The sequence below is a fragment of the Aplidium turbinatum genome, chromosome 1, assembly GCF_918807975.1.
Source record: "Aplidium turbinatum chromosome 1, kaAplTurb1.1, whole genome shotgun sequence".
NCBI lineage: Eukaryota > Metazoa > Chordata > Ascidiacea > Aplousobranchia > Polyclinidae > Aplidium > Aplidium turbinatum.
The window spans coordinates 55054885-55197402 of record NC_137472.1 but is presented as its reverse complement, the minus strand read 5'-3'; the positions used below and the strand labels follow the sequence as shown (position 1 = coordinate 55197402).

At 37.9% G+C, this 142518-nt stretch overlaps 4 protein-coding genes across 4 annotated transcripts; 1 reads left to right on the top strand and 3 right to left on the bottom strand.

Moving 5' to 3' along the window:
• Nucleotides 1-56926: 56926 nt before the first annotated feature.
• LOC145783318 (glutaredoxin-3-like) lies at nt 56927-62345 on the top strand. The gene is made up of 7 exons (XM_082595167.1): nt 56927-57060; nt 57487-57612; nt 57964-58110; nt 58548-58667; nt 59592-59757; nt 59840-59949; nt 60320-62345. The coding sequence occupies exons 1-7, from the start codon at nt 57028-57030 to the stop codon at nt 60608-60610; spliced, it is 993 nt and encodes a 330-aa protein (XP_082451293.1). The 5' UTR covers nt 56927-57027; the 3' UTR covers nt 60611-62345.
• A 15186-nt stretch (nt 62346-77531) lies between these two features.
• On the bottom strand, nt 77532-83977 carry LOC145783309 (heat shock protein HSP 90-beta-like). The gene is made up of 12 exons (XM_082595157.1): nt 83766-83977; nt 81301-81507; nt 80897-81106; nt 80394-80645; nt 80166-80303; nt 79756-79921; nt 79393-79656; nt 79083-79273; nt 78840-78992; nt 78398-78612; nt 78029-78147; nt 77532-77822 (listed from the first exon to the last, which is right to left on the bottom strand). Exons 1-12 carry the CDS (start codon nt 83904-83906, stop codon nt 77713-77715), a joined length of 2166 nt encoding a protein of 721 aa, XP_082451283.1. The 5' UTR covers nt 83907-83977; the 3' UTR covers nt 77532-77712.
• A 13187-nt stretch (nt 83978-97164) lies between these two features.
• On the bottom strand, nt 97165-114771 carry LOC145783301 (protein PALS1-like). The gene is made up of 17 exons (XM_082595144.1): nt 114705-114771; nt 114263-114378; nt 113978-114035; nt 112876-113474; nt 111013-111173; nt 110251-110372; nt 109776-109888; nt 108730-108831; nt 108096-108173; nt 107095-107271; nt 103174-103428; nt 102302-102507; nt 101494-101618; nt 100397-100558; nt 99561-99763; nt 98618-98728; nt 97165-97848 (listed from the first exon to the last, which is right to left on the bottom strand). The coding sequence occupies exons 1-17, from the start codon at nt 114769-114771 to the stop codon at nt 97657-97659; spliced, it is 2847 nt and encodes a 948-aa protein (XP_082451270.1). The 3' UTR covers nt 97165-97656.
• Nucleotides 114772-136379: 21608 nt separating this feature from the next.
• On the bottom strand, nt 136380-140606 carry LOC145767394 (uncharacterized). The gene has a single exon (XM_082579210.1). It carries the CDS (start codon nt 140604-140606, stop codon nt 136380-136382), a length of 4227 nt encoding a protein of 1408 aa, XP_082435336.1.
• Between the last annotated feature and the right edge of the window lie 1912 nt (nt 140607-142518).

Sequence of the window (142518 nt, the reverse complement as noted above, 5' to 3'; positions counted from 1 at the left end):
GACTTTGCGCATGCTTAAGTTTTTCAAGAAAAGAATATTTAGAGAAACGTTTCCTGCTGTATCACACCTTTTCCAAATGTTGTTGACCACCTCGTTCAATGCCGGCCATAGCCGTACGAGCCAGGGGGGCAGGGAGGGCAGCCGCCCCCCCTGTTGTTTTAAAACGTCGCGAATCCGGGCAAAATCTTAAAATTATTAGGGCAAAAATTGCTATATAAAAAGCTACAAAATTGCATGAATTAAGAAAAACTATAAATTAATATCTTTTACCTATCAAACTAAGTACAGCCTCTTATTTGCACAAGAAATGTGCCGCAAAATTTTCATTTGGCACACCCGTACTGATGTATTGTATTGCATGGTGATCAAACTATAGTATGAAATGCATTTAACCAACTGCATCATGCCAATTTGGGCAGCCACCAAAATATGTCTCTAATACTTTTGTGAAACTGCCCAAATCAAAACACAAAATTTGCTATATAGCTAATTTTATTAATTTTCACAAATGCATCGTGTTGATTTGGGCAGCTAAAAACATGAAATTATTTGATGAAGCTGATTAGTCTGTCTGTTTATGCAACTGCCCAAATTAGTGTGAGGCAGTTTACCCAAAATGAACAAATTCATTAATTTTTCCCATTTACATAACTGTATCGTTTAGATTAAGGCAACAAAAAATATGAAATTATCTGATCATAGTCTATTTATAAAACTGCCCAAATTGGCATGATGCAGTTGCCTCGCATCAAAATGTACAAAGTCTTTAATTTTTTTCATAATATCCATAAATGCATCATCTTGATTTGGGCAACTACAAAATATGAATTTATATAAATCTGGTGAATAGCCTACCGGTACTTTTACAAAACAATTCGGGTGAGGAGGTCACAGTACTTTTTCAACCATAAATGGACATAGCTAAGCAACACCACCACAACATTTAACAAAAACATGTTATATATACCTGTTAAAAGTACTGTAATGTTAAGGTGTTGCTTAGCTTTGTTTGGTTACTTTTATAAAAAGGTTCTGCTACTATTCGGCGAGTTCCCTATTCGGCCAGAGCCTTTTTCGGCGAGTTTCCTATTCGGCGATTTTTTGAAAATCCAACGACGCCTTCTGCAAATCCGATGATTGAATATTATTCAATATTCAGACATTGAATCAATGTAAATACGAACTGTTAGGCTAATTGGGTTCTTTGAATCCTACGTCACTGTCTGTATGCAAACTTAGAATATATTAAACTTAGTTATTTTTGTCATCAAATTACCTAGCATAACTATATTTTTAGAAGTAGTGCTGCCAGACCTTTTTATTTTTGTACTAAAATTCGTATCATCAAAACTACTTTAATTGATTGAACAAAGTTTATTTGAACAGAAGTAGTATGTCTGTGTTTTATTACATTTAATTATAATTTCTCTATTGTTATGTACTTTTTTCTGAATCCTCATGATCACCCTGAGCCGGTTTCCTGCAATGTTTATTTTTCTGAGTCTTTTATGACATCACAACTGAATATTTAAGTGGCCTTGTTTATTATTTGTGGTGTGTAAAACAATATTTGTTACTCCTACTTACCATGCTCTTCAAAGATGAATTCATTTGTTCTATCTTGAATACTTTGGTAAGAAGTTCTAGCTAGCTGGTGATCAGTGGCGTAGCCAAGGGGGGGGGGGGGGGGGGTATTGCAAAGAGCGAGTTTTGCCATTACCAAGCATTCAAATATCTCAGCCAGGAATTAGCAACAAGAAAACATAGAGAATTGTAGCTTTATTTCTGAAAAATACCGAAGAAAACATGATCTTATCCTTTTGCTATGCCACCGGACAGCATCATTTTACAGGAATATTCATAACCACATTTTTGTTGAAAATGCTCTCAGAATGCACCAAATTCAAAGTAATTTTTCAAAATTTTCTGGGGGAGGCCCCCCAGACCCTCCCACTGCTGGGTGTCGTCATAAGCGAAACACGCCCTCAACCCCCACCCTTTCAAAATTACTGGCTACGCCACTGCTGGTGATCTTGTTATGTTACTTTTTCACTGTTATCATCAGGGATAGTTATCATACACCGCATACATTATATTTGGGCAATTTCTATAAAAGCGTGCACATTTGGGCAAATTTACTTTCTGCCCCCCCAAAATGCTTTGTTCTCGTACGGCTATGATGCCGGCTTATGTTTTGGCAAACAATGCATTCCTAGCCTCCAGCCAGCAAAAGTCGCAGTCCTTGACTGTCACGACGTTTTAACATTCAAGAAACAGTGTAAAAAACTTTTGCTGGCAGGATACATCTCGAGTTACGGAAAACATCTCTGGGTTTTACCAATCTAACCAACTTGCTCACTGAGCTTTGCCGTTTTTTAAAAGTGCTAAAAGTTTGAGGCAAAACGCTGAGAACAAACAAGCACAGTCGATTAAAAATAGTCAAAAAGGAAAAAAAACTGCCGACTTTCCTAACAAATTGAAGTCTTTTTTAAACTTTCTAAAACTAGTAGAAGAAAGCGAACCGAGTAAATTGGTTTTGTATTTTTCTACAAGCGCATTTGTATCCAAAAAGTCGCATCACGTACTCTGGCTGCCTGATATATTATGAACAATATGAAATATCAAAGACAGGCAAAACACAACAATAACACAGGGTTGAGCATTACAACAGTATATTACATATTTACAAATAGTTCAACATTCAATATTAAATATGTAATATACTGTTGTAATGCTCAACCCTGTGTTATTGTTGTGTCTTGCCTGTCTTTGGTATAAAAAAGCAAACTCTCTCCCGAAACTATAATATGAAATATTTCACTGATTCAAAACGTGCTAACGAGTTTGTAAATGACAAATTTTTAGCTAAAATTTTTTGGAAAAAAGAGGTAGCCTATAATTCAATTTATTGTCAAGCCTTGAAGCCAAATGCATCCTATATCCGATTTATTGATTGATTAAAAAATAATGAAAATTAGCGAATTTAATTTTTCGCTTCTGTGCTTTCAATGAAAGTCTTTCATGCTGCAATCAGCCTAATTTTCCAGAAATTAAATAAATTTTTAGCTGTAGCTAAAACTTGAAGGTAAGTTACTGAGCCTCAGTTACTCGGAAGTGAGAAGATAAGGTTCCATTTATACTGTTCAGCCATCGGCACAACGAGAGTAGGGTGACCAGCTGCTTTCCTCTGCCTTTCCTTTAACAACTATGTCCACCCAATGTATTAAAAAGGTTAAGGTGATCCCATACTTGATTCAAGTGTTGGGTATGAGAAGATAAGATTCTCATTGTACTAAGCCTTCGGCACTAAGGAGAGTAGGGTGGCCAGTTTCTTTCTCTCGGCCTGCAGCAATTATGCCCACCTAATGTATTACAATCTGGTTAGGCGAGCAGTGTTTTTCAACAATCCGCTTTAGCAGGGAATCGAACCAGGATTGCACTATTGGAATGCCAACATCTTATCTGCTGCGATGTCTCACCGCTTTTAGGTGTAACCTTGCTCGTAATACACAATCATGTTTTACAACAGTATATTGTATTTTGTTCTTACTGTATATTCACAAGTCATGGTGATTTTATTAACTTTTATAGAGAGAGACAAATCGACATGTTATTGCATCTCTTTTTTCCCAGGACTTTTGGATATCTGATTCACCAAACCAGTGACAATTAATTAAAAGAAAAATGAACATTTCAAAAACTTGGCAATGCTAATGTTACTTCATCAGTTAAAAATAATTGCTTTAATCTAATCTAGGTCAAGGAAGTACAAACTTAATGCATGCTCATAAAACGTGTCCGTGGGTCACTAGTTTTGCCAGATTGAAGTTGTGATATCCAAAATCCCCCTTCGAGACGTGTGTGACGTTATAATAACTTGAATTCATTACAACAATAAATTGTTTTTTTAAGAAAAAGATGAGGTTGCACCTACAAACATCTTTCAGATTGAGCCATGAAACAAGAGAAGGATCCGCAAAGCATACAAACTGATTCAAATTGGTTTATCAAGTTAATTAAAACAGAGCAATCAGCAATCTATCAAGCACATGTGGCTTCACGCAAATTTAAAAGTAGATAACTTTTAATACTCTTTTTTATGATTTCAAAGAAAATGCCAATTAAGGCGTTACTAAGTACTAACTGCAAACAGAAACCAACTGTTTCGATTTTAGTGATCTCTTCAGTACGGCGAAAAAAGTTGATTTTTGATTTTGATTGTTTGAGTTTTTTTTAATTTAGAAATTCAAACACCTGCGAAATATAATTTTTTGCTAAAAGTAGGGTTGGACTTTTACAAAAATTGTGCTAAGAGATGATTTGAATATGTTGAAAATACAAAAAATGCAGAAAAGGTAAGAATTTGTTACTAGGATAGGACAATACTGTCAACCAAGATGGAACTAAGGAATCGCCGAAAACAAAACCCAGCAATCAAAACCCATTCCTTTGCTTGAATTTAACGTTTTTGGATGTTGGTGGAAAATAAAACTTAAACTGATGTTTGTCTAGAAAGTTGTCCCAAATAGCAGATAGCTCTTTTTTACATTATTCTATGCCTGTAACGTTTGCAGACGGCAAACCAACAAAAAAAGAACTGATTTGCAGGCTGGAAATGATCTTTTGTGATCTTGCATTTTTTGCCTTTATTTTTATCAAATTTTGACTTTATTTTGACCTAACGAAATTGCTTATTTGTAGAGGGCACAGTTCTTCCTTGAATTGATACCAGTTACTCAAACATAATATTATGTCGATTTCAGACCCAAACGTGATATTTTGTTGAAAAGTCAAGGTGTTTTATGGGTTATAAAAAGTGTGTCGTGTTTTTTGGCGGTAGGAAAATCTCCACAAATCTGTCTAACTTCTGCTGAAGACGATTTAGCTTGGTTAGGCATTTTAGTAGGCTATTACAGAATGTCAGTAGGCTATTCCTAATCCAATCTGTTGATCTTCGAAAAGACCACGTTTGCAACGTAGCCGGTCGTTTGGTCGACAGGACATTTGGTCGACAAGACATTTGGTTGACAGGACATTTGGGTTAGAGTTAGGTTAGGGTTAGAGCTAGAGTTAGGGTTAGGGTTAGAGTTAGGGTTAGGTTAGGTTAGGGTTAAGGTTAGTTAACTAACCCTAAAATGAATTGTTCTGTCGACCTAACGTCCTGTCGACCAAATGTCTTGTCGACTAAATGTCTGTCGACCAAACGTCCTGTCGACCAAATGACAGGGTACCGTTTGTAAAGAGGGGGTGTTATATAAAAATTATCCAAATACGTAACAATGAATAAACAATGGACAATTTGCGTTAAAAGTTACTGGTGATCCAAGTGGGCATTGTGCCATATTTCCTGCTTTTATGGATTAATATGGTTTAATTGTGTCGCAGTTCCTGATTTACAATGCTTCACGAGGATTTTGACAAAAATTACACTAAAAAAACACAAAAAGTTTGTCAAAAGCCATAATTTGACAAATTTTGACTTTATTGTCAATTTTGACTTTATTTTGACTTATAAACTTCTTAGAAACAGTCCCCTAGGTGCTGAAAACAACTTTATGCTTTGATTCGTAGATAGACGAGGTCCTTAAAAAAATTTGACTTTATTGACTTTTGCGGCCCTAGTGATCACACGTATCAAGTTGCAAAGGAATTTATTCTCACACGAGTCAGTTCAATCATAAATAGCTAAAAATCGATTTCGATCAGCTAGTAGCTAGATCATCTTCAGTTAAGCTTATTCAAATAGAAATCTATCTGAATAAGCTTAACTGAAGATGATCTAGCTACTAGTTGATCGAAATCGATTTTTAGCTATTCATGATTGAACTGACTCGTGTGAGAATAAATTCCTTTGTATCACAAGACATGTATCCGAGTCGTTCATATCAAGCATTGTTGTGGGTTTGACACCTGTCAGAGGATATTTCATTTTCTTAATCACGTATCAAGTTGCTGTCATTGCATCTTACAGACAGGTTTACAAAAGGGCAGGAGAATTGTTGGTACGTTTGGTACCGTACATTCATTGTATCAAATATATTTTAAGCAAGTGACAATTCCAGACAACAAATCAGCCACTTTTTACATTGATTCAACGTCTGCGGACTATTGGCTTGTTGTCTGGACGGGCTACACTGGTCAATAAAAAATAATGCAAAAACGACCGCTTGTAAAGAGAAATGCTACCACCAGTTATCTCACTCGTAACAATTAAGGGAATTTCGTCCATGACGAGTTGCTCAGAAAGCAATTATTGCTTGTTTGTTGTGCATGTACAATAAATAAACTGGATTACATAATTCTTCAATTGACCTCAGTTCAGATCACATAATAAAATTTAAAAAAAAAATTGAAAAACTTTTTCGATTTCATCGGTGTCTCTTTCACACAGCACTGTATTGTGCACTCTGCGCAAGATGTTTTACACGAAGGATGACTCTGCAATTGTGATGCGAAGGATGCACGACATCCGATTGTAATATCCGACATTCTGTTGCTGGTTTTAAATGTAAATTCATTGTGATTAAATCGAGGTATAGGTCTAGTAAAGGCCTGTCTGTTGGTGTGAAAAACAAAGTGAAAAAACTTGAAGTCTCATGTAAAACATGAAATGTTGATGGGGTGTTGAAACGTAAGTCCATCCAATGGCGACAGTGGAAAGCTTGATGTATTGCTTACGTCATGATTTATGAGATTTAGTTGATGGATGACCTGTCCAGTGTCCATGTATTTCTTGACTTTTGTACCACTGTATTGTTCTGTTATAAATCGAGACAGAACAGCAGGTTAAGATTTACTGTTGCAGCATTTGGTTTCAAATTTATGTTGCCAAGTAATAGCCTATAGCCTACGTAACAAATGGTATATTGTGCGTACACAGTACACACGCGTACACAACAATTTGCCATCAGAATTCGCTTCGTTTGTTTGTTTTACGTATTTTTCACTTTCTTTTTATTCTAACAACATTGTTTTCCGTTTGGCGTTTTTACATGTGCTAGCTGAAGACTATTGTGAAATCGATTCTTTGATGAATGTTGTTGAGAGATTAAATTGTTGTGCAGATGCCAGCAGTGGATGAATGCAAATTAGCAGGACTACATTATGTGAGCATTAAAAGTTTGGAATACTTTTCATTAAAGTTTTGAGCCAACATATAAATAGAATTCACATTCATGTTAAATGAATATCCCACTTTCGCAATGAATCTGTTTTGTCCGCAGTTTTTCAACTGCTTTTCAACTGCAACAATTGGGAGATGTTGCCTAAATTGCTGCCTAATAAGCAAGAAGAAGAAGAACTGCTTTCATTTTAGGGACCCAGAATCTTTCCTCGGAGGTTTTAACAAAGAAGACGCAGCACATTCTTCAGAGTTATATTGGGGTGTGGACCTCTCGTTGATACTGGGCCTCAACTATCCTCTCAACGGCCCTGCTCACATAGTTTGGTATAGGATGTTTATGTAGTTTATTTTCTCCTCTCTTATGAGGGCTTTGTGTGTTTTGAAATAAGCTCAAATGTACTGCAACGCTTACCCATACGTGTTTTATACAATTACGTATTTCGTGAAATTCCAATTAAAACAGGGATATCTATATCCCTGGCTTAACAGTATCAACATTGTGAATGCAAAACATATCACTGCCACCTTTTTTAACTAGATGTGAATACAATGGGCCACTACCTTTCACTTTCACTTAATCCTGATATAAATGATGATTGCTACAAAACAATAATTAATTAAGCGTGGGCTATCAATGATTTGTATGTTTCATCTAATTTAGCTTAGGCGCCTAATTGCACGTAATCTGATTTATAAATGACTTTTACACCATGTGAAAATTTCTTTTGTGAGATCTTCATCTATTTCATTTGCTTCCCCAGTTATTTTAGGTGTCCCTGTCAATGTGACGTCACAAACTACTTCACCTCGGCTTCATTGCGAAATGCTGTTTTGACGTCAGAGCTTAAATTAATGATCAGTATTTCATCTCAGCCAACAAAATGATCCCTTTTTACCTTGATTCAAAGTCTGTAAACGTTGTATCAATTTGAAAAGGACGATTTTTGATGGTTGCAATTTTAAATAACTGGCCTTTCATAGGACCTCTAGCTCACAGACAAGCCATAATTTACATTTCTTTTGTTTCCTATTAAGAATAAAAATACCAGCAATCAAATTGTTTTGGGCAGCATAACCTTTGGTTGCTTTATCACGTCACAATAACGTGGCGGAGACTTGATGGGAGTTGTTTATTTAGCGTTTAGCCTGTGGCCATTCACAATATAATCGAAACTTTCAAAAGCGAAAAATAACCTATCCCATGTTTTAGAGACCTATTAAAATAACTAAGCCTAAGTTAGAACACATAGAAGAATTAGTTAGAAACAAAGTTAGAGAACCAAACCAGTTAGGGGAAGACCGGGCAAAGCGGGACATCTCGATTTTTCATGTTTTGTACTCTTTGGCTCTCTCTAACTGGAAGCACTAGTTAGGCAACTATAAACTGTATTTGCTGTGGAAAAATGACGACTGGCAGAGCACAACGCGTGTCGTGACTCGTGAGGAAGCAAACTTTTACATCCACAGATCACCATCTACCGCGGTGGGTCCCTTAGGTCGTAGTGAGTCCCTCGCCTCCCTGGTAGGTATCTTCCATGTAAGTATGGTGTGCCTGCTGAGTGTTTGAGTGTGTGGACGGCTCCCGGAGCGGACGCACTAATGATGAGACAGGAAACAAATCCATTTCATATGGAAAATTGTAAACCTGCAAGATGTAGTGGTATCTATCTTGAACTCTGAGCGTTGAGCGAAAGAGAAAAAAAACGTAAAGAAGTAAAACGTGTTTTGCATGGTTTGTTATAAGATATGGAAAAGTAGCTACCACATTCATTAGCACAGTAGTTCTCAAACTGTGCGTCGCGACGCCCTGGTGCGTCGTTTCACTTTTCCAAGGGCGTCGCAGAATAGTTTCGTTTCTAGGCTGAACTCAGTTTAAGATTTATAAAAATGAGGTTAACCCTTTGATGATTGCTGGGACACATGTGTCCCATGCACTTAGCTATTACACCGCAATTAACTAAAAAATTTGCCACTGCTGATACCCTAACGCAGTATTGGATGTCTATCCTTCAAAAAAAAATGCTAACTCTGAATCATTTTTCTTCGTGTTATTTCAGTTTGAAAACAGTGAAGAGTTGAGGTTACAAGTGCGTTTTTTTTGCTTCAAATTTGCGAAGCATATTTATTACATTTGTCCAAGCTCGAGTCGAAATTTGCAAAATACTTCCCGGAAAATTTTTTAAACTACGAATGGATTCGTGATCCTTTCGTGGTAGAAAATCCGGCAAATTTTTGGATTCAATGAATGACGATTATCCAGGTTTGGTGCAAGAAAGCACTGCAAATTATTATCCCATTCGCCACGTCGTATTTATGTGAAGCAGGATTTTCTGCCTTGGCGGTGATAAAACGAAATATCGATCACGAATAAACAGTGAAAGAAAAATGCGTGTGGCAATTTCAAAAATTCTCCCTAGATTCAATGAACTTTGTGAAAACAAACAAGCCCACACGTCACATAATATAATATGCATTGTTTTTTGTTGTTGTATCAATAAACAAAACTTTAATAATAAGTTTCTTCATTTACTTTTATTTGCTGGTGCGTCGCAAGTCAAGAAAACTTTTCCAGAGGCGTCGCAACAAAAAAAAGTTTGAGAACCACTGCATTAGCATAAGCGAATTTGTTGGTAGCTTGTTTTTATCTTAGACATTGAGACAGTATTTGTTGGTAACAAAAGCAACTTTTACCTATAACTTTACAGGTTTCAGCAGAGATGTTATTTTCTAAAGGCTATACTTTGGGGCAAAGTGGGACGTTTAAAAAAAAAACTTTTTTCATTTGTACTATAACAGTGGAAAGATTCCGCTTGATCTTCCAACCAAATATGCTGACCAACTAAGGGTTTCGATTAAAAAATAAATTAACTAAATCTAATCACTGTTGCTGAAACTATGTTTTTACGAAAAGTGTCCCGCTTTGCCCCGTCTTCCCCTAATACATCCTACATTAGACCCATTTTTTATATGTAGCAGTCAAGATAAATCATTTTAAAGATTACTGTCCAGTGGCTCTTAACCTTTTGTCATGGCGGACCCTTTTTGTTGCCTTCGAAGCGGACACGGATCCCTAAAACAATTTTATCTGAAATTTTGATATATCGCGTCCCCCAATGGAATCAAATGTTTTATAAGTTTCGAAGCGACACTAAATTTGTTGAACTCACGACGCACTTATGACGATTGTTGACATTGACGAAGTTATGTTATGTGCTATATGTTGGCACACAGGATCAAAAACCAATAATCTACACGCTGACTTTTACGGACCCCCTGAAATCACTTGGCGGACCCCCGGTTGAGAAGCACTGGATTCCACTATGATTCAGCTAATCTATTATTGTTATCACCATGCCATAAATTTTAAATTCTGAAAATATGTAAAAGTACAGTACAGTTCCAGAAAATAGTCGCGCCAAATACAGAGAAATGACTATTGAAGAAATCTTGCTATGTAGTCTATGTTAAGCTAGACAACTTTACTCTGCGTAGCACATATCCTCTTGTCCATCCTTAAAAACAAAACCGGTTGAAAAACCATAACTAAATCTTTCAAAGACAACAAAACTTGTTTATTTAATCTATCCAAATAGTTTTCTTATTAGATGTTTGGAACTTTCCAAAGTAGCCTGACCAGCGTTTTTCTCTTTTCTTCACTAAGTTTAATCTACACAATCGGCTTCAAAACCACACAGTTAAAAAAGGTGTGAGTTTGTCTTTAAAAATGAAGAAAATGTAGATTGGCTATTCGAAAGAACGTATTGTTCGATAGCACATGAAACTGAAAAAAAAACTTTAAAATTGTCACAAGTTTTTGCTAAAACAAAAGAAATTGATAAGTCACAACACAAGGGCTTCATCACAATTTTGTCCAAACATGGTTTGTTGATACTTTGCAACTTACGTCAATCAGTTTCGTCATCAATCAAACGTCTGGACAATCAAGAGCGTATAAAAGAAAAAGTAATTGACAAATGCCGTTTAGTTGCACGAGCGTTAGTTGCTGATAAAGTTGGTTCATGTACTGAAATGGCAGGAACATTGAGAAAGTTGAGTCTTGCTTTGGCCATAACTAGTTCACCAAAACCATCACCAAAAAAAGGCAAAAGAAGAAAAACCTTAACCAGTTTTGAATCCGTAAACTCCTTCGACATTGGACTGCCTTCAAAAACTGAAGCAACTGCAATTTATGGCAACAATTCTTTTCATCCCAACGGAGCAACCTTACTTGAAAAAGCTTTGAGTTATCGAGAAGAAAACCCAGATTTGTGGGAGGAAAAACAGCAAGAAAGTGAAAAAAATCGAAAAGAATCGGTTGGAATTTATGACGAAGATCCATTTTTAGATTCTTACTACAAAAGGCTTGATGAGATAATTGAAGAAAGGCACAAAATAGAAGAACAAAGAAGATATGAGGTAAGTCAGATTTCCATCATGTAATAGGTCATTCTGCTTTGTTTTATTTCTTTTAAATTTGCTATTCTACAAGATACGGTCGTTTTTGTAGCATAGGTTCCTGGCATCACATAGGAGCCACACAACTAGTAAAATTCACCAGTTTAAAATACCTTAAATGTTTTTACGAGGAAATTGTGAGAACTAAGCTGCAGGTGCATAAGTTCGTGAAAGTTCCCACAGCAGTTGTGAGACGTGGTGAAGAATATGAGAAACTAAAAAAGAGAAAAAATGCTTTTGTAAAACAATAATAAGCATGTATTTTTTTTATTGGTTTTGAAATGGGGTATTACAAATCACAAAATAGATAATATTTTGTAAAAGAACTGTAGTTCAAAGTTTTTAAAATCCATTCTCATAAGAAATGCGACTTAACGTATCCAGCACTATTGGTCAATCGGAAAACTTCACTCTGCCAATCTCGGTAACCGGTCCTGCGTCAAGAGCCTCTACAGTCTACAAGTATGCGAAACTACCAGGAATAACCTATCAAGGCTTTGTCAGTCCGAGGATAAAGATTCAAAAACCAACCAAATAGATGGTAGAGTATTTTATCGTTAAAGTTACAAAACCGCCAGACCAAGGCCAAGAGTAAAACATTGAGAATAGTAAGAAAAGAATCACTATAGAAGAATATTGAATGTGAGTTTTTGCTCGAAGATTTTATCTTGATTCTTTTGCAGAATCCCAAAGTAGTTTTAAGGCTGGTCTACCACTTACCAGCGCGGAACTCGAGAAAGGAATCTTTTACCAACGTGAATTCTGCAAGGTAATATAAAGCTATTTAATTTTAATTTTAATGAAATTTAAAAATATGAATTGAGGAAAGTTTTGTGAAAACCTAAATGCCATTGCCATGTCACAGCAATAGGCATAGCCTACCGTCCTATGAATACTGCATATTGACCACATACCGCAATATATAAGTTGGGGATGGTCAAAGTAGTTCCACTGTCTCTAATAAAAGTGTATGCACTAGCCTATACCTAAAAACTGTCTTATTTTAATTAATTTTTTACCAAATTTTCTTAAAAACCTTATTCACATTATTTAATAAAACTACCATTTAACGTTTTATAGGCAGAGACTATAAAACATTCTCTGCCTATAAAACGTTAAATGGTAGTTTTATTAAATATTTCTGAAAACTTCCTTGGTTTCATAATTCATATTATCTGAATTTATTCACATTACTATACAGAACCTCGTCCATAATAAGTCCAGAAGAAACAGATTTTGACGTGCACGAAAAAGATGTTTATGGAATTGAGAAAGAAAACTTTCCCGAACTCATCATCACTGTTGTAAAAGGAAAATACCTTTTGAACAAGTTGCGTTTTGATCAAGACAAATATGACACCACAAAAGCAAAATGCAAATTTGTTGCTGGTGGTTCCATTTACAAGCAAAAGCGCAAGAGCGAAGATGTTTATGTGAATAGAAAGGGAAAATCAAGGTGATACATGACGCCTGAAACCAGATTTTTAACTTTTATTACAACGCTTATCTGAAAGTAAAATAAAACAATAAAGAGAAATAAGATTGATGGCTACAACCGAGATGCACTTCTGAGATGATTTAATTGCCCGATTTACGTGCTTTATTAGGTCAGCATTCACATTGTGCTGTTTATAATAATTTTTTATGTTAGATACAATCTTTGAAATTCTTGAAACCAATTTTGTGCACAAATTTAGAGTCAGCTTACTATAAATGTACAAAATTACTTCTATAGCTTGAACTTCATAGGTTTAGTTTTACGCTAGTAGCATTTGCAAAACTGTCATGAAAGACCGAAATCGATTCTTAATAAATTACACTAAGAGGTCAGATTGTTGTGCAAATGCCAGCATTTGATGAATGCAAAATAGCAGTACCATGTTGCTAGGCTAATTGCATTTTGTAGTACAACCAGGCCCGTAACTAGGGGGGGCGCAGGGGGGACGAAGCCCCCCCTGCAAAAATGTTGGCACCCCCTGGAAAAAATTATGATAATTTGCTCTGTTCACAGACTTTTCAGTTTTATACTCAATTTTCTTGTGTTGTTTAATTGTAAACATTGTGTGTTTAATGGTGTGGTAGAATGGTGTTGTCTCTAATTCATAGTTTGCCTAATTTTAAACGAAACTGCATTAAAAGAGCGAGTTTTGCCAATACTAAACATTCAAATATCTCAGCCAGGAATTAGCAACAAGAAAACATAGAGACTTTGTTTTTTTACCGAAAAATGCCCTAGTAAACATGATCGTATCCTTTCGCTATACCACCGGACAGCACCATGTCGCAGGAATATTTATATCCACATTTTTGTTGAAAATGCTCTCAGAATGCACCAAATTCAAAGTAATTTTTCAAAATTTTCTCGGGGAGGCCCCCCAGACCCCCCGCTGCTGGGTGGTGCCTTTGGCGAAGACGCCGTCGCCCCCCCCCCACTTTCAATTCCTGGCTACGCCACTGACTGTTTCTATGATAAACTATTCTAATGTAAACGTTGTACTAAGCCTACGATTAAAGTTCTTGTGTAAATATACCCACATTGTGTACAAACGTCGTTTTTGGTAAAATGATACGGAAGGTAAAAGTTGGGCCCCCTCTAGAATACTTTTTGCCCCCCCTGCTGCTCCAAGCTAGTTACGGGCCTGAGTACAACGTGGAGAACACGTCTTAATCTTGGCTTCCATTTTTACAGATGGAACCATAATTTTGTCTTGCAAGGATTTTCAGAAGAGCAGTTAAAAAAGTGTCATGTTGTATTAAACGTGGTCGGAAAAAACGGCGAGACGCAGGATATCATCGGGGAAACAGTGGTGGCAGGGAGTGAAGGTAAAAACATACGAAATAGAGAAACAAGTGCTATTAATTTTCAAGCTAAGTCATTTCGTCAAACTGGACATAATGCATTCAATTTTTTTATTGAATACAACAAATCACCTGTCCGGTTAGGCTATTCGAGAAACTGTATGTAAAGCTTAATTTTATACATTTCTGCAACATATAATAATAAAATTTAAAATAATAATTATAATAGTAGCCTACTGCTTTTTTATATAACCCTGTGCTGTATCCATACGTTGCTCTGGACGGTTTTGAAGGCAGAATGTTAGCGCAGTCGTAGCCTATGAATACTATTGGCCCTAAATTAATATTTTCTCAAGCTGAATGCAAATAAGGAAAGATATTGAGTGCTATTTTTGGAAGGTCTTTGGTGATATGGTATGACTCGATATGGTATCAAATTATCGTCTATCCTTAGAGGAGGGCATTCTATCAATTATACTATTATAGCTACCACTGAACTGGTACATTTGCCAAAGTTACCAAGACCTAACATGTACCCATTAGTTCTAAAAACAGTAATAGGCTACTGTAACATACAAATTTAAAGAAGGAATATTGTTTGTCATACTTAACTGCAGCAGGTTTTCATAACTGCTAAGGATTCGAATCGCTGTAGCCCACTTCGTTACTGAATGAAAACAATAGGCAATGAAATAAAAAAAAACTGTTTAGTTTTCAAAACGTTTGCTGAATATGAGTTTAGTTTCTTAATTTTCGGTTGTTTGTTATTTAATCAAATTGACCAGGCGTTCTGACCATTTTGCTCCTAAATGTGCATAATGTTACCAAATAAAAAGTTTTTTTTTAGCTACCATCGCTGTTGCTGGCTCAGAATATCTTCGCGGCCCCACAGAAGATGAAACGAACCCATGGCAGCAAGCGATTGAGAGTCCCGGGACCGTAATTGAAGTCACAAGTGATTTGTTGCAATGCAGTGAAGGTAAAGATATAAACAATTTGATTATAGCTTATAAATTATAATAAAATGGCGTCAAAATATTGTTTGTGTGTTTTACAAGCCTACACAACAACAGTAACTTTGAAACATCTCATTTCTCCATCTTAGATAAGTAATTTTGTGACACAATAAACATTCACACTGTGCTCAAAATTTTCTTGTCAAAACAAAAACAGAATGATAAGTAGGCTATTTATCCTTGAGAATGCTTAGGCGTATTGCAAGCCAAGTCATTATAGCTTGCATAAGACAATCAAGTTTGCCCCATTAACCATGAAAGTAGTAAATGTCTTCAATTGAATTCTAATTTTAAATCAAAAGCTTTCAGCCGGTACACTGTAGTCTATAGGCCATACAGCGATAAAGTTGAACAACTACCAAAAGCAGGGTTTTCGATAATTTTTAACATTTTAACCAAATTCAAGACAATTTGAAGGTAGGCCCATTATTCTATTCAAAAAGTCAAGTGTTAAATTTTCAAAGTAGGTCAAAAGATTTAAATCGACCCATGAGAGTTTATTAAAATTGATCTCTTTGCAGCACGAATCAATGGAAAAACAGTAACACCACTGCAGCGAATGGACTTACTTCTCTCGAACAGCAAGTTCAGGGGGAAAATGAGAAAAGCGATTCGGAGTAAAAGCTTTTCGACAATACGTTTCTTGAAGGTTGCACCATCTTTGTGATTTTCTGGTGCTCAAACTGTTCAATCTATTTGAGCAATTCAATGACACGTTTGAAGTTGAGTAACTTATGTAGGTTTCAATTTAAACACGGCCTTTGAAATAGGCATTTAAAAACATGATTCTATACCTTGTTCAAAAAATTCAGGATTTAATTTATTTGCTTTTGCTTAAAAAAAAAAAAGCATTAATAAGCCTGTGAGATCAAACGGCCAAATTAAAAACTGTCTCAAAACAGTTTGGCTAAAAATTATTTTATTCAGTGTTATTCTTGTTGTTGTTTAATGTGCTATTTTGTTGCGACTTTACTGCTATCTTTGAAACATTTTATGCTTGTTTTTGCACGTCTGGTAGCTCTGCAAAAAAGCAAAAAAATACAAGTCTTTTACCCTTTCCAGTGGCACGTAAAAATGTTCTTTAATTTCTAAAGTAGGCCTATTTGCTATGAGTTTAAACGGAGATAAAAATATTGTTTAAATGAACACAGACTGGAATAATAATTAAATTGCTTTTCGTTTTCACAAGCTTAACGTTTAATCTGCAGTAATTACGGAATACGCATTTATATTACAGACACTTTGCATTGCAAATGTTCTTGCATGATACATGGACTTCTAAATAGTAGCACCTGGACTGGACACGCAGTGACCAACATGAGGCCAAACAGTTGGTACAACGGTTGACCAACAGTGGGCCAACAGCCAAGTAACTAACCCTGTTGGCCCACTGTTGGCCAACTGTTGTACCAACTGTTTGGCCACATGTTGGCCACTGCGTGTCCAGTCCAGGTGCTACTATTTAGAAGTCCATGCATGATACCATAGTAGCTACTGCGAGGTGTTTCAGTGAATAATCAAGTTTAGTTCACCTTGAAGTGGTAGGCTACAGGCGAAGCACTGACGCTGCAATTTTTATTTGTATTTATGGTATTTGTGGTGCAAAAATAAAATTATTGCTTGATTTGTTGCGAATGTGAGGAAATTGGCATCATAGACAGACGCCTGAACAAAGTTAACTATTCGGCTTAGATTGTCAGGTCACAGAACGAAGTTTTTACTGAGCCATATCGAGTTGGTATTCAAACAATCAAACGACAACGCGGTTTTGAAGAGTTTTTGTCATTCTATGTATGTTTGTTCAAAAATGTCCAACAACTTAAGTAGTTGAATAGCTGAGGTCCAATACATTGTTTCTGGGAGAGCAACGCTTGTGTCCAGGTCAACATCTCGCCAGGTGAACATATTGTCAAGCTAAAATCGACAGCATTTTTCGTTCTTTGAGAGTGAAAAAACGATTGTAAGATTAAGTTAGTCTATGTCTATCTACTTTCAGATTTCAGTCTATTCCGAAAGTAAACTACATGGCTAGTCATTGAATAAAATACTTTAGTTGCAGTAAAGGTAAAGATGAATCCAATACTTGATCCAAGTGTCGGGGATGAGAAGATAAGGTTCTCATTGTACTAAGCCATCGGCACTAACAAGAGTAGAGTGGCCAGTTCCTTTCTCTCGCCGCCTTTCTTCAGCAACTACGCCCACCCAATTTATTACACTCTGAGTAGAGGTGAGCGGTGTATTTCAGCAACCAACTTGCCGGGAGTCGAACCAGGATTGCATGGTTGGAAAGCGAACGCCCTATCCCCTGAGCCATCCCACCGCTCGCTGCAGTAACGGGACCAGAAATAAAATACAATACTTATGTAAGGATATACTTTCTTAATAGAGATTGTCCTAATACTCAGTGCTAAGTGTTAAATGTAGCCTATAACTTAGTGGTTTCTAAATTTTTTGTATCAGTGACCTTTTTCAAAGCTTTAGCAAGCCTACGAAACCTTAAACTTTTAATAGTAAGATCTTGAATGAAAAAGTTTGCAAAATTACTCTTAAATACCGGTTTATGATTTGCAGCGCTTAATTTGTTGATACTAATTGCGAAAAACCAACATATTTGTAGAGTCCTTTAATAATTTTCATCTTTTCCCAAAGTATTCAAGTTTTCCAGATTGCAGTTGGTAGGCTGTTTCCGAATAATTTTTAGTCCGCTAGTTTATGGCCGACTTGATGTGTTTTACCAAGGTTTATCTCTGCAACTTACAACAATCTTCAGTCAAAAGTACCAAAAGCCCAAGTAGCTAAACTTTTTTTCCGATACAATTGCAACACCTTTGACTGCAATAACTGACGAAACCAAGTTTCAAGTTCGGGACACAGATTTCCGATCAAGAGGTACCTTATTAAGGATTAAGTCTGCGCTTCTATCACCCTTGAAAATGAATAACACCAGTGATTTGCATCTATCGCATTGGCTCTGCATTAAACCAGAGAGTGTGCAATGTGCATGTATTCATTTTGCATTTTAATAAATTACCTTTGCAACTTTCTGGAAACTTTACAAGTTTCCTTCAACTTAGGCTACTTAAATTCTTTGCAAATTCTGGATTTTTCGAAATTGAATATTGCTTAAAAATGCAGTAGGCTAGCTTAGTTTTTCTAAACAAGCTTTGGAGCAATAGACAAATAAACTTTTTAATTTTTTTAGTGTCTGAGAACATAGTCAAATGCATGAAAGATTTTTTTGTTTATTTTGATTAACGTACATAAATTGGCACTGTAAAGCAATGGTTTCCAACGCATTGTTCGCGACCCAAAATTGGTTCGCCACAAAGAGTGTTTGGGTCAGTGGCGTTGCCAAGGGGGGATTGGGGGTTACAACCCCCCCCTTTGACACGAGTGTGACGTCACGATATTGAGAATGATGCTTTCAGTCTAAAAAAAAAAATTGCCTAATTTTAAACAAAACTGCATTAAAAGAGCGAGTTTTGCCTATATCAAACATCTCAGCCAGGAATTAGCAACAAGAAAACATAGAGACTTAGCTTTATTTCAGAAAAATGCAGAAGAAAACATGATCTTATCCTTTTGCTATGCCACCGGACAGCACCATTTTACAGGAATATTCATACCCACATTTTTGTTAAAAATGCTCTGAGAATGCACCAAATTCAAAGTAATTTTTCAAAATTTCCTGGGGGAGGCCCCCAGAGCCCCGCCGCTGGGTCGTCAAAACCCCCTCCTTTCAAACTGGTTTGGGTCGCTTGTTTTTTTTTCAAACAAGAAAAATGTTTGGTAGCCTATACAACGGAGAGTATAGATTTTTGCATAATACATTGCAACAAAGCAAAATCCTGCACGTGAAGCTGCGTTTATCGATCGTTCTTGGTTTGCAAGTAGGCTACCTCCTTTCATTCTCACTTGTGGTTGTTTTTGGCCGACCTGAAGCGCTATCAACGCGTGATGTTGCCATCATATTTTTTCTGGATGCCTTCAAAATAAGATATCAGGTTATGCTTGGGTCGCAAAATTTTCTAAGCTTCATTTTTAGAAAATTTGGGTCGCTTTGAAAAAAGGTTGGGGACATGATCGCACAAATTGGTAATAACTTCGAGCTAAATGTTGACCTGGTATTGTGACGGTGTATATTGCAATTACAACATCGCCTCATTAGCGAATTTTCACAGAAAAGTATTGTTAATTAAGTATTACGAAAGTTCTCAGAAGCTCTCAGCAAAATGGTATGTGGCACAGCTTGGCAGACCGATTAGCACTATTTTAACAATACGTGAAATTGTCTGAACAAATATAGACATCTTTGAAATCATTGCTTTGACAGCAGCCTATCCTATTTTTAAAAATGACATCTGATAAAGAAACAGCAGTTGATTTTTATTTAAAACTTCATACCTATTAGCTATCTTGTTTGCAATCTGGACACATAAAAGGTCAAATTGCACTTCAAGACATTGAAAATTGAAAATTGACATTGAAAATTGACATAGAAAAGACTAAAGAAAATTGTAACCTAATAAAATGCCTTCAAAGAAACAAATTATGGGGAGGACACGATTTTCCTTAGTCACAATTTAAACTAAATTTTGTCATCAAGCTTGGCCTTTGCAGATTTTTGAATGAAAATGTTATTCTTAAAAGAGAACACGAAGTTCAAAGATAAAAATTTTATTCTCTCTTCTTCTTTGTTGGAATCTTCTTCGCTACTCCAGGGGTAGAGGAGCTTTGCCTTTTACCACCCTTGGGCAAGGCCTACGAGAGGGGGGTACCGAGGGTACGGCGTACCCTTGAGGGCCCAGGCCTGTGATTGTTGGGGGGCCCGAAATTGTGATTTTATAGTTTACGAGCAAAAATGTTTTGTTAAAACCATCTTAAACGACTAAATTCAAGCATAAAAGTTGTTATTCGTTAGTCCTTGGGGGCCCGTAATGTAGCAAAAGGGCCGGGAAAGAAATTAGGTGTCCAAATTGGTGACTTAATGCATTACATGCAAACATGTTTTGTTAAAATCACCCTAAATTAAATCATAAAAGTTTGTTATTCTCCTGTCCGGGGGGGGGGGGGGGGCATATTGTAATTCACGGGGACATCATGCGTTTTGCCCAAGACAATCGGGGCCTGGAGTGAGAGGGGGGCCGGAATGACTCTTCGTACCCCTAGTGTAAATTTCTCTCAGAGGCCCTGCCCATGGGCAGTGGCGACGACTTGGGGTAGATCAGTGGTTCCCAACCTTTTTGTTGTCACGGACCCCTTTAGACAAATTATTGATTCTGCCGACCCCTACCTAAATTTTGCCTGAAACTCAATTAACATACTATTGACTATTGTAATATTTATGCTATTCAGGGCCGGATTTAGCTGATGGGGGCCCCGGGGCACTTTTAGATCGGGGGGCCCCCGTGCAAAAAATTTTAAGGTGACCCAAAGTGCCATGCCGAAACTTTTTCAACGTAAGGAAATTTACTGAGAGGGCTGTTGTTGCCTTTCCTAAACTAAATGACTGAACTGTAGTTGAGTTTTTGGCAATGCAACACCTATGTCATCTTCAACGTCCAGGCCATTTGTAATCGACATGCGTTGTGGTAGATGTAGTTTAATGCAATGTACACACTGTAGGCAGCAGCATAGATTTATTTTAATGCATACCGTTAGGCTACAGTTTATTCTCGCGGGCTTGAGCTTGACACATTTGCATTTGAAGAGAGAAATGGAAGTAAAAAGATCACTTTTCGTTTTTTATCTAAAATTCATCAAGGTAATCACGGACCCAAGAATGCTTTCTCACGGACCCCCAAGGGGTCCGCGAACCCCAGGTTGGGAACCACTGGTCTAGATCTTCGGGCAGGTGTCGAGCAGCCACTGAATAGATTCGTCATCCAGTTTACGCAGACCACGCACATCATTTAGCAGTGGTGGAGGAACCACGTGGGCCTCGTGGGCCTGGGCCCACCTACTTTATTTTGTGGGTGGGCCCGGCCCACCCACTTTTCAAAGCCAAATATTTTTGAAAAGGTAGCGAAAGATTTGACCATGATCACCTGTCGTTTTTTGTGATATAGAGAAAGTAATTTTAGCTGCAGCAAGGGTAGAGGATGCAGCAACTTTGTCTCTAAAAGAAGGCACTTAAACCAGACTAGATGGGTATGTATAATTGTATATTGATGTTAATTCTCTCGAAAACGAACTCAAGCTGTTAAAATAGATAAAACATTTAGTCTACATAAATCTATCAAAACTGATACAGTTTTACTTGAAAATCCCTATGTTTAATGCTACTGCAAAAAGGTCGTTTTCGTGCCACAGACTGGTGAAAAATTACTTAAAAAGCAGATTAACCCAAGAGCACTTGAGCCATAGGATGAACAGTTGAACACATTCACAAAAACTTGATCGATCAGGTTGATTTCACCTCAATTTGCCAAGAGTTTATTGCTTTCAATGATCGTATTATTAACTTTTTTAGGAAAAAATTTCAAGTGTAATACAGTAGCAGTCACCTATATAGTGACAGTCGAAGGAACCTTGTTGTTTGATACCAGTTGGCCTATTATACTGTATTTGTATATTGGTGGTGCCGCTGTTGTGTATGCACATAATACTGCAGACTGTTACTCCCGGATAACTTTGCTAACTGTTAAATATGTGTATATACCAGTATCGGTACTCCTGGTATTGAAACTTTGTGGTAATTAGCTGTGCATTGTTGATGCCAGTATTATATTTGCATATTGGTGCTGCGCTGTTACATATGCGCACAGCCTACCGTATAATGCTGCAGATTATTTATCTATCGTTCAAAAAAGCAAACTCTCTACCAAAGCTTTATCACTATAAAGCAATTTAACAATTTTGTAAATGTTTTGGTCAAATTAGTCCCAAGAATGGAACTTTTCGCTTGTTTATACGAAAGGCAATGATGAAAACTCAATGTATAAATGATATAAAGTATTTGGAATGCAGCAATGCTAAGGGGGGCGAAGCCCAAATAATAAACCAAACAGCTTGGTAAACATTTTAGATAAGTGACCTACTGCCTGCCTGCATAAACGGAGTATGGTGATTTAGTGGTTGCTCCACCAGAGCCTACTGGCCGATCACCACTTAGCATGTGCACTTCTGCACAAACGCACCACACAGAGAGCTTGTTACCAATGAGATTCTCGGGTCTAAAAATCAAGACACTTTTTAAAAAAACGCACTTTATACATAGAATAAATGTCCCTAAAGTCATCTCATCCCCAGGAAAAGTACTCCCCTGTAAGCTTCCTCAGGGAAAGTACCTCCAAGTCAACTTGCCACGATGATGAACTGTTTTATTTTGGTCAACGACGCACGAGTACAAAATAATTGACACGGCGAGAAGAACACAATAAACATAGCCAGGTCAGAGACTTTAAAGAACCGGCCTGCCACGCCCCGTGGAGGCGGGGAGCGGCGTGATTATGGGGTGGCGATGCACCCGGAAGGGAAGTCCACCAGCTTAGGTCGCGGGGGCCAGGCTGGGGAGTCTAGGTACCTGTGGAAGGAAAGTGTGGATCGAGATTTTTGTGCGACTCGTCCGCAAAAGTTAGAATGGCGGAACGGGCCAGGGAGACGGGATTTGCTTTCTGCAAACGCAAAAAGGTCAGCTCACGACGGGCCGGGCGACAGAAGTTTTATAAAGCCAGGCAGCGCCCACGTCTCCATCACGTGACCGTAACACAGGTACGTTTGACTCCTATACCCGGTCTGCCCGTAGGCAGAGCGGATAAACTTTGGGGTCTCCCACGAGGAAGAGAAGCTTAGCTACAAGGACGATTTGAATACTCGTGGGAGACGAAAATTATATAAAATCTGGAGCAAAGGCTCAATTAATTGGTGTAAAAAAAAAGATGGTAAGTGGGAATATATTGTATGCTTTACCTACCGAAAAAGTGTTGACGTTGAACCAACGAGCACGGATGTGCACTGGCCAGACGTTGAGGCAGGTTCGCCCAGATGGGTCGGGGGGACTAGCGATCGAAGCGTAGATATGACTAGGCTACGTTACCAGGAAAAATATAGAATAGTGGGATGAAACTTTGGAGGTTGCATCGACTTGATCGGGAAATCATGATTATCGATGAGTTAAAAGCAACGCGAGGTTGATCCGAGCGGGAAAGAGCAGCATATCGGGAGAAGGTAGTGTGTGATAATCTAAAATATTGAAATATGAAAATACAGATCCAGTGTTGTTAATGATATTACGTCATTGATGATGATATGAGTCCATTCACGATATGCAATATATACTTAATTCATATATTGCTATTTTATTTTATTGATGATGATTGTATTCTTCATTGAGCTGCAGCATGCTGATGAAACGACAATTGTTTACAGGTAAATTGATAATGAAACAATGGATTTAACATACTATGACGTCACACAATTACTGGCGGGTTTTGAGGTTTGCTGTCTTGCGCGCTCGGATGCTTACTGCAGAGCTTCTGCTGTTGGGGAATTGAGCTTGTGATCGCTGGAATCGTCTTTTCTATGACGTAGCCCCTCCACGAGTGAGCCCGGCGTTCCAAGCTTTCCAGACACGGAGGGAACCTTCGATTGAGAGGGAGGCCACTTTTCTAGCCACCTCTGCTACCCCACGAGCAGGAACACCCAAGGCCGCCAAAGCCCGAGAGCTCAACGGAGCATAGCTCCCGAGGGAGCCTACGACGAACGGAAGTGACAGGACGTCCCTGCAAGGGCGCTTCCTGTCTTCCAATATGTTTACACATAACTCGCCGTACTTGTCGTGTTTCCTGTCGGCGGCTTTTCGAAGGGAATCCGCGCCGTAGTCGAACGGGCAAGTGACGTCACATACAACCGTGACACCGTCAGGGCGTTGCAGGACAATGTCAGGGCGCAGATCAGCACCGCCCGCTTCCACGTGTTGTGGAACCGTACTATCTATGGTAAGCAAGGGTTGCCATTCGGCAGGTACATGCTTCACGATCTCCCACAATACTGAATTGTGTCGTTCCGTGACAACAGGCATCACGGTAGGGCAGTGATTCAATATATGAGGGAGAGCCTCTTCCGCTTTCCCACACGCGCGACATATGGCAGGTTTATATGGGTGGCCATGGCTTGGTTTTGATTTCAAGGGAAGTAGGTTTAGGCGGGCTTTATAAGCAAATGCACGTTTCGCGTGATCCAGGAGCTCCGGTCGCCGAGTCCAAGAATTCGAAAATCCGGACAGACAGTGGGCACTGACCGTCTTGCCTTGGTCAGGTTTGGATTCCCACTGTCTCCTCCACCACAAGTCATTGTGTTGGTGGAGGGTCGGAACCACTTTTTTTCTTAGGGGAGGGGTGATTTTGGAGCTCCCCGCGGTCAACTCGAGACCGCCATCCGGGCGTGCGGACCAACGTACATTTAGACGACGGGACGCGGCCCCACAAGCTTTCGCCTGTTGGGCACGGTCGAGAACGGGCACCTTCAGGTGGGGGGTCCTTATTCAAGTAACTGGCTAGCTGGCACGGGGTAGGATCTGGAGTGCCGAACCTCAGACTGGCACAACGCCTAAGCTGCCCGAAAGCGATGGCAGAGACACGGTCGTCAGGAGACGTCAGCATCTTGAAGGCCTGGGCTATCGAAAGCGATAAAAAATGCACTGCTAACCAAAGAGCAGTTTCAAAGAGTCCTTTAAGTGCTTTGCTCAAACACACAACCTCCAATACTCCAAAAAAATTAATATACATTTAAATTTTTTTTATATTTGTGGTTTGAAATGAAACATCATTAAAATTTAAGCAACATATACATTTCTATTTTTCAACACAATCTTCGGGTGAAATGAAGATAATTAAGCTTATCAGTAAATATACCTCAACATAGTTTGTCTAACATGTCAAAACACGTGATAAGGGTTGCCAGACCTAAATTTCAAAAACTGAAAAAACCTGCCAAATCTTATTTTGAGAGATAATCAACATCAAAAAAACCGCCAATTAATGTTCAGGCTCATTAGTATCACACCACTAATTTACGGAACATGATTTATAATGCATTCAGAATGCTTGTCGTATCAAAGAAAAGGAAAAATTAACAACATTTTTTAGTTTGCAACAGCTAAGAGACTCATTTAGGTAGATTCTGCATTGAAAACAAACAATAGGCAAAATTTCAACGAAAATTAGTAGCTTAAGACAAATGGGCAGTGTAAATGTTTCGATCTGATCAGGGATATCTATCTCCTTGGATCTGATAAACAAAACAATGTTGTAAGAGGTCTAACTCTAAGGTAGGCTATAGTTTGCCCTCCAAAAAAAATTAACAAATTTGCCTAAGTTATGTTTTGATGGCTTTTTCTGAAGGCTATTTTTACACTCAGACGTCCGATTATGTTTTTTTTTTTATCAAAACAGGATTGCACTTTGTATTTGACGAAATTTATCTAAATTGAACTTTAATAAAAGTTTGAGTTACAATAGCCTATAGGTTTAGATTTAAACTTGAAGTTAGGTAGCCTACTTTTTATATAAGTTAGGCTAGTTTTCTTTCACAACCGCACAAGGATTTCAACAAGATATTGATTGAATGTTTGTGTAGTGTTGCAGATTGTAGGCTAGTATTTCAGTAAAATTTCCACGGTGGTCCCACTTTTTCCTTTAGGCTGATGTAGTCTAGGTCAATGATTTTCAACCGATGTTTCGAATCCCTGGAACACTAGTAGGCTATTCTGTAAATGATCGCCAGGTGTTCCGCAAGACATTTTGATTGATTAATTGACTTTTTATCCTTGGACTGGAAAAGCTTCTTGCAGAGCTTAAGCCAGGCAGTTCCACATACTTGTAGAGGCTTTGAAGCACTGACGCAGGCCCGGTCACCGAGTGACAGAGCGAAGTTTCCGATTATTGAAGTGTTGTTGCCGGGGAATTTGTTAGTGTAGCGTGTGGCCTACCTCTTGTTTCAAGGAACATCGATCCAAAATCAAACCCACAAAAGCTTTGCGTTCGTCTTTTTGTAATTCCTTCCCAAATATCAATTTTTTACTCATCCAAACAGCCTACAGGCCCATATATCGGACGGAGAAAAACTGAAAGTGAACAAATTGTTGTTGTGTGTTTATTTTATTGCACCATTATAAAGTTTTGTTTGGTGTTTCGCAAGGTGATTTAATTATTTTAATGCATAAAGTGTTCCTGGCTCAAAAAAGGTTGAAGACATTGGTTAGTCTGCGTCTGCAGTCTGCGGTCTGCGGGATTCAACGTCTGCAGACGTTGAACCATTACAATGTAAATGTAAAAAACGGGTGATTTGCTATCTGGGATTACTGTAGCCTCCTACGTACGACGTAGGCCTACGTGCATGACATTTTAGAATATATAACCAAATATCCTGCTGAAATATCAATGCATTCAGATAATTGTCATAGTTTATTGTTTGTTGTTAATTTGAAATTTTGGCTTTGGGTAAGTTTTACAAGGAGAGACAATTTGGCATTTTTAACGCCAAATAGTTGCGACTTTGTAATAATTGTCTTGCACAATAGAAAAATTAAAAAAAATATCTGGCAAACCTCTGAGCAGATTATCATTTGTCACGCCGTGTTGCCAGGTAAAAATCCCTCCAAAATTGTTTTCCCAAATAAAGGAAATTTTGGTGTTGTTAGCAACAAAAATGTGTAATTGAACACAATTTGATGATTTTTAAATAGATTACTGTAAATAGAAAGAAAAAAACTAAAATAACATTGTGATAAAAACATAGTACGTAGGCTAAATATTGATAAAATTAAAATTCATAATTTTTGCGAAGAAGGTTGTGGAAATTTATTTTGAAAGTTCAGATAATACGAAACCAAGGAAGTTTCCAAAAATATTTGATAATACTACCATTCGACGTTTCATAGGCAGTAATTTAATATAGGCAGTAAATTTAACCGTTGTTATTGCGTTCATAAACGTAGTTGCACTGATGAGAATTTAATATTCGAAAACGCGTTCTGCAACACTGTTTTTGCACTCTGCAATAGTGATGCAAACCGCGCCGTGCCGCGCCGTGCCGCCCCGTACGCGGCTGCTTTTGAATTTTTCGCAGCGTGCCGCGCCGCGCCGCGTGGAAGGTTGAAATGACAAAGCCGCGCCGCGCCGCTTGCCGCGTAAACTTTCAAGAAATTAAACTTTTGTAAGCGTATACTTTCAAGAAATTAAACTTTCGTAAACGTAAACTTTCAACTTTTCAAGAAAATCAGTTATGAAACTTCAAATTTAAATTGGAAACACGGATCAGTTTTTTTTCCTTCGGAAACCTAAGCTGAAAAGCACCACCGTCATTCTGGCAGAATAATTCTGCGCGATCCGCCTAAAAAAATAATCCGTAAAAATTTGCGCGATAAACAATGCGATGAAAGTAGCAACACTCGGAAGCTGATAAAATCACTTCTCGTTACCACATCAAAGCAAATCTTATATTTTTTCCATAGCCAAATGAACAGTGAACACAGAAATTTAAATAAAAAACTCGACTTGTCAAAGATAAAGCAACTGCAATTGCGAAAAGTTAGACAAAAAATCGTATCTATTAAGACTGCTATATGTGATATGGCAAGAAAGTAAGCATCACAAAAACGACTATAAAAATACTTTCCCGAAATACTTTTCGGAATTTTATTTTTGAATCGTGTTCAGAATTAAATTTCCTTTCCAGGGATGGCAAGCTCGTGGTGGGGCAGACAAAGGAAACGCGAGCAGAATGGTTTAAAAATGGAAGAAATGTCTTGCGTATTTAAAAACAAATAGAGATTTTAACGTTGATAAACGCCTTCAATTAGGCGTCTATAAAAATATTTTCCCGAAATATTTTTCGGAATTTTATTTTTGAATCGTGTTCAGAATTAAATTTCCTTTCCAGGGATGGCAAGCTCGTGGTGGGGCAGACGAAGGAAACGCGAGCAGAATGGTTTAAAAATGGGGGAAATGTCTTATGTATTTAAAAATAGAGATTTTAACGTTTATAGACGCCTTCAATCAAGCGCCTATAAAAATATTTTTCCGATATATTTTTCGGAATTTTATTTTTGAATCGTGTTCAGAATTAAATTTCCTTTCCAGGAGTGGCAAGCTCGTGGTGGGGCAGACGAAGGAAACGCGAGCAGAATGGTTTAAAAATGGGGTAAATGTCTTACGTATTTAAAAATAGAGATTTTAACGTTTATAGACGCCTTCAATCAAGCGCCTATAAAAATATTTTCCCGATATATTTTTCGGAATTTTATTTTTGAATCGTGTTCAGAATTAAATTTCCTTTCCAGGGGTGGCAAGCTCGTGGTGGGGCAGACGAAGGAAACGCGAGCAAAATGGTTTAAAAATGGAAGAAATGTCTTACGTATTTAAAAACAAATAGAGATTTTAACGTTTATAGACGCCTTCAATTGACCGTCTATAAAAATATTTTCCCGAAATATTTTTCGGAATTTTATTTTTGAATCGTGTTCAGAATTAAATTTTTCTTTCCAGGGATGGCAAGCTCGTGGTGGGGCAGACGAAGGAAACGCGAGCAGAATGGTTTAAAAATGGAAGAAATGTCTTACGTATTTAAAAATAAATAGAGATTTTAACGTTGATAAACGCCTTCAATTAGGCGCCTATAAAAATATTTTCCCGAAATATTTTTCGGAATTTTATTTTTGAATCGTGTTCAGAATTAAATTTCCTTTCCAGGGGTGGCAAGCTCGTGGTGGGGCAGACGAAGGAAACGCGAGCAGAATGGTTTAAAAATGGGGGAAATGTCTTATGTATTTAAAAATAGAGATTTTAACGTTTATAGACGCCTTCAATCAAGCGCCTATAAAAATATTTTCCCGATATATTTTTCGGAATTTTATTTTTGAATCGTGTTCAGAATTAAATTTCCTTTCCGGGGGTGGCAAGCTCGTGGTGGGGCAGACGAAGGAAACGCGAGCAGAATGGTTTAAAAATGGGGGAAATGTCTTACGTATTTAAAAATAGAGATTTTAACGTTTATAGACGCCTTCAATTGACCGTCTATAAAAATATTTTCCCGAAATATTTTTCGGAATTTTATTTTTGAATCGTGTTCAGAATTAAATTTACTTTCCAGGGGTGGCAAGCTCGTGGTGGGGCAGACGAAGGAAACGCGAGCAGAATGGTTTAAAAATGGGGGAAATGTCTTACGTATTTAAAAATAGAGATTTTAACGTTTATAGACGCCTTCAATCAAGCGCCTATAAAAATATTTTCCCGATATATTTTTCGGAATTTTATGTTGGGAACAAAAGGGAACAAAAGGTTTTGTCCATATAAACATTTTCGTGCTTTAGCTTTGAATTGCAATGGTTAAGGTGATACGAAAAGTTATTAGAATCTAAAAAAGCGACAAGTCGGTTATGGTAGCGTAAGTAAAATGGAGATTTCAATTCTTGTTTTTGATCCTCACGCATGCTGGTATGAAAATTGTCAGTCAGGTCGTTTACATCGGTTTCTTCAATTTCATTTGTTACTTTTGATTTAGTTTCGTAAGGTTTAACGCCTTGATGCAGTCTGTTAAAATGATAGTCCACTTGAAAAGACGTTCGTTCGCAATTGGTTACCCAAATAATGCTTTCCATTATTTCGTCCAGTTCACGCAGGGTTGTACATGCAAATAACAACGAAATCCAATGCATTGCAGTCAATCTGTGTTGTTTATGTTTGTAATGTTTTTTTGCCATAACTTTAGCTGCACGCATGGCATGACTCAAGCAATTGTGAACGAACGTTTTTTCTAAGTCGTACGTTATTGCCTCGCCTGTAACTACTCTCCAGCATCTGTTGTAATAATCTAACCTTGTCTCATTGCACATAGCACTTAATACAGCATTCCACATAGCCATGGAACCGTCAATCATCATCAATGCCGGCTTTTTTACTTTCCCGCAAATTTTTACAGTGTCCATTAAAAATTTTCCCAGAAAACTCCGTATACTCTCAGAATTATGAGTTGTTGCGATGTTTGTTGCCACCGGGAGCGCTGGACCCCCGGCGTATGGGCTTCTCACTAAAAGCGAATAAATTTGAAAGTCTTTTTCACCTTCTTGTTTTCTGACTATACTTCCAGTTGCGTCGAAATAAACTACATCAATGGGGCATAAATCCCGATAAAGTTTCACTTGTGCATTTGAATACATTATAACGCCTGGTGGATGTGTAGTTATTTGTCTTATAAAGGTTCGATTTTTCTTTTCAAACTCGTATCTCAGGCGATTGATGTTATACATCCAATTTTTTGAGTATCTATTGCAAAGCTTACCTTCACTTTTTATATTTCTCAAAACAGACGAGGCAGGAGCAAAGTTATACGCTCCGTAAAATAGTTCATCTTCAGTTAAGTCATCTACCAACTTTCGGCCAACTTCGCTAGGATGTTTACATTGTAATTGTTCCATAAGTAATTTACGTTGTTCTCCTGCGACCGGCCTTCGTTTAACGCAATGCGATTCATGGCTACGCTTCCCCTTCACACTTACGACTATTTCAACTTTATCAACGTACGAAAATATACGAATGGTCCCCTTTACTGAGCATTCACAACAACGCGAGTGCTTGCAATACATGTTAGCATGGCCATTGTAAAATTTTGTATCGCCGCTACTTAGAGATTCAACTGCTGCTGGTTCTACCAAATAATGATTTCTGAAACAAAAAACACATCTGTCATAAATTTTTCTAACTTTTTTTGCATATAATATCGCGATATAAACCAGATGAAAATCTATGCGCAGTGCGACTGGGAGTCATTTCTTTCCATTCATCTAACGTGAGGAATAACGACTTACTATCTATGTTAACCAATTCACAACGTCGTTCACGCTTTTGCGATACTGGCTCTTTAAAATCCCCTAACTCCTTCAATGTTTCATCAGAAATCCAAGGTTTCTGATTTTGGGAGTATCCAAAAATGCTACCTTCATTATCATTTACTCCGTTTGGGTCATTATTTTTGTTTTTTACATCAGTAAATATTTTTTGGCGATCAACTTTTAGGCCTACATCATCTTCAGCTTTGCCATCAGGTTTTAGATTATCTATTTCATTTAAGGTTTCATCAACTTTGACTTTTACATCAATAAATTTTTTTTTACTATTATTAACTTTTGCTTTTAGATCATCAATTTCGATTATTTTGTCAGTTTCGGTTTTTAGGTGATTAGTTTCGGTCTTTACGAAATTGTTGTCGCAGTTAGATAGAAGTAAGTTTGATCTATTATCAGACAATTGTAAATCATCAGAATTAGTTGGAGAGGCAGATTTACTAACGTTACAAAGCAAATCAGATTTCTGCTGGAAAACTGGAGGTAAGACATTTAAATGTTGAATGGGTTTGTTGCTTACACCAACAAGTTTATGACAAAACACGGAATTTGAAGAATGCAACACTATCTGTTCACCTTCGCATACAAGATGACTATTAGCACAATTCCATTGTTTTTCTGTTATAGCTAATGCCGGACTATTTGGTGAGAATATGCAGCGAGGGTGAAACCATTTCAAGCAAGTTCCGCAGCACACATATAGGGATCCGTCATTAGGCTTGTTACATATGCAGTAGAGAGGATTGTCTTCATGATTTTGTAAAGAAATGTCACTTCGATAGGCAACAGAAACAATTGTTTCGTTTTGATCTGGGTTATTCTGTTGACCAACATCGCAAAACTTTTGCGCACCTAGCGTTGAGGAGATATGTTGAGATGTCACGCCTTTCGCTATATCTTTTTGTTTAGAAGAAACATATAGTAGTTTTACCGATTCCCTAAAAGAAGAATCACGACGCCATCTAGATTTAATTGTTCTCACTTCAGAGCGAAAAAAGGAAGCAGGCCAATGATTTTCCTTTAGCATTGCTGCGACACATGAACCAGGAAGGTAGTCATCGCGAGGGAAGTCGTCCATATGCTTGCTGATGGAATTTGCTAATTCAATATCTAACTGAGAGGGCACAGTTTGTGATACCGAAGCGGAATTTGTTTTGAAATGATCTATTAAGTTTTTATTTTTTCGACAAAACGTCAACAAATATTTCTCTCGTTTAGAAGCAGCACACTTTGCACGAAAACTCGAAGACGTTAAAAACTCTACACGGTTTGATTTGTTGCTCAGGGAATGCAAATTATTTTTCGCTAAATACCTACCAATTTCATTTGCTGTTTGACTTACTAAGTCATCAGAAGCACCTCCAAAGTTCATTGTCAACACTTTGCTGTTACGTTTCGGAAAGGTGCTCTCTTGGCAAAGTTCATCAAAATGAAATAACGTTTCAAGTGGAGAAAACCGATTTTGCGAAACAAAGCTTCGAGTAGGATTACAACTGGCATCACGCGTCCCTGTAGCAGACCTCACACCAGGACCGGCACTATTCATGCTTTTAGCAGACCTCACAACAACAGGACCAGCACCACTCGTACGTGTGTCAGACTTCAAAACAGCACCAGAATAGGCACCACTCGTACCGGAAGCTGACATCACAGCACCAGGACCGACATCACTCGTCTTGGTAGCAGACCTCACACCAACAGGACCGGCACCACTCGAGCCTGTATTAGACTTCATAGCACCAGAGCAGGCACCACTCGTACCGGAAGCAGACATCACAGCACCAGAACAGGCACCACTCGACCCTGTACCAGACCTCACAACAACAGGACCGGCACTACTCGTCCTTTTAGCAGACCTCACAACAACAGGACCAGCACCACTCGTACATGTGTCAGATTTCATAGCACCAGAACAGGCACCACTCGTCCCTGTACCAGACCTCACAGCACCAGTCCTGACACTGGTCACGCGCTGACCGCAAAGTGCACTACTGACCGAGCCCCATACAAGATAAGAAAGCTTTCTTTTACCAACATGTTTGTTTCCACGTTGATGACTCTCCGCAGTGGGCACGTTGCTGACTTGTCGCGGTGGTGTAAGTACAATCGCACCTTCGGTAACCACATCTGCATACGTTCTTCCTTGTAGTGAAGGTCTCGGTGAGCCTGCATTTCGCTCGTGTTGATAAAAGATCAAATTTTTTGCTCACTTTAAATGTGGAGTGCTCTTTTCGTGGAAGAATAAAGAGATAGATAGCTCCGTGTTCTGCGACCCCAAAAACCCCTTATTCGACATAGGCCTATTATATGATCACATTACGCTAGTTTAAGGCTGTAGATTTTCATGATAGTTTTGAAGAGTCTATTCGAAATCAAACTCATTTAAGCACAGTTTTTGCGGGAAAATTCTGAAACTCTACAAAGATACTTTTTAGTAAAAGTGGAAACCCGTAATACATAACCGCACTAATTTCTAAAAACTTTTTGAAAAATGGTACACCCTAATGGATAGGCGTAGGCTTTCAATCGCAAGGTGTTACTTACGGGGATTTCCAAGAGTTGGAAATAGAGACGCTGTCAATGTTGGTCCCTCCAAGAATGTTCTCACGCCATCTTCCAAACGGCACATGTACTGCGCAAGACCAACATCCGACAAATGGATATCGTCATGCCAACAGGCATCGTCATCATCGATTTCCATTGATAGGTAATGAGAACGAGATAAATTGCGAGATACATGATCTAAGATGGAGTTGGCAATGGGAACTCGCAAAGAAGAGTCACCCCACTGCGGTAAAATGCTGCAAACTATCACCTGCAGTAACAAGTTTGGATTTAATTTGCTAAGTAATCGTTCAGTTCAGTTGTTTTTATTTCTGATCATCATATCAAAACAATACACGTCAACATAGCAAAGGTAGAGAACTGGGTAGAAGCGACAAAGCGCGAACGTTAAAACGTGCTTGTGACCAAAGTAAGTTATTGAGTAGAAAGAAATTTGGCACGGTTGAACACCTTTGATCTACACTCTAAATGTTAAAATCTCTATTTTTAAATACGTAAGACATTTCTTCCATTTTTAAACCATTCTGCTCGCGTTTCCTTCGTCTGCCCCACCACGAGCTTGCCACCCCTGGAAAGGAAATTTAATTCTGAACACGATTCAAAAATAAAATTCCGAAAAATATATCGGGAAAATATTTTTATAGGCGCTTGATTGAAGGCGTCTATAAACGTTAAAATCTCTATTTTTAAATACATAAGACATTTCCCCCATTTTTAAACCATTCTGCTCGCGTTTCCTTCGTCTGCCCCACCACGAGCTTGCCACCCCTGGAAAGGAAATTTAATTCTGAACACGATTCAAAAATAAAATTCCGAAAAATATATCGGGAAAATATTTTTATAGACGCTTAATTGAAGGCGTGCATATACGTTAAAAACTCTATTTATTTTTAAATACGTAAGACATTTCCCCCATTTTTAAACCATTCTGCTCGCGTTTCCTTCGTCTGCCCCACCACGAGCTTGCCACCCCTGGAAAGGAAATTTAATTCTGAACACGATTCAAAAATAAAATTCCGAAAAATATTTCGGGAAAATATTTTTATAGGCGCCTAATTGAAGGCGTTTATCAACGTTAAAATCTCTATTTATTTTTAAATACGTAAGACATTTCCCCCATTTTTAAACCATTCTGCTCGCGTTTCCTTCGTCTGCCCCACCACGAGCTTGCCATCCCTGGAAAGGAAATTTAATTCTGAACACGATTCAAAAATAAAATTCCGAAAAATATTTCGGGAAAATATTTTTATAGACGGTCAATTGAAGGCGTCTATAAACGTTAAAATCTCTATTTTTAAATACGTAAGACATTTCTTCCATTTTTAAACCATTCTGCTCGCGTTTCCTTCGTCTGCCCCACCACGAGCTTGCCACCCCTGGAAAGGAAATTTAATTCTGAACACGATTCAAAAATAAAATTCCGAAAAATATTTCGAGAAAATATTTTGATAGGCGCCTAATTGAAGGCGTTTATCAACGTTAAAATCTCTATTCATTTTTAAATACGTAAGACATTTCTTCCATTTTTAAACCATTCTGCTCGCGTTTCCTTCGTCTGCCCCACCACGAGCTTGCCACCCCTGGAAAGTAAATTTAATTCTGAACACGATTCAAAAATAAAATTCCGAAAAATATATCGGGAAAATATTTTTATAGACGCTTAATTGAAGGCGTGCATATACGTTAAAAACTCTATTTATTTTTAAGCACGTAAGACATTTCCCCCATTTTTAAACCATTCTGCTCGCGTTTCCTTCGTCTGCCCCACCACGAGCTTGCCACCCCTGGAAAGGAAATTTAATTCTGAACACGATTCAAAAATAAAATTCCGAAAAATATATCGGGAAAATATTTTTATAGGCGCTTGATTGAAGGCGTCTATAAACGTTAAAATCTCTATTTTTAAATACGTAAGACATTTCCCCCATTTTTAAACCATTCTGCTCGCGTTTCCTTCGTCTGCCCCACCACGAGCTTGCCACCCCTGGAAAGGAAATTTAATTCTGAACACGATTCAAAAATAAAATTCCGAAAAATATATCGGGAAAATATTTTTATAGGCGCTTGATTGAAGGCGTCTATAAACGTTAAAATCTCTATTTTTAAATACGTAAGACATTTCTTCCATTTTTAAACCATTCTGCTCGCGTTTCCTTCGTCTGCCCCACCACGAGCTTGCCACCCCTGGAAAGGAAATTTAATTCTGAACACGATTCAAAAATAAAATTCCGAAAAATATATCGGGAAAATATTTTTATAGACGCTTAATTGAAGGCGTGCATATACGTTAAAAACTCTATTTATTTTTAAATACGTAAGACATTTCCCCCATTTTTAAACCATTCTGCTCGCGTTTCCTTCGTCTGCCCCACCACGAGCTTGCCATCCCTGGAAAGGAAATTTAATTCTGAACACGATTCAAAAATAAAATTCCGAAAAATATTTCGGGAAAATATTTTTATAGACGGTCAATTGAAGGCGTCTATAAACGTTAAAATCTCTATTTGTTTTTAAATACGTAAGACATTTCTTCCATTTTTAAACCATTCTGCTCGCGTTTCCTTCGTCTGCCCCACCACGAGCTTGCCACCCCTGGAAAGGAAATTTAATTCTGAACACGATTCAAAAATAAAATTCCGAAAAATATATCGGGAAAGTATTTTTATAGACGGTCAATTGAAGGCGTCTATAAACGTTAAAATCTCTATTTGTTTTTAAATACGTAAGACATTTCTTCCATTTTTAAACCATTCTGCTCGCGTTTCCTTCGTCTGCCCCACCACGAGCTTGCCACCCCTGGAAAGGAAATTTAATTCTGAACACGATTCAAAAATAAAATTCCGAAAAATATATCGGGAAAATATTTTTATAGACGCTTAATTGAAGGCGTGCATATACGTTAAAAACTCTATTTATTTTTAAATACGTAAGACATTTCCCCCATTTTTAAACCATTCTGCTCGCGTTTCCTTCGTCTGCCCCACCACGAGCTTGCCACCCCTGGAAAGTAAATTTAATTCTGAACACGATTCAAAAATAAAATTCCGAAAAATATATCGGGAAAATATTTTTATAGGCGCTTGATTGAAGGCGTCTATAAACGTTAAAATCTCTATTTTTAAATACGTAAGACATTTCCCCCATTTTTAAACCATTCTGCTCGCGTTTCCTTCGTCTGCCCCACCACGAGCTTGCCACCCCTGGAAAGTAAATTTAATTCTGAACACGATTCAAAAATAAAATTCCGAAAAATATATCGGGAAAATATTTTTATAGGCGCTTGATTGAAGGCGTCTATAAACGTTAAAATCTCTATTTTTAAATACGTAAGACATTTCTTCCATTTTTAAACCATTCTGCTCGCGTTTCCTTCGTCTGCCCCACCACGAGCTTGCCACCCCTGGAAAGGAAATTTAATTCTGAACACGATTCAAAAATAAAATTCCGAAAAATATATCGGGAAAATATTTTTATAGACGCTTAATTGAAGGCGTGCATATACGTTAAAAACTCTATTTATTTTTAAATACGTAAGACATTTCCCCCATTTTTAAACCATTCTGCTCGCGTTTCCTTCGTCTGCCCCACCACGAGCTTGCCATCCCTGGAAAGGAAATTTAATTCTGAACACGATTCAAAAATAAAATTCCGAAAAATATATCGGGAAAGTATTTTTATAGACGGTCAATTGAAGGCGTCTATAAACGTTAAAATCTCTATTTGTTTTTAAATACGTAAGACATTTCTTCCATTTTTAAACCATTCTGCTCGCGTTTCCTTCGTCTGCCCCACCACGAGCTTGCCACCCCTGGAAAGGAAATTTAATTCTGAACACGATTCAAAAATAAAATTCCGAAAAATATATCGGGAAAATATTTTTATAGACGCTTAATTGAAGGCGTGCATATACGTTAAAAACTCTATTTATTTTTAAATACGTAAGACATTTCCCCCATTTTTAAACCATTCTGCTCGCGTTTCCTTCGTCTGCCCCACCACGAGCTTGCCACCCCTGGAAAGTAAATTTAATTCTGAACACGATTCAAAAATAAAATTCCGAAAAATATATCGGGAAAATATTTTTATAGGCGCTTGATTGAAGGCGTCTATAAACGTTAAAATCTCTATTTTTAAATACGTAAGACATTTCCCCCATTTTTAAACCATTCTGCTCGCGTTTCCTTCGTCTGCCCCACCACGAGCTTGCCACCCCTGGAAAGTAAATTTAATTCTGAACACGATTCAAAAATAAAATTCCGAAAAATATATCGGGAAAATATTTTTATAGGCGCTTGATTGAAGGCGTCTATAAACGTTAAAATCTCTATTTTTAAATACGTAAGACATTTCTTCCATTTTTAAACCATTCTGCTCGCGTTTCCTTCGTCTGCCCCACCACGAGCTTGCCACCCCTGGAAAGGAAATTTAATTCTGAACACGATTCAAAAATAAAATTCCGAAAAATATATCGGGAAAATATTTTTATAGACGCTTAATTGAAGGCGTGCATATACGTTAAAAACTCTATTTATTTTTAAATACGTAAGACATTTCCCCCATTTTTAAACCATTCTGCTCGCGTTTCCTTCGTCTGCCCCACCACGAGCTTGCCATCCCTGGAAAGGAAATTTAATTCTGAACACGATTCAAAAATAAAATTCCGAAAAATATTTCGGGAAAATATTTTTATAGACGGTCAATTGAAGGCGTCTATAAACGTTAAAATCTCTATTTGTTTTTAAATACGTAAGACATTTCTTCCATTTTTAAACCATTCTGCTCGCGTTTCCTTCGTCTGCCTCACCACGAGCTTGCCACCCCTGGAAAGGAAATTTAATTCTGAACACGATTCAAAAATAAAATTCCGAAAAATATATCGGGAAAATATTTTTATAGGCGCTTGATTGAAGGCGTCTATAAACGTTAAAATCTCTATTTTTAAATACGTAAGACATTTCTTCCATTTTTAAACCATTCTGCTCGCGTTTCCTTCGTCTGCCCCACCACGAGTTTGCCACCCCTGGAAAGGAAATTTAATTCTGAACACGATTCAAAAATAAAATTCCGAAAAATATATCGGGAAAATATTTTTATAGACGCTCAATTGAAGGCGTGCATATACGTTAAAAACTCTATTTATTTTTAAATACATAAGACATTTCCCCCATTTTTAAACCATTCTGCTCGCGTTTCCTTTGTCTGCCCCACCACGAGCTTGCCACCCCTGGAAAGGAAATTTAATTCTGAACACGATTCAAAAATAAAATTCCGAAAAATATATCGGGAAAATATTTTTATAGACGCTCAATTGAAGGCGTCTATAAACGTTAAAATCTCTATTTGTTTTTAAATACGTAAGACATTTCTTCCATTTTTAAACCATTCTGCTCGCGTTTTCTTCGTCTGCCCCACCACGAGCTTGCCACCCCTGGAAAGGAAATTTAATTCTGAACACGATTCAAAAATAAAATTCCGAAAAATATATCGGGAAAATATTTTTATAGACGCTTAATTGAAGGCGTGCATATACGTTAAAAACTCTATTTATTTTTAAGCACGTAAGACATTTCCCCCATTTTTAAACCATTCTGCTCGCGTTTTCTTCGTCTGCCCCACCACGAGCTTGCCACCCCTGGAAAGGAAATTTAATTCTGAACACGATTCAAAAATAAAATTCCGAAAAATATATCGGGAAAATATTTTTATAGGCGCTTGATTGAAGGCGTCTATAAACGTTAAAATCTCTATTTTTAAATACGTAAGACATTTCTTCCATTTTTAAACCATTCTGCTCGCGTTTCCTTCGTCTGCCCCACCACGAGCTTGCCACCCCTGGAAAGGAAATTTAATTCTGAACACGATTCAAAAATAAAATTCCGAAAAATATTTCGGGAAAATATTTTTATAGGCGCCTAATTGAAGGCGTTTATCAACGTTAAAATCTCTATTTATTTTTAAATACGTAAGACATTTCCCCCATTTTTAAACCATTCTGCTCGCGTTTCCTTCGTCTGCCCCACCACGAGCTTGCCATCCCTGGAAAGGAAATTTAATTCTGAACACGATTCAAAAATAAAATTCCGAAAAATATTTCGGGAAAATATTTTTATAGACGGTCAATTGAAGGCGTCTATAAACGTTAGAATCTCTATTTATTTTTAAATACGTAAGACATTTCTTCCATTTTTAAACCATTCTGCTCGCGTTTCCTTCGTCTGCCCCACCACGAGCTTGCCACCCCTGGAAAGGAAATTTAATTCTGAACACGATTCAAAAATAAAATTCCGAAAAATATTTCGGGAAAATATTTTTATAGACGCCTAATTGAAGGCGTTTATCAACGTTAAAATCTCTATTTATTTTTAAATACGTAAGACATTTCCCCCATTTTTAAACCATTCTGCTCGCGTTTCCTTCGTCTGCCCCACCACGAGCTTGCCATCCCTGGAAAGGAAATTTAATTCTGAACACGATTCAAAAATAAAATTCCGAAAAATATTTCGGGAAAATATTTTTATAGACGGTCAATTGAAGGCGTCTATAAACGTTAAAATCTCTATTTATTTTTAAATACGTAAGACATTTCTTCCATTTTTAAACCATTCTGCTCGCGTTTCCTTCGTCTGCCCCACCACGAGCTTGCCACCCCTGGAAAGGAAATTTAATTCTGAACACGATTCAAAAATAAAATTCCGAAAAATATTTCGGGAAAATATTTTTATAGGCGCCTAATTGAAGGCGCCTATAAACGTTAAAATCTCTATTTATTTTTAAATACGTAAGACATTTCCCCCATTTTTAAACCATTCTGCTCGCGTTTCCTTCGTCTGCCCCACCACGAGCTTGCCACCCCTGGAAAGGAAATTTAATTCTGAACACGATTCAAAAATAAAATTCCGAAAAATATATCGGGAAAATATTTTTATAGGCGCCTAATTGAAGGCGTCTATATACGTTAAAAACTCTATTTATTTTTAAATACATAAGACATTTCCCCCATTTTTAAACCATTCTGCTCGCGTTTCCTTCGTCTGCCCCACCACGAGCTTGCCATCCCTGGAAAGGAAATTTAATTCTGAACACGATTCAAAAATAAAATTCCGAAAAATATTTCGGGAAAGTATTTTTATAGGCGCCTAATTGAAGGCGTCTTTTAACGTTGAAATCTCTATTTGTTTTTAAATACGTAAGACATTTACCCCATTTTTAAACCATTCTGCTCGCGTTTCCTTCGTCTGCCCCACCACGAGCTTGCCACCCCTGGAAAGGAAATTTAATTCTGAACACGATTCAAAAATAAAATTCCGAAAAATATATCGGGAAAATATTTTTATAGACGCTCAATTGAAGGCGTCTATAAACGTTAAAATCTCTATTTGTTTTTAAATACGTAAGACATTTCTTCCATTTTTAAACCATTCTGCTCGCGTTTTCTTCGTCTGCCCCACCACGAGCTTGCCACCCCTGGAAAGGAAATTTAATTCTGAACACGATTCAAAAATAAAATTCCGAAAAATATATCGGGAAAATATTTTTATAGACGCTTAATTGAAGGCGTGCATATACGTTAAAAACTCTATTTATTTTTAAGCACGTAAGACATTTCCCCCATTTTTAAACCATTCTGCTCGCGTTTTCTTCGTCTGCCCCACCACGAGCTTGCCACCCCTGGAAAGGAAATTTAATTCTGAACACGATTCAAAAATAAAATTCCGAAAAATATATCGGGAAAATATTTTTATAGGCGCTTGATTGAAGGCGTCTATAAACGTTAAAATCTCTATTTTTAAATACGTAAGACATTTCTTCCATTTTTAAACCATTCTGCTCGCGTTTCCTTCGTCTGCCCCACCACGAGCTTGCCACCCCTGGAAAGGAAATTTAATTCTGAACACGATTCAAAAATAAAATTCCGAAAAATATTTCGGGAAAATATTTTTATAGGCGCCTAATTGAAGGCGTTTATCAACGTTAAAATCTCTATTTATTTTTAAATACGTAAGACATTTCCCCCATTTTTAAACCATTCTGCTCGCGTTTCCTTCGTCTGCCCCACCACGAGCTTGCCATCCCTGGAAAGGAAATTTAATTCTGAACACGATTCAAAAATAAAATTCCGAAAAATATTTCGGGAAAATATTTTTATAGACGGTCAATTGAAGGCGTCTATAAACGTTAGAATCTCTATTTATTTTTAAATACGTAAGACATTTCTTCCATTTTTAAACCATTCTGCTCGCGTTTCCTTCGTCTGCCCCACCACGAGCTTGCCACCCCTGGAAAGGAAATTTAATTCTGAACACGATTCAAAAATAAAATTCCGAAAAATATTTCGGGAAAATATTTTTATAGACGCCTAATTGAAGGCGTTTATCAACGTTAAAATCTCTATTTATTTTTAAATACGTAAGACATTTCCCCCATTTTTAAACCATTCTGCTCGCGTTTCCTTCGTCTGCCCCACCACGAGCTTGCCATCCCTGGAAAGGAAATTTAATTCTGAACACGATTCAAAAATAAAATTCCGAAAAATATTTCGGGAAAATATTTTTATAGACGGTCAATTGAAGGCGTCTATAAACGTTAAAATCTCTATTTATTTTTAAATACGTAAGACATTTCTTCCATTTTTAAACCATTCTGCTCGCGTTTCCTTCGTCTGCCCCACCACGAGCTTGCCACCCCTGGAAAGGAAATTTAATTCTGAACACGATTCAAAAATAAAATTCCGAAAAATATTTCGGGAAAATATTTTTATAGGCGCCTAATTGAAGGCGTCTATAAACGTTAAAATCTCTATTTATTTTTAAATACGTAAGACATTTCCCCCATTTTTAAACCATTCTGCTCGCGTTTCCTTCGTCTGCCCCACCACGAGCTTGCCACCCCTGGAAAGGAAATTTAATTCTGAACACGATTCAAAAATAAAATTCCGAAAAATATATCGGGAAAATATTTTTATAGGCGCCTAATTGAAGGCGTCTATATACGTTAAAAACTCTATTTATTTTTAAATACATAAGACATTTCCCCCATTTTTAAACCATTCTGCTCGCGTTTCCTTCGTCTGCCCCACCACGAGCTTGCCATCCCTGGAAAGGAAATTTAATTCTGAACACGATTCAAAAATAAAATTCCGAAAAATATTTCGGGAAAGTATTTTTATAGACGCCTAATTGAAGGCGTCTTTTAACGTTGAAATCTCTATTTGTTTTTAAATACGTAAGACATTTACCCCATTTTTAAACCATTCTGCTCGCGTTTCCTTCGTCTGCCCCACCACGAGCTTGCCACCCCTGGAAAGGAAATTTAATTCTGAACACGATTCAAAAATAAAATTCCGAAAAATATTTCGGGAAAATATTTTTATAGACGCCTAATTGAAGGCGTTTATCAACGTTAAAATCTCTATTTGTTTTTAAATACGCAAGACATTTCTTCCATTTTTAAACCATTCTGCTCGCGTTTCCTTCGTCTGCCCCACCACGAGCTTGCCATCCCTGGAAAGGAAATTTAATTCTGAACACGATTCAAAAATAAAATTCCGAAAAATATTTCGGGAAAATATTTTTATAGACGGTCAATTGAAGGCGTCTATAAACGTTAAAATCTCTATTTGTTTTTAAATACGTAAGACATTTCTTCCATTTTTAAACCATTCTGCTCGCGTTTCCTTCGTCTGCCTCACCACGAGCTTGCCACCCCTGGAAAGGAAATTTAATTCTGAACACGATTCAAAAATAAAATTCCGAAAAATATATCGGGAAAATATTTTTATAGGCGCTTGATTGAAGGCGTCTATAAACGTTAAAATCTCTATTTGTTTTTAAATACGTAAGACATTTCTTCCATTTTTAAACCATTCTGCTCGCGTTTCCTTCGTCTGCCCCACCACGAGCTTGCCACCCCTGGAAAGGAAATTTAATTCTGAACACGATTCAAAAATAAAATTCCGAAAAATATATCGGGAAAATATTTTTATAGACGCTCAATTGAAGGCGTGCATATACGTTAAAAACTCTATTTATTTTTAAATACATAAGACATTTCCCCCATTTTTAAACCATTCTGCTCGCGTTTCCTTTGTCTGCCCCACCACGAGCTTGCCACCCCTGGAAAGGAAATTTAATTCTGAACACGATTCAAAAATAAAATTCCGAAAAATATATCGGGAAAATATTTTTATAGACGCTCAATTGAAGGCGTCTATAAACGTTAAAATCTCTATTTGTTTTTAAATACGTAAGACATTTCTTCCATTTTTAAACCATTCTGCTCGCGTTTTCTTCGTCTGCCCCACCACGAGCTTGCCACCCCTGGAAAGGAAATTTAATTCTGAACACGATTCAAAAATAAAATTCCGAAAAATATATCGGGAAAATATTTTTATAGACGCTTAATTGAAGGCGTGCATATACGTTAAAAACTCTATTTATTTTTAAGCACGTAAGACATTTCCCCCATTTTTAAACCATTCTGCTCGCGTTTTCTTCGTCTGCCCCACCACGAGCTTGCCACCCCTGGAAAGGAAATTTAATTCTGAACACGATTCAAAAATAAAATTCCGAAAAATATATCGGGAAAATATTTTTATAGGCGCTTGATTGAAGGCGTCTATAAACGTTAAAATCTCTATTTGTTTTTAAATACGTAAGACATTTCTTCCATTTTTAAACCATTCTGCTCGCGTTTCCTTCGTCTGCCCCACCACGAGCTTGCCACCCCTGGAAAGGAAATTTAATTCTGAACACGATTCAAAAATAAAATTCCGAAAAATATATCGGAAAAATATTTTTATAGACGCTTAATTGAAGGCGTGCATATACGTTAAAAACTCTATTTATTTTTAAATACGTAAGACATTTCCCCCATTTTTAAACCATTCTGCTCGCGTTTCCTTCGTCTGCCCCACCACGAGCTTGCCACCCCTGGAAAGGAAATTTAATTCTGAACACGATTCAAAAATAAAATTCCGAAAAATATATCGGGAAAATATTTTTATAGGCGCTTGATTGAAGGCGTCTATAAACGTTAAAATCTCTATTTTTTTTTAAATACGTAAGACATTTCCCCCATTTTTAAACCATTTTGCTCGCGTTTCCTTCGTCTGCCCCACCACGAGCTTGCCACCCCTGGAAAGGAAATTTAATTCTGAACACGATTCAAAAATAAAATTCCGAAAAATATTTCGGGAAAATATTTTTATAGGCGCCTAATTGAAGGCGTTTATCAACGTTAAAATCTCTATTTATTTTTAAATACGTAAGACATTTCCCCCATTTTTAAACCATTCTGCTCGCGTTTCCTTCGTCTGCCCCACCACGAGCTTGCCATCCCTGGAAAGGAAATTTAATTCTGAACACGATTCAAAAATAAAATTCCGAAAAATATTTCGGGAAAATATTTTTATAGACGGTCAATTGAAGGCGTCTATAAACGTTAGAATCTCTATTTGTTTTTAAATACGTAAGACATTTCTTCCATTTTTAAACCATTCTGCTCGCGTTTCCTTCGTCTGCCCCACCACGAGCTTGCCACCCCTGGAAAGGAAATTTAATTCTGAACACGATTCAAAAATAAAATTCCGAAAAATATTTCGGGAAAATATTTTTATAGACGCCTAATTGAAGGCGTTTATCAACGTTAAAATCTCTATTTATTTTTAAATACGTAAGACATTTCCCCCATTTTTAAACCATTCTGCTCGCGTTTCCTTCGTCTGCCCCACCACGAGCTTGCCATCCCTGGAAAGGAAATTTAATTCTGAACACGATTCAAAAATAAAATTCCGAAAAATATTTCGGGAAAATATTTTTATAGACGGTCAATTGAAGGCGTCTATAAACGTTAAAATCTCTATTTATTTTTAAATACGTAAGACATTTCCCCCATTTTTAAACCATTCTGCTCGCGTTTCCTTCGTCTGCCCCACCACGAGCTTGCCATCCCTGGAAAGGAAATTTAATTCTGAACACGATTCAAAAATAAAATTCCGAAAAATATTTCGGGAAAATATTTTTATAGACGGTCAATTGAAGGCGTCTATAAACGTTAGAATCTCTATTTATTTTTAAATACGTAAGACATTTCTTCCATTTTTAAACCATTCTGCTCGCGTTTCCTTCGTCTGCCCCACCACGAGCTTGCCACCCCTGGAAAGGAAATTTAATTCTGAACACGATTCAAAAATAAAATTCCGAAAAATATTTCGGGAAAATATTTTTATAGACGCCTAATTGAAGGCGTTTATCAACGTTAAAATCTCTATTTATTTTTAAATACGTAAGACATTTCCCCCATTTTTAAACCATTCTGCTCGCGTTTCCTTCGTCTGCCCCACCACGAGCTTGCCATCCCTGGAAAGGAAATTTAATTCTGAACACGATTCAAAAATAAAATTCCGAAAAATATTTCGGGAAAATATTTTTATAGACGGTCAATTGAAGGCGTCTATAAACGTTAAAATCTCTATTTATTTTTAAATACGTAAGACATTTCTTCCATTTTTAAACCATTCTGCTCGCGTTTCCTTCGTCTGCCCCACCACGAGCTTGCCACCCCTGGAAAGGAAATTTAATTCTGAACACGATTCAAAAATAAAATTCCGAAAAATATTTCGGGAAAATATTTTTATAGGCGCCTAATTGAAGGCGTCTATAAACGTTAAAATCTCTATTTATTTTTAAATACGTAAGACATTTCCCCCATTTTTAAACCATTCTGCTCGCGTTTCCTTCGTCTGCCCCACCACGAGCTTGCCACCCCTGGAAAGGAAATTTAATTCTGAACACGATTCAAAAATAAAATTCCGAAAAATATATCGGGAAAATATTTTTATAGGCGCCTAATTGAAGGCGTCTATATACGTTAAAAACTCTATTTATTTTTAAATACATAAGACATTTCCCCCATTTTTAAACCATTCTGCTCGCGTTTCCTTCGTCTGCCCCACCACGAGCTTGCCATCCCTGGAAAGGAAATTTAATTCTGAACACGATTCAAAAATAAAATTCCGAAAAATATTTCGGGAAAGTATTTTTATAGACGCCTAATTGAAGGCGTCTTTTAACGTTGAAATCTCTATTTGTTTTTAAATACGTAAGACATTTACCCCATTTTTAAACCATTCTGCTCGCGTTTCCTTCGTCTGCCCCACCACGAGCTTGCCACCCCTGGAAAGGAAATTTAATTCTGAACACGATTCAAAAATAAAATTCCGAAAAATATTTCGGGAAAATATTTTTATAGACGCCTAATTGAAGGCGTTTATCAACGTTAAAATCTCTATTTGTTTTTAAATACGCAAGACATTTCTTCCATTTTTAAACCATTCTGCTCGCGTTTCCTTCGTCTGCCCCACCACGAGCTTGCCATCCCTGGAAAGGAAATTTAATTCTGAACACGATTCAAAAATAAAATTCCGAAAAATATTTCGGGAAAATATTTTTATAGACGGTCAATTGAAGGCGTCTATAAACGTTAAAATCTCTATTTGTTTTTAAATACGTAAGACATTTCTTCCATTTTTAAACCATTCTGCTCGCGTTTCCTTCGTCTGCCTCACCACGAGCTTGCCACCCCTGGAAAGGAAATTTAATTCTGAACACGATTCAAAAATAAAATTCCGAAAAATATATCGGGAAAATATTTTTATAGGCGCTTGATTGAAGGCGTCTATAAACGTTAAAATCTCTATTTGTTTTTAAATACGTAAGACATTTCTTCCATTTTTAAACCATTCTGCTCGCGTTTCCTTCGTCTGCCCCACCACGAGCTTGCCACCCCTGGAAAGGAAATTTAATTCTGAACACGATTCAAAAATAAAATTCCGAAAAATATATCGGGAAAATATTTTTATAGACGCTCAATTGAAGGCGTGCATATACGTTAAAAACTCTATTTATTTTTAAATACATAAGACATTTCCCCCATTTTTAAACCATTCTGCTCGCGTTTCCTTTGTCTGCCCCACCACGAGCTTGCCACCCCTGGAAAGGAAATTTAATTCTGAACACGATTCAAAAATAAAATTCCGAAAAATATATCGGGAAAATATTTTTATAGACGCTCAATTGAAGGCGTCTATAAACGTTAAAATCTCTATTTGTTTTTAAATACGTAAGACATTTCTTCCATTTTTAAACCATTCTGCTCGCGTTTTCTTCGTCTGCCCCACCACGAGCTTGCCACCCCTGGAAAGGAAATTTAATTCTGAACACGATTCAAAAATAAAATTCCGAAAAATATATCGGGAAAATATTTTTATAGACGCTTAATTGAAGGCGTGCATATACGTTAAAAACTCTATTTATTTTTAAGCACGTAAGACATTTCCCCCATTTTTAAACCATTCTGCTCGCGTTTTCTTCGTCTGCCCCACCACGAGCTTGCCACCCCTGGAAAGGAAATTTAATTCTGAACACGATTCAAAAATAAAATTCCGAAAAATATATCGGGAAAATATTTTTATAGGCGCTTGATTGAAGGCGTCTATAAACGTTAAAATCTCTATTTGTTTTTAAATACGTAAGACATTTCTTCCATTTTTAAACCATTCTGCTCGCGTTTCCTTCGTCTGCCCCACCACGAGCTTGCCACCCCTGGAAAGGAAATTTAATTCTGAACACGATTCAAAAATAAAATTCCGAAAAATATATCGGGAAAATATTTTTATAGACGCTTAATTGAAGGCGTGCATATACGTTAAAAACTCTATTTATTTTTAAATACGTAAGACATTTCCCCCATTTTTAAACCATTCTGCTCGCGTTTCCTTCGTCTGCCCCACCACGAGCTTGCCACCCCTGGAAAGGAAATTTAATTCTGAACACGATTCAAAAATAAAATTCCGAAAAATATATCGGGAAAATATTTTTATAGGCGCCTAATTGAAGGCGTTTATCAACGTTAAAATCTCTATTTATTTTTAAATACGTAAGACATTTCCCCCATTTTTAAACCATTCTGCTCGCGTTTCCTTCGTCTGCCCCACCACGAGCTTGCCATCCCTGGAAAGGAAATTTAATTCTGAACACGATTCAAAAATAAAATTCCGAAAAATATTTCGGGAAAATATTTTTATAGACGGTCAATTGAAGGCGTCTATAAACGTTAGAATCTCTATTTGTTTTTAAATACGTAAGACATTTCTTCCATTTTTAAACCATTCTGCTCGCGTTTCCTTCGTCTGCCCCACCACGAGCTTGCCACCCCTGGAAAGGAAATTTAATTCTGAACACGATTCAAAAATAAAATTCCGAAAAATATTTCGGGAAAATATTTTTATAGACGCCTAATTGAAGGCGTTTATCAACGTTAAAATCTCTATTTATTTTTAAATACGTAAGACATTTCCCCCATTTTTAAACCATTCTGCTCGCGTTTCCTTCGTCTGCCCCACCACGAGCTTGCCATCCCTGGAAAGGAAATTTAATTCTGAACACGATTCAAAAATAAAATTCCGAAAAATATTTCGGGAAAATATTTTTATAGACGGTCAATTGAAGGCGTCTATAAACGTTAAAATCTCTATTTATTTTTAAATACGTAAGACATTTCTTCCATTTTTAAACCATTCTGCTCGCGTTTCCTTCGTCTGCCCCACCACGAGCTTGCCACCCCTGGAAAGGAAATTTAATTCTGAACACGATTCAAAAATAAAATTCCGAAAAATATTTCGGGAAAATATTTTTATAGGCGCCTAATTGAAGGCGTCTATAAACGTTAAAATCTCTATTTATTTTTAAATACGTAAGACATTTCCCCCATTTTTAAACCATTCTGCTCGCGTTTCCTTCGTCTGCCCCACCACGAGCTTGCCACCCCTGGAAAGGAAATTTAATTCTGAACACGATTCAAAAATAAAATTCGGAAAAATATATCGGGAAAATATTTTTATAGGCGCCTAATTGAAGGCGTCTATATACGTTAAAAACTCTATTTATTTTTAAATACATAAGACATTTCCCCCATTTTTAAACCATTCTGCTCGCGTTTCCTTCGTCTGCCCCACCACGAGCTTGCCATCCCTGGAAAGGAAATTTAATTCTGAACACGATTCAAAAATAAAATTCCGAAAAATATTTCGGGAAAGTATTTTTATAGACGCCTAATTGAAGGCGTCTTTTAACGTTAAAATCTCTATTTATTTTTAAATACGTAAGACATTTCCCCCATTTTTAAACCATTCTGCTCGCGTTTCCTTCGTCTGCCCCACCACGAGCTTGCCACCCCTGGAAAGGAAATTTAATTCTGAACACGATTCAAAAATAAAATTCCGAAAAATATATCGGGAAAATATTTTTATAGACGCTTAATTGAAGGCGTGCATATACGTTAAAAACTCTATTTATTTTTAAATACGTAAGACATTTCCCCCATTTTTAAACCATTCTGCTCGCGTTTCCTTCGTCTGCCCCACCACGAGCTTGCCACCCCTGGAAAGGAAATTTAATTCTGAACACGATTCAAAAATAAAATTCCGAAAAATATATCGGGAAAATATTTTTATAGGCGCTTGATTGAAGGCGTCTATAAACGTTAAAATCTCTATTTTTTTTTAAATACGTAAGACATTTCCCCCATTTTTAAACCATTTTGCTCGCGTTTCCTTCGTCTGCCCCACCACGAGCTTGCCACCCCTGGAAAGGAAATTTAATTCTGAACACGATTCAAAAATAAAATTCCGAAAAATATTTCGGGAAAATATTTTTATAGGCGCCTAATTGAAGGCGTTTATCAACGTTAAAATCTCTATTTATTTTTAAATACGTAAGACATTTCCCCCATTTTTAAACCATTCTGCTCGCGTTTCCTTCGTCTGCCCCACCACGAGCTTGCCATCCCTGGAAAGGAAATTTAATTCTGAACACGATTCAAAAATAAAATTCCGAAAAATATTTCGGGAAAATATTTTTATAGACGGTCAATTGAAGGCGTCTATAAACGTTAGAATCTCTATTTGTTTTTAAATACGTAAGACATTTCTTCCATTTTTAAACCATTCTGCTCGCGTTTCCTTCGTCTGCCCCACCACGAGCTTGCCACCCCTGGAAAGGAAATTTAATTCTGAACACGATTCAAAAATAAAATTCCGAAAAATATTTCGGGAAAATATTTTTATAGACGCCTAATTGAAGGCGTTTATCAACGTTAAAATCTCTATTTATTTTTAAATACGTAAGACATTTCCCCCATTTTTAAACCATTCTGCTCGCGTTTCCTTCGTCTGCCCCACCACGAGCTTGCCATCCCTGGAAAGGAAATTTAATTCTGAACACGATTCAAAAATAAAATTCCGAAAAATATTTCGGGAAAATATTTTTATAGACGGTCAATTGAAGGCGTCTATAAACGTTAAAATCTCTATTTATTTTTAAATACGTAAGACATTTCCCCCATTTTTAAACCATTCTGCTCGCGTTTCCTTCGTCTGCCCCACCACGAGCTTGCCACCCCTGGAAAGGAAATTTAATTCTGAACACGATTCAAAAATAAAATTCCGAAAAATATATCGGGAAAATATTTTTATAGGCGCTTGATTGAAGGCGTCTATAAACGTTAAAATCTCTATTTGTTTTTAAATACGTAAGACATTTCTTCCATTTTTAAACCATTCTGCTCGCGTTTCCTTCGTCTGCCCCACCACGAGCTTGCCACCCCTGGAAAGGAAATTTAATTCTGAACACGATTCAAAAATAAAATTCCGAAAAATATATCGGGAAAATATTTTTATAGACGCTCAATTGAAGGCGTGCATATACGTTAAAAACTCTATTTATTTTTAAATACATAAGACATTTCCCCCATTTTTAAACCATTCTGCTCGCGTTTCCTTTGTCTGCCCCACCACGAGCTTGCCACCCCTGGAAAGGAAATTTAATTCTGAACACGATTCAAAAATAAAATTCCGAAAAATATATCGGGAAAATATTTTTATAGACGCTCAATTGAAGGCGTCTATAAACGTTAAAATCTCTATTTGTTTTTAAATACGTAAGACATTTCTTCCATTTTTAAACCATTCTGCTCGCGTTTTCTTCGTCTGCCCCACCACGAGCTTGCCACCCCTGGAAAGGAAATTTAATTCTGAACACGATTCAAAAATAAAATTCCGAAAAATATATCGGGAAAATATTTTTATAGACGCTTAATTGAAGGCGTGCATATACGTTAAAAACTCTATTTATTTTTAAGCACGTAAGACATTTCCCCCATTTTTAAACCATTCTGCTCGCGTTTTCTTCGTCTGCCCCACCACGAGCTTGCCACCCCTGGAAAGGAAATTTAATTCTGAACACGATTCAAAAATAAAATTCCGAAAAATATATCGGGAAAATATTTTTATAGGCGCTTGATTGAAGGCGTCTATAAACGTTAAAATCTCTATTTGTTTTTAAATACGTAAGACATTTCTTCCATTTTTAAACCATTCTGCTCGCGTTTCCTTCGTCTGCCCCACCACGAGCTTGCCACCCCTGGAAAGGAAATTTAATTCTGAACACGATTCAAAAATAAAATTCCGAAAAATATATCGGGAAAATATTTTTATAGACGCTTAATTGAAGGCGTGCATATACGTTAAAAACTCTATTTATTTTTAAATACGTAAGACATTTCCCCCATTTTTAAACCATTCTGCTCGCGTTTCCTTCGTCTGCCCCACCACGAGCTTGCCACCCCTGGAAAGGAAATTTAATTCTGAACACGATTCAAAAATAAAATTCCGAAAAATATATCGGGAAAATATTTTTATAGGCGCTTGATTGAAGGCGTCTATAAACGTTAAAATCTCTATTTTTTTTTAAATACGTAAGACATTTCCCCCATTTTTAAACCATTTTGCTCGCGTTTCCTTCGTCTGCCCCACCACGAGCTTGCCACCCCTGGAAAGGAAATTTAATTCTGAACACGATTCAAAAATAAAATTCCGAAAAATATATCGGGAAAATATTTTTATAGGCGCCTAATTGAAGGCGTTTATCAACGTTAAAATCTCTATTTATTTTTAAATACGTAAGACATTTCCCCCATTTTTAAACCATTCTGCTCGCGTTTCCTTCGTCTGCCCCACCACGAGCTTGCCACCCCTGGAAAGGAAATTTAATTCTGAACACGATTCAAAAATAAAATTCCGAAAAATATTTCGGGAAAATATTTTTATAGACGGTCAATTGAAGGCGTCTATAAACGTTAGAATCTCTATTTGTTTTTAAATACGTAAGACATTTCTTCCATTTTTAAACCATTCTGCTCGCGTTTCCTTCGTCTGCCCCACCACGAGCTTGCCACCCCTGGAAAGGAAATTTAATTCTGAACACGATTCAAAAATAAAATTCCGAAAAATATTTCGGGAAAATATTTTTATAGACGCCTAATTGAAGGCGTTTATCAACGTTAAAATCTCTATTTATTTTTAAATACGTAAGACATTTCCCCCATTTTTAAACCATTCTGCTCGCGTTTCCTTCGTCTGCCCCACCACGAGCTTGCCATCCCTGGAAAGGAAATTTAATTCTGAACACGATTCAAAAATAAAATTCCGAAAAATATTTCGGGAAAATATTTTTATAGACGGTCAATTGAAGGCGTCTATAAACGTTAAAATCTCTATTTATTTTTAAATACGTAAGACATTTCTTCCATTTTTAAACCATTCTGCTCGCGTTTCCTTCGTCTGCCCCACCACGAGCTTGCCACCCCTGGAAAGGAAATTTAATTCTGAACACGATTCAAAAATAAAATTCCGAAAAATATTTCGGGAAAATATTTTTATAGGCGCCTAATTGAAGGCGTCTATAAACGTTAAAATCTCTATTTATTTTTAAATACGTAAGACATTTCCCCCATTTTTAAACCATTCTGCTCGCGTTTCCTTCGTCTGCCCCACCACGAGCTTGCCACCCCTGGAAAGGAAATTTAATTCTGAACACGATTCAAAAATAAAATTCCGAAAAATATATCGGGAAAATATTTTTATAGGCGCCTAATTGAAGGCGTCTATATACGTTAAAAACTCTATTTATTTTTAAATACTTAAGACATTTCCCCCATTTTTAAACCATTCTGCTCGCGTTTCCTTCGTCTGCCCCACCACGAGCTTGCCATCCCTGGAAAGGAAATTTAATTCTGAACACGATTCAAAAATAAAATTCCGAAAAATATTTCGGGAAAGTATTTTTATAGACGCCTAATTGAAGGCGTCTTTTAACGTTGAAATCTCTATTTGTTTTTAAATACGTAAGACATTTACCCCATTTTTAAACCATTCTGCTCGCGTTTCCTTCGTCTGCCCCACCACGAGCTTGCCACCCCTGGAAAGGAAATTTAATTCTGAACACGATTCAAAAATAAAATTCCGAAAAATATTTCGGGAAAATATTTTTATAGACGCCTAATTGAAGGCGTTTATCAACGTTAAAATCTCTATTTGTTTTTAAATACGCAAGACATTTCTTCCATTTTTAAACCATTCTGCTCGCGTTTCCTTCGTCTGCCCCACCACGAGCTTGCCATCCCTGGAAAGGAAATTTAATTTTGAACACGATTCAAAAATAAAATTCCGAAAAATATTTCGGGAAAGTGTTTTTATAGTCGTTTTTGTGATGCTTACTTTTCTTGCCATATCACATATAGCAGTCTTAATAGATACGATTTTTTGTCTAACTTTTCGCAATTGCAGTTGCTTTATCTTTGACAAGTCGAGTTTTTTATTTAAATTTCTGTGTTCACTGTTCATTTGGCTATGAAAAAAATATAAGATTTGCTTTGATGTGGTAACGAGAAGTGATTTTATCAGCTTCCGAGTGTTGCTACTTTCATCGCATTGTTTATCGCGCAAATTTTTACGGATCATTTTTTTAGGCGGATCGCGCAGAATTATTCTGCCAGAATGACGGTGGTCTGAAAAGCTATGCAAATTGCAAATGGCTTGCAGTGGACAGGGTTTCGGGGCTGGCTGGCTTTTCAGGGAAGCTGTATGAATGTTTTTGGTTAATAGCCTAGCTGATAAGCTCAGTTACCAGGCTATAGGCCTAGCACAACTACCGCATTAGTTACTATAACAGTTAGCCCAGTTAGTTCAGGCTATAAGTTTTACTCTTGTGTGTGTAGTTTATATACCGGTAACCACTGACATTAAAATTGCATTATTGCTTACAAAAAGTGTTCAAAAGTCCTGATACTAGATCCAGGAACATTCTGTTTGTTTTAGTTTGTATTATATGTCTTAGAACATAGATGCATTGCTGATAAGAGAATATGATGTGGTTAGCCTAGCCAATTAGTGCACAACTGTACTGGTAGGTTACCGTACCAGTTATATGCCATGGGTGCTTTTTGCTACAATTGACTTTCTAAAAAATAGTGCATTAAAATATTTTTTAAAAATTTTGTAATTTGCGGTGTGCGGTGCGGTGCAGTGTCAAAGTTCCAGATAAATTGCGGTGTGCGGTGCGGTACGCGGTTAGATGAGTCAGTTGCGGTGCGGTGTGCGGATAAAAATTTTGGGTTCGCTGCATCTCTACTCTGCAATGCCTGATGCAAGTTTACCTGTAGATTTCCATCACGCATTGAAGTAGTGATCTGATCATGAAATTTTCAACGGTTCAGGAAAAAGTTTTCTCTGCCTATAAAACGTTAAATGGTAGTTTTATCAAATATTTTGAAAGTATCTGGCAACGCTCCTTTTCAGTCACTATCTGTTATCAAAATAAAATATGATTCATATTACGTACCGGTATGTGATACAAAGTAAAAGACCCCAGAATCACTGCAAGTAGCAGCGAAGCTAATCTACTGTTGCCCAGAACCAAACTACAATGCATGAAATTCTATATGCTTGTAAACGTGTAAAACTTTAGTTTGGTGCAATGTTCTTTAAGGTTTCATCAGAGTCAATAATTGGGTTTGCTTAATTAAGAAAGAATCGTATCATTTGAAACAGTCAATGTCTTCACTTCTACAGTAGTTCAACTAGGCAAAGGTTTGGGTTAGAAAGCAACATCAGTTGTCTCTCTTGCACCTAAGTTTTAATAAGTCTTCTGATGTTTAATTTAGAAACATCACAAATTACGCCTGGTCAAACGCACTATAGCCTACTACTGTGGCCTACAAAAATAAATGGCCTAGACACCATGCACAAGCCTTTACAGCTGACGGCTGAAGTCGATTGCAGATTAGCATGTTACTTGGGCTCTATTTATGTATAAAATGTTTTTTCAAAGGTTTTGTATTTTGTTTATCATAAGAAGCTTTAACATAAGAAAAAAATTATCAATAGTGTTAAAAAAAAAATCAGCATTTTATCAAGCAATTCTTCAGCAATACCTCTAAATACCCATTGTCAGGCATAGTCGCTTTTTTTTTAGGTATTGTCAAGCATTTTTGGGCTTTGTCAGGGTCGCCAGTTCAAATTGGACCAGTTTTGCAAATTACTGTTTGGGTTACAATTGAGGTAAAAATTGACATTATTTTCCGACCACAGAGTGTCCGACAGCCATTTAAAAAGTCTGCCAACAATACCTGGAAATGCTCAGCAATGCCTGGTAATTTTAAGGATTGCCAGGTTGTTGCTCTCCAACTAGGATAGTATGGCTTCCCAGTTGCGGGAAGTTTTTGGCGGTTGCAGGTTTTGATAGTGTTAATTTATTTATTTCCGTATTATTTTGAATATACTTCAATAGAATATGTGCTCTTTTTAGTAAAAAACATCTTGCAACACTGACAATGCCAAACACTGGGTATTTAGAGGTACGGTACCCATTCTTTAGTTCAAAAAATGAATAGAATTCTCTATATAGATTAGTTTTTATTAATAAGTAATACGGTAAGTATTACTTTACTTTATCAACTACCAATTTGCTATTTAAATTCAGATTGCTAAATGAAAAAAAAAGTACTAAACATCGAAAAAATTGAATAGGTCTACTGAAAACAATGGAAACATTTTAGGCAAATGTAAAACCCAAGTACACTTTTATCTGCAATCGACTTCAGGCTTCAGTTCTGAAATCTTGTGCACGATGTCCAGGCCATTTATTTTTGTAGGCCACACGCTACACATACCCATTGGTACAGCAGTTATTAGCATGAGACCTGTAAATATGTCAAAAAGATTTTATTTCATTAAAGGTATAACCTTTAGTCGTGAACCATTGTGTCAAGTTTATTTTTGCAATAAAGTAGTTTTCTAACTTTTTACACATTAAGATTGTTGTAAGAAAACTGCGATGAACACTGTACAGTCTGTAAAAGATTTGGAGGTAAGTTGCTTCATACATGTTTGACCAGCACAATTATTCAGTCGTCTTTATTTTAAATTAATTATGCCTACGCTTGGTTTGTATTTCAAGTAGGCCTTTTATAAAGGATGTATTGAAACTTATGTTTGATAACTGACATGTAATTGTGAATATTAAAATATGATTGGGTGCACATTTGAATTCATTATTTGTTGCATGTTATGTTGGCTTTTTAAATTTAATCGTTGTGAACTAAAAAGTGTATTTAAATTTTAACTGTACTGTGTTTGATTGCTTACACTAATTTTTTCATGCAAAAAGAATATGCTTTGTGTATTAGGTTTTGGTTTTAAAATAAAGCAAAGCTTCAGAGGGTTAGTGAGAGAAGTCAGTGACATTTTTGTGTTTCTATAATTTTATTTTTCTGTAATTTGTGATCTATTACAGGACTTTCAAGTCAAGTTGGAACAAGCCAAGAAATCCCTTGTAGTTGTTCATTTCTGGGCAGATTGGGCTCAACAATGCAAGCAAATGAGTGATGTTTTAGATGAGTTGGCCAAGCAACACTTAAATGTAACTATCAAAAATAATGTATTTTTTTTACATACAATAGAATATTTTGTTGCATTTTACATGGAAATTAAGTATTACTGCTGTTTGTTGTACTCCAAACCCATTTCTTACCGAATGTTCAAAAACTATTTTATCAATAATGTTTTTCTTAAACATTTTACTTTGTCACAACATCAACAATCCTTTTATTTTACAAAAACACACAGTACCATTGCATGCGCTGCAAATTAAATACAGATAAAACCCAGCAGAAAGCTGCATCACAATTCAGATCACATTCTGCACTGTAATTTATTTCCTCAACCTTGCTATTTATATTTTTGGACAAATTATGCAATGCTTCTTTTTCAGGTTGTCTTTCTGTCACTCGAGGCTGAAGAAATACCTGAAGTTTCAGAGAAATATGAGATTGAAGCTGTGCCTACATTCATATTTTTAAAAAACAAACAAAAAATTGCTCGACTGGATGGGGCTCATGCTCCTGAGCTCACAAAAATGGTATAAAAATGTTTATCTGCATATGTTTCTGTTCTTATTTTTATTGTGCTTGAAAGCATTTTTATGCTGAAAGTCAATGAATATGTGTCTTAATGTCTTGAAATGTTAATTTAAAAGCTATAAGAAGACGTACACATCTTGGAAAAACTATATAGAAAAATATGGTGTGAAGCATAAACCTAAAAAACTTGAGGCCTGATATGCTTTCTCAGAATCTTGGAATGTTGCAACAAAATGTTGTGTCGCTACGTACCTTGTTATGAACATTTATTTTAGTGGCAATTGTAGCCAAGGCAAATTGTGAAAAAACTTGTGCTTTGATTGCAAGATGTGTACCCAGAAAGCAAAATCCGTCATTTTTACGTTCTCTCGAATCACTTCGCCCTTGCCAATGTAGATAGTTCCACTAATTAACATTTTATTAATATGTTTTACAGGTAAAGCAACACATTGACACTGTTGCTCCACCTACGAGAATTGTTGCCGACCCAAAAGCTGATTTAAACCAAAGAATTAAATCTCTGATAGAATCCTCACCGTGTGTGCTGTTCATGAAAGTAGGTTTTTTGCAACAGTTTTTTGTGCCTCTTCATTCGAGTCATAATGCCTGGAAAATCTTGCGTCGGACAATAACTAACGGGTATCAGAAGCCACAAGCTGCACTGTGTTGGAAGGCTATCATTAAAGGAGTAGAGCAGCAGTCAAAACCGAAGACTTAAAAATCTAAGCCAAACATTCATTGAGTTTTAATAGAGCAAGGAATAGGTAAACTAGTGAACTAATCGATTTTAAAGGGATTGGCAAAAGTCTGACCAATGGTGGGCTATTTGTGTTGCTCAAAGTATTGCCATGCTGAAAGCTTGCAGCCGCATTAATGTAATGTTGTTTTACACCAGTTGGGTGCAAAGTAGCGTCAATAAAAAGTCTCCATAACTGGCGATTTTCAACCAACTGTCGCAGTTCTTCCGGGCTGTGTTTGGTAAGAGATCGAACTCTTCCTATAAATGTTTCTGCTGGTCTTCCTTGATTTCGTTTGCCTTTCATCAGTTTTGATAATGGGAGAGTTTCATTATAAACTGAGTTTATTGGATGTCATATTCATATTCTATGTCCCAACCAGACAAGTTGACGTGGCTTTTAAGATTTATGTTGTCTGTTATTATCTTAGGATTTTAATCTAAGCTTGCGCGTTACCAAATACAGTACCGCACACTGGAGAATAGGTTTGTATGTAATACTTTTATAGGCACTGCATAGCGTTGAATTGGTTGCTGTGTGTGTGCCAGGATTGCTGCTGAAAATCTGATTCAAAAGCTTTTTTGAAAGCTCTTGCAAGGCTATTGCTGGCCTGTTTGTTGGAATGCGGCTCGGCACATTACTTGCATTTCCACATACGATGTTTTTTCACTTATTTTGTTGCTCTTGCTTTATGGATTAATTTTCGAATGCAGTTACCACTTTTGCGACATATTTCGTTTCAGGGAACAGCCACCGAACCTCGTTGTGGATTCAGTCGACAAATGATAGCGATTCTTAACGAGAATAATTGCAAGTATTCAACTTTTGACATTCTGCAAGACGAAGCTGTACGACAGGGCTTAAAAGAATACTCGAATTGGCCTACATATCCACAGTTATACGTAAAAGGTGAAACTAGAATTGTAAACTCGCATGAACTTTTGTGGTTACGATTGAATCTGTGTCTGCATCTAACTGAATTTAATTTCAGGTGAGTTGATGGGAGGTCTCGACATAGTGCGGGACATGGCAACAGACGGAGAATTAAAAGATGCTTTACCACAACAAGAGAAGGTGGTAGATATCAACGATCGTATAAAGGTTGGTTGACGAAAAGCACAATTTTCTTTAATATTTTCATTTCTTAAGGTTATTGTTAACGTTTTTTAAAACTTGATTCCATCTCTATTGCTAGTGGAAACATGCAGTTTTGGTCTGGGCTTCTCCGAGAGGTGGTCCTGGTAGTTTCAGGTAAATAAACGTGATTGTAAATGCTCTTTGAATCATTGACGATTGCTTCGTTGTCTCTCGTTTTATCCAAACATATATCTCGGAAAGACACTAATGATATGTTTGATGGCGGAATGGCCAATGTTAGAGTTCGCCCTCAAACATATCAATAGTATCTTTGCGCCATTAAAGTGACAATAAATCGACTCGATGCCATACAGGGTTTCTATTTTTATTTTAGGAAATTCTTGAAAACAACCGCCTGATCCTGTTTATGAAAGGAGAACCCTCGGCGCCTCGATGCGGATTCAGTCGACAAATCGTCGATATTCTGAACAACACTGGGGTCGAATATTCGCATTTTGACATTCTGACCGACGACGAGATACGGCAAGGCTTAAAGAAATACTCCGACTGGCCGACTTATCCACAGTTGTATGCGAACAGCGAACTTGTGGGAGGCCTAGACATTATCAAGGAAATGAGTTCGGAAGAACTGTTGGAAACCTTAGAAGGTGCTCAAAATAGTTAAAGTTGTTGTCCAATGATGTATTTTGAAACCATGGGCCAAAAACATTTGCTGCCACACTTCTCTTAAATGCTTATATTTAATGATTTAAATTCCTAGTCAGCAAAGCCCTTTTTTTTTACGTTGTTTGCAAATGTTGAATCCACGTTAAAAATAACTGAATTGCTAGCTGGGTGTTTCTCCAGAAAATAGACTAAAAGCAAGCTTTTTTCTCGGAAAGTGAACATTTTGATTTACTTGTTTTTTGGTGTTAGTTAAAAGCAGGGCCGTGTAAACCGCTCCTCGTACCCCCCGGCAGGGGGGGCCACTTATTTTAGTTTGTTTAATGTTGTGACTGCTTAAATAATAAAAAAGTTACTACAAAAGCTCGATATTCAATAGCTTAAATCATGCAAGGCCGTCTTTACTGCTTTCAAACTCCGACTGGGGCTTATCTCTGCTTAGAAGCCCACTCGTATTTAGTTCGTGTGGCGTTTTTCGGTTTGTAATTTCACATGCAGCGGTAACATTTATTATGTACCTTTTTTCCATTTTTGTAAAACTTTTTCGCTTCGCTCCCTCAACCACATTTCGTCCATCTCGGTGATATTGAGCAAGCATAGTTGGGGATTAAAGGAGTGAAAAGTTTTTAATGTACCAAACAGAACAACAAAATGATGCAATATTCCAAAGTAAACACCGCTCACTCAAATAGCCTAGTTAATTAACAATTGATTTAATAAATGCCAGTGTTAATCGAGATAGATTATGAAGTAAAAATGCTATCGGCGAAGGTGGGATAAAACATACAATATAGCCTACACACTAACATCTCAGATAAATATTCGAAGTTTTAGCCTGCTGAAAGGCTGCAACACTTCCAAGGCTGTACATTACAAACTTTCAAGAAATAAATTATTTAAATCCTTCTGTGGTCGTAAATGATTTTTTTTTCAAATGGTAGGCTAACTTAAATTTGAAACCAAAACTTTTAACCCAATCCATTTTTATTTTGATGAATTTGATTTACTTACAAAGTGTGCATCTTGATGATAAAAAAGCATTTTTGCTCGTAAAATGCCTACAAGTGACCAAAGCAAGATTACACTTGTCAAAATTTTCTGGGGGGCAAGCCCTCCCCTTCCAGTTTTGCATTATTCATTCAAGTTACAAACTTTGGTTTGTTAAAACTCCTGGCATTCCCCAACTTTTTTAAGATTTGCCGCTGCATTGCCGTCATAGCATATTAGCTTGTTTTTTCTAGAAAATCTTAAGAGTTGTTTACTTTCTGCTAAAATAATGAACGTAAATTTTTTCCCGCATTAAAAGAGCTTGCAGACCTAAACGCTTTCTGGTCCTATTGTTAAAGAGTGATCACTAAACACAGGGGCTCTAGTGGATTTCAGGGGGCCCAAGATGGTGCTCACACGGCCCTGGTTAAAGGAACAAACTGCCTCTGCTTTGCTTGTTATTTTGTTACTTTGTTGGGTTGTGTTTTGAAAAAGCATTACTGTACTTCAAGCTTTTTGTTACTGCTTTTCACAATAACAACGTTGATTTATTTGATAAATGCTTTCAAAGTATGAATGGACTAAACAGCACAGTTCTGTATTAAGCTGGTCAATGTTTTCGTTTGCTGAACACGAGATCTAGCCGAGTTAGTTTATAAAGTGCATAAACTTGCTCATTAAGTGCATTGCTCAAGCGTACACTCTAAATTTAAATCGTGTTTTTTTGATCTCGCCTTTTCTTTGTTGGGTAGGTTTTTTTTATTTCTGACCATCACAGCGAAAACAATACATGTCAACAAAGGAAAGAAGTAGAAGCGATAAAACATGAACGTTCTAACGTGCTTGTGACCGAAATAAGTTATTTAGTTAAAAAAAAATTGGCACCGTCGCAACAGCTTTAGAAAATTTCAGTATAAAATAAATAAGAGTTATCAAACAAAGAATAGAATAATTTTTCAAGGCTGGATTCGCTAGCCACTGAGACTATCCAATCAACTAAATGTTTCTCGGCAGCTGATTGTAGCATGAATTCATAGCGAAAACTGTTTCGTAGCCTGTTGGTGCTTCGTCCATGAGGCTGTACTCGTCGGTGTCGCACCCAGGGCCGTTGAGAGGATATTTTGGGCCCGGTACCAATGAGATCCTTGGGCTCTAAATCAAGACATTTATCAAAAGAATCGCACTGAATCCAAAGTAGGCTATCGCTGTGGGTTTCTTCAAGTTGTCGGGCCCCTTGAAAAGGTTCCGGGCCTCTTAAATTATCTCGGGTCCAAAAGTACCACCTGGACTCCCCTGTCAACGCTATACTAATCGCACTACTTGATTCATACCACAAGAGCTTCCGACCACCGCCTTTAGGGAACGTTCAAATATTACGTAACGCCTTCGAGGGGGAGGGGGGTTTATGCAAAGCGTTACGTTAGCGTCACATCGGGGGGGTTCAAGCAAAACGTTACGTAACGCTTTGGAGTACGGAATGGTAGTTTTTTGTGCTGAATTCGTAGTGAAAAAGCGTTACATGGGGGAGGGGGGGGATTGAAAAAAGCGTTACGTTGGCGTTACATGGGGGAGGGGGGGTCAAAAATTCGGAAAAAAAGCGTTACGTAATATTTGAACGTTCCCTTACGGGTTGATTGAAAGCTTAGCTTATCTGTGTCGTAGGAAAACAACCAAACCATCAAGCGCCAAGGAAAGGAGATTGTGAAGAAGGGAACGTTTTTCCTGGCCAGTAGCGTTGACAAAGGGTACTTTTTGACCTGGGCCCTGTATAATTTTGTAGAAACGATGTAGAATAAATGCTTGGCTGAAGATTATTTTCAGTTGGCAAAGCAATCTCAGCGAGATAGAGTAGGCTACTACAGGATGGTAAAAGGAACTTTGGAGGCTCACCATAATTTTCAAACCTTCAAAGTATTTTCCGTATGGATAGTCTACAAAAGAAAGCAAAGTATGGTTGGTCAGAAAGTAGGACCCCCGGGCTGTCTGCAGGGCCTCCGAGAGAAATCATGACTGGTCGGGAAACAATACTAAAAGTGGGCCCCAAAAAAAACAATTTTCAGCAAAAATACAAATAGAACGAATTTGTATCATGCATTGCATCATGTGTCTTAAGCCGAACTTGGCTACTTTCCTCATCGTGAAGTTGAATTCCTTTAAAGTTTCGATTTTAAACAACGTAACCTATATATTGTCTATATGAAAAAACTTCTTTCAATAATTATGAAAATCAACAAAAATCACTCGACTACACTTGCAGCAAAATTGCTATTGTTGCTCAATATTTTCTCTAAGAAAGAATTGCAGTAAAGTTATACGATGTGCACATGCACACCTCATACATAGTGCCTTTGGCCACGACCGTTGAGAGGAGAATTTAGGTCCAGTGACAAAACGATTTTCCGGCCCCCAATAAAGACACTTCCAAGAAAAATGCACCATATCCAAAGAATGCAGTATAGTTTGTTCAAACTCTCTAGTGTTAATGCAGTGCGGGCGTGTTTTCTGATGAATTCTTGTCTGTTCGTTGTGTGGAATCCTGCAAGAGCCGCGTTTGGGTCGGTGATAACGTCTCCTTCCTTGACAAGTCTGCGTCGCGTTGGTACTTGGTTCCAGTCATGTTGTGAATCGAAATTGCTATAGGTGGTAAGTTTAGTATAACCTACAGTAGATAAAGGAAAAATTGTTAACACACAATGCGGGCAATGAAAATAGCTCAACAAAGCATTCGATCCATTCCGAACCTTTTGCCATGCAAAGCTACGGATCACAGCATCAAATAATAAAGGTTTTGCAAGGTCTAATTTGATGCACAGCATGCATAAACTGTTCACTCGGTTTTGAGTCGTGATGGTGCGTAAACAAATCTTGCAAATTTCTGTGTGCTAAAACAACGTTTTCAACTCGCAACCGTTGGAGGTAGGCTACTGGTTTAGGTAACAAATTTTCAAAGCAACAAAAATATTTGGAAAAGTGTTTCGAAAGTTGCAATCAATGATTTCCTTGAGTAGATAATATCATGGGGTGATGCGTTCCGGTTTGCAGCTCAAGTTAGCTGGGTAGCTTTCTTTCAAAAGTAGCCTACCAACTCATCCAAAATGTCATTGTTGTACCACTTGTTGTTTAATTTGTTCCACATGCCTACAACTACACATCAGATATACAATGATATTTCCATAGGACTTCAAACTTATCGATGATATCTGAGTTTGTTGATACATTTGTGAATAAACCACCCACAGCTAGCGAATCCTTTGCAACATAGCGTAGCCTACAGTAGAATAAATTTCGTTTGTAAGATTGAGCTGGTGAAGCGGAGTTGTTGGAGCGTTCCGTCCCCAGAAATTTTTTTTTTTTTTAAATTCATAGTTCCTATAACAACTTAAGCTTGCGAGTAGCCTACTTTTCAGCTTTCTGTAACTTTGATTACATCTTCCTTTAACTTCATTAAATTCATCAGCTTATTGTCCATTCGTCGTCGTCGTGCGAGCCTCCTCTGGGCCCGAAAAACATTGAACAGTTCTTTATCGCTGCATAAATAGGTTAGAGTGAATCTCGCTTAGGACTGTGATCTACATAATGCAGAGAAGCACAGGTTTGAAACTGCTCAAGTAGGCTGCTTGGAAATGGTAGGCTATAGCTTTCTTTAGAATTTTCTATCTGACTTGGCTGCAATTGAAAATGACATAAGCTTAGTCGATCAAAAATGATATAATATTTGGACAACACTGCACACCATGAACTCCAAGTCTAGTGCATTTAAGCAATGACATCCATAAGCAGAAAATAGGCAAGAAGGGTTTACTTTCTTCAATCTTGCTTGGACACTTTTCCAAATATGTTGGATCCATTATCATATGCCTGGCAAACGCAGTTTTTCATGTCAAGGTACAGTTGGTCAAGCAAACATAATACACGCTTAGCCAAAGCAGCACTAGTTTTCAAGTTAGAACAACATAACAATCATTGACTTGTAAAGTTGTAACTACACATTTCATTCAAAAGTTTGTTTACTTTTAGGTTGATAAATTTTTATTTTAGTAGTAAAAATGGGCCCCCCTCAAAAATGACAAAACGAAAAACTACTCGTTTTTCCTTTACAATGTTATGCTAGGGGGGAAAGTAGCCCGACTTCCCCCCCCTCTCGGAGCCACTGGCTGTCTGCCAACTTGACAAAAGCGACTAGGGAAGACACACAAGCTGAGCTTACATGGTGATGCAAAGCATGTCTTTCATGATGTAGCTCTATTATATCGTTCTAGAAGTTTAGTCACGGAAAATGTAACTAATGAACGTGCGCTGCTACGAAAAGAATTATTTTTCGGAATAGCCATAAATTCATAATGAGGCGTGTTATTACGTAGGCTTCGTTTCTTTTGCGTAACCAGTGCCAAGTGCAACACATAAAGTCACGCATACTTTATTAAACGTATGAAGGTGGCAGCATTAAGACTTGCATACAAGTATGCCCTATAGCCCAGTGCTTGTATTTAGTAGTTGAAGTCCAATTTTAATCTGGTGATGTCCCGGCTACCAAGGGTGGCCGAATTCACCTCAAAGTGCCGCAATCACTTTCAAACCCTGCCTCCACATCGATCTGTCTAACGCGTCCCCTCTTGTCAAGCCTGCCTTGCTGCTTTCCTTCTCAACTGGCTTTTTGTTTTCTACGACCTTCCACTCGCAACTCAAACGCTCTTCTCAAAACATGCCTACACCACCTCACTCCATTCGCAAACTTATCAACCAGTGTTGTGCGGATATTGAAATTTGATACGGTAATCCAATCCGAAATTTTTTAGAAATATCCTGATCCAAAAATAATAGGAAAAGCGATATCCAATCCAGATCCGAAAACTAGCATTATAGCATTTGTTCATAGTCGTAATCCTCCTTCAAAGCGGTATTACAAAGTACAATTTTTGATAAGGAGGGCATCAAAAATATGTAGACATGACTTTTAAGGCAGGGGTGTGCAACGTGCGGCCCGCGGACCAAATGCGGCCCGCGAAGAAAAATTATGTGGCCCGCGAAGATGTGCCAATTTTGAATTGTGTGCGGCCCGCGAAACGTGTTTATAATTTAGTTTAGTCTGGTACGTGTGAACAATTCATTGTGGAGTGGATTATTGTAGATTTCGCACCTTCTGTTAACTATTTTAGAAGTCTCCCACCGGCCACCGCTAATCCATTGTATTTAATTATTTGGAACGTAAAAATGTATGGTCACATAAAAGGCATTATGAACAAAGTACGACTTTGGAAAGCTCACGTACAGACAGGAAATCTTTTCCACTTTCCAACTTTAAGAGACTATGGAATGAATCCTGAAAAGAAAACTGAATTTGCTGACCAACTTGAAAAATTGTTGCATGAATTTTTGGCTCGTTTCAAGGACTTCAAATCTCATGAACATTTGTTTGGTATATTCTCTTCGCCATTCAACACAGACATTAACAATGCACCAGAAGTAATAACTTGAACTGATTGATCTTCAAGAGAAAACGGATTTGAAAGCAAAGTATTTAAAAATGAATCTTGGCGATTTTTACCGAAAACATTTCAACTAAGATAACTTTCCACATTGGAAAAATCCATGGCTTCAAAAATGGCACTGTTTGGCTCAACGTATTTGTGCAAACATTTTTTTCTAAAACCGGCGTCATGAAATCTTCCTATTGATCGGTTCTGACAGATGAACACTTGGAAAATGGACTTCGAATTGCGATCACTTCCATTAAAGTAAATTTGGAAAAAGCCGTCGGGAAAAGAAGCCAGCAGCAAACTTCTCACTGAGCTCGTTTAAAGACGGTGTGACAATAAATTTGAATAGCAGTTTTCTTCAGAAATTTACGCGTCCTAACTTATTATTTCTGGAAGGAGATAACCCCTAATATAAAAATAATATAAATAACAAAAAAAACTACTCTTTTGTGCCTGCAACTAATTGAAATCATATGTTAAATAAACGTGCGGCCCGCGGTTTCACACAGTTATTTATATCTGGCCCTCCTGTAATAAAGGTTGCACACCCCTGTTTTAAGGTTTACGTCAGCTCCGGAGGTCAGTAGGCTAAAATATAAGGTTCTCATCATCGTGATTGTAAGCCGCGGGAAATTTTTTCTCTAAAAAACAGATTTCCGGGAAGCTAAACATTTTTTCCAGCCCTGGTAGAAAACAAAAGAAATTAAATAATATACCACTGTCTTGCACCAGTGGCGTAGCCAAGGGAGGGGGGTTCGGGGTTTCAACCTTTCAAATTGAATTTACGGATGTAAATTGTTAATACATTGTTTACAAGAAAAGCTGTAGCCTATGATCTAATTTCTCGTCAAACTGTGCAAGGATGCAAGCCATCTGCAACTGCTGAGATCGCTTGTTCGATCTAGATTAGGCTACTGTAACATCTAAACAGCTATTCGTTATACAAAACTTGAATATATCAGAAATAGCCTTAACTTCATTGTCTCAAAGCTTTTTGTTTGACACTCATGAAGATGTATGATCTCTATGACGTTACATTTTCTAAACTTTGGGTTGACTTTAGAGCATAAAAGTTAGTGACTTACCAGATAAGATCGCTTTTTGAATCAAGCTAGGAGAAAATTGATAAATAATAAAACTGTAATAATCTCGCAAAAAAAAGCAATCAACCTATGTCTCTAAAACAACGTTTGCCTAATTTTAAACGAAACTGCATTAAAAGAGCGAGTTTTGCCAATACAAAACATTCAAATATCTCAGTCTGGAATTAGCAACAAGAAAACATAGAGACTTAGCTTTATTTCCGAAAAATACCCAAGAAAACATGATCTTATCTTTTTGCTATGCCACCGGACAGCACCATTTTACAGGAATATTCATACCCACAATTTTGTTGAAAATGCTCTCAGAATGCACCAAACTGAAAGTAATTTTTCAAAAATTTCTGGGGGGGGCCCCAGACCCCCCACCGCTAAGTGTCGCCTTCGGCAAATACGCCATCGGGCTTCGCCCGCCGGCCGTCAACACCATAGCCGTACGAGACCAAACCATTTTGGGGGGGGGGGGGGGCAGAACGCAAAATTGCCCAAATCTGCACGCTTTTATAGAAATTACCCAAATATAATGTAGCCTATGCGGTACAGTGAAAAATTAACATAACAAGATCACTAGCTAGCTAGAATTTCTTACCAAAGTAATCAAGATAGAACAACTGAATTCATCTTTAAAGATACGCATGCTGCTTGCCAACAGTTTTTTGCAACCAGAATAAGCAGGTCAAGTTAATGCAAACAACTGGATCTGTCTCCACAGAACAGAAGTCAAGATATTAATGAAAATAAGTGGAGCTGCCATGTTTCACACAAGATCTTGCAAAGCAAATATTTTTCCAGCTTGCAGGGCAGGTTTTGAGTTTGGAAAGCTTTGAAATAAATGAATATATTATGATTGGTTTGAGATTATATATTTCAGCAGTAGCATTTTAAATGTTGGTGAAATTAACATGACACAGTTGCATAAACAAACTAAATATTTTTTTGTTATTTTGGGGCGCAACTGCATCATTTTAATTTGGGTAGTTTTATAAAAGTAACCAAAGCTAAGCAACACCACAACATTAACATTACATTCAACAGGTATAACATTTTTTTGTTAAATGTTGTGGTGTTGCTTATAGCTATGTCTGTTTATGGTTGAAAAAGTACTGTAACCTCTCCACCCGAATTGTTTTATAAAAGTATTCACCACATTTATATAAATTCATATTTTGTAGTTGCCCAAATCAAGATGATGCATTTATGGATATTATGAAAAAAATTAAAGACTTTGTAAATTTTGATGCCGAGGCAACTGCATCATGCCAATTTGGGCAGTTTTATAAATAGACTATGATCAGATAATTTCATACTTTTTGTTGCCTAAATCTAAACGATACAGTTATGTAAATGGGAAAAATTAATGAATTTGTTCATTTTGTGGAAACTTCCTCATGCTAATTTATGGGCAGTTGCATAAACAGACTAATCAGCTTCATCAGATAATTTCATGTTTTCAGCTGCCCAAATCAACACGATGCATTTGTGAAAATTAATAAAATTAGCTATATAGCAAATTTTGCGTTTTGATTTGGGCAGTTTCACAAAAGTATTAGAGACATATTTTGGTGACTGCCCGAATTGGCATGATGCAGTTGGTTAAATGCATTTCGTGCTACAGTTTGATCACCATGCAATACAATACATCCATACGGGCGTGCCAAATGAAAATTTTGCAGCACATTTCTTGCGCAAATGAGAGGCTGTACTTAGTTTGATTGGTAAAATATATTAATCTATAGTTTTTCTTAATTCATGCAATTTTGTAGCTTTTCATATAGCAATTTTTGCCCTAATGATTGCAAGATTTTGCCCGAATTTGCGATGTTTTGAGACAACAGGGGGGGCAGCTGCCCCCTGGCTCGTACGGCTATGGTCAACACCCCCCTTTCAAAATTTTTGACTACGCTACTATCTTGCACTGTCAATATTTTGCCCCCCCATTGTTGAAGGTCTGCTGGCGGCGCCACTGGTTATTAGAACGATCAGTTAATACAGGCAATAGAATGAAAGAAATGAGAAAGTCCAGAAATGTAAGCCGGTTTTGCAAAACATCGTTCAGATACAGGCGCGGATCTAGGAGTTTTTTTCGGGGGGGGCCAGAAAATTTGAAAAGCAATTAAACAGAAAGAAAAAGATAAAGCAGATATGAACAATGATACTACGACAGTAGCGTAGCCAGGAATTTTGAAAGGGGGGGTTTTGACGGCCGGTGGGGGGTCTGGGGGGCAGCCCCCAGAAAATTTTGAAAAATTACTTTGAATTTGGTGCATTCTGAGAGCATTTTCAACAAAAATGTGGGTAGGGGAAGGTGAGGTAAGTTGTGCCAGTGGGTAAGTTGAGCCACCCCCTGTAACTCGAAAAATATAAAGCTCATCAACTTTCTACTGCCACCTACCTGACCGTTTACCTTCTTTGGAGCTGTTCTGTAAAGATTATAGGTCTTTGTCTTGTAGAAAGACAGAAAAACAGTTTTGAGTAATTTTGGGTAGTTTTTTGAACTTTTTGATAAAAAAGTTTTTTTGAGTTGTACAAAATGTCTGTGGCATACACCAGTGTTGATATGTATAACAGTAATCACTAATGTTAGCTTATTCAGAAACTATTAAAGTGAGGTTGCTAGCTCATGTAGGTCTGGAGAAATTTCAGTTTAACTTTTAATGGCGACCTTGTGGTAAGTTGAGCCAGTGATGTACAGGTAAGTTGAGCCGGTGGCTCAACTTACCTCACTTCAGCTGCCAGTGTTAAGTGATGATATATGTAGTCATTAAATAGCTAACAAAGTGTATTTTACTCTTTAATAGTCTAACTCTTTGGAAAAATAATTTGTCCATTGGTCTATTGAAGTTTGAATTTATTTATAACCTGTAGCCTAGTCTACTAGCAACATGCCTTCGCAACCGCAAGCGTACAACAGAGCGTGGTCAAACTGATCCAAAAATTATGGAAAATGCTGCAAAGCATGTTCAAGATAACGGAATGTCTATACGTGCAAGTGCAGAAGAATTTGGAATCAATAGAATGACACTTCAGCGTTACATTGCCAGAAGGAAGGAGAATGCTGGTTCATGTTATGGTTATAGCAATGTTTCCGATGCACAACGCGTATTCTCGAAAAGCCATGAAGAAGATTTAGCCAAGCATGCAAAGGATTTAGCCAAACGATTTCATGGTTTATCCTCGGCGAAGTTTCGAAAGCTGGCATATGACTTCGCTGTGGCAAATAATGTGGAGATGCCTCGCAGCTGGACAGAAAATAAAGAGGCCGGTGAGTTTTGTGTGCTGTTATGTTGAAGAATTTAATAGGTCTACCTGGTCTACACACCTAGGCCTACAGTGTGATTTCCCATTTTCTTAATCAGAAGCCTCAACTTTCATCTTTATAGTCTACATTACTCTAATAATTTGCTTGATTTTTGATCTAGGAAGAGAATGGATGGTGGCTTTCAGCAAACGACATCACCTCTCCAACAGAAGGCCAGAAGCAACTTCATTGGCACGTGCAACCGCTTTTAATAAGCACACCGTTTCGGAGTTTTTCACAAATTTGACCAGCGTTCTAGACAGGTAGGTCAATCCATTGATTTTGTCTTTTGCTCATGACTAACAAACTCAATAAAAACATGACATTTGAACTAAGGCATTGCATATATTTTCAGGTATCAATTTTGTCCATCAGATATTTACAATGTCGACGAAACAGGCGTGACGACGGTCCAAGTGCCACGAAATGTGTTGTGCGAAACGGGGCATAAGCAAGTAGGCTCTGTCACATCAGCTGAACGCGGTGAACTTGTGACTGTTGTGTGCACTATTAGTGCATCTGGAAATACTGTTCCACCGGTTTTTATTTTTCCCAGAAAAAACTATCATGATTACTTCCTCGCTGGAGCTCCCATGGGATCCAAAGGATTATCGTCTCCATCTGGTTGGATTAATGAGGACTTGTTTGCCATATATTTGCAGCATTTTGTTGAGAATGTTAGGTGTTCAAGGGAAAAAAAGGTTCTTTTAATTTTGGACAATCATGAGTCCCATGTTTCGTTCCAAGCTCTCACCATTGCTCGGGATCATGGAATTGTGATGTTAACGATTCCTCCCCATACTTCCCATCGTCTGCAGCTATTGGACAAGACAGTCTACGGACCATTTAAGTCCTATTTCAGCAGGGCAATGGATTGCTGGATGCGAAACCATCCAGCGCAGAGGTTAAAGCACCATAACCTGCCAGCTTTGGTCAACTCGGCATATTTGTCTGCAATGTCCCCAAGCAACATTTTGTCAGGATTTAGGAGCACAGGAATATGCCCTTTAAACATAGACATATTTGCTGAAGACGAATTTGATCCCAGTGAGCTGACAAATCGCGCCATGCTTGCTAATTTGGAGGAAGCACATGCATCTTCATCGGCTGCTTCACATGTGGAAGCTAATGCTTTTCCTGCTACCAGGCCTGCCGCAGATTTGAGTGCTCCTGAATCGAGCAACATTAATTCACCTGCCCCTTCGAAAACCCACTCTCTTGCTGCAGCTGCACATAACTGTGACTCGCCTCATGCTTTACAAACACAGGCGCCAAGTTACTCTTCCAACGCAACTAATTATACACCTCCTGTTGTCTTAATTCCATTTCCCAAAGCACCTCCTCGAAAGGAAAAGCGGAGTCGAAAGCGAAGAAAAACAACCATTTTAACTGACACCCCGGAAAAACGTCTCATAGAACAGCAGTTTAATGAACGGCAAGAAAAAATTGCCAAAGCGCAAGCTAACAAAGAGAAAGGGAGACTTGCTAAGAAGCCTAGAAAAAAAATTGAATTTCACAAACACTGAAGAAGAAACTGCATTTTCAATTCAAGATTCAGAAGAGTCTCTGAGCGTGGCAGACGATGAGCCTACAAATCATAATACCAAAAACACTGCTGAAAATGATGGCGAGGAAATTTACAACGAAGGAGATTTTGTTCTTGTCCAGTTCGTAGGGAAAACTCGACCTGTGCATTACATTGGTCAAATCGAATGCTTCAATGAAGATGGAGAAATTGAGGCCAAGTTTTTAAGAAAAGTGCCTGGAAAGTCCGAGGAAAAGTTGTCCTTTGTCTTTAAAGAAGACGATGAGTGTGCTTTTCTTAAAGAAGATGTCGTGAAGAAGCTTCCTCACCCGACAACAATTGGAGGAACTTTCCGCCGTCAGCAGAAATTCCGGTTTCCATGCTCTCTTGATCAGCGGCATATTGAATAACTAAGACCTGACAGACAATGGACATTGATTTAGCAAATTCACATTTGGAGGTTTCTTTAATCAGGATTGTGCTGTATTAATTCATCGTTTTATTTTCTGCTCAGCAGCTCAGTTAACACAATCTGCTAGTTCTACATTGATTCAACGTCTGTTGACGTTTAATCAACGAAAAAGTGGCGGATTTGTCGGCTGGGAAGTGCTCAATTTCACAGTCGAACAGTCACAACAAAATAAATGTATCTTTTCACATGTTGTTCTGTCTTCCTGGTAGCAGCTGTGTATTAACTGCTACACAACCTGTCTTCTTCCTAACGTTTGACTCAAGTTTCACATATGTTGAGTGAAGATTACATATTGTCAACAAGAGACGGGTTCAATTGTGATGTGGAATAGTCACTGCAGACTCTAATACGGGACGTCCGTCCGATAGATTCGCACATCGTAAAAGACCGAACAACCTTTTCGCCAACTAGCGAAAGCACGAGTTAGTAAATAGAGAAAAAATAATGAGAGATTGTCGCTCAAGCGTGACAGTGCATCGAAATGATGATGTCACCATTGCGTCACAGTCTATGTTACAATTCGGGGACAAATAGCTGCGCAATAATTTCGTGAACACATGTATTGCATAGCATTTTATATATACCATCGCTACAGCTTTTGTTATTAAACTTAAACGAGTGGCTCAACTTACCTCACACACCGGCTCAACTTACCTCGTAGAGTAGGTAAGTTGAGCCAAAATGACATAGTGTTTGAATGATGTTTTTTTTCAATATTCTTATGAGTTATGAAAAAAATTTTTTTTTTAAATTGAGGCCAAATCATCAACCATTACGCTGCTACTTTCACTTTTATTGTAAACCAAGCGGTTTTCTCAGCAGAAGCGTTTAAGTAAAAAGTGGCTCAACTTACCTCATCCTCCCCTATAAATATTCTTATAAAATGGTGCTGTCTGGTGGCATAGCAAAAGGATAAGATCATGTTTTCTTCGGATTTTTCGGTAATAAACCTAAGTCTCTATGTTTTCTTGTTGCTAATTCCTGGCTGAGATATTTGAATGTTTAGTATTGGCAAAACTCGCTCTTTTAATGCAGTTTCGTTTAAAATTAGGAAAACTTTGTTTAAGAGACATAGATACTGAAAGCTTCATTCTCAATATCGTGATGTCACACGCGTGCCAAGGGGGGGGGGGTTGTAACCCCCCCCCTCCCCTTGGCTAAGCCACTATACCACTATACTACGACATATACGATATGCCATAAAATAAAATAGACATTAAAAGAAACAGCCATTTCATCAATTGTGAATGTTTGAAAAATACATTTTGCTTGAATAAAAACTGCTAAGCATGCAAAGTAAACTTGAAATCTGGTTTAAAACCCTGTATGCAGTGTCCATGACCAATTGGATGTTTGCAAGCATAGACGGCAATTGATTGAAATTATAATGAAGGCTAAAAACTATAAAACAGCCATTCAAGGTTTCAGATTGTTTCAACTGACGTCATTTGGTTCAGCATTGGTTTCAGCTGAGTCAGCACCAACAAATGTTGCTATTAAAATGCATTTACAGTTGTATAACGGAATAAAGGAGTCTGATCGATGCATGATTTTAACCATAATAATAACAAAAAATTACCCCCCCCCCAGATAAGTTAAGTCCGCCTTGGGACAAATATCAGCTGTTTAGACGTACATCAAACGATTTGATGCGGATACATAGAATTTCAACAATAATTCCTCACAATATTTCGGGGGGGGCCCGGGCCCCCCCCATAAATCCGCGCCTGTTCAGATATATAGTACTGCAAGATTAACTGTAGACATCATTAGCAAGTTTAACAGTATTGATTTCGTACCAGTATCAATTTATCTCTGCAAATTCTCAGCTTTGCATTACAAATACAATTGCTAAGTTTGCAACAGAACAATTACCCCGAGACCGTTAAAGAAGTATTACGAAAAAAGTACTTATTTAGGAGCAAAACAAGTACAGTACCGTGCATCATAAGTTGTAAAAAAACGTTTTTTTCGATATAATTCGTTTTGCGGCGAAGATACGGCAATGAAGTCTCTTGAGAAGGAATAGGAAAGCGGCCCTTGTTTTGTCGGAACTTACCAAGTTAGCCAAATGGGTCTCACTCTCAGCTTTCATTATTTTTCCTTTTCTTAGCTTTGTAGCAGTAATGCAAGGTAAATTTGTAGCAACAGCTCTACTGACTTATAGCAATTTCGTCTCTCTACCATGTCCCGTTACCGAGTTACGGGAAATCCCATATTTTTAGCCCCACACGAATTTTGACCACGCGGTGCCACATCTAAATGGAATAAAAATTACCTTTTTCAAATCAGTGTCCAAAATCCCATCATACGCAAACCAGAACGTTTTTAATTTCGAAAGTGTGGAAAAAATGAAACACCCTACTACACTTTACATCATAGCCTCGAGCCACAATTATACTGTAATACCCATCTCCTTTGGTGATCTGAGTGTGGGTGTCAAGTCAGGAATAATTAGGTACAGGTTGAGGATTAATCTACCAGACTATCCACTAAATTAAGTACCGGTAGGCGAGCAGCGGCGGTAACATCCATCCAAACCTTACTCTTACAGTAGAAACTACATCCGTTTTTCAGCAACATTAGAAGGGTTACCCTTTTTTTTGATTTAAATAACATACTGTAGGGCAAAGTGGGGCGTGCTGTCACAGCACGATTTCCATGCGATAACCCAAGCGTATAACCATGAGTTTTCAATGGAAAGCATAGTTTTCAGTTCTCTTTCCTACAAGCAGTGAAGCTTAATAAATTTGTCACCACAGCAGAAATTATGAGTGCCATTGAATTTTGGGCAAAATCAGGTTTTATAACTAAACTAAAAAATGGTCTGGCAAACTAAGGTTTGATCATGACTGATCAGGAAAAATACCATTCGTTAGCTTTAAGCCTGCTCTTTCCATCATACCAAACAGATAAGACATGCAAGTAGAGATGTACACATGGTTGTTGAAACCACCTGATTTCATACCACGGGGCGTGTTGTCACAGCTGTGACTACACGCCCCGAGGTGTGCATGTTTAATATTAAGAAACATAAAAAATTATTTGTGCTTATACAACGAGGTAATATGCGTATTTGTTAAAATACAACGCTTTTTTAGGAAATAAAAATTAATATTAGATAATGATACACACATACATTCGATAGTGACACATAATTCTCAAGATGACATTTTTATTGTTTTTGACAATGGGCAAAAAATTTTTACCAATATGTTGTAAATTAAATTTTTTTGCATTTTGCATATTTTTTTTATTCGTTCAGCCTGTATTAAAACCATTTTTGTTGGTTTCTGTCATAAAGCATGTGCAGAAATTTTGTGACAACACGCCCCGGGGTGGGGCGTGTTGTCACAGTCCATTCACTTGCATTAAACATGCATTTATGTAAAAACGAAATAATCCAGAAAAACTTTAACTGTAGCTAAAAAAAGCCGAATGATACCTCTTTCAATTGCACTATCTAGCATTTCGATACCATTGGTACAGAACGAGATATATGCTGATTTGTAAAAATTGTGACAACACGCCCCACTTTTTATGGATTATGTAAGAGCGGAGTTGGTTTTGAAGTAATTTAAGGTTTTTAGTTAAAAGCCAGCAGCAAAGCGTAAAAACAAATGTCAAATTGGCAACTGACCCTTTCCAATGTTGACGAAACGGAGTTGCGCGTCCCGCAATGTACTGTCTCTAAACCTATCTGAGCAAAAGCCATTCACTGATTCAATCTTTCACTTAAAACCATCTCCGAATCTGCATGTCACTCAAAAACGGCCACTGCTGCAGAGAGTGAACACTAGAACCAGATTATAGCATAGACATTAGACAAGGATGAAAATAAAGCATGAGCTGCAAGAAAAAAAGTGTAGGCTTAGAACTGAAACTTTCCTTGTTCATGCTAGTGTTTACCCTTACCCTAGTATTTACCATGCGCGACAACGCACTTGAGGAAAATATCATTGACAGCGACAACTGCAAATTATCTTGTCTAACACTGCATCTCATTATTGGGCTCGTAGATTTAACGGAAGTAAACTGCCACTGCCCAGCGCAGCTGTTGCCGTACACTGTACAATATGTATTTGAAAAAATTAGAAAACAGGAAATCGGTACGGTATGATTTACGTCAACACAGTACAACGAAACTTGCTACAGTAGAAAAACCCGGTGAAGGAATCCGAAACGGCTGTAAACCGAGAGCTGATACAATATTAGGTGGGACGTGGGCGCAGCTGCTGTGCAATTTAATCAACTTCTTCCATGCGTGATGCGTCTTCATCGTCAGCATCACCTTCCAATGGAGGCATATCTTCCGCATCTTCAGCCTTTTCCTCCTCTTCCGTTTCATCAATTCCTGTAACAGGATGTTTGTATGTACGATGGATACTTTGCGTGAATTTTATTGTTAGAACATTGTTGCAAGAACGTCTAATTTTTTTTTGCTGAAACACATGGCCGAAGCCAATGAAGCAAGGTAAGGTACGAGCATGACTTCAAGCCAGTACACCTTGGTTTGACTTTTGTCTGCAGGCATGAAGCAGTATACGAAATGTCACTCACCAAGTCCGAGCTTGATCATGCGATGGATTCTGGTGGCGTGGGTGGATGGGTCCTCCAAAGAAAAGCCAGATGCGAGTAGGGAGGTCTCGTACAAAAGATAGACAAGATCTTTCACCGATCTAAATAGAAAAATGTTTTTAGATTGGTTTAACAGTTGCACGTAGTCGCGATCAAGTTTCATAAAAGCACTTGTTGAAGTTCTGCTCAGACTTCCAAGGAAAGCATGTTAAACCATCATTAATGAGAATAACTCCATATGCACAATGTTACATGTGCATCTGTAGTCCCTCGGTCTGGTGGAAACTGCGAATGTAGGGAATACATCATCATGGCAGAAGCATGTAAATGAATAAGCTGAAAGGCACTCACTTGTCATTCTTATCGGCTTCGACCTTCTGCCTCAATTGCTCGACAATTGGGTGATCTGGGTTGATTTCAAGGTGTTTCTTGGCAGCCATGTAGCCCATGGTGGATGTGTCACGAAGCGCTTGGGCCTTCATAATTCGTTCCATGTTGGCAGACCAACCGTATTGTGATGTCACAATGCAGCAAGGTGAACTGACCAGACGGTTGGAGACAACAACCTGCATGAAGAAAAGTTTAGATAGCTGTGGGCGTTAACAGTTATTGCCAGCAAATCTGATCTTTAAAAGAATATCAATGTTAGCTTTTTGAATTGTTAACTATTGAAATCACTGTCAAACTAGTGATTTATGTGAATACAGTGGAGTCAAATTTGATCAAAAACAATGTTTACGTGAAAAATTGAACGACCGTATGAAGGTTAAATGCAAAAAATATAAATGCAAACCTTCTCCACTTTCTTGTCAAGAATTTCTTTAACAACTTTGCATAGATTCTCAAACTTGGCCTTGGCTTCTTCCAATCTCTTTTTCTCGTCTTCATCTTCAGGCAACTCGAGTCCTTCCTTCGTCACTGAAACCAAGGTTTTACCATCGTGCTCCTAAAAATTTAAGTCAATGTTATGAACCCAGTGAGTGTATGCTAGACACAAAGCCTCGTTATTGCATGCACATTGCACACTGAAACCAACCTTGAGTTGTTGTACGCAATATTCATCAATCGGCTCAAACATGTAAAGCACTTCGAATCCGCGTTTGGTAACTCGCTCGACGAAAGCAGAATGCGCTACTTGTTCCTTGGATTCTCCAGTGATGTAGTAAATATCTTTTTGGTTCTCCTTCATCCTGGACACGTAATCACTGAGCGATGTCAATTCATCACCTGCAAATCAAACACATTCCATGTAAGGTTAAACGTTGGATGGCACTGCAGTGTTAGTTAAGTTTTGTATTTATGCAGTCAAGATTTGTACCCATACGGCAATACGTTGATTATCTTACCTGACTGAGAGGAATGGTATCTTAAAAAGTTTGCAAGCTTTTTGCGATTTTGAGAATCTTCATGAATGCCCAGTTTTAGGTTCTTTCCAAATTGTTCATAGAACTTGGTGAATTGTTCTTTGTCCTCACAAATTTCTGAGAAAAGCTCAAGACATTTCTTGCAAATATTTTTGCGAATTACTTTGAGAATTTTGCTTTGCTGCAAGGTCTCTCTGGAGATATTTAATGGAAGATCCTCACTGTCCACAACACCCTTGACAAAATCTGTAAAATAAAACATCAAGGAAAACAAAAAAATCATGGTCTGATAAAGTTAATCCACGAAAGAGTTGTAATTTGTACATACACTGTACAGTAACTTACTTAGGTATTCAGGAATGAGATCCTCGCAATTGTCCATGATGAACACACGTCGGACGTAAAGTTTGATGTTGTTCTTCATCTTGCGGTTTTCAAAAAGATCAAAGGGAGCTCGTTTAGGAACGAACAGAAGTGCTCTGAACTCCAGCTGTCCTTCTACTGAAAAATGCTAGAAACAAAAATTGAGGTGCATTAACAGATTTGAAACGAACTGCTACAAAATTAAAAAACAAAACACGCAAGTGCTCAGACTTCCAAGGAAAGCATGTTAAACCATCATTAATGAGAATAACTCCATATGCACAATGTTACATGTGCATTTGTAGTCCCTCGGTCTGGTGGAAACTGCGAATGTAGGGAATACATCATCATGGCAGCAAGATAAGTTGTAAGTGACAAACAAGGACATGTACCTTCACAGCAAGATGATCCTCCCAGTCATTGGTAAGACTCTTGTAAAATTCACCATACTCATCTTGAGAAATATCATCAGGGTTACGAGTCCAGATTGGTTTGGTTTTATTCAACTCTTCAAGATCAATATATTTTTCCTGTAAAGTAAGAGTGAGTAATATACTAATAAAAAGAATAACACTACTTGCACATTAACATATTTATTTTAAACCTAAAACAACTTTTACCTTAATCTTTTTCTTTTTTTTCTCATCTGTTTTCGACTCGTCTTCTTCTAAATCTTCCACTTTTGGTTTGTCTTCATCCTCTGGTTTGTCACCTTCCATTGTCTCTTCTTTTTCTTCCTCTTCTTCATCATCACTGATTTCCTTTTCACGTTCTTTTTCAACATGGAGCGAGATGGGATAACCAATAAATTGACTGTGCTTTTTCACAATCTCCTTGATTTTCTTTTCCTCCAAATATTCACGTTGATCTTCCTACAGAAGTACTGGTGTTAAAAGCGTAATATATAAAAGGAATTATGATTAAAGAAATTGCAAAATTGAGTAATGGAATCTGCTCAGACTTCCAAGGAAAGCATGTTAAACCATCATTAATGAGAATAACTCCATATGCACAATGTTACTTGTGCATCTGTAGTCCCTCGGTCTGGTGGAAACTGCGAATATAGGGAATACATCATCCTGGCAGATATCAGTATAGTCAAATCATACCGGTGAACTCTTACCTTCAAATGGAGAATAATTTTCGTACCACGTTGGCATGAAACAGCATCTGTGGTGTCAGGAACAACTGTGAAAGAGCCTCCAGCAGAAGATTCCCAAGAATAAGCCTCATCATCATTATGCTTGGAAATGACTCTCACATTGTCAGCCACAAGAAATGCAGAGTAGAACCCCACTCCAAACTGACCAATCATAGAAATATCTGCACCAGACTGAAAAAAAAACTCTATTAATAAAGTACGGTACTCGATGTACTCTATTTTGGTTTCTCAATGTTATTGAGGATGCTATACAGAGATCCTTCATTTAGCAATCAAAAGATTAACTTGTAATAACTTTGCTATTGATTAAATGGAATATAACAGAAGACTTAATTTTATGTTAAGTAGGTAGGGTATCAGTTTACCTGAAGAGCTTCCATAAAAGCTTTGGTCCCAGACTTTGCAATTGTTCCAAGGTTGTTGATTAAGTCAGACTTGGTCATGCCACACCCAGTGTCTATAAGTGTCAAGGTGTTGTCTTCAGCATTTGGAATAATTTCAATTTTTAATTCTTTCCCACTGTCTAATTTACTGGGATCTGTCAAACTTTCATAACGAATCTTGTCCAAGGCCTAAATTCAAAGAGAAATGTAAATCAAACGCTGACAGCATTTTAATCATAAAGATATGTAAAACCATTTTGGTGTAAGTGACTTTCTATAACCATAGACAGATAAAACCAAGATACCACAGGGCATTAATAATACTGGTATGTACATTACAGTGAACATAAACTACGACCATTTTTGGCCACACACATGTTAGCCCTTTTCAAGTAACGAAAAATAACTGATTTTACATCTACATTGAAATGTTTCAATTCATTGTGTAGATCAGTTATTTATTCTTGCTTCTATAGAGATTTCATTGCACAAGAGCATAATTGTGTGCACAACCTTGTCAACAACTTTACAAGGACAAAAAAATGAGTGCGGTTGTTACGGTATGAAATATTCACTCAAAAAACATTTCCCTAACTGATGCTGCCAGGGTGGATATTCTTTCAAGGATTATTTTTTGGAAAACATCAAATTCCAGGGTTTACTATTGAAACTTAAGCTATAATTGAAGGGTAATCAAGAAGTTTGAAGAAGCAAAATGTCCGAAAAATATATAGTCAATTAAGTCAAAATGTCCGAAAAAAAACAACATTTCTCAGCGAAACTTAATGTTGTAGCTAGTCAGGAAGTGCAAACTTTGGTTTGTATCAGCTACTTTAAAGGAAATATTTTCATCAGAAAAAATGACTCAAATAAATAAAAAATAACCGATTTTTTTAAGTCATTTTGGACGAATGACCGAAAAGTTTCAGTGAAAAAAACTCAGCCGGCGGCGGCATGACATATTTTTCTCTTTCACCTTCTCTCTCAAACCAAAAGACAAGAGAACAAATGAAAAAAAGTGCATCATAACTTCTAAATTAACAGTTTTTTTTCTACTGAATCGTTCGGCAAACACGGTCACATTCTCTTACGACGAACGGAAACTTACCCAGAAAAATTCTCAAATTCCAGCAAATTAAAAATACTCTAACTTTATTACTTATATTTGAAGACGTAAAAAACTACTCGAATTAAAAATTGACCACAAAAATGCAGCAGGCTAACGATTGAGTTCACTTTGTGTCAAATATTTAAAAAAAAAAGCACTTAGTGATAGCATCAAACTCACACAAGCCCGAGAAAAATCGCACGCGCCATGTACTCAGTTGAATAAAGTTGTTGATTTTAGAACTTATATAGGCACTGTTTTCTTTTCATCTCGTCTTTTAGGCTACTTTGAAAGAAAAAAAGAATACATCATGACCCGTAAAATAGTGTTTCAGATTCAAAAACCGGAGCCGGTCAAATAGCCAATGCCTAAAAAAAAACACTTCCAGGTAGTATCGAACGGGTGCAACCTAGTTCGTACCAGGGTTTTTTTTTGCTGGACTTTTCGGTCATTTGTCTGAAATGACTTAAAAAAAATTCGGTCATTTTTAGTCATAGTCAATTGACTATATATTTTTTCAGATATTTTGACCGAAATGATATTTTTTTCGGACATTTTACTAAAAAAACGATAAATGACTGAAAAAAAAATTCAGGTTCGTGCTCTGAAAAGATCAAGAAAAATTAAAAAAAAGCCGAAGTCGCTGATCACAGTTTCCGCAAACATTTCAAAATTTTCCCTGAAAAGATTGAGAAAAAATAGCACAAAACCAAAGTCATTGATCGCAGTTTCAGTTTTTCCACAAACATTTTAAAATTTCTGGTAACAATCTTAAGAGTTTGTCGAAGTCGCTGATTGCAGTTTCTGCAAACATTTTTAAAGGAGTTAGGGTTGGGAAACGATCGAGAGAAAAAAATCAGAAAGACCCAAAGTCGCTGATCGGAATTTCCGCAAACAAACTGGTAAGATTAAGAAAAAAATAGAACCGTTTTTCCGCAGTTTCCACAAACATTTTAAGAGGGTTACGGTTGATCGGAGTTTCCACAAACATTTTAAAATTTCTGGTAATGATCCTAAGAGTTTTTGTTTGTTAGGGAAACTGCAATCAGCAATTTCAGCTATTTTTTAATATTTTTTCTCGATCTTTTTAGGGTACGATCTAGGTTGCATCCGTATCAAACTTATTCCTTCGGAAACACTAGCCTGAGAAATATTGTACGCACCAATGACTCAGTTGAATAAAATTGTTGAATTTACAACCTACATAGGCAATGTTTTTTTCTCTCGTCTTTTGTTTTGAAGGAGAAAAAATTTGTCATGACCGATCAAACAGTGTTTCAGATTACAAGACCGGAGCCGGTCAAATAGCCACTGCCTAATAATAAATAACAATACTCACATCTGAGGCATTTGAAATCAACTCTCGAAGAAAGATTTCCTTGTTGCTGTAGAATGTGTTGATAATTAAACTCATCAACTGAGCAATCTCAGCTTGAAAGGCAAAGGTTTCTGGAGCATCATCATGAACTTCATCAGCCATTATTAAAATTTAGGTGAATTTAACCGGTTGTATTGCAATGCAAATAATTATTCTCTGAAAAAAAAAGTATGCTAATTAAGTTTCATACGGTACAAGAAACCACAACTTTTAACAGTCCGAAATACAGAAACTCTTGCACTACTGCACAGTACAATACTCTTGAGGACCACAACACCAACATCCCTCTATTCAAACCAAACGTAAATGAGCACATGGTTTAAAAGCACGTGGAGAAGTTTCGAGCAACTCGTCTTACTTTTTTTCTTTTTTTGAAATTAACGCCTGTTCGAGAATAATCTCTCTTTTGTATTCAACCGCGCTTGTTTCCGTTTTATAAAAATTTTCAAAAAACTGAAATATTACAAAAATTAAAACCTACATGAACCTAACTTTGAACTTTTAATTTGTATATATGTTTTTGTTTATGTTTATATTGTTCATAAATAACTTGTTAAATGATTTATTTACAGGAAAAAGCTGGTACACTTAAATTCAACAACGAGTTCTGGAACATTCTACAGAAAATGAATGAATCACACAGCAAAATCAGTGTTGTCAACAGGGTTGCCAGATTGATAAAACAAAAAAGGCCAAATGCATCCCCAAAAAAGGCCAAATTATAGAAAAAAAGGCCAAACCTGAGGTTTTATTCTCTTTGTTGAAATCAGTGGTGTTTTTGCACTTACTTTCAACAACAAATTATATAATATTTACCCAGGTTCTATTGTTTTACATGTTATCTGTTAAAGAAGAATCGCTTAGTAAAATTCCTGAAAAAATGCAATCCATAAAATACAAACAGATAGGTATGGAAACAATTACAATACAACTGAAATATGCATACAACATTAGGCTAAGCATCATCCTGTAGACTAAAAAGCCATTAACGTCCACCAGTGAGACCCTGGTGACTAGTGAGAAGGAGTTAATATTGGCATATCACTTAATGCAATATGAAATAGTATACAATATTTATACCCAATACAATTACTTGTAGGCTACATTAAACACCCAACACTGCAAAATCAGAGAAATCAATTGCATTTATGTCCAACATCCTTCCACAATGAACACTCCTTACTATTCTAGGAATGCTAGCGCCTCTGTCATTTCGTTACTGCTAGTTTCACCATAAACAATATCAGATGTGAAACGCCTTATCATTATGGCACTGGCATCAAAGTTTGTGCAACATTTTCCATTCAGCAGCTTGTCCATTTGTATTCGCAAAATCGTTTCCAAAAGCTCAGTCTGCATTTTGTTTCGTGTTTTTTTTTCACTGCAGTAAGTAATGAAAAATCCTCTCTTCTACTGCATTACTGACATGACAGGGATGCAGAGACATGTTAAAACATAGCTAGCAAGGTCTTTGAAATGGGCATGATGTAAAACGCTACACCAAAACTTTTCACTGTTGCTAGGGATAACCAAAAGAACTATGAAAACCAAAAGAAAAAAAGGCCAAACAAATGCCAATCGAGAAACTAAAAAAGGCCAAAAAAAGGCCAAGCGGCCAAACAAAAATTGTCCAGCCAAACATTTTTCAAAAAGGCCAAATTTCTGACATTTGGCCGTAAAAAGGCCAATCTGGCAACCCTGTTTGTCAACCTTGCGGTTTTCCTACAAATTCGGGCTTGTTTTTTTTTTCGAATTTGCAGATTGCTTTTTATTGAACTTGTTGTTTTGCCAGTGTAACGTTTTTTAAACTTGTTTTAACACTGAAATTAAGAGCTTTTTATTGTATTAGGGTATATTTTTATTGACAAAAAAAATTAAGCCTTTCCTAAACAAACAAGCACTTCTCTCCATCTACCATTCTCTAGTTGAGAGTCAGATATTATATTGTATCTCAACGTGGTGTCATGAAAACAAAACTACATTGCAAAAGCTACAACGTACTTGCAATAACTTTCTTTGTACTGTATTTGACATTGACCACAGAGAAAGCATAAAAGGTGTAATGGAACTCAATAATTTAAAATCAATTAACCACATGAAAACTACAGAGATTGCAACTTTCATGTTTAAATATTCAAAAAAGCTGCTTCCCACAACATTCAATGATATAATTATGTGTAAACAATCAAGTAGCCTAACAACAAGAAGTAATTCTCCTTATATTCCGATATATTGCAGAATTAACACTTGCAAACAATCAATTCGGTACATGGGGCCAACAGTTTGGAACAAGCTTCCCCCTACTATAAGAAATGAATGTAAAACTGTAAAAGGCTTTAAATCAAAAATAAACAAGCTAAATCTTCCTTGAAATAATCCCATCTAAGTAGTATATCATGCACCAAATATACTAATATACCGGTATATTCTATTTGAATAAGACCTTCTGATGATCCGTTAGGTGAAACAATTTGTAAAGGCTTCAGATAGTAATAACTATATTTGATTTAATATACCGGTATATATATATTTTTTTTTGCCCAGCAATGATAAGCTAATGTGTGTAGATTTATTAGCAAAATAGTAAGGTTGTAAATACTCCTACTGGCCTTCTGGTTCTTGTGTTTTTTGTCCACAGAAGTTCTACAGAGTCTGCGGAAGTTTTTCCATCCTCTTTGACCAATCGCCATCTTTCGGTGAAGCGGTGGCCATGTGCTCCAACCAGTTGTTTTATTTCAATATCTTGGACTGGATCGTCATGCTATTGTCTGATTGTTTATCTATCTATTTTTGTAACGTAATATGCCGAATTAACGTGTAAAACATACGGTAACTCAAATTAATCATATTACTGTGACATAGGCTACCACTACTACATCCCAGCTGGCGATGCCTGTCATTTTTGCATTAATTCAACGTTTGTTAACGTTGGATCAATGTGGAGGTGACGAGTTTAGCTGACTGGGGTCTAAAATTATCGCTTTATCAACGCAACTTTTTATCAAAGCACGCTTGATATCTTCAAGACATAACTTCCCTGGGTATAATTGAATTTCCGCAAGATGATGATGTTGTTTTTTGCTAGTTTGATTTATTCGTTTTTTGTCATTGTTTCATGTCGTCAAGTTATAGCCTATCTATTTTGTGAATCGTGCAAGGCCTATGGTGCGTTGCGCTTGAAATGGCTTTGCCCGTGGTAGGATTTCTTTGTGGGGTTTTCTTTGCCTGCCTTGCTCTTTGTTATGAGCTAAACGCATCAAGACGTGTTCCCCTTACGACCATCAGCACTCTTGATAACGCACCATGGCCGATCTTCATAGCAACTGTCCATACAAATCTTCAATATATCAGCTAAAGTTATGTAGGCTAATAAAGTTATAATATGTTTATTTGTTTTGTAACATTTTTTTTTAGTTTCCCTTTATATCTTAAATTTTTCTGAAGGTGTTGCGACTGTGCCAAATTTTTTTCAACTCAATAACTTACTTCGATCACAAGCACGTTTTAACGTTCGCGTTTTGTCGCTTCTACCTTTTTCTCGACCTTTGCTATGTTGACGTGTATTGTTTTGATATGATGGTCAGAAATAAAAACAACTGAACTGAACTGAACTGAACTATTCAAGATTGCATCTTTTCTTTTCAAGATACTTATTGAGTAATTAAGTGTCATTCTTGAAATAAACGTAATCTGTTGACTAGAAAAGTTGTATTTAAAATTTTAAACTGTTAAAATGCGTGCTTGATATTGATTGGTATTGGTTGCAAATTATTGAGCTTGATTTTGTGTTGATTTGCCTGTTTTGGGCTTTTTTTTGATTCACTTGCTTGTTTTCAAAAAATAACCTGGCATTACTGCAGCAAATACAGTGGTAAATTTCGTCGAGAAAAAAATGGTTGCTGTATTTTGAGCTGCTTTTTAGATATTGAGGTGAGGTTTTGGGTGATTGCTATGAAATACAGATCCCAACAAAAGTACAAAACAGTCAACTAAATACCTTTTACCAAACCTCTGCTATGTTTGGCATGTAGGCTACTGTTTTCGTTGTGAAATGAGATGGTCAAAGATAAAAACAAACTGAACTGAACAATAGGCTACTGCAGTGGCGTAACTACCCATTGGATCTTGTGGATAAATCCAGGGGCGGCACGTTGCTAGAGGGCGGAAAAATATGATAACGTTTTAAAGTTTAAACGAACAAAGACAATCGCATTAATTTATTCTCGGAGAGACTTAAACGACCTAAGTTAACACTGATCTAAGTGAAGCCAAAAAATTAAACAAGTTATGTCTATAAACTAATTTGCAACTTTTTGAGGTTGTGCTTCACCATGTGGTATTTGTGACGGTTTAATGATACTCATGCTGTTAAAGTAATGATAGAATTTCGGTTGTAACTTGTAAGCCATAGCATTGTTCAGTCAATTTAGCTTTGGTAGTTAAGTTCAGACTAGTTTTAAGTTTATTTCACTTTCGGGAGGAGACAGGAATGGACCGTGAGTTCATCGAGTCAACGGCCACCTTTACCATCTGTTTGTGGTAGACGGGATTCCTCCATCTTCATGTGTGAAGATCGGTTAGGTTTGTGAAAGGTTTAAAGTTTCAGGTCTGAAATAGATCACTTAGCTTAACTCAGCAAATTTGCAATTGTGGTTATTGTTTTTAACTAATGTGCTGCAGATTCCAGAACAAGATTTAGGCTGCAATTTTTTTAAATTAATTTTTGCCTATGAAGAGACTAAAAGAAAGCGAAAAATTTTTTAGAAAGAAAAAGAAAGCTAGAGAAGAGGAACTAAAAAGAATGAAGGAGCCATTTTGAAGTTCGTAAAAATTGCCTCTGCTAAAAAAAACAGAAGAGATTAGCACATTAAATCTCTACCTTAAGTTGAGACGGAAGAAGAAGTGTAGGCTACCTCGAGCAAAACAATAACAAACTGATCATTGAAAGAAGTCAGCCTGTGAATGAAACACTGTCAGATAAAGATAAAACAGATGCTATCTATTATTCTCATAACGATGTGGCTACTTGGCCAGAAACATTAACTCATAACATGAGAGTTGAGATGATCAAATTAGGGCCCGAAAGGTTTCAAAATAAAGAAGGGCCATTCAAATTTCAAGCCAGCGATTACAGTAATTAAAGAAGACAAAGAATCCTTCAGCTGCCTGAGTAAGAAGTGGTTTTATTTTAAACTTTCAATAAAATTAAACAAAACTTCTTTAATTCTTCTATTGTGTGGAATTTTAATCAGCTTTTACAACGGTGTCAAGGGGAGGTAGGGGCGGCGTTTCGTGCAAAAATCCAAAGGCGGCATATTGCGTTGTTACGCCACTGGGCTACTGTACCTCTTTTCGTGATTGCGATGGGTTCAGGAAATTCTTCACAAAAAATATTTTAAATGAAAGATTTTTAGTTGCAAAAAGTCTTCAAAGATCTAATCATGTCAGTTTGGCTCTTCCGACGGTCACCTGCATGTTCGACTCCAGCCACCCGCACTTGCTGTTGTTTCTCTGGGCAAGAAACTTTACGATAATTGCTTCTACCCAGTGATCGATTTCGAGTAATGGGTAGTACCAAATTTAAGTCATAAGTAGAGTAGACAACCGGAAACAGACATTGCAGTCGGCTGCAGCGTGGGTCAGGTGTAGGCCTACGTCGGAAGGCGTAGGCTACACCGATGCATAACGCTCAGGTCCGCTTTCCCGCAATGCAGGATAAAGATATGAAAAACAAACAAACAAACCACAGACCCTCCGGAATGCCGTCGAAAAAAACAGAGATCTGGACCCTGCCAGGTAGGCTATAAGACTGCCATATTAAGGAAGGACATGTGCAATAGTAACCATGAAAACTTGGTATAACTTTTTCCCATTGTAGGCTAGGCCTGCTAAACCAGCATTTGTCGACGACGGTTACCATAACTGAAAACCAAGATTAAAAGATCATGAAGCAAGTTCGTGTCATAGAGAGTGTCACCACAAACTGTCAGAAACAATCCTGATAAAGTACCAGTTGATGCATTATTAATAAAAAGCAATCATGAAAACACAATGTAGGCTATAAACGATTTCAAATATTATAAACGCAACAATATTATGGGAGGTCTGAGGTGCGAAGCCCACCAGAAGTTGGATTGACTTTGACTGCTGCACCTCTGGGACCATCCACTTTTAAAATGGTTCCTCCATGCCTGGGCAGTGGGCACCCCAGAGTAGGCTATTATAGGCTAAATGGCACCCCGATTGGGAACCACTAGCTTATAGTGTATTGGAAGCACGATCTAGGCCTAGGCTATAGCCTACTTACTCTACTCCCGCCTGAATGAACACCTTAAGACTTTAGCTTTAACAAAAACTTTATCACCAAAAGTTACTTTTCTGAGTCCATCCTCACAACCAAAAAGATCGAAGATCAATAATCGTGCCGAGAGTCAAGAATTGCGACACTTAGGCCTAATCCACTAATCAACTGGTTTCACAACTTAGCCTACAGTAATCACGTCTGACAGCACACAAACTCAACACAATCAAGGCAACAGACTTAAGCCAAAGAGAGGAGCCTATAAAAGAACGACACTCCAAATCCAGCAAATCTCATCATTGCACATGACTGGGAAACTGTGGCCTAGTCTGACTCTGACTGTGTTCCAAATCTTAGTAAAAAATAACTGTTGTTACAGCGAAAGTGCAACATTAGGTTGAAATGCAAAAACACAGGACCAAAACCAGAAAAATTGGCAAACTGTTTCGTTTGGACATCAAAACAAGACGGAATTTTGTCCAAAAGAAATATAGAAATGTGATTTGACATCATCAGATTTAACGTTTTGCAGGCCCGTTGAGAGCCAAATTTGGGTCAGGCACCAAAACATTTCCAAGCCTCCAAAACAATTAGACACCACTGAATAAATGCTCTATGATAAAATATAGGCCTTCAGCCTAGGCAGCTAGGCTATGCAACTGCCAAGGGTTGTTATAAGTTGAGGTAGGTCTACAGTAGGCTACCGTATGTAGTCTATAGGCTAGGCTACGGGCAAGACAGCAATATCTTGCTGTTGGTGGTGATTGTGTAGTGATCTATTATTCCTTAAAATAAGTTTTCCTTTCACTGTCTTCCTGTTATTGATAAGCTATAGGCCTAAAAGGCTGTCGTCATAGGTTTGCTTCTACTGAGCTCAGCTTTCATTGATAAAGGTACCGGTAGGCTATATTACGGTACTGAGGTCATCACGTCTTGGTTCAACGTTCTCTCCTTTGATTGCCATGCTCTAACAGAGTGCAAAATGTTCAGGTCATCAGCACATGCGCGCAGCACTTGTCGGATGTTGTAGTGTAGCCAAGAACTATAGATGGTAGGCTATAGGCCAGGGCTACTCAACTGGCTGACCGCGGTCCGAATCCGGACCTTCTGGGTGTTGATGGTTGACCTTGAGCTTTTGGAAGAATACCCTCATTGCCACGTTTCAGGGCTTCTTTAAACAGATTTCTACTGGGAGGAAGCAATTTTTACTGTGATTATCCTAGTTGCTGGAGGGCTTCGACTCCCTGACTCCCCAATAGTCACTCCCAGATAGTTTAACTTTCGTGGTTGCGTGTGAAATAACTTATTCATCGGCCCGTAAAAAATATTCAACTTGTCAAACTGGACCTTTGTTAAGATTAGTTGAGTAGCTCTATGGTATAGGCTATGGTATAGTCAAGTGGTCAATAGTGGATAGCCTAACCTAAATAATAGGCTATTGAAGAGGAAGAATATATAGCCTACTGCCAAACCTGATCTTTGTTGGTGCTGCAGACACTGTTAATCTAGGCCTATCTGCTTCCGCTGGCGAGGGTTGGACCAAAATCTTGATCCAAAATCATAAAAACTAAAAATGTTTATTTTAAAGTAGGAAGGCGGGGCAAAGCGGACAGTTGATTTTTTGAAAAAACTACATATAAGAATAACACATTTTGCTCTGAACATTAGCCTACCTATAGGCTAAGGCTAATCATAAAATAAAGAGCCCAAAATGTAAATACTAAACTCATGTTCAGCAAACAAACGTTTCGAAAACTATCTAAGTTACTGTTTTCACCTGCAGTGTTATAGATGCCACTTGAATGAATATTCCACACAAAAAACTCCACACCACACGAATGAATATTCGTCTGCTCCGTTAGCTCAATAAGCCTGGCTCAAGATCACGCGGCGCTGGTTCGACTCTTGGGGTGTGCGCTTGAGCAACGCATTTCAGGACTGCTCTCCATTTAGCGGCAACTAGTGAATGGCATAATTCCCCGGTAACAGCACTTCAACAATCGGAAAAACTTCACTCTGCCAATCTCGGTAACCGGCCCTGCGTCAAGAGCCTCTACAAGTATGCAAAACTACCAGGAATAACCTATCAAGGCTTTGTCAGTCCGAGGATAAAGATTCAAAGCCAACCAACCAAAAACTTGAAATCTTCGTGCACGTCTTCGTGCCACACATGGCAGCAACGAGGACGACTTAGCTTTCTCAGTATTGTACTTTATTATAAAAACTTTTCTTCTAAAAAGTCATAACTTAATAGGCCTACTTTAGGTCTTCTTTAAAAATTTCTGCTTCTCTTTTTGTTTTGAACATTGGATCACCATCTTCCCAAACAGTCTATGAGCTTTCTACATATTTTAGTTTTGCTTAAAATTATAGACTTTATTTATAGGTACTGTAGCTTGTTTGAGATAAAACGGACATAGCCTCGATATCACTGTGCAACACAGCCTAAAAAAAGCAGTAGTTTTTTTTACCGTGAAAATTGTTTTCAAACAGATAACTACCGTAGTCTGTTTTGGAAACCTGGAACAAAAAAAAATGCATTTGTCAAACACTGTTGAATAAATTATGTTGAATAGCCTACAATCGTTTGTCAAACGTTTCATTCTATTTGAATAAGACTCATGAATTAGATGCCTTTACGGAGGCGAAAGCTTTATTTAAGACAACTTTACTGGTTACAAAACCTGACTGCTTTTACTTATGGATATTCATTCGAAGTATTAAGCAGTGGGGGCTGGCTTCCGTACGCGGACTTGTAATCTGTAGGTCGCTGTAGCAGGTGGGGTGTTTTGACCGGTAGACAGTTTGAACCTAGGACAATTTTCCCAAAGAATCAGTTGACTGCAGTCATCCTTCTAGCGTTCAGCCAGAGAGTTGATTTTTGCTTTGAACTTTGTTTGGTAATTAAAACGACGGCGAAATGCTCACTTAATTGAGTTTTTATCAGAACTGCTTAGAGATGAACGCTGACAATATCACGTGCATGAAACACTCAAGCTGAATAGAAAATTGAAGGCGGGAAAGCCAAGATTTTCTTAGATGACAACCTTGGTAAAGCAGCAAGCAATTTCATGTATAATTTGTATTACACAAAAGAGAGGACTAAATATATTCGCAACGAAAGCAATGAACAAAAGAAATGTTTGCACTATGCAACTTTAAATGAAGACGGTATAAAAACTCTCGCTCATACAATTCACGTATTCTGTTTGAAGTCACATATGCCTTGTTAAAAACAAGGACAAACGAAATATGTTTCATTCCAGTCAGACGGCCTTGCAAGATACTAGTTTGCAACTTATCCAACGATTTACAACCTTAAACGATGAGGATGGAATTCAACACATGCAGTGCTAAAATATAAAGCAATGCGAGGTTGCAGACAAATGCTCCATTTCTCAACAGTTAGCACTGCACAAAATGTAATAATGTGCTGGAGAGGTGCACACTTTTAACCGGGATGTCATATTCCAACTTCATCTCGCATCAGACGCGGATGTAGCTTTTGCCAGTTGACAGAATCAAAAATTATTTTTGTGTGTTTCAAGTATACTACAAACCACTGGCACACAGGCGGCCATTGGTATGTGATATTTATAAAATGGTTTGAATCAATTTTATCACCACTTTTAAATTTTACAAGTTTTTTTTTTTTTTTTATCGCTATCCAGGGAAAAACTTAGAGGAAGACATGGCAGCCAGGTGAAGCGTAATAAGCATGTTTTAGTTTTGTTAACTTGAAGCCGCCATTCGTGCACGCATTCATTTAGTCTGGACGCACAACACACGAGGAAGCATTTTGAATAACTGAAACGTAACTGCTTTGCGACCAACGCTGCAACATAGTCACACCCTATGTCAAGGATTGGCATAACCGGGCTCCCAAATGATAGAACCGGCTATGAATATTTATTTTCTACAAGGTTTGAACGGTCTTGCTTGGCGAGCTCTACGCAATTTTTCAAACACAAGTCATTGACAGATAATAAGCAACAAAAATGTTGCAGACGAAATCAATGCTCTCGGAAAGAAAATTTGAAAGAATTAATCTTGCAATTTAAAGCACAAGCATACATTCAAGCACAAGCGGTTGAATGTATTAGCATCAAAGCTTTTTAAAATTAAAAAAACATCTTTCTAGAGGGCAGTCACGCTTGTAAGTTGCACAGCGGAACGGGTATAGATCCGATGCCAGAAGAATTCCAGTTCACAGAATTAGGCTGATATAATTCTTCATAAACCAACCTTGGCTGGTACACTACTGATTTAAAAACGGCGAACATTGCGGAACACAACCTGCCAACAAAGCAGTTCCTTTTTCATATTCAAATCAATAAAAAGATACTGAATTGTTGACTGGGCGGCTCTAATATTTTACAACGATATCTAGCAAATTAAGTCTCCAAATTTGTTGCTGTGTAATGAGCTTTCTCTGCGAGTCTCAGAGATCGTAACAATCGAATGTACGTAATAAACATGTAGTCTTGTTGTCAAGTGGTAACAATGAGATACATGTTGGCAATATTATATACAAATGTAAGAAAAAACAACAAAAATAATGTATAAAAATTTGATCAGTTGCAATTTTGAAAAGCACTTTGAAATGTAAAAGAAAACGATCATATTGCGTTTGCCAGTTACGTTAAATGTATGTATTTAAACATCAAAATAAGCATCAAAATCCCGTTATAAACTTATTTTCAACTAGCAATTTAATCGTTGTTCTTACATACATTAAACATCTGAAGACGTTGAATTAATGCAAACATGACTGATTTGCTGCACGTTGTGGACGCAAGACGTTGAGATGAGAAAATTGCGAGGCTTCTAAGCTAAGTTTGACACATTTTTCCAAATATGATTTTTCTCACGGTCTAATTCGTAATTTGTGTAGGGAGGATGGGAAGAAGGGAAGGAAGATGGGAAGAACCCGGTTTTCACTGAAACGTTATGCTGTGAGTTAAGTTTCCTAGGGAAGTAGTGTGTTCGTCTTCCAATAGTCAATGTTACATGTAAACGAGTGAGTGGAAAATATGATGTTGGGCTGTGAGGGCTTTTAAAAATATTTAACCACAAGAAGGTTTGATCTTGAAGCAAAATATAAACCAAGCTTCCTTGCTTTGTGTGAAAATGTCCAAACGTTACACGGGATGCGCAGTAAAAGTTTGAGCGTTCTAATTTCAAAGCAACGTTCTTAACTTTGTAATCGCTCAGTCTGCACATCAGCAAATGTCCTTTATAATACGCCAATTTGAAAATACCAGCAAACGCAATAAGCCAAGCTATTGTAACCACATTAGTTATCATTATTATACGCAAAGATGCTACACAATTCCACTGGGCACCAACATAAACACTTGTACACAAAAATCAGCACCAACGCTGTCTAGTAAAGTGATCACTTTTACATCGTTTCATCATCGCCACACGTCGAAACAATGCAATGAATGAAACTTTATAAGCTGGGTAAGCAGAAAATAAAGTTAAACTTCAAAAAATGCAAAATCATCTGCTTTCTACACTGTTTTCAATACAAGGACGAGTGTGACATACATATGAACTTGAGCACTGTGGAAAATAGATACATCATATGAATTGCGAAACACATATAATACTACTTATTGTAAAATTGAGAAAAATATTTTTTCAGCACCAACTAACGTTAAAGTGATGTTAAAAGTGTCAATTAGCTATCACAAAAATGGAAATTCAGCACCCAATATAAGCTCAAGGAGTTGCAATATCAATGACACAACTTATGTGACGTGGTGTAATCAAAACCATGAGTCAGGTAAAAAATTCCATCTTGTATTGAAAAAATGTAAACCTGTAAGGCGCAACCCCGGCATTCATCTTGAGCTCTGAGCGTTGTGCGAAAAAAAAATCAAAAAATAGTGCGGCCACCCAGACAGCAAAATTCGCCATTTTTAAAATATAATCAATGAAAAAGTGACAGATTTTGCTGCATGGGAAAGTCTGGTCACACAATGATGAGCCCAGTTCAACGAAGATTCCATTCCAATAAAAAGATGCCACGTTTAAAGAGATCGAAGCGCAACCTCTACAGTTGGGACGGACTGGTTTGGTCGAAGACAATACCGAGAATCACAAAGATCTTGCCACAATGTTAAGATGAAAAATTCAAGAAAATGCATTTTGCACGTTTCTAAAAATAAATCAATTTAGGTGTTGAGGCACTTTGTTTCACTAATGATGAAATTAAAGACGAAAAATGCATAAGTGATATGAGAGTTACCACAATGAAACAGCTAACCACCTAAACACATGAGCAAATTTAAAATCGTGGATAGAAAAATAGCGCTTTAAAATCACGGTAGCCCTATGTGAGATCAAACCACACAGTACAAGCAGCCCTACTATTTTCGGTACATCAGTGCGTAAGCTGACAAACTCGCGCAGCGATCTCTTTCCATCAACCCTTTATTATCACGGTTTATGAGAATAGTAGATTGATGTAAATAGAATGGAAACATTGTTTTTATGTTGAAATGTTGTTCTTGTTAGCAATCAACAACGCAGTCACCCAGCTGGTACAGCTCGTTCTTTTCACATTGATCCAACGTCTTTCGAGGTTGAATCAACGTAAAAACGACAAATTTTGCTAACTGGGAAAGTGGTTAACGTCAGAATTGAGATAATTTATACAACTCCATGGCTGCCAGCTACAGGGATACAATAGCTCGTTACACAGACCTCATTAGTGCGAATGTTTTTATACACTCTCAGAAATAAAGCAATACTGCATTTCGCTGCTTAGGGAATAAGTACAATTGCCGTAAGTAAATGTAGAACACAGACCCCATTAAAAGTAACCTCACCCTTAGTGAGAAAATAAATCCTTTTCAACGCAGGACGTTAAATCGATGGAAAAATGACTCATTTTCTGACTGGGCCTCTCACTCGATTTGGTAAAAACCAACAAACCTCTGATTTATCAAAAAAAAAACTCATTTAGAAGTATGAGCAACGTAATAAAAACGTAACTTTATATGTTTGTTGCAATTTGCAACCTTGAGACAGCGTGAATACTGAATACTGTAGTTCGTATAAAAAAGTTGTACAAAGCAAACTTGCAAAACAGAGCACATGCTCTGGTGTCGCTAGTATAAGTCAGAATATGCTCAGTCGTTACAACAACGCAAAAAAGGCAACTTTTGTAGGGAATTTGGGGTCGGTAAATCCGTTGCACGCCATACTTTAGTTGTTTAATCACAGGACATTCCCAGACGGCAAATCAGTCGTTTTTTAATCAATTTAAAAAACGACTGATTTGCTGTATGAGTTAGTTGTTCGAATTGCTGTACACATGGAGACGGTCAGTGTTTTGATCAAACAAGCAAACCTTTTCGCTTCATGAAAATGCAAAGTTTGCGTAAAATAATATTAACAATAACCTCTCTGTGTCTTCGCTTTCATGTGGACTTGTTGATAAAAGTTCCTTTTGAAAAAAAAAACGATTTTGCTGCAGCCAACGTGCAGTGATCGTTAGCTCGGCAAACTGTTCCCGCGTAAAAACTGGATGAAACCAGTTTAAAGCTGTCCACCGTTATCAAGCCAGGAAGCAGGCACCCACTGCGGCTCGCTGTCCAGTTTGTTGATCAGTCTCAGCAGCTCCGCATAGGAGCGGTTGAGGTCCACATTACGGATGGTCTCGTCGAAGAAATGGGCGTACTTTCGTTCGATGTCACGAGCATTTTCAATGATATTTCGCAATTCGTCTTCCTATGATAGACACAATGAATGAGGATTCAAAGCGTATGATCACATAACATGCCAGGCAGGTTTACCGATAATATCCTACATAGCAAAACCCGTCCTTTTTACATTGATTAAACGTATGTAAACGTGGAATCAATGTAAAAAGGTTTGGTTTGCTAGCTGCCATAATTTTTTTGTAATGTATTTGCGTACAACTAACTCTGCATAACAAATCATTATTTAACCTACAGTAAGTTATGGATTGATGATGCTGTTAATATTATGAAAATAGTAACATACAAACAAATCATATCAGTTGAATATAATGAAATGAATAGGTAAGTTACATCAAATATAGTTACTACTTTCTAAAACCTCTACAGCCTGCTTCACCATAACAGGGGGATCATCAGAAGGTATGCCGGCTGCATAGCCGAGTGGTGAGAACATTGGAACGGCAATCGAAAGGGCGCCGGTTCGACACCGCTCAAGAGCATACGGCTGTGTCTGGCAGGACACTTAAAGGCATGCCTGAAGGTGGACACGAAGATTGGCTTCCTTGCCTTCCCGCCCACTTAATCTAAATCTTCAACCACCAGGTGTAAGCCTGGATACGACAAACATCGGAAGGTCCATGTAAATAGTTATGCTAAGTTATATAGTATGTATAGTGCTGTATAGTTGAAATATTTTAAAGAAAAATGACGCATATTGTTGAACAAGAGCAACACAAAACTACAAAGATACAAAATAAGCATTTTCATACCACAACAGTGACATATTGCTGCATTACCTTCAACTGTTTTCCTTCTCTCCCCATGTTTTGCCTCAACCTGTCGAGCGGGGGAGGCCCAACAAACACAATGTATGGCTTCAAGTCTGACGCGCACAAGGACCGTAGTGACTGCACAACAATCCACGTTAAGTTCACAGAATCGGTTCTTCATACATTGATTCAACGTCTTTTTGAAGTATCTTTTAGTTTAAATTTGGTTTAATGTGGTGGAGATTTCATCGTATAAAGATTTGCAAGAGAATGATAGCTTTCATGAATAACAATGGTAAGCACTTAAAATAAAGGAAAAACAACGAACTTCTATTGAAGCGGTATAAATCGCTCTCATTTCCAAACTAGGTCGACTCTAATCATTCTGAATAGAAAATGTCTTCAAATCTTGCAGACGGATGAAAGTGTTTTGTTGTGAAACAGATTATCACTTTCAAGAAAGCAGCTGCGACTGTTTCTAAGCATTGAATTTACCGGACACAATCAAAGATTTTAGAAATCTCTCCATATCTAGGTTGGACAGGGATTAGCTTTAAGTTTGACACACAGACCATACTTGCTAGTTTTGGATGTTGTTTGCCAGTTAAGAAAGCGAGTAAGTTATACCATTTTTTTTAAATTTTACTTTATCAAACATATAAATACAGCTCGTACATCGTGGTTATTCATGAACCACTTGCAAGATTTGATAGTTTTTCTTGAAACGTTGTTGTTCTTGAAAGGCTTCCAATGGAAAAGCTATTGGTTCCCAAGTAGAGCAAAAAATCTCAGTTGCCATACTGGAAAAAAAGCTTTCAAAGCCAATTATGACACAATAGAAAAGCATCGAGCTAAACCCAGGAAGCAAATCAGTCTGAAGGCGCAGAATGCCTGAAGACGTTAACCGTTGGTAGCCTGAAAATGTTGTATCAATGCAAAGAACGATTGATACACAAGCTAGGAAGCTTACCTCAGCATGTAGGTTGAGAACACATATCTTCTTTGTTTCAATGACACGTCGTACAGCTTCGATGGTTGTCCCGTACAGCGTCTTCTGGAAGGATCCATATTCCACGAAGCCATTCTGTTCGATGATCGCTTGAAATGCGTTGTGGGAAACGAAGTGGTAGTCGATGCCCTCTCTTTCGCCTTCATTCGGCGGGCGAGTTGTCACTAGAATAACCACAAGGAGTATTTTGAAAAAAGTGTGCAAGTTTTCTTCAGTGACCGTACTGCAGTAGATTGACACAACAAATACTGTAGGCTGCTAATTGTTCAACTGGTAGATACTGTGTTAGTTGACCTCACTGTCATCTTTCTTCATTGTTTGAGTGTATGGGATCGGGGTTCTACCAACTTGTCATTACGGCAAAGCTCAAATACTGAACAATGGCGTAATAAATATACTACAAAAGTCTGTATATTTGCTGGGTTAAATGTAATAATTATGTGTAAGCGCAGCCCTCTTGCTAGTGTTTCGCAGATTTTTTCCATGTGTGGCCGAGTGTGAGAGCGTCTGCACTACGCTCGTAAAGATGTCGCTTCGACACTACTCTAGAGCATGCAACTGTGTCTCAACAAGGCACATATATACTGGTATGCCAAAATAATGGAAGCAGCTGGCTCGCTGACAATATGACTTCGCTGGTGCCAGTTGTTTGTTGTGTTGCATGCTGAACTGCGATCAGCAGCAGTACACTGAGTTAACGTCACTACTCAAGTCAAGAGTGGAAGAAAGGCAGAGCTCCTCGACTCTTGGCGTGACTAAAGTCAACGCCAAACACATTAAAGTCAACTAACACTTACATGATATCGGGGAAGCAAAGCGGTCCCTGTCGTTGTCCACAAGCCTCTGACGTAATTCGTGACGTCCTACATTGGGAGGGCCAATCAGAACGATCGGTCGCTTCTTGCCTTCGGGTTGGTGATAAAGAGCCATTTCTTCGTATGTTTGGATCAGTTCCTCTTCTGTGGACATATCATTGCTCGGCTTTAGTTGAGCTGCTGTGGCGTTTGAAGCGAACACAGTTGATGAGAGCAAGGGATGTGAAAAAATATTATGCTAATATGCTCGATTGGAATATGTGAGTGGGTTTCTGACCAACACACGCGCCAGTGGGGGAAACTGACGTAATAGAAGATGGGGAAGATGGAAAATAACAAAAACGAAAATAACGATGGATAATATAACGGGCGGGCAATTTAAGCTACGATTCGCAACACAAACAAACAAATCAATGTCTGCACAAAAAATAACACCATACATGTTGCTATTGCGCTTTCTCAGCAGCAGAGATATGTCTGGTGGATTGATGGACACGATATCCCAGTGTGTGGGGTAAGTGTCACCAACGCAAGACATCACACACTGCCACACATACATTCAACTTCAAATGAAACGAAAACGTTTGACAGAAATGTATTCTTATGAGCTCATCAATGCTCCAAAGGTTGGTCAATCTCATCTAGAGAATACTGACAGTACTTTACAGAAACGGATATACCAAAATTAATGTGAGCTAAAACATACTGCTCGAAATGAGGTAACAGTTTTCCTGGTTAATAATGAAGCATGTTGTACAACATCAAACTGTACTGTAGGGAAAACAGTCGCAATACGTTTTTTACTGGTAGCAAGACGTTTGATAAAATCGGAGACAAGTTTTGGTAAAAGCAAGGAAGTGAAATTGCTTGAAGACAAAGGTACCTTCTAGTTCTACGAACTTCGACACGCAGTTATTTTCATAACTTTCTTTTCCGGAACTAAAAACATCTTAAACTTTTCTTTAAGTTGTGTAGTTCAACTGCAATCCCAAACAGCCGCATTGTAAAATTGTTGCAGTCTCTTAAAGGCCATGAAGTTTTTATACTAATCTTAAGTCCAATCGTCAAAACAAGCTTACCATTATTTTCGTCATATAAATCCGAAACCTTCTTCTTTTCCTTTTTCTTCCTCCCGCAGAATAACGTCTTCTTACTCTCAGGTGCGTCGTTTTCCTTTGTCATGGCGATTCTTAAAGCTTCCCGCCTGCGTTCAAGTCATTTAGCATGAAAATAATGGAAATGAAAATGCGGCCTTAAACCGAAAAAAAAAAAGTTTGAACATAAAACAAGAAACGGTGGCAGCAAATACTAGACAACGTTGCAAAATTGTAATTATACGTCGTATCACCATCATGCGTGCTGGCGCTTATACAAAATAGCATAATGATAGCAAGTGAAAACTGATAGATGGTAAAAATAATGTAATAGGCTATATAAAAAGTATTGAAACAAATAATTTGGTAGTTTTAGCATAATCTTCCAAAGATGTGCTCTTTTTAAATCCTAGACTACTTTCTGTGACACCAGCAGACACATTGGAATCACTTTGTAATTGACCAGTGCAAAGCGACATGAATGATGTTGAAACGTGTCCACTTTGGAGTTAGTCGCTCCAACCTATACCATGACGTCTATTTGAATTGTGGGTCTGACTCGTAAGTCATCCCTTTACAAGAAAAAGGTTTTACTTTTCACCACTGTTTTATTAACACATCATCATCATCATTTTATTCTCGCTGCTCACTTTCTGTGCAAGTAAACATTAAAAGAAAATTTTTTTTTTAGTTTTTATTTTTTAGCAAGCTGGCCAAGCTACAGTATATTATTTGTAAGCAAAGCTAAGTTCGCTGAGAAGTGATTTGTAAACAGGTTAAGTACAGCACTCACTGATGTTGAAATTCATGTGAAGGGATTAGACCGGCCAACGTTAAGTGAGTGTCGTCGTCTTCGTCACGGTAGGCTTGCCACCAATCAGGATCGTCGGTTGACATGATGCGTAACACGTCACCTTTTTGAAAGGACAAACCTAGTTCTCTGCATGGGAGGTAAGGGTCGTCTATGGCGTCGTAATCGAATAAGGCACGAACATGTTTCTGAGAAACAAAGATAGGTATAAACTTAATCATCACCATCATCACCCATTTGTGTCTTTAGTAAATGAGGCGTGGCGTGTGTCCCCGCTGGAAGGGTCCGCCAGTTTTTGCAGCCCTTTTGCCATGCTTCCTGGTTGATGGAGTAGATTCTATCCAGGTTCCTTAAACTGATGTCTTTTCTAACCAACTCTAGCCATCACTTTTAATGTGATTTATTGACGCAATGGCCTGGTGGTTAGAGCATTCGCCCTTGCAGCGACAGTCCTGAGTTGGACACCAGGTCGAGTCAAACGGAAAAATATTTGTAAATTTGGTATTACTGTAGTAACTTTCTTTCTTGGGATCTAAAAACAAACTGTGTCACGAGGGAGATTGCTGACTTTGACGTATAGACTAAAATAACGTGCTAAAGCTGCTGTGCGGCCTATGCCAATGAAACAGGTAGAATGGCTGTTCTGTAAGTAGCTAGAAACGACAACTGTATTGTTTTGAAAAAATGACAATAGCAGTCCCTCAAGTTGATCTGCTTTTGATGTTTGTGTGGAAAAATTGACAATAACCATTCCACTCGTTTTTGAGGCACTTTTTTTTTTTAAATTACTTGATTCTTGACGTTTACGAAGTACACGATTGAAATCACAACAAAACTAGGTAGTTGTTCCTCACCACAACTTCAGCAGTATTCCTTCCGCTTATTCCATTCACTGGTTTATTTGGAGTTGCCAGAACAAACACCAGCGTACCATGCATGGCCGCTATTGCATCACCGACTTCGTTCACATCTAATCCTCTCATGGATTTTCCATTGACTTCCACCACTTCATCTCCCTCTCGAAGAAGGTTACTCCTCTCCACTGCTCCTCCACTGATGATACGGCCGATGGTGACGGACCCATCTTCCTCACATCTCACCGTTGCTCCCTGGAAGTTGAGAATAAAGAAAATGCGTTTACTGGTCGTTGTAACTAAAAATAGGAAATTGGGGTAATATCACCTAACTAGGAAAGTAAGTTGACTCTTAATCGTGTCTAGGCATAGGCAAAATGAAAGAATTTGGTTTAAGTAGACGGTTAACTTTCGAATCCTTCATCAATCATGTCATTAAGTGATTTGCCAAGACACAACAGCGTCTTCTTCGTGGGTATCGAACTGACGTCGACATCATTCCAAACTGTAGCATTTGAGAAAGGGAAGGGAATCAGATAACAAATCATGCAAGATTATATAGAAACAATTTGTTCAGCAGGCCATAGCCCTGAGATGGGCCGTAGGCATTTGCCTCTTGTAATTGTGAGCAGCGTAATGCAATTACGAGAAATCAAGAGCTATTTCGCAATCGACAGCATGTCTTGAAGTGCCTTGCCGAAGATACAGCCACATGCTCTTGAGCGGTGACGAACCGACGTCCTATTGAACGTCGTACCAGGGCTTTCACCACCCGGCTACCCAACTGGCATTTGGCAATATAGGCGAGTCAAAAGTGAAATTAGAATGTTATGTCACAGTGTCAGCAACATTTCTCCCAAGTATCAGCAGAAAACTGAGTGTTCGCCATAGCAGCTATAGCATGACGCATCGTCGGCAACCATAACTTTAGAAAATAACGAAATAATGCTAACTACACAACGCAAGGAGTCATTAAGTTTGTTGTGACGAATTACGACATAACGTCGTTGAAGACTTGCTCAAGTAAAAATGACAAGATTTTGCCGTCTAGGAAGGATGTGAGTTGAACGACGATGGATTGGCCCTTGTAATTCTTACATGTGATCTCTTTGTATAAACAAGGGTGAGAAACAAAACTGAGTAGGCCAGCAAACATCTGCAGACGTTGAATCATGGTAAAAAGGGAATAATTTGCTGGCAAGGTAGTGACCAGACAAGTATACAGAGAGTGAGTCAACACAGGTGGAGAGAATATGATCACATGATCGGATACGTCATGTCACAAACAAATGATTTGGTTGGAAGAAATGTCTGACAACAAGAACATGATAAAACAACCTTCTGTTCACTCCTAGTGGTTTAACTCTATCAGCAACCGCGTTGCGTGTTCGGTGAAGTATTTGGGTAGTTGTGGAAGGAATCGTCGCTGTGTAATTGCTTGCTTAACATAAAAATATTTTAACTCTTAATTTACATTTTTCACATGACTTGTGACAAACAGTGTTGCCAACTACCAGCAACAGCGCAATCTTTGCGGATAAAATTGATGCTCAGTCAAGTTGAATGACATAAACAATCTCCTAGCCAGCAGTGAAAGGTGGTAGTCACTAGTCACTCATTAGAAACAGCATCACATCATTGGCTACGTCTGGTTATGGAATATCTGTATAATGAAGAGTGATGGCGTATAGAAACAATTGCACATCGAATAAAAACGAAAAATGGCCAAAGAGATTATAACTACATTTTTGTTTCAAGACAATATACACACTACACAGTGCATATAGTAAAAAAATTCTTGTGTCAAAGTGCCTTTGGTGTACTGTTGGTCTATCTACAAAGACAATAGGAAAGTGTAAAGAAAATCTACTTTTTGGTCACTTTCAAAAGCATTAACCAAGATTTATTTTCAAGATTTACCCCAGAAACCCTTTTTATCAATTGATTGGCAACCAGTCAATACAAAAAAAAAGAAATCCTACAGTGAATACCAAGTTATCGTTCAAGCAACGCATCAAAATTATAGCAAGAAGTCTGCGTTTGTTTAAACTTTGGGAAATTTGACTGGCTAACGTGGTTTTTGTTTCTAGCACTAGTTGCTACGTTCATCTGATGAAATTGAAAGTAAAATTAACAACAAACAAGATAGTTTATTGCTTCACTGACGTTTCGCGCACCATGACAATGCGCATCCTCAGAGCGAATAACATACAAAATAAAATTTCACCACTCACCAGGTTATATACTGCAGTGCGATTGAAGGCAATAAACTTTACAACTACGAGACAATTTGCATTACTTGAAGAGTGCTATGTACCTTTTTGCTGTGGTTTTGGTAAGCTGAAGCAATGATAAAAAGTACTACACCAACAGAAAGAAAAAGAAATCCACTACACCTTTTCAGCATTAAACCAATGCAATACTACGGAGATTATGATACAAAATAAAACCAATGTAATCTAATTATAAACGCGACGTAAATGCCCTCAGGCGACCATTCAGTGTTAGCAAATCATCATTTTTTGCATTGAACCAACGTCGGCTGACTTAAAGTAGATGAAAAGCGATGGCTTTTGTTGGTTGGGCTAAAAACCAGAAGCAGCGAACGAGAGAAAATGTTCAGCCAGGTAACATTCGTAGCAATTTTCCAATTAACAAGAAGAGTGTATGTGTTTTATATTATTCCGTTTTTGTTTCGATTTGTAACACACATGGTAAAGTTGCTTGAACTCAAGACAGAAAAACAAAAACAGATTTTCTGCCTGAGCAATGCCCTTCTCGCAGCGTGGGCAGACACGCTCTGGGATAGTGGGAAAATACAGTATACACCCTCTAGGCCTCTACCTGAGCTAAAGACAGATGAAGTTCAAGTTATAAAGCAACAACCACAAACGTGTGATCAGGATTTCAAAAAGTGGAACCGAAAATCAATAAACTTTACAACTACGAGACAGTTTGCATTACTTGAAGAGTGCTATGTACCTTTTTGCTGTTGAACCGAGTTGTTTTGTGGATTGCTATTGAATGACCAACATTGTCAAAAACCTATGGATCACTAAAGCAATTGAAACAATGTGAATTGAGAGTGTGCCCTGCACCTTAAGTGTACTCATTACAAACAATTGCGTTTACTAAACTTTTAAGCAACAATGGTGGGTCAAAAGCTCACTTTTCCATCACACAGTAATGGTAGCCAACCAAGCGTAGCGAGTGAACTCGAAGAATGATAGGCGTTTATGACGTGATGTGAGTGGTGTTCATTCATGCATGAATACAGCAGAAAAAACGTCATGGTCTTATCACAAGGGCAGTGCTTCAAAGAGAAGTCATTTTAGTATCTCAACGCAACGTCAAAGAACATTGAACAAACATAAGAGCTTGCTTGCAAACAGAGGCAAGATATAAAAAGCAGCACACTGCTATTTACCAATTCGAAATGCTGTTCACAAACGCGATGTGAAAAGAAAAAAGCTCGAGATTGAAAGTAGAGTGGACTAAAGAAAATATATACCAACTAGTCAACTCACACAGTGCAATTTCATGACATCATAAAATCCCAAGTTGGGCCATAAACCACGCAAGACTGCACTCAGTCAATACTCATCATAAAAAAGCACAACAAACCAGTCACAGAAATACCACAGATTTCAGAAATTTGAAGATCTTACCACATTGTAGCGAATAAAAATATAACAAGGAAACAAAATCAATCAGGTTTGGAAACTTGTACAGCTTTCGCCGCCGTAAAGACGGCTTCGTTTTTTTTTTAGAATATATGCTTGATGTAATCTATGATGTCGTGGTTTCTGAAACTTAACGCTCTGATACACAAGATACGTAGACTTTGCAAAAATTTGCACACAAATCAATCAAACGTTTGCCGTTAAATCAATAAGAATTTAATACTCAAATAAACCTCACCAAAGCTTCAGAGGATTTGTCTATCCGAACCACTTTGACAGCCTTGTCTGTGTACTGAGAAACTCGACGAATAATTTCTTCATCTTCAGCAATATGAACGTTGATGTCTTCATAGGGATTACTTACACTGGGCGGCTCAAGAAGAGTTGCAGACCCATCGTGAGCGACCGTCAAGCCCTGCACCGTACGGCAATGCATTTGCTTTATGCATCCAATTAATGTGAATCGTGCAGTTAAATATATAAAAACGGAAAAGACCGACGCTTCAGATACAAAGTGTGATCAATTGACATTTTTTTTAAATTGACCTTTAATCTTCACAGCATATAAAAATGCTATATAATAGGCTACTAAGAAAGAACTGCATACGAAATGAAACATAAATTTTGAACTTCAATGCACTCATCAGGCAACATTTCATTTAAATCTTAGGAATTATGCTTCATGCAGGTTCCTTTACCAGCTATTTCAATATCTGGTATCGTACCAGAAACACAGATAATTGCTACCATGGTACCATCTAACTCCCAGACTGCAAATCAACTGTTTTTTTACATTAACTCAACGTATGCAGACGTTAACGTAAAAACGACCGAATTGCTGCCTGGGTTCGCATTCCAAAAAAACACAGGAGTTAAAATGTAGAAATTTAACTTATTGCTCGGCAAGCGCATAAAAATTATGCTATTTTTGTTTCGAGTGCTAACATATAACCGTTGAAAACTTGCTATCCAGTTTATTATGTAACGACAACAGCACAATTTTTTAAAACATTTCCTGAACCATGAGTTGCTCGTGAATCGGAATGCATTTACTTCAACCACATTAAACAAACCGTTTAACAATCTTGCTCCAAAAAATCTAGTTTTAAAAAGGAATCTACAAATACCACATACAGATAAAACAAATATCTGACATGTGTGTTACGTAATTGGTCCACGCAAGATAACAAAGACTGCCAGGCATGTCAATTTATTGTAAAGTCAACAAAATAGCAATACCTTGAAGTGAGGTTTGGATAACAACTTTCTGAGCTCGCTGCTCTGAGGAAGGTGATTGTATATCAATTCTTCTTGAACCTAAATTGCAACAAAACATTATCAACATGAATAAATGATAGAACAAGCTAATCTATGTCACACTTCGTTTGACCCAGGTTAACTAATAGTGTACAAAGATATTTCAATATAGCTTGCAGCAAAAAGCATGCCGTAAATGCTTAGTGATCATCAATGAAAGAGATTGTGGGCAAAAGTGAACTAATCCAATTCAAGTCTTAATACAGCACAGAATTGGAGAATGAAAGCCAAAAAGAATCCCAAAATAACATCACCTCGAAGAATTAAACTAAACTACCGGTTACTCACAAAGGTTGAGAAAAACGCAATGGAAGCAACAACACATTAGCTTCAGATGTGACAGAAAAAACTTCTTGATGCATACTTTCGCCTTTGAAAGCTCAATAAATCATATAAAGTATATGATCTGGATCAAAGTGTTGATTGCACAAGTGGTAGGGATAAACTACTCAGGCAGCAAATCAGCCCTTTTGCCAGCGTCTAAAGACGTTGAATCAATGTAAAAAGGGGCTGATTTGCAGACTTGGTACAGATTATTATCATGAGGGCTACTCACATCTGTGACAACATGCTGCATGACTTTCAAGACCGGTTGAAGGGCTGCACTAGATTGTGGAGTTGTGCTTTTAACAATCGTTTTGTGAAGGTCCAAGGCTTCCTGCGATAAAACAAATATAGAATTTCACAAGTTCAACAAAAAGGTGGATTCAATCGCTGGGATTATCATCTTGCTTAACATTCGATAAAAATTACATGAATAAGTAGCATTATGAAGTTCTTGAAAGTATCCCAAAACATCAAGAAATATTAGTTCCTGGACCAAAAGGGTTGGATCGCCTGGTCAATCTGGAACGAGCCACGGCTACCTAGAGACACGGCCTGATTTGCCACATTCTGCAGAATTTTCCAGATTTTGCCAACTTTTGGTTGACAGCCTTGTTGACAACTGTCTGATGAAACTTCCTAAAAATTACATTTTAACGCCTTCTTCTATTCTGTCTTTACCAAGTGATACAATGAGTTTTAACATCATCAGGCGTTGAAAAACAAAGACAATTTGATTCCGAAAATTTCGGTCAGACTGTTAGTCGCTTTCAAACAATCTGATTGAGCGTTTTTCAACTTCATTTTTCTCATTTTCTATTGCTTTTCCAATGCAATAAAATGCTTTTATATCATTATGAGTTAGCAAAAACTAAAAACATCTTAGAAAATTTCAGTCAGACAGTGATCAAAATCTGCAAAATGTGACAAATCAGACCCCATCTCCAGGTGGCCATGGTTGAGCAAACGTCGGTTAGAATAAGCAAGCTTGTTGAGCATTTGTAGTTTTTACCTAGCAAGCAAATCAGTCCTTTTCACATTGATTCAACGTCTGCAGCGATTGAATCAATGTAAAAATAGACTGATTTGCTGGCTGGGGACATTTCGGGCTCTTTGTTTTTGACATACATTGCAAATATCTAAAAAGCTCCGAAACTGTAGCCACCCCCATTGATCTAGCACCCAGAATAGAGCCATGAATTTACGACATCAATATGAATTGGTACGTATGACATAAATCACTTAAATGCTTCAGTTGAAATGTAACAAAAATCGTACTTGAAAACTATCATCTTGAATGAGTTTCTTTAAAAAGGAAAGATCGTTGGATAGTTCGTCATCTTCAATCTTGCTGCTAATATCACTGAGCGAGGAAAACATTCCTTCGATGCCTTAGGAATAAATGGCTTTATCAGTTGGATGGTCAGCCAATGCAAAACCATGCCTATCCTAGCTAGCAGAAGATGTTACTTGGAATTGCTTATAGTTTATCACTAAATAGTGCAGCGATGCAAAGGCAACTTTATCTGGCTGGAAGTAACAATGTTTCAGTGTCAGCAATAAAAAAATAAGATGTAACAAATGTGTTTTGCTAGCATATTACATCGTGGAATACCAGCAACGTGTAAGTTTGAAAAACTTTGTAATGAGCAATATGCACTGTGTTTTAGCAAAAACAATAATATGGGTTCATATAAGCATGGAAAAACGCTGCTGCACAGATAACATACGATGAAACTGTGTTTTTTCTTACCCAAAACCGGAGCTCTGCTTCCCTGTGTGCCATTTTCAATGTAACTATCCCTGACAAAAGTTGGGTTCTCCACTCCTTTCTTCCTCTTTTGGATCTGTTCCTCAGGTGTTAAGTGTTGCAAGCTGAATGATAAAAAGCGATTATGAGATAGAGTTTTTTGTCATTTCCCTTTTTAGGTAGCATTAAATCACGATGGCCTGTTCCTTAGAGCTGTTTCTCGTCACAAGCAAACAGTCCTTTTCCTGTCTTTTTAGTAACAGATATGAAGGATTGAAGGTGTAAGTAAAACTAAATGATCATTTGAAGAGTCTGGTCCTTTGTGAAAGTATTCATAACAATGTTACACTTTATCGCTGTTTTTGTCGGAATGGCCCGCTTCGGTGAGTCCGATCCCTTAACGGGGGATTTTTTCAATTATTGGGTACCATAGCCTAATTATCATTGCCGTTTTAGGGTTAGAGGTTAGGAACTCACCGAATCAGACTCACCGAATCGGACTCACCGAATAGTAGCAGACCCGTTTTTGTCGTATCCAGGATTTATGTCCACTAGCCTAGTTAACCAGTAAAATGACAGGAAGGCAAGGAAACCAACCTTCATTTTTAGATAGTCGCTAGTCGGCTAAAGGCACAGCCACATGCTCTCGAGTGGTGTCGAACCGGCATACTAAGGCTTTCCTTATTCGACTATGCAGCAAACATTATTACATATTTAATATTGTTGTTGAGCCTTGTCGTCTCCAGAGACTGTGTAGTTGTGTACCTTTGTAATTTTTTTGCCCCTTCTTCTTGAGTCATTTGCTGTCGGACTTTCTCATCCCTATTGCGTTGCTCTTTCTTCCGACTTGCAGATTCTCGCATGCGATGTATCCTCACAAAGTTCATCTCAGGTTGAGAAAGAGTTGCAGCCTTTGCTGCAGCATCCTGAATAACATCAAGGTTGTAGTTTATTTAACACAGCATCCCATGTTAGCTGTAAACGTTCCTGGACAGCAAATGATTCTATTTTTTCCACATTGTTGCTAGACGTTGGAACAAAGTTAAAAATACCATTGATTGGGAACTACTGTCCAAAAAGCTGAGAAATTGTGAAATATACAGACAAAGCATAAACACATTACAACGAACCGACTCCAAAGCTTTTAGATTATATAATATGTATATATATATATATTTTGTTGGGTGAATAGACAATTTTGAATCTTTATCCTTTGACTGAAAAAACTTTTGATAGGATATTCCAGGTAGTTTTGCATACTTGTGGCGGGTTTTAGCGCAGGGCAGGTTACTAAGATTGGCGAAGCGAAGTTTCCAATTGTTGAAATGTTGTTGCCAGTGAATTATTCCATCTACTAGGAGCCACTGAATGGTGAGCAGTCCTGAAATGTGTTACTCAAGTGCACACCCCGAGAGCCAAACCAGCACCGCTTAATCTTGAGGAGAGCACTTAACCAAACCACTGAGCTAACGGGGTGGACTAAAATTAAATAACATATCTGCTTGTTTTATACTGTCAATCGTTCATAACCAATTAAGGCTTTCCTCGATATTACTACAACACCCATAAAAACGCACAATCTTGTTACAGAAATATCATGAAACACTTATAATCGGCCACCCCCACTAGTGGGGAACAAACCGACGATGGATTATGATGACTTATACCAAAACAATGAAACATATATAAAAATATTGAGTGTAGACAGGGTTTGCTTTGAACCACAAATGTACAGTGTATTTTTGGGCTGAATTAAAAACCTAATAAATCTGTGATGTTATATACTTGATTCTAAAAGCAAAATTTTCCCAGAGTTGTTATGTTACTTTTGGTACAAAATTTCTGAAGAATGTCATCGTCTGTGCATGTAGTGAAAGGGGCTTAAGGAGTGCTGGTATGTATATCAACAATCTGAAGCAAAACTAAGAGCATGGACAAAATCACTCACAATTGAACAATAAAATCTAATTAGATGTATTGCACACCAATAATCGTAACTTGGAGATCAATATAACGCATATATATATTATATATGTGCATTGTGCAGCAGTTTGAAACAAGGTTCCACCTTTAATCGAGGTGAGCAACAGAGTAGAAATACACTGAACAAGTGTTTTTGCAACACAAAAATCAAATTACAAAATTGTGCACTTAAGATACAACACCATGCAACATGCTTACCTTGATTGATCCATATGTCTAATATTTTTAGTTAGTTAAAACTTAAATTGCATAATCCACAAACATAAAACTCATTCCAATCGCAATAACCAACAAATTTAAAATTTATTGGGTCAAATTTAAAAGTCATTAAAAGTGCGAATAACGTTTAGCTGAATAGTTTGGTTACCAATTTCGTAGCCTATTTATTTTTACCACATTTCAAAATAAGGTAAGAGACTTCATGCATAACTTAACTACAGTCTACAAGTCTCTCAACATATGAACCTTCTATACAAGTATGCATACAAATACAAGTCAGCAACAAAATGAAAAAGCAGTGAATTTAATAAGAAAAAGAAGTACATTAAGTGCCATAGATTTCAAATAGGCTAGTGGGTTTTAGGCCTTTTTTTTTTAAAAAGCATGTTTTAATATTTCAAATAGATAAATACCAAATTTTTTCACCTGTAAATTGGATGCAGTTTTGCTCTTCTGACCCACTGTGGAATCAAGAGGAGTTGGCGGTGGTGCTTCCACTTGAGGAGTTGATCTCCCACTCATTGGAGGATGAGCAGCGACATATGACGGAGGGCAATCTACAGCCATTTCATGAGTATTTTCATCAGGAGGCAGGATGCTTCCTGTGCCATAGTTGCCATTGAGTTTGTAGCGGTGTCTTGGTACTGGAGCTGCAGTGGCCATCTTATCAAGCAAACTTGTGATTTTCCAATCAAATCTCCCACTGTTAGTTAAACTAGAACTTAATTTCTTTGCAAGTGTGTCTTTTGGTTTGTATTTGGAGTCAGTGACGTGGCACAAGCTAAGAGTACTGATGTCACGAGAAAGTTTCTTTTGACTGTTACTAAACGAGCTTAAATTTCCTTTTACAAAATCTGTGACATAAAGTGGTCTATCTGTTAAAATTTGCCTAACATCTTTTGGCATATCATAGTGCTGAATCTTTTCAATAAATCCATCATGGTAAAGTCTTTGAAGTCTTTCCTGTCCGGTTTCTTCAATTCCAAAAGCAACAGCTTGTCTATTGTTAGGAATGTCAATGTGAGCTGAAAATCAGTGCTGTGATTAATAAGCTATACCATTGTCAAGACCGCGTATATCAAAATAATAATAATGAGGTCACATTTAGGAACAAAATGGTCGGAACGCCTGGTTAATCTGATCTGAAACTAAAGAGCCCAAAATGTAGATACAAAATTGTGCTAACATCATGAAGACTAATCAACCAGCTTAGGTCTTTCACTCATAATACTGTAGCTTGTTGATTAGTGCTTATGACTTCAGTGCAATTTGATTTAAAACTAAGCGGCACCAGGGATTACGTACATTTATAGCACTGAAGGTGAAGACAGCATAGTTTTCGAAACATTTGCTCAACATGAGTTTAACATTTACATTTTAGGGAGTTGATTTTTTCATCACATTTTATCATTGTCTTATTAAATAGCATAGGATGTTTAGTTACTTATTTGTAAAAACTGTGTAGCTGTGTGACATGGTTAAGCTGAAAAATACGAGTCCAGTATCACGTTTTAGAAAATTATCTCACCAGTTGAATGCTGTCCTCTTCTAACGTGTAGTTTTAAAACCTTTTTGGATCTGATTGACTGCAAAAACATTATTCATTTTACAAACAGGATGACAATATAATGATGAATTTGACAAATACACCAGAAATTTTTATGAAAATAAAACAATTTGACATTAAAACTAACATTTGACATTTACAATAAAAAACATTATTTTTTAAACCAAAGGTCAAAAACCTAGAGTTGATATGTATATTCAATTCGTGTTTAATGGAATTGATGCAGCTAAAAAATGTGACTTCTACCTGATCAGTGTGCTGCAAAATGCGAAAAAAAGATGAAGAGGAAAAGCCTAATCCATTTACTTCAGTGATTTCATCAATTGCAACAAGATCGTCAACTTCACTTCGAATTGGAGAACCTGCAAAAAAGCATCAACATCACTAAAAGCTTTTTGAATCACCCAAGCAACAACATCGACCTCCATTCCTACAACCCAAGCCTGCATACCACAGCATTGCCCAGAATCTAAAGATAAGCATGCATGTTTGAAATCAAAATATATGTATACAGTAATAGTTTCTTCTTGGGTTTTGTATGTTTCTTATACTATTTGGAATCATTTCATCCTTTTGTTAAGCAACAAATCCAAATTTACGATATCCACATTTTTACATTGCTTAAGTATAAATACTGTATCTGAAGATGAGATTAATTAAATCATTTCAGATAACTTGAATGCCTTACCAAATAACTTAACAACTCCATTCAAATCTGTTACCATAAGCATTACATATCCTGTCAAAGCACTCATATTGCAAACTAATAGTAATACAAGAAATACTTTTGACTTTTAACCAGCTGACTGGCACAAGAACACCCTAACTGTTCCATCATACATAGTAACCTTGAGATATTTGCACAAATTCAAAAGAAAAAATGTCATAGTTGAGTAACCATGCATAGTTGATCAGATTGCAATAGTTTCCATTCTTCAGATTATAGTTTGTTAGCACAACATAGCCACTGTCTATGCCACACATCATTGGCCAACAATGGTTGAGGTGGAGTTTTGAAGTGGAATACAATGATGTAGTGAGAACACACTTGAAGCATCAAGCATGTAAGTGTAATGATTACTAACATAGAACTGTTGTCAGTTTTCAAACCAATATTTCAGTGATAAAACAACAGTTAATTCATAAATGCATACATACCTGCAAATAATCTTGATGCAAAAAAACAGAAATCTTCAAAAATTTAACAGAAATCAAACAATGAAGGGCTTTACACCAGAATAAATGCTGCACTAGTAGAAAAGCACTACAACATACAAGTGTTTAGTCTCTAGATAAGTGGTTTAAAATAAAAGCACAGATTGTCTAAATAAGTGAAGTTGACTGGGGGTACTTCAAACACTGATAGTTTTAAAGCATATGATTACAAACATTGCACAGGTGTCTATTAAGCAATTTTTCTTTGTTATTTTGAGTTATGTTGGTTTGGCATTACTTGTAAACGATAGCTGTAATATTCTATAAAGAACAAGAATGTGAAAGTGACTATTGAAGCAGCAACCTCTGGGCATACTGCTTCGATATCTGTTTCTACTACAACTACCATGTAATTCCGCATTAAACATTAGGTTTGGAAATATCATGTCACATGGTCACGAATTGAAACAAATATATAAATAATACTGATATACTATTTTATAGCAGTTTTTATACTAGGTGCCATACCAAGTGTGTTTGAAAAGTTACAAAACCATATGAATTATGGTTGGTGACTGAAAATTCATGTTGCAATATATTGACATTCATTTGTTCAAAATTGTTTTTAGTGTTGTATCTAGGCTCATGCCTGGTAGTATTGTTTTGTCAAAGATACATGCTCTTGAGTTGTTGTCTTGTTGAACCATTGCCTTTTTGATTGACAAAGCAGGGCTGTTACCGCTCGGCAATGCAGCCAGCACCCAGCAGTGTGCAATGCGATATGGGTAAGTGATCTGAATCAATAAGCTTAACACCCTTCAAAACTCATTAACCAATATCTATATTATGTACAGTATAAGTATAATAGTTGATTTTCCAAGATTGAACAAGATTTTAAAACTATTTCTCAATCTTTAATCTTTGAGCCTAACATACACATTTTGTTGTAAAACATTGTTCACAACTTAGCATCTTTAAATATCACATGACCCTCGGTAACAGAGACATCACCAGATTAAAACTGGCTTACTAATACATTTACAATTATATTTTGTGACTTAAGCCCACAATCCACAAAGTATAATTATATACATTGTAGTTCCCTTGAAATTAAAATTTATTTGCAAAAAATTGAAAAAGAATTAAAAGATTAAAATGAAAGTGATTGTAAAAACATTTCTTCGGCAAAGTTAATGTCACAGGTTAGAGCAGTAAGGGTATTTAAACCAAAGTAATTATATTGGAGACAACAAAGTGTTTTATTAAAAAATATACTTCATAACAAAAATAGAGCAATTTCTCATCAAAAAAAGATAAAACTTGACACAAAACACAAGTTTGTAAGTGCAGTCGTGCAACGCAACATATGAATACTGGCTAACAAACCATATACCGTAATAATCAGTTATTCCCTTGAACTAGTCTGGAAAATATACCAAAACAAAATTTGACTTGAACAAAATAGGAAAAACAGTTGTGTATTGAAGATCGGATGCAATATCGTTGGGCGAATATGGTCTTATCCTCTTTTCGGAAACCTAAATCATATGGTAGCAAAATTTTGAAATTTTAACACAATTGGAATAACAAACTCACAACTAAAAAAAGCTTAAAAAAACAATCATCATTCAAAACAAGAAAGAAAATAATAACGATTTTAGTTTGTGCTAGCCGCTAATCATGATAACATAAACTACAATCCAAATGAGGTGAAAATAGCTAGAAGCAGCAATAAGAAATTATTGATGGAAATGCTTCAAAATTGAATCAAACTTGCTACACAGCCTTTTCATTGGTCAAGGAAGCAGTGACGTAAGGTGAGCATTTTTAAGGTGTTTACAATTTTTAAAAAGCTATAAAACACATGCTTGGTTTGCACAGTAACTTGTCATGTCATATCACACCAATTTCTTTTGATATAATCTGAATTGCTATTGAGAAAAATGCGAACGTAGCATGTGTTTAAGGCCTGCTGAAAAAAGTGAACACCAAAAAAATGTTCACTGGCGTACGGGACTGCAAGGAAGTAGGGAACCAGGCCTGGCCTTATGCCCTAGCCTCATTATGTTTCCGTGTCCTATCTCTCTTGAGTTCATTTGATTTCTGCCGTTAGTGTTGTAATATTTGGCTTACAAGTAAACTGAATAAGCAATTAAAATCTGGTCTTTAGGTTAATGAAGTTAGTTTTACTGTATCCTTAAAAAATTGAATTGAAAAAAAACTAAACACTGTTTTAGTAATGACATGTACAGTACCGTTACCAACCAAATTGACAAAAAGAATGCAAGATGTGCCTAGGACACTGGGCTAAACTATTGTCATAATCAAAGGTATAAACCAGCATAGCATGGCAGCATATAAGCCAACTCAGGTGTAATAAAATCATAATTTAGAATCTGATTTTGGATCAGAAGTCAGCAACAAGTTTATCATTTTCGTTATTACCGTACTACACAAAACTAAAGCAGAGTAGTAAAGTAGGCTACTTTAGTTGCTTTATATTTCTCACATGAGCATTATTCTTCTCCTTTTCTGTCATGCCTATACACTTGCTACTTCAACTTGTAAGCTGTTTATAACAAAAAAGTTCAGTAAACACTTTAGCTCCCGGTATCCTTTATGTTGTACCTTTGTGATCTACTGCTACATTTAGATAAATCTGAAATTGTGCTCAGAGATTCTGTAAAAGACTTGAGTGTGTCAGTAGGCTACTGTCACCCGCTGTAAAGAATATTGTATTCCGCTTTCATGGTATGTCGTCCCAGTTGTGAAACAAGTTTACATCTTCCAGTATGAAGTGATTGCATGTTGCTTGTAACGATTCCCTTCGAATATTGCACAATTTGTCGGTGCTTGTGAATATCAAGTACCGGTAACGAATCACATGCCGTAACAACATTTGATGCTTAGTTGAGGAAAAACATGCTTTCGTTTATCAATCATTGTATCATTCCTTAAATCGTTTTACATCAGACCTGATGTCATTTGACTGTTTTTATCGTTCTGAATACCTTCTCAATTCTTCTAATGCTTATTGCATTTGAAACTGTGGATGTTCAGTGAGCTCTAAACTACCATCAAAAGTGTTTTTTGTGCATTTGCAATTTGTATATTATTTCGTTGTTTTCAATATGGACAACTTTGTCTGATGCAAGTAAGTAATAATAATAAGTCTGGTTAATACTGTAGGCTACTGAGAGTTTGTTACGGTACTTTCAAGCCACCCGCAATTTTATTTTTTCCTTTTTTCAATTTTGCAAGAATGCATGAAAAATACTTAAAAGTACAGTAACAATTGTTAACCTTGAAGAAATTGGTGCGATTAATATTACACTGTTACTCAAAACAAATGTAATGAACTGCACGATACTGTACTGCATGAAGCACTGTTTCAAACAGGGCTGGGGAGCCACTGCAAAAAAGCATAAGCTCCGGAGCTATCAAACATTCATCCACTAGCTCCAGCTCCGGAGCTATAAATTTTTAAACAGCGGCTCCGGCTCCATACTTTATCCGACTTATTCTTTTAAGCGGTATGCGCTTAACCGATGTTTTTACTTTACATCAGATTGGATTTGGTTTGGGATTTCAGGTTTTGATTCAAATAAACAATTGATACGTTTAAGCAGTATACCATTAACCGATTTCGTCTGTATTCAATACTGGAGCTGGAGCTGATAAATATTTTGTAGCTCCAGCTCCACAAGAAATGTTTAAAAAGGCTCCAGCTCCGGCTCCCCAGCCCTGGTTTCAAACTATAACCTAACTGAATATGAACACAAACAACTGAAAGAATAGCCTATCACACGTGTATGGGACGTATGCTGCACAAGATTTCTGTCTACTAATGACTAAGCATCACTGTTTGCTGGTGAGTACAATCCGTTTCCACTTCAGCGCCAGCATTGCTTTGATACAGAAAGAAGTTTTTCGTTCAACTTCGGTTCACGTCGTAAATGAATTGTGGACAGAATTTTGCTTCGGGCAACACTGGCCAAGAAAATGTTTATTTTTGGAAAAGCGGCAGAAACGCCTAATTATTAAATTTTAGAATGATGTTGCGATGGTTTCTGAAGTAAATAAAGCAGGACAGAGTAAGAAATGAAATCATCAGAGAACGAATGCAAGTCGGGGAGCTGGAAAACAAGCTGAGAGAGACACGCCTTAAATGGTTGCTGGGTCATGTCGTAGCCTAAGGAAAGACGAAGATTATGTCGAAAGAAAAATAAAACACCTACCGGTAATATTGGAACTTGAAATTTTGACATATCATGGATGCAAGTTTGTTTCTGTCTTAACTCTTTGTTGTAAGTGTATATATTTTAGTGTAATGTTTAATAAATGTTCATTATCGACTTGGCTGAGGGTGGCTGCTTGACTCGAAGACCGTCATGATCACTTCGCAGCTTCCCGTTGTGATTTACTTACTTCAAAGATGCAGTGTACATTTGTTATTTTTCTTTCTTTCAATTGTGTTCGTTAAGCGTGCTGCATCATTTAATGATTTTGCTGTTATAATATTGCACAACAAAATAAACCAATCAATCAATCAATCAATCAAAAAAGAAGTTGTAAAAAATAAAGAGAGGAAAAACCAAAAATAACATGAAGAGATTTTGTGACAGAAGATATGGAAATAGTTGAAGTGAAAGAGGAAGATGCTGCTGACAGAGAGATGTGGAGGACTGCAATCTGCGACCCCCAGTTAAAGTGGAAATAAAGCCAGAAGATCGGGAAATTTTCAAGTCAACACGAAGTAGGTCAGGACTACCAAATAGTAGCCTATGAGAGATTGATTGAATCTTTATCCTCGGACTGGGAAAGCTTCTTGAAGAGCTTAATCTTGGCAGTTTCACATACTTGTAGAGGTTTGAATCACTGACGCAAGCCTGGTCACCGAGATTGACAGAGTGAAGTTTCCGATTGTTGAAGTCTTGTTGCCTGGGAATTATTCCATCCATGATCCATTAGATGCCGTTGAATGGAGAGAAGTCCTTAACGTGCGTTTCTCAAGCGCACACCCCGAGAGTCGAACCAGCGGCGCTTGATCTTCAAGCTTCTTAATATACAAACATAACCGTAAGAGAGTAAAAGATTTTGTGGGGGCGGACAAAATGTGCCCAAATTTTGCCCTTCAAATATACTTTCAAAAATGCAACATTCATCACAATCTCCGAGGTGGTGTATAGTCTAATGCAGATATAAGGAAGCTTTTTAGGTAAGGGAGCCATGAAAACTATATTTTGGAAATGTAGGCTACACCTACAGTAATTTTGTAAGAACCATGCAATATGCTTTAACACATAATACAATTAACATATAGTGTGTTCCCGACAATGGTTCACCAAATCAAACGTCATATAAAAACCGTTATGGTCTACTTAACCTAGCTGGCATCTTACGTCATGGAAATTGCTAGAAAATGTCCAAATATAGCACCATCGTTCGTAAGACCTGATGAAACATTGCATCATCACCTTTGAACACCTGTTTGAATTGCTTGACAATGCTTTTCATTATAGCGTCACATAACTGCTTACGTGAGTTTGAGATATAACAAATTATTCTAGTCATATGTAAAATTGTTACTTGGAAGTTGGTCGCAAATTTAACAGTTTGCTTATTGCTTGCTAGCTGGACAAAGTTTCCGTCTTTTATCTAAGTAGTTTGGATTGTAGTGACAAGTTTTTAGTGGTGTATTGCGTTGCACCTCATTTTCGATAGCCGCGGGCTAATTTTACAGAAATGCACTTTTTGAATAGACGTTTCAAAGGAGTGTTTCTTTTTCGGTCATTACCCAGCTAGAAAGCTACGTATATTACACGTTGATTTTTGGTTGATTTTAGGTAGTATGGTATTTTAGGTAGAATTCAGGTGTTATTAAGGAGTTTGTGTACACCAACAAAAATTCACTTGTTTAAAAAATATTTTTAAGAGACATATTTTAGCTATCATTTAGTATGACTAGTGTGTAAATATGATTCTAGAAGTTTTATCAGGAATTATTTTGTGAATATAACTCTTGCAAAAATAACACGTGTTTTCCACGTATATTACACGTGTTCAAAATCCTATGATTATTTGACTAATTTTTAAGGTATATAAGGTAAAATCACACCCAGAAGAGGGCATACAAAAGAGAAAAAATGTTTACCCCAGCAGAAGGATGTTTTACCGGAATTTTTTGTATGTTGATTATATGTTGTTTCCACGTGTATTGCACGTTTCCATCTGTTGAAAAGTAACACGTGTTTTCCACGTATATTAAACGTGTTGAAGTTCTTTCGTTCATTTGGGCAATTTTTAATCTGTGTTAGGTAAAACTACCTCCCAAGGACGGTATAAACAGAAAGAATTCTCCACTCAAGTGGATTGGTGTCAACCACGCTCCTCCGCATTTTTTAGGATATAAGTTAGATTATGTGTTTTTGTAGGTGTCTTTACACGTTTTTATTACGTTATGTAAAAAGGAAACTTCATGACATTTTTTAGTCGCAAATTAATGTGATCTTTTAACGAAAGTTCTTAGTGTAAATTTAAGTGGTCTCGCTTACTGATATTAAACAATTACTTACTAAGGTTTGGTACGGTAGCCACTTTAACAAGTCGAAATTTTGCCACTAAAAATGACTAGAATGAAACCGCCAACCAATCATAAGCTCCGGTTTAAGTGACGTAAAAATGGCGAAAAGAAGATGATAGAAAGCAAATTAAGTGATGGATTTTTTGTCAGCTGGTTGGCTTAGGGGTTAAGGTTAGGGCTAGAAAGTAGTCATTTCATTGACGCGGGTTCGATTCCCACCACTGCTATTTCTCATTTTCTTCTCTAATTCCAAATAAAGTTCAAAACAAGCATTAACTCTCCGAATGCGTGCTAGAAGGGTCACAATTGGACAGTAGCCTCTTATAACAATATGTGTTATACAAATGTGTTAAATAAATACAAATGTGTTAAATTGTTGATTTCAGATACGGTACGCGGAAATTAGGTAGAATGTGGGTGTAAAAACACGTAAAATCCACCACCAAATATACGTGTAATACACGTAAAATAGTGTCGACACTTATACGTGTATTATACGTGAAAATTAACCTATAATACACGACCCAAGGAACGTAGAATCTATGTGTCAGATACGAGGAGATTAGGTGTAATGCGGGTGTAAAACACGTAAAATCCACCACCAAATATACGTGAAATAGTGTCGACACTTATACGTGTATTATACGTGAAAATTAACATATAATACACGACCCAAGGAACGTAGAATCTACGTGTCAGATACGAGGAAATTAGGTGTAATGCGGGTGTAAAACACGTAAAATCCACCACCAAATATACGTGTAATAGTGTCGACACATATGCGTGTATAATACGTGAACATTAACGTATAATACACGACCCAAGGTACATAGAATCTACGTGTCAGATACGAGAAAATTAGGTGTAATGCGGGTGTAAAACACGTAAAATCCACCACCAAATATACGTGGAAAACACGTGTATTAGTGTTGTCAGATACGAGGAAATTAGGTGTAATGCGGGTGTAAAACACGTAAAATCCACCACCAAATATACGTGTAATACACGTGAAATAGTGTCGACACATATGCGTGTATTATACGTGAAAATTAACGTATAGTACACGACCCAAGGTACGTAGAATCTACGTGTAATACACGTGAAATTTCTAGCTGGGCACATACAGACGAACGGATGCGGGAATCTTATGTTACAATTTTCCCACGAAGAGATTATGGTTTACCGTCGTGATCATAGTGATGTACTGGCAGGTGATGAGTTGCAAAAGTGGGGCCACGAGTTTATTGAATATTTGGAAAACAGTGGGGAGTCTGGAGGACTTCTTCACGAAATTTTTGGAAAAATGTCGTTAATTTGGTGCATTCTGATCAGACAGGGATATCTAGAACAACGGGATTGCTGGCTCTGTTTTGAAGTGGACAATAGGAGGGTTACTGCATTATTACTGCACAAACTAAAATGTGGATTTCTCAACATACAACCCATTTCTTGTTTTAAAAATGATGCTTGAAGATGAAATAATTTAAAAAAAACAAAAAAAAAAGTTTGAAAATGTGGCCGTTTTTCCCCAAACCGCCACCAAGTGGTAAAAAATGCACAAACTTTAAACACACAAATCTTTAATACCACTTACTGGATTTGAATAAAATTTTAACAGAATGTTTATAAGTATCAAGACTGAAGCTCTATGGAAGGAAATGAAAATATTTTGAGAAGATAAAAAGTTATTCAAATTGTTGCATTTTTTCAAAAATTTTTGATCCTCGGACAAGAAACAAATGGGTGCCGACAGCGTCATGGACAAAATTTCCAAAATTCTTTAACCAGAGGCTTTGCATGTTTACTCTGTCTGATAGAGTGATAGTGTTAAAAATTTGAAAGCGATTGGCAAATAAATGAAAGAGATATCTGGGATAAGTGCTTTTAATGTTTTTCTCCTGGCTTTAGATGTGTCAAAGCTTCTTTTTCTTGATTTGTCAAGTCAAAACTTGTCAAGTATTTGGCAGATTTCTGAATATGCAGAGATTTTTCTACTGTCTTATTTTCCTAATTTTTTTTTTGCTGAAGTAGAAGGTTAGCAAAAAGGGCTTTGATCTTCTGTTGTTGGATGGCTTTCTGATGTTACAGGAAAGGTTACACTTGTCTTACAGTAACAGTTCATCAAGTCTACCATCATTGTTAGACTTATGTTCCCGACAATTTTCACCAAATCAAACGTCATATAAAAACCGTTATGGTCTACTTAACCTAGCTGGCATCTTACGTCATGGAAATTGCTAGAAAATGTCCAAATATTGCACCATCGGTCGTAAGACCTGATGAAATATTGCATCACTACCTTCAGTTCAGTTCAGTTCAGTTGTTTTTTATTTCTGACCATCATATCAAAACAATACACGTCAACATAGCAAAGGTCGAGAAAAAGGTAGAAGCGACAAAACGCGAACGTTAAAAACGTGCTTGTGACCGAAGTAAGTTATTGAGTTGAAAAAAAAAAATTTGGCACGGTCGCAACACCTTCAGAAAAATTTAAGATATAAGAAAAAAAAAAAGAAAATGTTAATAAACAAAAAAAAAACAAATAAATTTAGGCTATAGCTTTATTAGCCCACATAGCTTTAGCTGATATATTTAAGATTTGTATGGACAGTTGCTATGAAGATCGGCCATGGTGCGTTATCAAGAGTGCTGATGGTCTTAAGGGGAACACGTCTTGATGCGTTTAGCTCATAGCAAGAAGAGCAAGGCAGGCAAAGAAAACCCCACAAAGAAATCCTACCACGGGCAAAGCCATTTCAAGCGCAACGCACCATAGGCCTTGCACGACTCACAAAATACAGTAGATAGGCTATAACTTGACGACACTGAAAACAATGACGAAAACAACTAAAACAAACTAGCAAAAACAACATCATCATCTTTCGGAAATTCAATTATACCCAGGGAAGTTATGTCTTGAAGATATCAAGCGTGCTTTGATAAAAGTTGCGTTGATAAAGCGATAATTTTAAAACCCAGTCAGCTAAACTCGTCACTTCCACACTGATCCAACGTTAGCAAACGTTGAATTAATGCAAAAACGACAGGCATCGCTAGCTGGGAAGTAGTAGTGGCATGTCACAGTAATATGATAAATTTGGGTTACCGTGTATATGTTTTACACGTTAAACCATAACAAAAGTGATAAAGAAATCCAATTTGGCATGTTAGAAAAATAGATAAATAATCAGACAATAGCATGACGATCCAGTCCAAGATATTGATATAAAAAACAACTGGTTGGAGCACATGGCCACCGCTTCACCGAAAGATGGCGATTGGTCGAAGAGGATGGAGAAACTTCTGAAGACTCTGTAGAACTTCTGTGGACAAAAAACACAAGAACCAGAAGGCCAGTAGGAGTACTTACAACCTTACTATTTTGCTAATGAATCTACACACATTGGCCTATCATTTCTGGGCAAAAAAAATAATATTAGCATGTTTGGTGCATGTGATACTTAGATAGGATCATTTTAAGAAAGATTTAGCTTGTTCATTTTTAATTTAAAGGCTTTTACAGTTTTGCATTCATTTCTTATAGTAGGGGGAAGCTTGTTCCAAACTGTTGGCCCCATGTACCGTATTGATTGTTTGCAAGTGTTAATTCTACAATATATCGGAATATAAGGAGAATTACTTCTTGTTGTTAGGCTACTTGATTGTTTACACATAATTAAATCATTGAATGTTGTGGGAAGTAGCCTTTTTGAATATTTAAACATGAAAGTTACAATCTCTGTAGTTTTCATGTGGTTAATTGATTTTAAATTGTTGAGTTCCATTACACCTTTTACGCTTTCTCTGCGGTCAATGTTAAATACAGTACGAAGAAAGTTATTGCATGTACGTTGTAGCTTTTGCAATGTAGTTTTGTTTTCATGACACCATGTTGAGATACAATATAATATCTGACTCTCAACTAGAGAATGGTAAATGGAGAGAAGTGCTTGTTTGTTTAGGAAAGGCTTAATTTTTTTTGTCACGCAGAGTGTTGATCTTATTTTTTGAAGCAAGATTTCCATATGAGATTTCCATGACAAACGCTCGTTTACAATTATTCCCAGAAACTTTATTGAGGCAACTTGTTCTATGTTGTTTTTTCGAATATTTAAGGGTGGGTGGCTTGATAGTGTCTTGCTTCCTTGACTTGAAAATAATATATGTTTGGTTTTGGTGACATTTAGAGACAATCGATTTGTTGATAGCCATTGATCTATGCATACAAGCTCTTGATTTGCAATATCATATACAGCAGAAACGGTTTTATTTTTATACATAATGGTGGTGTCATCTGCAAACATAATTGCAGTTCCGTGTTGAAGGCAGTTAGGAAAGTCATTTACATAAATCAGGAATAGAAGAGGGCCTAAGATAGACCCTTGTGGGACACCCAAAGATATGTTGTTAACGTTAGAAGATAGTGTGCCATTGAAAACAACTCTTTGTTTTCTATTACTCAGGTAACTCATGAACCAATCATAGGCCACGCCTCTTATTCCGAAATGATATAATTTAGCTAGCAATATTTTATGGTCGATGGTGTCAAATGCTTTAGATAAATGAAGAAAGATTCCTAATGCAAGATGGTTGTCGTTTAGTATACTGGTGATACTTTCTATTAGCATTGAAGCAGCATGGCTTGTGGAATGATTTATTCTGAAACCAAATTGATTGTTATAGAAAAATTTATGTCTAATTAAAAACGAGTATAATCTGTTGTACATGATTCTTTCTAATATCTTTGAAAACACAGGTAGTAGGCTGACTGGTCTGTAGTTGTTTGAATCTTTGCAGCTACCCTTTTTAAAGATAGGTATCACCTTCCCCAACTTAAATGTATTTATGAATTTTCCACTCGTTAAAGATAAGTTAAATATATGAGTTAAAGCATGCAGTATATTGTTTGGGGTTGACTTTACAACTATGGATGGTATTTCATCGATGCCACTGCTAGTTTTTGCTGGCATAGTATGAATAATATTGTTAATTTCATTCAAAGTAGTTTGATAAATATAAATTGTCTCAGAGCATGGAGAATCGAGATATGTTGAAAATGTTGTATTTGATTTGGGAATTTTTTTTTGTAACAACGGTTAACCTTTGAACAACGGTTTGAATTGCGTGACAATGTCTTTCATTATTGCGTCACAGTTACTGTCTACGTGCATTTGAGATATCGCAAATTATTCTAGTCATTCGTAAAATTGTTTGTTGGAAGTCAGTCGCATATTTAACTGTTTGCTTGGTGCTTGCTAGCTGGACAAATTTTCCGTCTTTTATCTAAGTAATCTGTTCTGTAATGACAAGTTTTAGTGGTGTACGGCGTTACATCCAATTTCGACAGCCAGGTGGCTAATTTTACAGAAATACAAGTTTGAATAGACGTTTCGAAGGAGTGTTTCTTTTTCGGTCATTACATGCAGACGAACGGATTCGGGAATCTTACGGTACAGTTTTCCCACGAAGAGATTATGGTTTACCGCTGTGACCATAAAAAATAAAAGACGTTTTTCTTAGCTGGTAGGCCAAGAAGCACTTGAAGGCATAAATAATAAAAGACGAGTTCTTGTCAGTTGGTAGGTCAAGAAGAAATTGAAGCAAAAAAATAAAAGACGAAGTTGTTAGCTGGTAGGCCAAGAAGCACAAAGAAAAAATAAAAGACGAGTTCTTGTCGGTTGGTAGGTCAAGAAGAAATTAAAGCAAAATAATAAAAGAAGATCTTGTCGGTTGGTAGTCTACAGAAGCAAAAAAAAATAAAGACATTTCTTCTCAATTGGTACTGAAGAACTTCAAGTTAAAAATTAAAGGCGTTTCTTTGTTGGTTCTGAAGAAAAAACAACATTGACATTCATTTGAAGAAAAAAGATTAAAGACAATCGATCTGTGCTTGAAGATTCAAGTGAACGAACCCAACCAAGTTTTGTGGAACTCTAGGACTTCATATACCCGTACAACTACGGTATCGTGCATTTAAATTATTTTTGTATTTTTACGGTCTTTGCAGTTAAGTTTTTTATAACTTAATTTTGTGTGTTTGTGTAACTTAATTTTTTTAATTGTTAAATTTAGCCCCAACATTTAATATGTCTACACTCGGTGGCGACAGGGACTCGAACGCCGTCGACTCGACTGAGTTTAAGCCTGATGGTGTTCTTTGCGGTCGGGCAGGCCATTCTGGGGAGGGACCCAGTAACGATGAGACTAAGTCAGTTCGAGAGGCCCGGCATCTTAGACGGGATATTTTGACTCAAATTGGGGAACTTTCTGTAGCCCTAGGTTCTTTGAGTGATAAGCAGAAACTGTTAATTTTTAGATCTAAGTTCTCTACTTTGGAAGAGGAATTACGGCATTTCCATGCTCTTTTGACTAAAATTTTTAACTCTGCAATTTTGGCAGAACTTCGTGATAGGGTAGATCCCGAATATAACTCGTTAAAAAATAACTTCGAACAAAAAGAAAGTGAGTTCTCAGATATGTTGAATGCTGACATACATCCTGAGGATAGCGCCTCAAATGTAAGCACTAGGATGTCTAAGAGTTCGTCTCGGATAGTTGCACAAATTAACCTACAGCTAAAACGAGAGGAGCTCCAGATACAAGCTGAGGCTGAAGCAAGAGCTGCTGAGGCCATGGCGAGAGCTGAGGCCATACGAGCTGAGGCTGCCGCGAGAGCTGAGGCCGACGCGAGAGCTGCTGAGGCCGTCGCGAGAGCTGAAGCCGTACGAGCAGAGGCCATGGCGAGAGCTGAGGCCATACGAGCTGAGGCTGCCGTGAGAGCTGAGGCCATACGAGCTGAGGCTGCCGCGAGAGCTGAGGCCGACGCGAGAGCTGCTGAGGCCGCCGCGAGAGCTGAAGCCGTACGAGCAGAGGCCATCGCGAGAGCTGAGGCCGAAGCGAGAGCTGCTGAGGCCGCCGCGAGAGCCGAAGCTAGAGCTGCTGAGTTCGCACTCAAAGACGCTCAGTTGAGGGCTGAACAACGTAAAGAGGTAGTTTTAGCTGAATATCGTTCAGAGTTGGGCTCCCGGCGTAGTTCTAAGAAGGGCTCTTCTAGCCATTCCAGAAATGAACATCAATCGCAGTTTAATTTACATAACCTTTTCCAGACGCCTGTTCAATCTGTAAGTGGACCAGTGCAATCCACACGTTTTCCAGCTGTTTCAGGAGGTCTCGGGGCCGCCATTAGCAGTAGGCCTAATGCTTTGCCCCCTTCACAGTTTTCTGCGCCGGTAGTTTTTGATCGCCCAGCTACACGTAATTTGCGTGATTAAGAGAGGCGTAACGCGTCTCCTGATTTTAACGTTTGTGAGGATCGTGATCGGGCTGTGCATGTGACTGAGCCCCACCAGCCCCTTAAGGGATATAGTTTGTCTTCTCCCGCTAAATCGAGTTCTCAACAACAGGATTGCTTTTTTGAATACCAAAATAGTAGGACGTTTTTCGATAAGGCGGCCTTGATTGGTTACGATGGTAATAATATGCCATTTATCTTCTTTAAAAATCGTGTTACGGCCTTAATGGCAGCTTCACCCCTTAAAGGAACTCGTTTGACTTTGTTACAAGCAGCTTTTGTTAGAACAGCTGCGCAAACGATTGCTAATTTGGTTTCCGACACTCCTGGCTTGTCAGAAGAAGACAGGATAGAAATGTCGTTAGCTCGCTTTGTCCCAGCGTTTTGGGGTTCGTGGAGGTCTTTTTGCCGAACCGGAAATTAGAAAGTATCGCTATGGTAGAAAATTGACATCGACCTCTTCCAGTGATCTGAAAGAGTTTAAAGATGAATTGTCGCAGTGTCTGCTTTACGCGCAAGCTTATGGTCAGCGTGACAAATTGGAAGGACGTTTTGTTTTGGATTTGGCTAAGCGACTCCCGTTTGACGCTAAGCAGCGTTATCTTGACTTTTTAGGTGATCAGTATGGTGGTACTGATGAGCCTACTTTTCAGAGTTTGTTTGAATTTGTAGTACGGGAGGAAACGCGCAAGTCGACTGATTTTAGGATTATGCTAATGGGCGATTCTGGTGAGTCGCAGCATTTTAAAAAGTCTGGCAAAGGAAAATTGCCTTCATGTCCGGTTAGGCAGACGTCGGTAAAACCCCATGATAATGTGATTTCAGGGAGTTCGCAGTACTCGACTGCTGTTGGCGCACCGCGCGGTGGTGTGGCCAGACGTAGAGACATACCGGCATGTTTTTATTGTTCGTCACGTGGTCAAGTTGAATATCATTTTTTGTCTAATTGTAAAGAATTTTTGCGCTTGACACCTAAAGATCGGAGAGATGTTATTGTGAAAGCTGGCAAATGCTTGAATTGTTTGCGCCAGCATATGGTTAGGGATTGCGTTCATGCAAACAACTGTCGTAAGTGTGGCCCTAACAACGATAGGAAACACTATTTTCTTCTGCATGATTTTTATGTGACGTCCTGTGATTCTCTGGATTCGGTTGGCAAAGATGATGCTGGTGCCAGAGTTCCAGTGCGTAATGTTAAGATTGGAAATGTTAAAGCAGCTTTTAACCGCGTTACTGCTGCTCGTGTTTTGAATCCAATGACTGGCAAATCGAAGTTGGTGTATTGTCAGCATGATCCTGGTTCGCAGTTGACTTTTGTTTCGAGTGATTTGGTCTGCGAACTTGACGTTCAACCGTATGACAAAGCGTCGTTTAAAATGGATACTCTGGCTGGTCAGAAACCTACTTGTGCTGACCTTGTTAAACTCAACATTCAGTCGTTAGAGACGAATGAACTGTTTTGTGATATAACTTCGGTGGTTAACCCAGCTTGGATTGACGATGTTAAAACTTTACCACATAAGCAGGATTTAAATGGTTTTCGTCATTTTCATGACGTGAATATGTTTCATTTGAATGATTGTAGTACTGTAGATGTACTGATTGGAAACGACAACGCTTATTTGATGTGTGCTAAAGAAGAGCGTGTTGGTGAGAATCGTAGTGAACCACATGCTTTGCTCACTCCTCTCGGTTGGTTGGCTTGTGGTGGTAAGTCACCCTTAGCTGAAAGCGTTGCTAACGTGTGCAGAGTGCAAACGTCTTCAGAGTCGGATGTCATCTCTAGCTTTCAGCGTAAAATTGAGTCTCGTGATATGGAAATAGCAGACCTGAATAAAGTCATTCAGGATTTGACCTTGCAAAATGAAACCTGTGAATTGTCTCGCAATGATATTTTGGCTAGAGAACTTGTTGAACCGAATATTGAGTTGAAAGATGGTCGATTTGAGATATCTGTACCGTTGAAGGAAGATATTGATTTACCTAACAATTTTGTGTTGGCGTCAGATAGAGCTGCTGCTTTAAGGAAGAAGTCTTTAAAACAACCTGAACTTCGTGATTTCCTTACTGACACCATGAAAGATCTTAAATCTAATGGCTATATTGAGTGTGCTGGTGAAGCAGAAAATGTAAAGGGATTTGAATGGTATTTACCATACTTTGTGACGGCACAATTAAAAAAGCGTATTGTTTACGATGGCAAGTCTGAATTTCGAGGAACTTGTGTTAATGATGTGATGTTTTCGTGTCCTGATTTGTTAAACCCTCTGGCAGATGTCTTGGCTAGATTGCGACTTGGTAGGTTTGGTTTTATGGCCGATGTGATTAGGTACTTTTTTCACATTTTGGACTCTTCAGTACGTAAGCCCAATTTTATTGAACTGCTTACGTACACAGGCAGTGCCGTTCGGATCGTGAACGAACGCCCTTTGGTACCTTTGAGTGACAACCCTAGAGATTTTACTGTCATCACCCCTGCCTCACTTTTGACCCCATACTTAGACCCATACTGTGCTGTTGGGCAGCCACATGATCGTGACCAACTAAGGAGGGACTATCGGTTCAATTTGTCACTTTCTCAGCAGTTTTGGAGTAAATGGATCGATTTTTACTTGCCAGGGCTTCAGGGCCGGAAAAAATGGCTAAAAATGGCCGAGAATTTGGAGCCTGGTCAACTTGTAGTGGTGGGTTCTATCCAAGACATTGGTAAACGTGGGAAGTATCAACTTGGGAGGGTGCATGAGGTAGTTCCACAAATTAGGAAAGGGAAGCCTGTGGTTCGTAGAGCTAAAGTTGCCGTCTGCAACTATGATGAGAGTACGGGGGAAGTGAAAGTAGACTACGTGTTGAGGGATATTTCGTGCCTCGCCCCCGTAAAGAACACCTAAGCGTTAGGGTTTGAGCCTGGTTTGTCTGCGGTGGCCGACACTTGTCTGAGCCCAGAACAGTCGGTTATTATCGCAACCATTGTATATAGCGTCATTTTAGCGTGTACCTATGGTACCAATTTCATGTATCGTCGTGTATTATTCGTATTGTTGTTCATTCTTTGTATGCCCTTTGTATTTACGTGTTAACATAAACGTGAGTGATTCAAACAATTTGTGTATCGTGTGTTTTTATTCATTGGCTCACAATTGTCGTCAATTCTTTTTTAGTTATGCTATGTCAGACTGTCATAACTAGGGGCCGCTATGTTCCCGACAATTTTCACCAAATCAAACGTCATATAAAAACCGTTATGGTCTACTTAACCTAGCTGGCATCTTACGTCATGGAAATTGCTAGAAAATGTCCAAATATTGCACCATCGGTAGTAAGACCTGATGAAATATTGCATCACTACCTTTGAACAACGGTTTAAATTGCGTGACAATGTCTTTCATTATTGCGTCACAGTTACTGTCTACGTGCATTTGAGATATCGCTAATTATTCTAGTCATTCGTAAAATTGTTTGTTGGAAGTCAGTCGCATATTTAACTGTTTGCTTGGTGCTTGCTAGCTGGACAAATTTTCCGTCTTTTGTCTAAGTAATCTGTTCTGTAATGACAAGTTTTAGTGGTGTACGGCGTTACATCCAATTTCGACAGCCAGGTGGCTAATTTTACAGAAATACAAATTTGAATAGACGTTTCGAAGGAGTGTTTCTTTTTCGGTCATTACATGCAGACGAACGGATTCGGGAATCTTACGTTACAATTTTCCCACGAAGAGATTATGGTTTACCGCTGTGACCAACTTATAACCAACCTTATCCAACTTTCTTTGTTTAGCAATATACCACGAAATTGAATTCTCTTACTTCTTTTCATGTTTGTTTTATTTCCTATTTTTGATGACTAAAACTTGCCCAAAAGTGATGCAATAATCAATTAAATATGAAAACTAATCCTGTGTTCAATACTCAATAGTCTTGGATGACTAACAGCAAAAGTTTGCTTTAAAATGATGATCTTAAGTTATAGACAAGGCCAGCCATTAGTTGTTGCTATGGGCGTTGCTAGGGAAGATGCCTATGAGTGCCAACTTTCAAGACCTTATTTTAGCTTTGCAGCAGGGATATCTAGAAAAGGCGACTTCTCAACAGCGTAATTGACACGCGCTTTCGACTTTTTCATTTTCGGGCGTTAACAGCGCTGACCCTTCTAGTGTCCATCGCTTTATCGAAATTTGCAAAGTCAGCAATCCCGTTGTTCTAGATATTCCTGTGATCTGATCAAACAATTTTTTTCACATTCACATTCCAACAAAATCATGTCACACTCTTGACCGAAAACAGCGAGGATTGCTTTGAGGCAAAAAAGAAATGTGTTGTCTTTTCAAATGTTACAGCTGCCTGCGACACCGTATGGCAGACAATTTAACTCTCGATGACTTTTTAAAATATTTACTGCCACCATGTGATGTAATTTATAAAAACACATACCGTAATCCATGTTAGATTCGATTTGTTTATTTGTTTGTTCTGCCTGTTTGGCTGACAATTTTGTATTTTCATACTTTTGAAGTAAAATTTTTGGCGTTATCTTTTGCGTCGATGTCGTTAAAGATAGGCAGAAGTTTTTTGGTGAGTGCCAGCTGTAGGTGTTCTACAACACTAAAAAATAAACAAATTTTAGTCAAATGCACCATGCTTGAAAATTTCAGGAAAATAGTTTGTCATATGCTAATGGGGCTAATTGGAAAATGTTTTGATAACAGTATGACGATGTAGTATGATACGAGTATATCGTCGTGGTGTGATAGTAAGTAGTATAAGTTCAAATGTAGCCTACTTGTTTTAAGCCAGTGGTTCTCAACCTTTCTTCTTTTGTAGCCTATTTTCATCAAGCAAATATTTCTGTGGCCCACTATTTTTTATGCAAACGAGGTTTTCCTTATCAGTTGTATAACTGCAGCTGAAGCACACAGCACATGCACCTTGTAGTAGCAGTGGTTTTCAAAATTTATGCCGTATTCCGCCTTTGACAGCCTCAGTTACTATGAATTGGTCCCCCACTAATTAAAAAAAATACTAAAAACAGATCTGCAGAAGTTCAAGTACCGTAGGCTGCGCTTTCAGTTATGGCTTGAGTGAAATCACGATTTAAGTTGCCCATTAAGTACGGTACATTATAAAGTGTTTTAAAAATTTCTCCCAAAACGATTATTCCTTCTTTCAAGTTACAAATTTCTGCTTAAGGAGCCAAGTGGTATTTTTTGAGAACCATATCGTTGTAGTAGCTTAAAATCAATGTCAGTATATGACGCAATAAAAGGTAGAGTTGATTGATTGCATCAAGCCACCAAAACGATTATGTCAATAATTAGAATGAAAATTACCACTCTGTAGCAAAAAACAGCGACATTATTCGTTCTAACTAAAATAAAAACTACAAAACAAACACACAAGTGTAAAATTAATTATTGTGACACAAATGTTTTTATGAAACCAGCATTTGTTTAAATAGGTCTGTGGCCCACCTCAAAAAGTCCCCATGGCCCACCAGTGAGCCATGGCCCACTGGTTGAGAACCGCTGTTTAAGCAGACATAGGCTACTGGTAAAATTTTAGTTTGAATAACTTGGAAAGTGCAGTATATACGATATCACAAGTTTTAACATCGAGTTTATTAAAAAAACGTTTTTACGGTGATTACAGTAGGTGTAGAATTCATTGCATTTTGATTTCAAAGCAAATAAACTTATATTGCTTACAACCCCATGTAAATGTTTGCTGGTTGAAAAAAGAGTAGCTACGGTATACAGTTAATTAGTGTGCAGTAAACTGGTATTTTTCAACTAACCCTAGGCATGGGGGTTAGCCTCTATGTCATGGCTTCGCCCCCTCTGCGCCCGGCCCAGACCAAGTAAAGGAAACACGCTTATTGATCGCATAGAACGTGGTCGATTTGAGAACTAGCTTATTTAGGCTATATTATCAATTTTAATTTTTAGTTACTGCATTTTTCTTGCTATGCAAAGTTTTTTTTTGCTATGCAATGTTTGAACTTGTAATGTTAAAAATGCTTATATCTATTAAGCTACTGTATATATCAGTGGTTAGACTAGATCACTAGAACAATACCAACTGCATTATGTCGCTAAAGAACAAAGTCATAGTTGGGAACCATGTGACTCACGCCGATCCGAAGTTGTGGGAAACGCAGTTGTTACCGCCGCTGCTCGCCTACTTAATTTTAGTGGATAGTCTGGTAGATCAGTCGTCAACCTATACCTAATTATTCCTGACTTGACACCCACACTGTCTAAAATACCACACTCAGTTAAATCACCAAAGGAGATGGGTAACACAGTATAATTGTGGCTCAAGCCTATGATGTAAACACTTAAAGGAATAACAATGACCAACTTAATTCGAGGGATGAGGTTGATGAAAGGATTACCAATTATTGAAACAACCACTGTCTAGTAATTAAGAGACAGCAAAAATACGTCCTAACTCTAGCGATGTCAGTATCTAAAAGACAGTTCCAAAGCGACCGCGAGATGACGTCACGAGATTAATTGATCGACAATCGATAAAGAATTTAACAGTTGCAAGAACGCTCAGATATGAAGGGGATCCGTAACATACCGCCCCCTAAAAGGGCATGACCTTTTACAAAACAACGGATCCTTCAAACAATATGAAACGCACAAGACGATACTACACATTCAAGCACGAGTGTCAAGAGCTGTAACAAGATTGCTACCTAGTCAAGCACGACTGTTAAGAGCGGTAACAAGATAGCTACCTAGTAGATGTAAAGATGTTACACTACGACTATAACAAGTAAATGGACAAAACTACTCGGTGCAATCAAGGCACACGGTTCCTAAATTAGAAATGGCAAGGACATAATTAGAGAAAGGTATCATGCAAGAGGCGAGGCAGCGTGGGGAGTTTCCTAACCTAACGTATGAAAGTAACTAACAACGAATAATCACAAGCATGCAGGTAGTTATTGTAACCAAACGGAAAACAGCAGTGTAACTAAGGTTGAACGCATTGATCTATTACATAATTACAACACACAATGAGGATAATAAAGGCAACACAAAATTATGACAAGATTATCCAGTACGCCCTATATAGCGCCAAAGTTAGATCATTGGTTACAGACACTAAAAACAAAAATGATATCAAATTCAAAGAGCAGTCAAGAAATAAAATTAGCAGACTAAACCTAAAGGTAGCAGTCGTGTGTCACTATTAGCAGTGCTACCAAAACGAGTAATTGGCACTGCAATCCAAGACAGGTTAAGCCCACCTAGTGAAACATAGCAATGCCTAACTTAATACATATAACAAACAAAATTATCGATCAGCGAAGCCGCAGCAGAAACAGTTCATGTCACAGAGGGCTGAGTGCCCAAATGTCCTTCTAGCAAACAGATTTTCCTCACGTCTCTAATCAATACATTGTCCGCAGTTTGGACGCGCACCCGACGTACCAGGCCATCCGAATCAGCGTAGCATTCTCTCACTATAGCCTTGGGCCAACAGCCGCGTTTGACATTATCGTCCGCTATTAACACCAGGTCACCAATCTCCAGGTTTGGTGAGGTCCCATACCACTTGTTTCTAGGCTGGAGCATTGGCAAATAATCGGTCAGCCAGCGACTCCAAAATTTGTCCGCAACAGCTTGGGTTTTGCGCCAGGATCGTCGATACAGATCTCTCTTCGTCGACACTTCACTCGGCAAGACCGTTTCCAGCGTCCCGGTAAGCAACATACTTGGTGTTAAAGCCATAAAGTCTTTTGGATCTGTTGAAACGTCAGTAATGGGCCGATCATTCAAGATTCGCTCTATTTCGCTGATCAAAGTTGACAGCTCGAAATCATCTAAGCTGGTTTCCCCTACCATGAGGCGCATGTGCTTTCTAACCGATCTGATTAAACGTTCCCAGACACCACCTGAGTGTGAACAGGCTGGGGGATTATATTTCCACTCGATCTCGCTTTGAGTCATTGCATGTTGGAACTTAGCACTCTTCCAGGACTTCACGCCGTCGTTCAGCTCACGCTCGGCGCCTTTAAAGTTGGTGGCGTTGTCACTGAAAACAACCTCTGGTTTGCCACGCCGACAAATGAACCTTCGAAATGCTTGAATAAATGCAGCTGCTTCCAGCGATTCGGCGACTTCTAAATGGACGGCACGTGACGCCATACAAGTAAACAGAACGACGTACCTTTTGACGGTACTCCTTCCCTGCTTAATAAGCAATGGGCCCATCAAATCGACGCCAGTGGAGTGAAAGGGTTTCTTTCCGGCTTCCGTTCTTGATTCTGGGAGATCGCCCATACGTTGCGTCCCAACGCGAGTGTTCCACACCCGACAACGAAGGCAAGAGCTTAGAACCTTTTGTACGGCCGCACGACCACGAATGATCCAGAAGGTTGACATCAGAGAGTTCAAAACATGCAAAGTTCCACTATGTCCAGACTCTTCATGCCGGTTGCAAATTAGCATTTGTGTTAACGGATTGTTGGGTGGGAGAATCATGGGATGCTTGATGTTTAAAGGTAGATCCACATTCCTCAGCCGTCCACCTACTCGTAATACACCGTCCAACAGAATGGGACTAAGCTTCCGTAGTGGCTTGAGTGCTGGATTGTTGCACAACTCCCTGTCAGGTAAAAGTTCATTGTTGGGTAGAGATTGTAATCTTGTCATTGCTTCAGGGAAATCATCCCACTGTACAAGTTTGACGAGGTCGGTAGTGGCTGCTAACATCTCTGCGCCTGTAAGTGGACCAACCTTCGGCTGTGGTGAACTGGAATGTTTCCACAAGATATACGCTTTGAATCTCTTTAGCCATGCCACTGATCTTTGGATTTTCCAGTACTTCGAGTGACGCATCAGGAGCAGTTTCAGCAAATTGTCTTCCGCAGCTGCGGTAGTAGCCATGCAAACGTTCTTCATTTCATCATCATCATTCAATGGCACTGTAATCACGTCTGGCTGCTGCGGCCAATTGCTTACACATTCACTTAAAAATTCAGGACCATTAAACCAAAGTCCAGCAGTGTCGACCCGATTAGGCATTAACCCACGAGAGGCAATGTCAGCCGGATTGACACTGGTGGGAACATAACGCCATTGTTCAGGTGTGGAGTAGTTATGAATGACCTGAAGCCGATTAGCCACAAACGTATGAAAGCGAGAGGCACAATTCTGGATGTACTGGAGCACAATGGTAGCGTCAGTCCAAAAATACACGTTGTTAAAGTCAAATTCAAGCATGTTGCAAATAAACGTACTTAGTTTCACGGCCATAGTGGCTGCAGTTAACTCGAGTCGGGGTACAGTCACAGGTTTAGAAGGCGCTACTCGAGATTTTCCCATACAAAAGACACAACTTACCGAATTATCAGCATACACAATACGAATGTAACTGGCCACACCATACCCCACAGTGCTCGCATCAGAAAAAACATGTAACTCGATGCTAACGCAAACCTTGTCGGCCAATTTAAAGCTGCGTGGTATAGAGACGTTACGCAGTTGTGGTAGTCCATGCAACCAAGTTTGCCACTGCTGGCGTGCAGTTTCTGAAATGATGTCATCCCAGCCGCTCCCATCTCGACACGATTCCTGTAAAAGCTTCCTTATGGGCAAAACAAACGGTTGAACTATGCCTAAGACATCATACACCTGATTAATCATGGAAAGAAGTCCTCGCCTGCTCATTGGCTTCTCCTTCACGTCAACTTGGACCTTGAGAAAATCTGCCGAGGTGCTCCAGAAAACACCCAAGGCCTTCTCAACTGTCTCGTCATGCAGTGAAACATCCGGTCCAGACTTGGCGATGTCATCGTCTAAAACACAACTCAAAACATCTGGGTAATTCGCGACGAACTTGGTCAGATGGAACCCACCACTGTGCAGCAATGGAAGAAGCTCACTTATTAGTTTGGTAGCTTCATCTGCACTACCACATGATTTTAAGAGGTCGTCGACATAAAAGCTGTTACCTACTGTGTCTCTTACCTCTTTGCATGCACCGGTGGCATTATCCTTTGCTGTTTGCAGGAGTGCATAAGAGGTGCAACTAGGCGAACATGTTGCACCAAAGGGAAATGCATTCATTTGATATTCCGCCGGCGTCTTACCCAGGTCACCATCAGGCCACCAAAGAAATCGGAGAGCATCTCTGTCTGCAGGGTCCACTCGCACCTGGTGGAACATACTGCGGATGTCTGCAATGAATGCGATTGGATCCTGACGAAATCTAAGAAGTACACCGGTTAAATTGTTGCAGAGGTCTGGACCCTGCAGCAGTGTGCTGTTAAGGGAAACTCCCTTGTATTTGGCAGCACAATCAAAAACCACTCGAAACTTCGGCCCTGTAGCGTGGTGAGGGAGGTACCATGTACGATCTGAAGGAGTGGGATTAGTCACCTGACTGGCATATTCGTTTACAATGTACTCATTAATTTTTTGAGCATATAAGCCTCTTACCTCCTCGTTACAAACAAGTTTGTTTTTAAGAGACTGAAGGCGCCGCTCTGCCACAATCCGGTTATTTGGGAGGGGTACGTTTTCATCTCGCCAGGGGAGTCTCATTTGATAATGGCCACCAACCTTTTTAACCGAGTCTTCCATGACTGATAAGGCCCTTTGATCCTCCCTGGACATGGACACCTGTTGGACCTCTTCGGCATCCTTAAAATCTTGTTCCAAGAACTGCAGCACTTGTTCATGGAGCCCTTCCGAGGTTTTCACTGCCGTAAGGCTGATGCCAGTGCCACCACTATCCGAGTTGACATTTTCTTCAAATTCGGCTCCAAACAATGTCCATCCAATTGCTGTATGCCACCCAAATGGTTCACCAGCCTTACCACAGCGCTGCTCTTTAATACGGAAGACCTCATGGGCATCCATGCCTATCAGTAAATCCACTTGTTGTGAAGGCAGTTTAGGAAATTGAATGTCCCTTAAGTGATTGTACTCTCCTGAAATCTTATTAGAGGGGATATTGTCTGACAGATTAGGTAGTTTTTGTAGTACCATCACCGAAGGAATTGCAAAGACTTCATCTTCTGCCATTCCCTGGATGTGCAGCGCTTTGACTTTAGAATGGCAGGTGGCCGAGTTACCAATGCCTTGGAGAGATGCACCTCCAATGGATTCTTTTAACCTCAATCTTTTCACCAAGCGTTGAGTGCAAATGCTTGTGGTGGAGCCGGTATCCATAAGAGCATAGGTACAAATAGCTTGTTCCTGGTCACCCCCCCAAACCTTTACCGGTACAATGCTTAAAACGGGGTGGGTAGGTACTTCTATCGGCGTCGATGCAAAGAGGGACTTGTTAGGTGCAGTTGTTTGCTCGCCGTCGTAATGAAGTAGAGTGTTGTGTCTTTGATGGCATTTCTGGCAATGCTTCCTAAAGTTGCATTTAGATGCAAGGTGACCCCCTTTTAAGCAGTTGAAACAAAGTCCCCACTCACGCACCAAATTGCGGCGGTCGGATATGGATGTCTCTAGGAAAGTATTACAACGCCAGATGGGGTGGTCCTCACTGCAAACAGGACATTCCTTTTTTACAGAAGTTTTAACATTCCCCGTCATGTTGTTGGAGACTGCCAATATCCTGTCCTTCCGTTGTGTTCTTTCTGGTGTGTTTTCAAATGGAAGTCATTATTTGCCTGTGCCTTAAATACCTGTTGAGCCCACTCCATTTCGGCATAGCGAGCTGCATCGTTAACTAACTCCAAAAGATCTACAAAAGTGGCCTGCTCCCCTACACGCTGTTTGTGAAATGCCAACTCAGCAAACCTTTCTTGAAGCTTTAGGGGTAAGCGAGCTAACAGGAGGCTTAATATTTCCGAACCGTTAAGTTCTCCCAAGTTGCCACCTGCTTCAAAAAGGCATTTGCAATTGTTCATCCGGAGAGCCATGTCATTGAGTCGCTCTGAGTCTAATGAACGGATTTTGGGACCCTTTATCAGTTCTTCCTTAACTTTCACCCGCATCCTGAGGTTGTTGCCATACCGATTATTTAAAAGCTCCCATGCTTTATAGTATCCTTCCCCCTTGTCTGGGTAGACATTACAATTTTGGATCAACCTGGCTGGCTCTCCGGTGACATACATCTGCAGGTATAATAGCCGTCTATGACTATCATAGCAGCTGCCTTCAACGAATGCCTTAAACTCTTGGACAAAGGATGGATACTGCCCAATGTCCCCACTAAATTTCCTCAGCTGCAGCTGGGGAAGCTGCACAGCCGGTGATGTAGGCGCCATATAAGGCCGACTGGGTTGGGGTGCGGAGCGTAAATAACTAGTCTGTCTAGGAGTCCAATCTTTGGGCATGTGACCCTGATTATCAGACCAAATATTGGGCACATCAGACCTGGACTGGAAGCCAGGTGGCGCACTTGCTCTTCTTGAGAATCCATAACTAGTTGCATAACCGGGCGTCAATTGTGGTTCACCGCGAAAGTCAGGCGGCACTGTGGTTTTGCCATGAAACTGAACCTCGCTTTTCAGACTTGGAGAGAGGTCGTGACCTGAGAGCGCATCTATAACTTGATATTGCTCCCTGCTAGTACCACTACTGCCAGAAGTCTCATCCTGGTCGAACTGGTTGGCTGCCCCAGATGACCATGACGGTTCAGTTTTACCTTCAACATTAGAATTAGCCTTATTGCTGAGTTGATTCTGCACTAAAGACAGCAACGCCTCTGTGCGGTCGGTAGCCTTTGCCAGCTCTGCACGCATGTCGTTCAGCTGTGCATACACGTCTGGCTTGGTTTCCACATTTGGAGGCAAACCATCTTGCTGAGCAATCCTTTCAGGCTCAGACATCACACAGTTAATGACAGAGTAAACAAATTAATCAAATAAAAGAAACAATGAACAACTTACCGCACCAATAGAACACTTCACTTCCAGGGAGTAGTCTACAACCAAAATTAACTAGCGTACTTTAACTTACGCAAAACAATTTTAATCAATCAATAATTGGTAATGATGTTACCGCCGCTGCTCGACTACTTAATTTTAGTGGATAGTCTGGTAGATCAGTCGTCAACCTGTACCTAATTATTCCTGACTTGACACCCACACTGTCTAAAATACCACACTCAGTTAAATCACCAAAGGAGATGGGTAACACAGTATAATTGTGGCTCAAGCCTATGATGTAAACACTTAAAGGAATAACAATGACCAACTTAATTCGAGTGATGAGGTTGATGAAAGGATTACCAATTATTGAAACAACCACTGTCTAGTAATTAAGAGACAGCAAAAATACGTCCTAACTCTAGCGATGTCAGTATCTAAAAGACAGTTCCAAAGCGACCGCGAGATGACGTCACGAGATTAATTGATCGACAATCGATAAAGAATTTAACAGTTGCAAGAACGCTCAGATATGAAGGGGATCCGTAACAGCAGTGTTTCAGCTTAGCAGCATCAAAAATGAGTAGATTTATCTGAATATAGGCAATGTTCTCTTTGAAATCCTCCGGAAA

What these genes read in the sequence shown, in the direction of transcription:
- LOC145783318 (XM_082595167.1), top strand. Translation starts at nt 57,028, where the DNA reads ATGAACACTGTACAGTCTGTAAAAGATTTGGAG. An exon ending in TGGCCAAGCAACACTTAAAT is followed by an intron (nt 57,613 to 57,963) that starts GTAACTATCAAA and finishes CTTCTTTTTCAG; the next exon opens with GTTGTCTTTCTGTCACTCGA. An exon ending in CTCCTGAGCTCACAAAAATG is followed by an intron (nt 58,111 to 58,547) that starts GTATAAAAATGT and finishes TATGTTTTACAG; the next exon opens with GTAAAGCAACACATTGACAC.
- LOC145783309 (XM_082595157.1), bottom strand. Translation starts at nt 83,906, where the DNA reads ATGGCTGATGAAGTTCATGATGATGCTCCAGAAACCTTTGCCTTTCAA. An exon ending in AAAAAAAGAAAAAGATTAAG is followed by an intron (nt 80,304 to 80,393) that starts GTAAAAGTTGTT and finishes CTTACTTTACAG; the next exon opens with GAAAAATATATTGATCTTGA. An exon ending in ATTGCGTACAACAACTCAAG is followed by an intron (nt 78,993 to 79,082) that starts GTTGGTTTCAGT and finishes TTAAATTTTTAG; the next exon opens with GAGCACGATGGTAAAACCTT.
- LOC145783301 (XM_082595144.1), bottom strand. Translation starts at nt 114,771, where the DNA reads ATGAGTGCTTTGACAGGATATGTAATGCTTATGGTAACAGATTTGAAT. An exon ending in AAGAGGACAGCATTCAACTG is followed by an intron (nt 113,475 to 113,977) that starts GTGAGATAATTT and finishes ACTGATTTTCAG; the next exon opens with CTCACATTGACATTCCTAAC. An exon ending in TCACATGAATTTCAACATCA is followed by an intron (nt 101,619 to 102,301) that starts GTGAGTGCTGTA and finishes ACTTGAACGCAG; the next exon opens with GCGGGAAGCTTTAAGAATCG.
- LOC145767394 (XM_082579210.1), bottom strand. Translation starts at nt 140,606, where the DNA reads ATGACGGGGAATGTTAAAACTTCTGTAAAAAAGGAATGTCCTGTTTGC.